Here is a 136,667-nt window from a genome sequence, read left to right on the forward strand (position 1 = left end):
TATCTTCAAATTTTCAAATTTGTTGGACGTTCGTTGGGCATTCGTTGGGCATTCGCTGCAGTGTGACGGGGCCTTTAAATTCCCTCTAGCGGCATCATTTACCATGGAATTCGGTCTGGCAGTATAATTTTATGATATCATATGGATTCAAATTTAAGTGCAGGTGATACAGATCCGCATAGAAATGTACGATGCAGGGTTTTTGAAATAACTGCTAAAACGGTATTCATACAATTGCTATTGCTGCTGCTCTTACCCCACTCAACCCCTAAAACACGTGCACACACGTATACATACATCCATAGGGCTTAGAAAAGATGAATAAAGAATGACATAAAACTGATAAACATAAACCCTAAAGCGCACAAAAACCAACAAGGATTTTCAGTCGCGGGGGGGGGGGGGGGGTGAGGGGGGGGGGGGGGGTGCGGACTCAACGAGGAAATGCACCCCACCCCCACCCCGCGCCGTTCAACTCCCTCCTCCCCGTGCAATATATAGGTGTTCGCGGTCCCAATGTACACGGCAGGAGTTGGATGGGCACCTCTCAACATCAGTCCTATAGGGGAATTTTGCCGCAGAAAGTATATTTTCTTGTTATCACTAATAATTAAATTGGCCTCTATTTCATTGCATATCTTGGAATATCGGAGAGCGCTTGGATGAATCTGGTTCAAAGGATGATAGTTTTGGTTGAGATGGGGCTTCTCGCAGGTTTCCAACTTTTTGTGAGTTAATGAGGAACCTCTAATGAGGAACCTCTAATGAGGAACCTCTAATCTATGAGAGAGCATACAATTCTGAGAGGAATTCAAAGTGTATTTGTTAAAAATTGGTTTTGAAATGGCTGAGATATCCAAAACAAAGCGATCCTATAGTAAAAGGTGGGACCAATGACTATAGAATCACTTTGTTTAGTCAAATTCATGAAATTCATGAATAAAACTTTGTTTTACTTTTGGATATTTGGATATTTCGGTCATTTCAAGACCGATTTTAATCAAATAAACTTTCAACAGCTTCCTCTTAGAATATGTATGCCCTTTCACATTTCACAAGTATTTTCTAATTATCTTACAAAAGTTAAAAGCTGAATCTCCATCTAAACCAAAATTAAACCATCCCTGTATAATGTTCATTAAACATATATAATCGAGAGGACATTTGCTTCCAAAATTGTCTCTTTGAAAGAAAAACAGGAACTTTCATCTTCTACACTGTGATGTCATTTTATACATCCATTGAAAGTTTGAAGACAATCGAGAAGATTTTGAAAATTCTGCAACAAAAACAAGATTGCTAAATTGGAAGATGTTTGTTTCATTTTACCTAATGAAACGATTGCAATGAATTTCAACAGACTCTGAGTAGGGCCCACATTATTTTGTTCTTTTCTTTATTTCTTTTTTCCCTCTTCTTGTATAATTTTCTATCATTGTTATCATCTTCTTGCTGCTGTTATTATTGTTGATGTTATTGCTGACATTATTACTATTGTTATCATAGAGAGAGAGAGAGAAAAAAAAAGGGGGGGGGGGGCTTTGGTTGAACTGATTGTTGGGGGTGCATGCAGTCAACGCTATACGCGACGCGACGCTATCCTGTAGCATACACGCCGTGTAATGGTTATCCGGTCCGTGGTAATATTAACTGCTCGTAATCTTTAGAAAAACTGATAACATTGGAGCCACGGACTGACAAACATGCCGTGTAACGGCGCAATATAAATGAGTTGTATCATAACTATCATAATCTAGTTCAATTATAATTCTTTTTATCTGTGTAGTTAAAGTTGTCGACGGAGTGTATAAGGCCCATTTTCCTATATGAACTCATGAATACACGCCTCTTATAATCTATGCAATAAGATCACTCACACACTGTGTTATTTGTAAATTCCCAACTAGTTGTCAATGACAGTTTCTATCTCATATGCTTTATTGAATTTGCCGATTTTGTTGTTGTTGTTATATATGACCATTTGTGAATATTTCATTATCGATTGAGATGACGAGGAACCAATAACCTGGCAACAAATGTTTCGAATAAGATCATACTGAGTGAGCAAACAATGATAATTACACAAACAGGGATAATTCATAAAGATCAAAATGATGGAAATTTTCAGATTCTATCTGAAAAGAAACTGAGTTTGTAAACTTAACGGCAGTAAATTAATTTATCTTTGCTTAGAGCTTGAAGATGGCTCATAAGCTGTAAATAGTCTTCACTTATAATGCTCATGCATCAAAGGCTATAACAATATTAAAAAACAAAATCTTCTTGGCAGAAGAAACATATTTCCTCAGTTCTTACTTCACTTTGTGTTCCATTTTCCTACCACAAAGCAGTGAGAGTTCATTTAAAGTGTGATGAACGATGAGACAATTATACAGAACTTAAAATTTCACATGATATCGCGTTCATATATAAAGTGGTATATATATATATATATATATATATATATATATATATATATATGATATTATATTACAAATCATGTAAAGCTATATGATGATTTTTGTATGATCCACATAAAGCCATTGTAGGCCTACAAATTGTATTTGTCAACAATTTAGCAACTTAAAAGAAAAAGTTAGCATCCATTGCATGATTTGATAAATTGCATGATTTGATCTTTTCCAGACATGGTTTTATTTAGCAAAGATTTGAGTGAGAGAATAAAGTGCGTCATCTTAGTCCGAATTTTAGTGGAACTTCCACTAAAGATTTAATTGTGAGGTATAACAATCTAATTTGATGTCTTCTAAGGACAAAGTTGAGTCTTTTATATCAACCTAATGCTTATAACGGTGTCAACTGGAAGTGAAGAGTGGGGAAGGACTCAGGTGAAAGAGAGAACCATAATACCATACACACTCACAGACAGACAAACACACAAACACGCTCGTCCTTTCGTGTTAACACTTTCACGTAGAGTTGAGGTTCCTGATTGGCAGAGCCATACAACGCAGTATCATTCAAATGTTTTACAGCGCCATAGATTCATGTCGCCCTTTTCGGTTGATCGCTTACAAAGCGCGTTTCTGCCACAACACTCTCAAGGAAATAGCATCTTCAGAAAATACTGTTGTACACTGTGTGTTTGAAACTTTAAACGGCAGGAAGAACAGACAGAAATCAAATCAACTCGGGCTACGCCGGCTGAACATTTCCGTTAGACAACGGAACTTGATAATATGAAACTATTAGCCCACTATGATACAATCAATGTGTATAATTATTCAATAACTTGGATAACAGAGTTTCATTTTTAATTTGAGTTACTTTCCATTCTTGAAAGGAAAAGGAAGAAATGCAATGATAGGTGTAAATGGGTATGGACATACACATGTTTACATGCCATATAGGCATATGTATTATACACACATGCATATAGACTTACAAACACCATGTATACATTACGTATACCTATGTTGAAAATGATATTCTGCAGAGGTTTTGCTTCAACACAGTTTCCTGATGATAATGCCCCATAGTTATTTCGAGGGAGTATATATTAGGCCTATATTACAATCAGGGGTGTTGAGAAGGGGGCTGAGCACGGGGAGGGGGTGATCGCATCCCTACCCCCAATTGAGGGAGCTTTTGTATTTTCAGAATTGAAGTGAAAATATCACGTATACACATTTTTGATGGAATTTTGGGAAAAGGAAAACTAAATCTTTTAATTGAGTGGAACCGAGCGGAGCAAGGGTTAATTGGAAGGTGATATCCCCTCCCATATGGTGGAACTTCTGCATTTTTGGACCAGATCTGGCGTACACTTTTGTTAATCTCAAAAGTGTACCAGAGATCTCGCATTTTCAGAATTGAAATTCCGTTTAACGATCTGGTGCATTTAATTAGGCAACATATTTGGACAATTTTTCTATCCAAAAGCAAGAAAACCTTCCACAAATCGGGAATTATGGGAGGACAAAATGATATGTTTTCCCAACACTTTTATGGGGGAGGGGGACAACTGCCTCCTGCCACCCCCCCCCCCCCCCATCGACGCCCCTGAGTGCAATATTCTCATCCTCCACGAAAGCAGGAAATAAACATCTTTAGTAATTGTCATGGATATCATTATACGTTATACACACTCGGTGAGCTACATATTATCTAGGAAAAGGCAATTATACACAAAGGCCAATTTCAATTGGAATATTGACGGCGGCGAAAATTACGTAAGGTGATGCAATCTATGGAAATGATGTAACGATGCAAACAAGACCATTGAACAATGTAAATGCACTCTTTTTATAATTATTTATTTGCTACTGCGCCTGTCTGAACAAATGAAAAAAAAATACATGTACCTAGAATGTGTCACGTCCTGCTGATGATAATAACGGCGATAATGATGAGTGCAATTATTCACTGAACATGTATGACTAATGCTATATTGAGTAGTCATTGTGTTGTTGCAATGTGTTTGCGCGTGTGTCGCATCATATACGTGTTTCCTGTGCATATTTGCTCGAGAACGGGGATAGTAGATCTGCACAGTAAAATAGTAGAATTGCTAAGATAATCTCGAAGATATCGACCTCGAAAGACATGAGATCGTTCTCGGAGTCAATTTAAAATCCAATTTGTACATTGTGTCGTGACAAAACTGCTATGGTATGCAGTATATGCACATGTTGTCATAGGCAGTAAAAATCTCACAAGAATTTTGTTAATTTGTTGTGCCTGATTGGATGTGCGTGATTGCGAGGGCGTGTGTGTGTGTGTGTGCGTGCGCGTGTGTGTATATATATATACATTTTTTTTTTCATTCGTAATATTTGACAATGTGGAATTTATGTTGTCATGATGAAATTTGTATTATTTTGCAATTGAATAATTGTATATTAGTGTTCATATGAAAACGAAAGAAAAATAAAAGATTGACAAAAAAGCGTGTGTGTGTGTGTGTGTGTGTATGTGTGTGTGTGCGTGCATGTGCATATTATAAAATACATGCATGTATACATGTACTAGTAATGTGTGCATGTGCGCGCGAGTGCGTGCGTGTGCGTGCGGATGTGTTCACGTGGGATGAGTCCTACGAGCGAAATGTCGCATGGATGTGGCGTCTGATGTGCAGCCGAGTTTGTGTCTGCGGTTATGAACATACATTCCATTGGTGGCATGTTTGTAATTTTTGCATGCATGACTAATATAAAACGCTAGACTCTTCCGTGGTGATGATCTCCCGGTTAAATGCTGGGTCTGGTGACAAATCTTGACTCATTCTCGTCAACGGCCGACGAACACAGCTAAGAGTAAGACACAAGTTGTCGCACAAGGCTGTTACGATATTAATTCAGAATGCTCCATGTTTGCTTTCATCTACATTATTTTTGTACATCGTAGGCCTATCATACTTGTTGAAATGATTTGTTTTACTTAATACATATTCATATCTGATACATAACTTTGGCAACCACACAGCATGCTTAGCTTGCCCATAGCTTACCTGCCAAACTACTAGATAGCATGAAGCGGATTCAAGTATGATTGTAATGTATTATAGTTGAATGAACTTAGTGAACTGGAAAAAAAAAACATCATTGTATTACTTTGAATTACATTAGCCTATTGGAAACAAGAAGTTTCAGAATAGCAGGTTTTTGCAAAGCTATCTCTCCTGCTGTACTTACAGGTTTAGTGTGTGTGTGTGTGTGTGTGGGTGTGCATGTGCGTGTGTGTGCTTGTGTGTATGCTAATGTTTGTATTTGAGTATGTGCATTTTGTCGACTTCGTACGGTTTTGTACGATTAAGCAGGCTTTCATGTCATACCGTCCTTTATTCATTTATCTATTTTGTACGATTAAGCAGAAGTTTTTCAGTCTGATCACGTTGATCAAGGTGAATTTCGTATTCGTTTCATTGTGAAAACGATGGTGTCACTAAATAAAAATATCATTTAAAAAGTGTGTGCATGTGTGTGTGTGTGTGTGTATGTGTGTATGTGTGTGCATGTGTGTGCACGTGTGTACGTGTGCACGTGTTCGTTTCTATGGTTTCACTGATTGCATTTTGTTGTGAACATGCACTCCAGGTCTAAATCTTGTTACACAAAATAAATGTATAGGCTCTACTATTGAAATCTATCATAAAGAGGTAAGAATTTAAAAAAAAGATTGTTACTGAATTCATAAACGGCAGGGAATGGCGAGAGGATACGCATGCGCTTAGGGGTTGGGGTAGATGTCTGGATTTTAATAGAGGAGTAGGCCCTGTGTAAAGATGGTTGGGAGGAATGGCAGGTGCCTGTATTATGAACTGTTATGTGGAGGTATGGGATTTAGAGCTGTGGTATACAGGTGAAAAGGGAGGATCTTTGTCGTTGTGTTTTTACATAATATTCTGCAGTTATGTGTCTACTTTGTGTGATCATATATATACGTCACTTGATCACAATAATTGAATATCAAAATCATGCAAAATGTTATCAGCTATTTTTCTCGTAATAAGCTGACTTTTTATTGCGACTGATTGACAAATTGCCTTCCATAGATGTAAATAAGCACAGACTGTTCAGTAGGCTTCTGGTTTAATTTATAATCATACATGATAGAAAATACTCTAAATAATCGGTGCTTGTTTAAGTTGATAAAGAGCACTTTGTCAATCAGTTGCAATAAAAAAAATTACACAAGTTAATTCATCAATTTGAATGATTTGATTTGTAGTAAAAACGGACAATAAACGCGTTTGATTTTGTTAAGATATTCAAAGCGCCATTTTTATTTGTAAATTTCGTTTGTATTGAATAGAATCAGAACTTTCTGAAAAAAAGTGTATGTATGGGTGTGTGTGTGTGTGTGTGTGTGTGTGTGTGTGTTTGCGTGTGAGGATGTGTCGGATTTTTACCAATGGTGATGGTACATAGTTACGGGGATGTTCTAATGTTTTAATCGGCAATATGGAAGTCATAAACAGTTTCGACTAACATTGGTAGGCCTAACCGTGTTCAAATTGTATTTAAGATGTCTTTGAAGATTATTTGAAAAATAAAAAACTGTGAAATTTAATGCTCATCAGATCAAAGCAAGAAAAATAAAAAGATAAAAAAGCAACTAACAGACACACAACACACACACACACGCACACACTGACACACTCACATACACAAAGAAATCGTGTCCCTTTGTGTAGATCAAAAGCACATAATGTATTTTATGCAATAATTTCATTAAGTAAATGCTATATTCTACCTAAAGGAAACGTATTTGCATTCTCATCTTATACTAGTATTATACAATAGCTTTTCTTGTTTACCATATTACCCGCAGTCGAAACCATATGAAAAAGATATTAGTACGCCCGATATACAATATCTTGGGTTTTTAGCCTGGGACAAAGGCTAGAAAGGGGCACTCGAGGTTCTTTCCCCTCAGATCAAAACGATTGTTGTTGTTGTTGTTTTTCCCCTTGCCTCTTATTAAAAACTTGAGCTATCTCGGTTGCCCTGACTTTGTGTTAGAATTTGTATTGAGCACCTCCTACGTCAGTCGTCGTGACGAGGTAAGGTTCATGACTGGGTTGTCTCACAGAAGGAAACCGAGTTGGTATGCGAGTGTGAGTTCCTATACCAAAGAGGTTCTATGGGATATAGATTCTCTTTGGTTGCTATAACACGTGAAAAAAAAAAAGATTCACGGATGGAAAGCTCGGTGCGCATGAGGAGCGTGCATGAGGAGGGGGCGCTAAAGACTAGGCCGGGGAAGGTTGAGGGTAAGATCCCGTGCGACTCACATCAGGTTAATGTATTGCACAAATGCATCATCCAATCATCTGCATAAGGATAATGAGGACAATTCAATTAAAATTGCGTTCACAAATTTGAAAATACCGCTTTAAAGGGATGGTTTAGTTTTGGTTGAGATGTGGATTCAGGTTTTAACTTTTTGCGAGAAAATTAGAAATCACTTATATGAAACATGCAGAGCGTACAATTCTAAGAGGAATTAAAAGTTTATTTGACAAAAATTGGTTTTGAAATGGCTGAGCTATCCGAAAACAAAGCAAAACAAAGTGATCCTAGTAAGAGTTGGGACACATCTTTCAATAGGACCACTTTTTCTTGGTTTTTTTTTTTTTTGGGTATCTCAGCCATTTCAAAACCGATTTTTATCAAATGAACCTTGATTTCCTTTTAAAATTGTATGCTCTTTCATATTTCATGAAGTAGTTCCTATTATCTCATAAAAAAAAACAATTAAAAATCTGGAGTCCCATCTCAACCAAAACAAAACCATAATATACTTGAGAAAAAATAAAGGCTGGAAAAGACGATTAATCGTCATGGTATAGCTGCACACGCCCTTCCCACGATAAAGGTGCCTATATGCTTTCGGATGCGGGAAAAGGGTGACCTTTTAGCTGCAGCACCCTGGAAATAATCCGCAATATATATATATATATATATATATATATATATATATATATATATTGGTATATTCTGAATAAAAAAAAAGAAAAGATAATCCTCTCATGATTGGTAGAAAGAGCAATTGATGTGCTTTTATGTATTTTCTATGTGTATTGACACTCCATGCCGGACTCCATGGTATAATATTTGGATAAGGAAGTCACTGTCTAGGACAACATTAGCGAGCTATAGATCTGCGACGCGAACGCTATGACGACACAGCCTCCCGGGTTAAACAATGAAAACAGCTGTCTCGCGTATGTGAAGAACACAATTTTTGCTTAATTAGCGTCGTCTTATAGCGTTCGCGTCGCAGATCTAAAGCTCACTACGGAGTACATGTATTTTCCAAAATGCTGCACAATTTGTGAAATGACATCACAAAGTATTCTGACATCACGCGCTGCTTCGTATCTATATCTTACGGCCACCATGTGATATGTAACGAAGCAATTATGACATCACAAAGCAATTCTGACACCGCGCGCTGTTTCGTATGGCCACCATGTGAAATGGAACGAAACAATTATGACATCACAAAGCAATTCTGACATCTTTGGTACATTATGGCATCGCGCGCTGCTTCGTGACGGTCACCGTATGATCCCTCCACAACATTGCATTCAGTACACGACTTAATTCTTGCCTCATATTTTCCCCTTCTTTTGTTTAAGTTTTTGATTCCACACATTTAACAACTACACCCTGCATGTCTAATTCCGAGTTTTTGGTTAAAACTATGGGCCTCGGTGCCTCCATGTAGGCCTACTATTCACTTCGAATTTGCGCGCCCCTTGGTGAATAGTATACTATTTTGGAGACGCCTCATCTGCCCTTAGTTTTAACCAGAAACTATAAGTGCAAATTAGATTTGTTTATTGTTTTGTAATTGCGTTCACAAACTCCAAGTCTGGTCGCGATGCGGATATCAGCGAGCTTCAGACAACCCGACGCTAATGGGTATATGACGCGCCTCCTCCCGAGCTGGACAATGGGAAACGTCTGTCTCGCGCGCATGTGCATCCCGCGCGCATGTGCAGAACAGCAATATTGCCGCGTCGTAAGATAGCGTCGCAGACCTTTCAAGTTTGATAATATACAGATCTATAATAGCAGCGTGGGGATTGTATCAATCTGGGCCCACCCCGATTTTACGATCAAGAACTCAGTAGGCCTATATATGCGCGTATTCATCCGCATGTAAACCGAGTTTTTGAAAGAGGTAGGCATACTTATTAGTCTCACTCAGTTCTTCTTGAACTATATTTCGTGTATGCAATGGTGGATTGATGTTGAAATTTCCTCACTCGATGTTGTAGTGAAATCACACTTCAAAAGGCAACGTAGTTCAACTCACAATGAGCCAATGTGTTGATTTATGTAATTTCACAAGAACAGTAATTCGGAATTTTAGTATATCATGCCCTCATGATAACAGAAAATAAAACAAACAAGAGACAATTAATTGAGGAATGTCATTTTGAAGTTAAATACTTAAAAACTGTTGAAAGGAATGGACACTCATGTCTTGTTAATGAAAGTTGCTTTGGTATACAATAATACACTGCTAAGTAATCTAATTTTATGCATCATACAATATGCATCAAAGCGATTATGTTTTGTCAGTTGCAAAGCATAATTAATCATTAACTCAATTACACTTGCCGACATTTGAGTCATCATGCAAAATCCTCCCTTATCACTACTGTATAGTTGCACCACATTTGCATTCGAATGGTGACGCAATTCCTGATTTTTTAGTAGTCATGTACACCAGTGATAATGATAGCAACACCATGAATAATGATTTTAAGGTTGATATGAATGTTCATATGAATGTTGATATGAACACTGATGTGACTGGAATATTATTTTTTTTTTTTCATTCAACGACGTTGAATTTACATATGATACATTTCTCACGAAGTTTAAGCAATCTTTTGATAACATCTGTAAAGTTGAAGTATATGTTAATAAAAAGAAAAAGAATATTCCCCGGAAACCATGGATCACCAGATCTCTACTTAAAATGCATTAATAGAAAGAACAGACTTTATAAAGTATTTTGCTCCAAAACGCGACATATCGTCCAAATTGAAATTTAAGAAATACCGTATAACAAATTTATTGCAATTTTGCGAGCCACTCGAAAACAATATTTTGGTGATTTACTACAGATGAATAAGAATAATCTAGTTAGAGTCTGGTCAATAATTAATAGTCTTATCGGCAAGAAAAATAAAGATGCTTTCCCTTTCTTTTTTATAAAGAACAATGAAAAAATTAATAATGACCAGCACATAGTAAACGAATTCAATTAATATTTTTCAAACATTGCATCAATTGCTCTTGAAAAATTGAATAAAACTTCCATGACTCACTTTTCTTATCTTAAATATTCTTGTGAAACAACTTTGTACTTTGCTCTAACTAAGGAATCCGAAATTATTAATATTGTAAAAAGTTTCAAAAAACAGTAACAGTACAGGATTCGACGAACTAAGTACTTCCCTTTTAAAAAAGGTAATTTATTCAGTTGTTTCCCCTTTAGTACATATATTTAATTTATCTTTATGTTGTGGAAGGGTTCCAAAGTAATTAAAAATTGCTAAGATAATACCTGTTTTTAAAAGGGGCGACAAACACTTATTTTCTAATTACAGACCTATAGCTTTGTTGCCTTGCATTTCGAAAATTCTAGATTTTTTTTTTTTTTATGATAGATTAATTTCTCATTTGGACAAACACCAATTATTAAATAATTCCCAATATGGATTCAGGGCACGTCATTCATGCGAGCATGCGTTAATAGACCTTCATGATAGACTTCTGAATAATATCAATAACAATAATCAGTCTTTTGGATTTTTTTTGGGGGGATTTAACTAAAGCTCTTGATTTGATTAATCATGATATTCTTTTGTACAAATTATCTTACTTTGGAATTAGGGCACAGTGTGGGACTGGTTCCACAGCTATTTAGATGAAAGATACCAATTTCCTTTCTACAATAACTGTATAGTTCATCATATTCTAGGGTCCAGTGTGGAGTCCCCCAGGGATCCATACTGGGCCCACTCCTGTTTCTTTTATATATCAATGATTTATGTTATGTATCCTCTTTTTTTAAGATTTGTGTTATTTGCCGACGATACCAATATTATTTCCTCTCACAGGGATTTTAATTATCTTGTCTCTAAAACAAATACCGGGCTTGATAAAGTGTCTGATTGGTTTGATGCTAATAAATTAATTAATTATGTAAAGACAAGTGTTATGTATTTTCGTAAACCCACAATATCTTATGTCCTAGATGAAGTCAAAATCAAGATGAATAATGTTCAATTACATATATCAACATCAGTTAAATTTCTAGGTATCATATTTGACAAAAAATCAAAATGTAACGAACACCGTCTTTTGATTTGTAGCAAAGTTTCTAAAAATATTGGTATATTATGTAAATTACGTACTACGCTCCCTGAAAAGCAGTTATTCATGTTGTATAATTCTCTTGTCCTCCCATATTTACTTGCAGTATTGCACCATTACATGGGCAAATGTTGGTGTTACTAAGTTAGATCCCATACACAAATTGCAAAAGAAAGCTTTACGTATATGCTCTAATTCTGCTTATTTTGCCCCTTCTCAGCATCTATTCTTCCGTTTAAAAACCTTAACAATATATGACATTTATAGATTCAAAATTGCTAACTTAATGTTTTATGTTAATAACAATTTGGCACCAGTCAAAATTTCTAATTTATTTCGCCACAATAAAGATGTTCACCAATTATAATACTCGCTCACGTTTCAAATTCAATTATCCTGTAGTCAATAGTCACTCCATACTAAAATCTGTTAAGTATACCGGTCCCCGTATCTGGAACAACCTTTCAAATGACATCGCTTTTTTGTTCAACCATAACTTCTTTTAAATTTAAATTGAAGAATTTTTTGATTAATATTTATAAAGAAAATAACCAAGTTCAATAATTTATTTGATTTGAACGCCAAATGTATTTACAATAGCTATAATATTACCTATGAATTTCATCACCAAGAGGTTAATATATGCATTATGTATGTGACTGTATCTATGGGGGGGGGGGGGGGGGGGGGAGGGGAGGGGAAGAGGCGTCGTATTTCATTGGGATTAGACCTCCTATTTATTTTCTCCATTTCAATGTATAGTATTTTCCTATGTTTTATGTACAATTTCGAGCAGTTCATTATTCTACTTCATTCAAAAATTTTGTTCACTTCGTCATGTACATGCATTCTTACCATTGTAATCTGGGGGCTTTACGCCTTTTCAAGCTATTGCTTTTTGTAGTGCCCGTTCTCCTCATCAATATTTCTTTTTGCAATGTTGATCTCATAATGTATTTGTCTTTATGATGATTGGGATGAATAAACGAATTGAACTGTTATGATAATACCCGATCATATCAACGATAACAATCCTCATTATTATGGTTGAATGACAAAATTGCGACATTCTAATTGTTGCCAACAGTGACTTTAAACTAGAGAAAATTTAATACACGTGTAGAATATTTACTGGGCACTAGTGGGGGTGCACGTCACGAGTCCGACACCCACGAGTCATACAGCCCTCCACGGTACAGCCCACGAGCTACGCGGTCCACCAGCTAGACACTGGGCAAATAAGGCCCATGAGTCCGACACTAAAGGCAAATAAGGCCCATGAGTCCGACACTAAAGGCAAAAAAAGGCCCATGAGATCGACATTATGTGCGTCGGTCTCGTTGGTCTTGTTTGCCTAGTGCCAGACTCATGGGCCTTATTTGCCTAGTTTATGACTCGTGGGCTGTATATGACTCGTGGACCCCTTTCGTGGACCCCCTTCAATGTCAAGCTCGTGGGGCGTATGGCTCGTGGGTATCGGGTTCGTGGGATGACCTCACTACACAGATATTCTGTTTGAAATCCTCCTGCTAGATCTCCTCTCTTCTCACCATCTCTTCCTTTTTTCCCCTCCCATCTCATCTTGTCTCGTCTCGTCCCTTTCTTTCTTACTCTCTCTTAATTCCTTTCTCATAAGCCGGGCTACAGTTTTTAATTTAAATCAGTTTGGCACGTTTTGTCATGCATCGAATTTTCGGAGGCCTAAGTAATTCAAGCTGTGCTGTTTATCCCCACTTCTGTTCCAATTCTTATTCTGTATTACTGTACCATTATTTTATTGCTGAAGTATACGTTTTGACTATCATGAAAAACAAAATGTCATTGTACAGAGTGTCCCAAAAATGATGCACTTTGAAATGGCCCCAAAATAATGATTAAGAAAAAATTGGACTTTGGCTAAAAATAGATATGGATAGCTAAAAGTCTTTTCTATCATATGACACCAAACAGTCAAAAATATTCATGTTTAAATTGCTCACTTTTATAAAGGACGTGAAAATAAGGTTGCGCAGGAATTTGCTATCCACTTTGAGTGTGTGTGTTTGTGTGGGTGTGTGTGTGTGCGTGTGTGTGATGCACCATAATTCATAATGTCATTGTCACAGGTCCATCCTCGGGCATTTTGTTCCACTCCAAACTATTCATTTATTCATTCCACATTTCTTTGCTCAAAACTTTATCATTTTCTTCTGGGGGCACCCGAAGGCACAGGTCTATGCTAGCCCACCGGCCAACTACATGGACAGTGAAGTCCTGTGCAGCCTACTTTTCATGTCCTTTACAAGAAGTGGGCAGTGTTCACCGGACTTTTTGTTGTCATATGTTAGAAGAGACCTTCAGCTACTTATATGTAAGAAACATTTCCCAAGAATCCATTCATATTTTGCTTCTGGGGCCGTTTTAAAAGTGCATTTTTTTTTTTGGGAGGAGGGGGGGGGGGGGGGGTGGAGAACACCTTGTATTGCAACACTTAAATTCAGTTATGTTTGCTTCTTCATTTTTGTGAACACAACATGGAAATGGATTCAAATCAGATCATATCAAATCAAATCACATCAAATCATACCCTCCTGAACTTGCAAAAAAATGTCAAGAAACTAAGCTTGAACAATTAGGTTATGAAAATATGAAAGTTTGCAAATCAACTGTTCCTGATAACTTCAAAACAACTTTATGTCTGGGTAAACAGTGAGTGAAGTGTCAGTACATGTACTACCATCAATGAAATGAAAATTTTGTTTTCATCATATACGGTAAAATAAGTGGAATTTAATGTGTTAAATACAGACCAAGATGCATATATACATACGTAAATGATATGTTTATTGTCTACGCAAAATATATACAACACTAACTTTTGAATATGGATTCAGAATGACCTTGTTACAATGCTTTAACCCTTATTGTCCTTCATTTGCCAATTGGCACGCATTGGAGTGCTTTCTTCACAGTTGGTACAGATGTCTGGCAACTAACTGTTAATGAATAGAGATTACCTAATCCTGCTAATCCCTATATAAATCACTATGACGTTTCTCTTGTCACATTGCTACACCTGAGCAGGCAAGGCTATACAACTAAGTCAAGTTAAGGCGAATTACTGAATGTCGATTAAAAAGCTTGACAAGTTAAGCCGAGTTCCTGGCCACATAAAAGGGTAATATTTACAAATAAATCAAGACAGGAATGAAACTTACGAGATGATAAATTTCCTTACAACGTGTAGTTGGGTATACTCATCATGACTGTCATAGGCTCTATTCAAGGCTTGGTAAGAGTATGACAGTTGTCCTTTGATAAAGGTCTTTGACCGAAACGTCAGTTTGATGAAAACAAAACCTTTATGACCTCATTAACATTCTCTCTGACTGACTGTAATTGAGCAATTCAGAAACTGTCCATTTTGGTTTCTCACGCTGGATTTATACAAGTATTGCAATGCCCCCGGAAGTATGGCTGTAAAGTCTCTCGATTTTCAATTAGTTTTGTTTTGTTTGAGTGTCACTTTACTACTGGTTCTGTCTCTTAAACTGGTCTCATGTATTATGCATTTCTCCCCCGGCCTCATCATTCTTTAAGTTTAAACGATGTCATTCTTAATTTAAGATACTATGTAAGTGTTGTCTCATGCTCATGGATACTACGCCTGAAAGACATAATTTACAGGGACAATGCCACAGTATAGAGAACAACAAATAATCCTCACAGTTCCATGCTATTCACAATTTATTTTCATTCTCTACATATAGTACATGCACAAATAGATTCTATCACATTTCATCAACATGCTAATGACTGACAACAAACTCCGGGAGTCAACATGTAACACACAGCTGTCACACATCTTGACTGCAGTCCAGCTACCAAGTTGAGCGATGTTTCAAAGATCACCTTTGAAATGGACATGGCAAGTTCAATGACTCTGCTGCAATTTTCTCTTTTTGTCCTTTTCCCCCCTCTTCATTGCTATTCTCATTATTCTATTTTGATGTGACAGCATTAGCTCTCACATCAAAACATGTATTGTGGTTTCCATAGAAACAGACTGACTGTTGCTCCAAGCAATGACTATGAGTGGCTAAAGAGCAACCATCAGGTCATGATAATGAATGCAGTGCAAGACACACCTTCTTGTTGTTGGGTTTTTGTTGTTGCTGCTGTTGTTGGAGGTGGATTGGAATACTCTGTCAACGATTGAGGATGGTGACAGGAATTTTTAAAAAAAAATCATTTCTCCCTACCACAAACTGTTGCAAATTAAAAGCCATGATTTCATGTTATACTATTTTTTGATCAAGGGATATACGGTGTATATACATATATTTTTCTTCTTCTTTTTCGGTGGAAAGCATAAGAACAAGGAGCTGTAACTCTTGGTAAAAGAGTCTCTCATTGATGACAAATGAATGGAAATACAACAGGTACCTTGGTACAAATAACAAGGAGGATGGAGAAAAAAAAAATAACACAAAACATCGTCATGACATATGGGTATTCAAGGACAATCAAAAAATCTCCCCCTACTATTCAAGTCATATAAAAATTGTGTGGGAATGGTATGCGTTCGCTGTTTCATATACTCACTCTTCAAGTATCCCTTGCTCTTTTCTATTATCGCATACACAAATAACCAACAGCATTTTTGACCAGTTACTTGGGATAGATTTCTCGCAAGGTTTACGGATAGATTGAAACTTTAGACTAAAATGTACTTTTTTTGTGTACTAAAAAAATGCCCAACTTTTCAGCTGCATATATCTAGAGATAATATTTCTCGAGTGATTTTTATGCTATTTATTTACAACCTACAAATTTTGTGTCGAATTCTGCCATCAAAACAAAAATGTACAATAGTGGTGAAAGTCAAAATCTAAAAATGATAATCCATCCAACACCAGCTGACTCAGTGAACAATAACCACTGGCTACTTTGTGGACAATCTCCAAGACATATCATGACATGAAGATACATTGTAGCACAGAAGTTAATGATTAGCTCGACAGGAAGAAAATATATCTCATATTTTCTATACCCATCACATCTTTGAAATACCTACTAGTGCTTCAGTGCAGGGTCATATCTATGGCACGCCACCCACATCTTAACCCGTCGAGGACGAGTCCCAGGTATACTCAGGCAAGTGTCTATGGGAAATGCGCGTTGTAGCAAAATTAGCCTGTCCTCAATGGGTTAATGAAGCACTAGAGTGTTTCAGTGCAGGGTCATATCTACGGCACTCCACCCTTTACCAGTAATGAGCTGTGAGAATCCAACTTTCTCTCCTTGATGATGGAACAGCACAATCCAGGACTGAGCTTTTAAATCTGCTGATTTTAATCCATTAAGTTCACATAACCACATTTTTGTAGTTGGGTGCAGAGTCTTTTTTATCACTTTTCAAAAAAATATATATTTACTGTTTTCGTGTCTTTAAGAAGAGTAAAAAACCCCCTTGGTGCTTTTGGTGACACAACATTTGCTCCTGCATCAATTGCTCCAGTCTTATTTTCTTCAATGACTTAGGAATAGGGTTGTGATAGGGTTTTAGGTTTAGTTTGATACAAGGATTAGGATTTGGGCTAGGGTTACATTTGTGGGTAGAATTTATATTTGGCTCAGCATTCAGATATTTCATGGGAGCAATTGTCGCAGGAGTAAATGTCATGGAACTGGTGTTTTTATATACAAGTGTTCATTTTGGTTACATAATTTTTAGAAGTCTCTTGATTGAAAAATTAATACTCAATTCTTGAATTGGTAACATATCTAAGAACCTCTTGTCTCACTCTTACAATGACAAATCCTGCAAAATATATTTCTACAAATATAAAAATACGATTAAATACAGAAGTACCAATTTAATGATGATAACGTAATTTCTGCAGTAAACTTTCCCAAAGACTAGCTGGCTTAAACCTCTTATTTCTTGAATTTCTAAAAACCAAACTACAGCGTAGTTGGACGTATGAGAAAAAAAAAAAAAAAAAACACCTCCCACTTTTTTCTTTTTTTTTCCCCCACATAAACTGCTGCAACTTAACCTTTGGATCCAACAAAATGGCTTCTAAACAAGGAAAGAAAACAAAACCAAAACCAGACAGAAACCTCGTTTAGAAATAATGTCTTGGAGCATCAACGGAGGTGGAGCATGTTAACACATTATAATAAACAAAGTTCTGGGATGCACACATCTATGTAATGGATCTGTAGTGTGTGTGTGCGTGTGTGTATGAGTGTACAGACAGCAGACAGACTGGAGTTGGTGTGACATCATAATACCAGGTAATGTCTACAGTCACTATCTTTTACTGAGGACTTGGATAAATAGGAACACTGTCTTGATGAGACATGACCACAGTAACACTTCCACAGAACATCATGTTTACCCCTGAAACAGGACCAGACATTGGTACAATGGGACACAGTTTTCATCTGATATTTGTACATGATAGAAAATACATATAAAAATCTATCTTATAATACTGAAGGAGGACATTTCCACAGATTTACATCAAAATCGTAGCCAGCTGTGGATACTGAATTACCCTTAAGCAGTCACACGAGTATTCCATGGTAGCTTCAGATTGAGCCCAGCCGAGCTCCTCTATGAAATGTGTTTTCACTTGCATTTGTGCATATCAATTCTTGTTAAAAGTTTACCAAGACCAAACTTGACAGCAAACATGTTGTAAACACTTGTCTTTGATGAATGCATACAGGTACTTTAGCAGTGGGCGTTTGCTAATGATATTACTGTGTGTGCAAGTTATGGCATAAAATATATGTATATACATTATACATGTATACATGGACAACTCAATTTCTGACTTCTTTTAATCATGACAGTTGTTTCACTGAGAGCAAGGTCTATATCATGATCAAATTGTGCCAATTAGGTGGCGGTGACATTATTCCACAGAGGTCACCAAAGAGATTTAGCACAGGGCTCAAGCAGTTTTGTGACCTTTCTCTCTGACCATACAAGTAGGGAAGAAATAGGCCTGAATTGACCTATAACAGGACACAGTTTATCATCTGGCATCAAACGTACCAGTACTTCTCTACTCGAATGAACCATTCACAAGAGCAACAAGTAGCAAAACTGTGACTATCATGGATCATCAAGGCTTGTCTAGATATCTTTACGGCTTGAAAGAATTGAAGTAAGTAATGCCATCAATATTTGTATTCAACTTTGCTGGAAATGAGGTTTGAGAGATAAAGTCTTCACTGATTCTGACATCTAATCACATGGAAATCATATCATAACAAGGTGCACGGAACTGCTGATTTTACTCCCATGGAACCAGTAGTACATCATTACATATGCACACATGTAAAGGACTATGGATGAATGAGCACCAGTTTCACATGCTGCTTCTTCAACTTGTTCTGCATCAATATCATGAAAGAAAAACTGACTATTTGTGTTAATGCACTTGTCCAAAGTAATAATGAAAAAAAAAGAAGAAGAGATAAACATAGAACTACCACCACTCACAGCGCGTACTTTGTAGTTCTCCGCATCAGCAGTTAGGATTTTTTTTTATGTGAGATGAGTGGATGTAAGATTCACTGTGGACTGTGCACATAACATGCCTACATGCACAAAGACTTAAGGAGTCTGTGTTATGATCTACATGCACAATTAAGAAAAAAAAAGTTTCTGATCCTTGGACTGTGACTTCACATTGTGCTGGCTGCATTATCTGGCATAGCTGAATAGAAGACTGGTACAATGTATGTCTGGGATATGGAGAATGTTACAATTCAATATGTTATGATACACTCCAATGATTGTGTCTGCACGCATTAAGCACTGTATTGCACTAGATCTTGAGAGCCTGTAAGAAACCTACTTCAAAGCTGTAACTCTAGGTTGCCTTGCAAGATTTGGAATTTTGGTTGGCATACAATGTAACTTCTATTTGTTTGTTACAACAGGGAAATTCTTTACTTTTATCAATGGGATAGGGAAAACACCTTGCTTTAAACTTTCGCAATACTACGTATCACCATAAGATACAGTACTCCTTTCTATTGAACAACACATAAATCAAGACTTGCCTTGTTACAGGCCGTACCCTGAGCATGTCAAATCAGGGCTTCCCTGCACATGTTGCATCATACATGCTGTCTTCTGTTGCTGAGATTACTTTAAAGGGAATGTTTCCTTCAAGCACATGTGAGTTTCAACAAGGCCTTTAAAAAGCAGCTCTCAGAGATAGTGTGATCAAGAATGATAAGAAAATTCACTCTGTGTCATCTGACGTGACCCTCACAATATCGAAGTAGCAATTTATCAAAATAAATTCTGTAAAATTGGTGTTCTCAGTCCATTTGTGTATACAGTCCAACCTATCTTATCCAGACATATCGGGACCGCCGCTCATCCAGATATAAGGGATTTGGCCGGATATGGGAGACTCAATGTTTAATACACGCAGCTGCCTACCCAATGGTAGCTACATGTCACCTATTGCAGGTAGCGTACACTGAAACTCATTCTTTGCTCCAACCAATGCGAGGCTAGTCATATCGTCGACTGCGCAAGTGACCTACACGTGGCAATGAGAATGAGAGAAGCACATATCAATTTTGCGTGAACATGTCACATCCTCGTCAGCCGGTCTGCAGTTAGAATTCTCTGGTAATTTGCTTGATGAACGATCGCCTGTACCTGTGCCCTGATTTAACGAAAAGTTTTCTATGCAACTGATTGACAAATTGCCCTACATGGGCGTAAATAAGCACTGAATCGATCAGTGTTTGAGTAATAGCCCTCACAAAAGAATCATGGGCGTAATTTGAAGAAAAGTTTTCTGTCCATGTTTTTGCAGTTATTTGGGGGAAGTGAATGTCTGAATACACGTTATTTTAGATGAAAACTTGCAGTGAATGTATGTTAATTATGTTGTGAATAATATGTAATTCACGTGAGTTTGTGTTTGAGTTTGAAATTCCCTTTTTCCCATAATTATCGGATTGAACAAAAAAAAAAAAAAAATCACGAAGAGATCGCATCCCGATAATAGAGAGATCCGGATAAAGGTAGGTCGGATAAGAGAAGTTGGACTGTATAGCATACAAAGAGAAGCAATGTTACAGTCACATGAAAGCATTGTCATTTTTTGGTGACACTATGCATCTCTGTTTTGTAATACATAAACATTTGTCAATATCTCCTCTAGCTGTTACCAATTGATGTCTTTCCTATTATATTGTCACTGATTTCTTAAGCTGAGACTCCATAACCTCAGACTCTAAGAGTGCATTTGAGTGCTTAAAAAGCGAACCTAAGCAAACCGTACTGAAGTGTGCCAGATTTAGAGTGTTCTAGCGCTCCGTGGAGAAAGCATACCTCCGTGAGTTATTTTTAGTGGGGTCACAGATTTTGTAGCAACAGGGTCATTCACCTGGTGTGCTTAAAGCTACTGGCAATAGATGTCCCGAACAAAGAGAATGAAGTATTTGCATTATGATGTATGTGTGTGTATGTGCATTCTTCACATGCAAACTTTTGGTATGCTTTTGGAGCACATCAGGAGATGGTCCACTTTTGGCCCTATTCGGCTGGGTACGGCACACGTTAGAAGCGTTCGAGCGTTCCTCTGGCGCAGGAACGGTATGGTTCGAGTCACCTTAGGAGAGCACTCAAACACTAAGACGTTTAAAATGCAGCAAAGTATACATGGGGACTGTCACCGCTTCCTCCCTCTTTTCTTCTTGTTTTTTGATTTCAGCAAACATCTGGGGCAGAACCACTCATCTTCAGTCGGCTCACTCTCCAGTCCAATACATTTCCTGTGTGTAGATATGAAAGATGAATCAGCTTCAAGTGGCTTGATACACTCAAAACATAATTAGAACTACACAAATAAAATTCTCATCTTGAAAAATAAGGTGAAATTGATATCAAAGCCCAGAAAACTAATACTTCATACACCATTTATTTCGCCAGGTTTTTATTTTCACGGTGCCATTCAGGAATTTCTAAACGCACATAAATATCAACTGTGATCCTAACATGAATGTGATGCGCATGCGTACATTTCTCTGTTCATAACTGTACTCCAAGATGGCAAATTTAACCTTTTGCGAAATTGTTGGGAAGTCCTGATTTGCAAAAACATTAGACTTTGCAAAATATGTGGCGTATACAGTAAATAAATTACCCAATGGCTGGGATGCACGACTACTCATCTAAATCTAGACTGAAAGAAAAAAGTATCTAATGATGCATTGTATTTGATGAAGCAAACTATGAGGACTATGTTTGTGACCCGCTACAACAAAATGATCCTAAAGTCGGGCGAGGTCGATTATTTGAAAATTGCATGATATAATCCCCTAATCTTTCTGCTTTAAATTGATACATAACACATTTTATAAAAATAATCGGCTGCGGAGATATCGATGTTTGAAAGAGAGCATGTCGAGACGTCTGGAATATCACTGTTTTGAGAAAAGTGCCCTAAAAGTCTTCCTTTCGACGCAATTGCGATCAAGGGACACGCAAGTCAGTTTTCACCTCTGGACAATAGAAGGTAAGCCCTAGCAACCCCCGTAGAGTTCATTCAAGCACATCAGCGTCGGCGGTCTCCTCACTAACCAATCAGTGACCAGGATGTGAGAAGCGGCTGAGCATAGCGCACCCCGCGAAGTGTGCGAGCTTCACGCTTCGGTTAGCAGCAAGCAGCAAACTGACCAATGAGATCACTCTGGTCGTTGTTAGGGGCGGAACCTATCTGTGGCGCTCTATCCAAATTTTCGAACCAGTTTCTGCTTCGTTGAAATGCCCAAAAACATGGCTCAGAAAAACGCTGTTTTTTATCTTTCCTTTGATCATTTTGCTTCAAAATTTCGACAGATGATAGAAGACATGTTAGACTCCAATAATATATCAAAATCAGAAAATCGTAAGTTTTGACCAATTTTAATGCCTGACCTCAAACTCGATTTTCACGGCTTTGACCATGCGCGACTTTAGGACCTTTTTGTTGTAGCGGGTCACATATTCCCTGAAGTAGATCATGGACACTTTAAATAGCACATAAATGCAAAATGGAAGGAGAAATAAAAAATAACAAGACAAGGAGGAACAAGAAGAACATGTGACATCACAAAGTGTTGTAGTCTTGTCATCCAGCAATGGCTGCACCATAACTTCAAAAAAACAAGAGACCCGCGGGTCTAGCGCTCACCTGAGTATCGCAAGTTCACCTTTCACGCAGTCACTAATCTAAATTATTCACAGCTCTACCAAAATTTGACGAGGCATTCTCAAGTGGAAGATGAAAATGTACAATAAGGGCCCAATTTTTTCAAGATTCCTTAATTTGGGGGAATTGGGGCCCCCTGGGGCCCTCTGGGTGGGGCATGGTGCCCAGTTTGATAAATTGAGATCCTGACCACCTAGGGATGCTACCTGCCAAGTTTGACAAAAATCCATCATGAGGTTTTCAGGAAGAAGATGAAAATGTACAATTCAGGCCCCCATTTGGACCCTTCCAACCACCCCCCTCCCCCTACCCCCAAGAGGGGCACCCCTGGATCTCCTATGAACAAACTTGAAACTACAGTCATTAATGTACTCACTCATAGTATTATCTCAGCTCTATAACTTCTGATTCTAGAGAAGATTTTTAAAGATTCCTTCATTTGGGGGGTTTGGGCCCCCTGGGGGCCCCCTGGGCGGGGCATGGTGCCCATTTTAACAAATTGAGATCCTAACCCCCTAGGAATGCTACCTGCCAAGTTTGGTGAAAATGGGTCATGGGGTTCTCAAGAAGAAGATAAAAATGTACAATTTAGGCCCCATTAGGACCCCTCCTCACCCCCCCCCCCCCCCCCCCCCCCCCCCCCCCCCCCGGGTCCCAAGGGGGGCACCCCTGATTCTGCCATGAACAAACTTGAAACTACAGTCATCAATGTGCTAACTCATAGTATTAACCTAGCTCTATCACTTCTGGTTCTAGAGAAGAAGCTTTTTGCGGATTCCTTAATTTGGGGGGGGGGGGGGGGGGGGGGGTTTGGGCCCCCTGGGGGCCCCCTGGGTGGGTCATGGTGCCCATTTTAATAAATGGAGTTCCTAACCCCCTAGGGATGCTACCTGCCAAGTTTGGTGAAAATGGGTCATGGAGTTCTCAAGAAGAAGATGAAAATGTACAATTTAGGCCCCATTAGAACCCTTCCCCACCCCCCTCCCCTGGGTCCCAAGGGGGGCACCCCTGATTCTGCCATGAACAAACTTGAAACTACAGTCATCAATGTACTAACTCATAGTATTAACTTCGCTCTATCACTTCTGGTTCTAGAGAAGAAGATTTTTACAGATTCCTTAATTTTGGGGGGTTTGGGCCCCCCTGGGGGCCCCCTGGGTGGGGCATGGTGCCCATTTTAACAAATTGAGTTCCTAACCCCCTAGGGATGCTACCTGCCAAGTTTGATGAAAATCGGTCATGGGGTTTTCAAGAAGAAGATGAAAATGTAAAAAGTTTACGCACGACGCACGACGGACGACGCACGACGGACGACGGACGACGGACGACGGACGACGGACGACGGACGACGCGACGCACGACGCACGACGCACGACGGACGCCGGACGAAGGGCGATCGCAATAGCTCACTTGAGCCTTTGGCTCAGGTGAGCTAAAAAATCATCACTTTTCAATGGAAAACAAAAGACCAAAAGAAAATATATAGAGAATTCCACAAAATTTCAATTTCTATGAAAAGTGTATGTTCCCTCAACTTGTTCCTGACATATGTTAAGGGTAATATTCACCTCCCCCCCCATGTCTGAAAGAGGTACGAGTATTGCAAAAGTCAAGCGCTCTTTCATTATGCTTGAAAAGTAACATTTTGAGGAATTCCCTTTGTATTTTCTGTATATTGTTTTCCAAACCTGACATCACAAAAGTGTTGCTGTCTTCTCATCCAGCGATGGCTGCATCAAAACTTTATAATTCATCACTTTTCAACAGATTGTCTGATTTTCCTCAAACTTTGCTTACGTGTTTTTACTGATATTGGTATATTCATTCAATCCAAATGTATATTTGGGTTTCATTCCCCTTGAAGGCAAACGAGCTGCTATGTGGGAGAGATAGTGTTCCCCAGCCCTTCTCAGAGAGGTTACTCACCAGTGATACCAGTCATCACACATATCACAGCCCACCATGGCCAAGATTCCGTCGTCAGGGTTACGGCAGGCCGGACAGTACCAGATCTGCTCACCGTGTTCATTCTAGAACAAAATCAGAGCCAAAGCGAGCATTTTAGAAATGCTATGGCACTTGGCAATAAGAACAAAAAAAAAAACAAACAAAAAAACAAAACAAAACAAAACAAAACTGTCCAGCACCTATTCTGAATACTAAATCATCCAACAAGTATACAAGATGACAACATAAAGTATCATGACACTTTCTGCTAACAACCGGTCTGCTTAAAAACAAAACATGCAGAATCAGGTACAGAGCCAACCTAATGCAAATAATATCTATACATGCCATTAAGTAGGGCTCGACACTAACGGTGGCCTGGTGGCCCGGGGCCACCAAAAATGAAAGTCGGGCCACCAAATTTCAAAAAAGGGCAAATTTGGTGGCCCGCGTCGGGCCACCAAATTTTTTTGAAAAGTATGTCAATAAATTCGTAACTTTTTGCGCCGGAAATTAGCAGTTAAATTTGTTTAAAGGATGGATGAAAAGGACTGAATGAGTGCCCGAGAGTGAGTGTTGCAAGTTTGTTGAAGTTTATTTAGGAGTAGATATGTCCAACTTGTCTAATTCTTACAATCATAAAACTTAAATATTTGACTCATTAAAAAGGACTTTAATTCTTTTATTGTTTCCTTTTTTGGGACACCAAATTTTTCTCTCGGGCCACCAAAAATTTGAAATTTAGGATTTTGGTGGCCCCATCGGGCCACCAAACAAAAAAGTTAGTGTCGAGCCATGCATTAAGTGACACTCATGTCTACCTTTTGACAGGAAAACTCTGAAATTTCAAAGTGCTACCTTCTTTAACATGTTTGGTGATTTTGCAACAATCACAAAAGAGTATTGTATAAGCTGTTATTTTTTTCGCGTACAGATGTTTTTGCGAATGAAGAGGTTATGGACATTTTCACAAGATGTTGTTTTCGCATATTGACACTGCAGCTATTTTTAGTCCACTATACCCTAGTACATGGTGACATTTTCGTGTATAGTGTGTTACATTTGCGGTCCACCAGTGATTTGCAAAATTCGCGAAAATAACAGCATATACAGTAGAAGTAGGCTCTGAAGTGGATTTTGATAAGCAGCACTTCATTACATATGTTTCACTGATACTCACAATCACAGTCCCAGCAGTCTCCATGATAAGTGTACAAGGTCCTTCCGGCTGGGCCTTAGAAGCCTTGGCTGAAAGCGCTGCCTTCTCTTTTTCCTTCTCCTTCTCTCGCTCTTTCTCCTTCTCCCTTTCTCTTTCCCTCTCCCTCTCTCTCTCTCTTTCCTTCTCTCTCTCCTTCTCCTTTTCCTTCTCCTTCTCCTTCTGCTTACTTGCCCTGCTCCCCTTGCTGGCGGAAGGAGGCAGAGCCTTGAGGGCAGCCTTCGTCGGAGGTGGAGTAGGAACACTTGTCTGTATTGACAGAATGCAATGGGGCAAAACTACCGGTTATGATGGACCTCTGCAATATGTGAATATGGTTGTCTGAACACTGCTCCAGAGATAGTGAAGTTCATATGCATCATCTGATACACATAATCTACCACTTGAGTCATTTCTTTGAATCCTGTCTTGTTGCTATCGCAGTTGGCCGCAGCTCTGTTTGCCAATACATGTATACACAAATTGGCAACTTTAACTGATTTGTAAAACCAACTGCCTACCAACTTAGCTTTTGACCTATCATATTTAAGTGAACATTACCAAATTAGTCATTGTGACAATGTAACAATTTATTTTACACTAGCATTTTGTATTAACAGAAAGAGCATATAAATGTTCACGTGAGAAAAGCAGTTTAGTCTTGGGAAAGCCACCACAAGTATCTGCATGGAAAAAAGAAATTAGTACACTCCAGTTGAAAAACGAACTTTGGCCACAAACTGAAAATTTCAACTTCTGTGGCTACAACATTGCATTGATACTGTAAATTCAAACATAGTACCAATAATTGAATAGTTGACATTTCCAAACAAAAATTGGAGACAGCTTCTCAGGCAGGTGACACAACATATTCTTACCTTTTGCTTTGATTTTTGAGGAGCTGGAGAGCTGGTTTTTGGGGTAGCAGCCGACTTGGATGAAGACTTTGATCCAGTGGTGCTGGGTTTGGAGGTAGCAGGCGATGAGGGAGGAGGCTTGGAAGGTGCAAACACTCCGGGCGGCGGCTCCTTCTTGGCGTGCGTTGACTCCTTCTTGCCTTTGGGAGTGGTAGGAGGTGGGGATGGGGCATCAAAGTCATACGGTGATATCTCCACCTTCGACATGGGCTCTTCCTTTGCTTTGCTTGGCTTCTCTTTCTCTCTAGCTTTCTCCTTCCCCTTTTCCTTTGGTTTCTCCTTCTCTTTGTCACTCTCCTTCTCCCGATCTGAATCCTTTTCTTTCTTCTTGGATGCCTTCGGCTTAGCCTCTGCCTTGGGTTTGGGCTCGCTCTTGCGGGAATCGGACTTGGACTTGGGCTCGGCCTTTGCCTTGCCCTCTCCCTTTGCCCCCTTGGCAACAGTCTTTTGAGACGCGGGAGACTTGGATGACTTGGAGGAGTCCTTGCTCTTCTTGGTTGGCACAGCAATGGAGATTTTGGGAACAGTGGGTGGTGGTGGTGAGGCAGGGGGCACCTTTATGACACTATTAGCATAGGAAAAGGGTATATAAACAAAAACAAACTTTGAATATCTCTTTGCAAATGTTGCTCTGGCTAGAGCTCCATTCATAGCGCTATTTGTCAAACTTGGCCAGCATTTACTGTCCTCAAATGCTGTTGTTGGTTTACATTAATAGTTTCATGAGTTCAATAAAGGAGATGATGATAACACACAATTCATGCTAACTCTGATCTTCATATTGTATAGATGATGACTGGCAGGGGAGGGAACATACCGAATGTTCTACCCGAAGGGTTTGAAATGCCATTGAGGGAGGTGAAGTCTCGGGACTTATAGCCTCCCGAAATAGCATTTCAAACCCTGAGGGTGGAACGTTTGGTACATGTTCCTGACAACAAAAGTCATCATCTGTTATATCACATGGGTTAGTCAAATCTGCTTTTTCACATTGTGTGGAATAGGCAAATTCATCCTATCGATTGCGAGAAAAATATGATCGTTCAATCGTTTGTCATTTGTTACGTGAAAATGTTTTCCCATGGGAGAACATAACAAAAATGTTCCGCCCATGGGCAAACATAACCAATGTGCCTCCATCACGTGACTGTGTTCAGCTAATCACTAACCGGTATTTGACTAACCCATTTAATATTATACAATGTACTGTAAAGGAAGATATTTTCGCTGCATGGAATGTCTGTGAATTGTCAATTGCATTCAATGTACATAGTGTAGACAAGAACTTTCATGAACATTTTAATTTTGCGAATCTTGACCCTTGCAAAATTCGCTGAATTAAAATGTATGCAAATATTCCTTGTTTTACAGGATCTGGGAAACTATTATGCTTGCAAGGCATGCAAAGTAGAACCCATCTTTGCTAGACCTTCATCAAACATATGTATGACTCTACGGTTTCTTAACATATGAACCCATAATTGCAACCATAAAAGAAAGAAAAGAAAGCTGCAAATATACACAGTGTCCAGAAACTAAGTGCTGCTATAGACCCTCAGTCTCTTAAAACCATTTTCCTCATTTTTGTAATCTGACACATTTCTTTTCCACTTGTGTTTAGTAGGTTACAATAAAGTTCATCGAATATGTATGATGTGTGGGGCACACTTCATCTATATCATTGTCCATAATTTCCTTTCATTTCTGTAGATATTGGGCTGCGTTTATCAACTCCTTTTCTCGGCAGAAACAGGTTATCCAAACAGCTTTCAAGGAATTTTTACGAGTTGATAAACGCAAAGCTGTTTTGAAAGCCCTTTAGGAAAGCCTTTTACGAAAGGGTGCGTTTATCAACTCTCCTTTCTCGGCAGAAACAGGTTATCCAAACAGCTTTCAAGGAATTTTCACGAGTTGATAAACGCAAAGCTGTTTTGAAAGCCCTTTAGGAGATCCTTTTCGAAAGCCCCGAATTTGTGACGATCCAAACAGGTTTCCTAAACAGGTTATCAGAAACCTGTTTGTAAAAGCCTTTCGAAGTTGATAAACGCAAAGCTGTTTTGAAAGCCCTTTAGGTCGCCCTACTGCGGTTACGCAACCATGCGTTTCCGGTTTCTAAAAAGACGCGCGCCACGTAAAGTGCACACGAGTACGTGGACACAGGTGTATACATACAGCTGTGTGTAATGCACGCATATGCTTGGAACAAGGAGGTGTTTCTCTCACCAACAAGGTTTGAGAAATAGAGTAACAACAGTCTCATTCCCTTTGATCCCATGTCTCATGCCGCCACTCAGAAATATTTGAAATATGTGCTAAACTGGAGCTGCCTCACAGATAGGAAGACAATTGATTCATGTGGCATTGTATCATGACTCGTCACTCTCAAAGGATAATGATGGTAATTGCTTTTCGCCGTCCCTTCTTAGAAAACAAGCGGCACATTAATAGCACAGGCAGTCGGAGCTTTGGAAAGGGCTCTCGAAAGGGCTATGGAAAGGGCTTTCGAAAGGGCTATCGAAAGGGCTATCGAAAGCCGTTTAAACAGGGGAAAGTTGATAAATGCAGCCGACGAAAACAAGCGGCACATTAATAGTACAGGGAGTGGACAGGGCTTTCGAACGGGCTATGGAAAGGGCTTTCGAAAGGGCTATGGAAAGGGCTATCGAAAGGGCTATCGAAAGGGCTATCGAAAGCCGTTTAAACAGGGGAAAGTTGATAAACGCAGCCTTGGTCTGTAAGCTATACTGTCTAAAACTTTCAGCAAACTTCTTTTTTTTTCTCTCTCTATCCAAGTGCCTCTGGACCCAACTGTGTTCAATCATTGTACGACAGAGTGTGACAGCTTGAGCAAAACTAAGCTTTCAACAGATTGCTTCTTCTACTAAAAATTTAAACAAACAAAATAGAACAGTACCATTTCCTCACATAAAATTCAAGAACCACATGAGTTTCCTATTAGCTTGACAGCCATTTGTACTCTTTTTCTCTGAATGTCTGTCCTTCTTGTATGAAGGCAAGTGCCCTGACATTTAACACATCTTGATACTCACATTTGTGGAGAATCTCCCCCTGCCGGTGTAGACCCCAACTTGAATGTGATCTTTGGGACTACCGGTGTTGAAACAGTCTTTTCCACGCTCTGCACATAGATCAAACAAAATGTAGAAGCAGTGCAAAAGAAGCCTGTGTAACAACATGGACTATGCTTTTAAATTTTAATTTTGATGGGAGGGAGAATGTTAACTGTAATGTAAGTAACACAGCATCGCAATCATATTCCAATTGTACCAAGAGTCCCTACAACTTAGAATTGTGACGCAATGCCGACGCGTATTGTGGCATATATGAAATAGAAAGCAATTTCTGCTAACACGTTAACAAACAAAATTATTCCAGTAATCTTTGTATCATAGCATACTCCAATATGTTGGTTCTTACAGGTTAGCATATCAACTGTGGGTACAAATCACAAGAATGTGCAGAGCAAAATACAGAGAAGTTTTGGATTTGACCAATGAATTGTAAACATCACTCAATAAAGATGAGGATGGAATTGATATATGTATATGTCTATTCCATGGCATTTAAATCAATACCTTCTCTGATTTGCAGAGTTTTTATCTGATTTTTTGACTCTTGCTTTCATTTTGTTGCCTCTTCTTGGTACACCAGGGCTTGCAGCCTGCTCAGCCCCCCCCCCCCACCACTCTTGCTGTTGCTATTTCACTCTTTTCCTTTCTTTGTTCTGTGTCCCTAGCCCTCCCCCTGACTGTTCTTGTGTGTAGTCCTTATATGTGATTGCTGTCCCTGCCTGTTTGTCATTTTGCCTCTGACGAAGATTCTGCTGGGATCAAAAGCTCAGGCCCCCTTTCACTCCATTATTTTTTTCAGCATACTAAATTTTCTTTAACTTTATTCAAATCATTACAATTATTTCATTTATCATAATAACTATTGTCTTGGTTACTTTGTAGTGTATATGTTCACAGTTTCACACACTCAAATTACCAAACCAAACGAAAAGTGTTCTCTTCCATAAGCCATGAAATCTTCTTAAATAACACAAGAGTCACACAACAATGAATGAAGATGCTTACTGTAAAACCAGAAAATTTTGCAAGCACGGTACTTTCTTGAATTTCTACACAATGCATCGAATGCCAGCTGTGATTCACAAAAGTTTCATGCCGCAAAAGTTTCTGGTTTTACAGTATCCTGTAAATATCCTGATCAATAATTTGGCTAATTGTCTTTACATTCCACCATGACCACCTGATAATTCAAATTGAAATTCTTACAACATTGGACAAACAATTATCCATTTTGGCCATTGATAATGACAACTGAAATTCAATTGTGGTAACCTAAAGTATCCTGTACACCATAATATACATTGACAGTGGTTACATTTTGCAAATTTGGCATGTTTACTGACAATACCAAAATGAACAATGGGCAGAAATATTGCTTCCCAAAACACAATACAATGTCAATCGTCCCCAGGGATTTGCTTCTCAAGAAGGATACGTATTCATTTTCATTAAACTGCTATGGTTCCTTCTTACATTAACCTTTCATGAATTCATGACACAAGTCCTCATTCATAAAATATTATGCTTGTGAAATACATAGCTCGTGAAGGAATATTTTCACTACTTACCTTTTTCTCTGAGCTTTCGCTCTTCCCCTCCTTTTTCACCGTGCTTTTCTTCTTGTCTTTACCACTGTGTTTTTTCTCCTTGTCAGAAGACTCCACCTCACTCGAGCTGGTCTTGATCTTCTTGATCTTCAGCTTTGCCTTATCCTTGCTCACCACCTTCTTCGGCTTCTCTGGCTTCTTCCCCTTCTCCTTCTCCGGCTTCTTCCCCTCTGGGGCCGGCCTGGCGATCTTGAACTGGAGCTTGGAGCCCGAGCTCTTGATGAGGCTCAGCTTGCCGATGGGTTTCCGCTTCTCCGGACTCGAGTCGTCCTCTGGCTTTGTGGCGCTGGGGCCCACTCCCTGCTTGGTGGCTTTGGACTTGTTCTTGTAGTCAATGCTCTTCTTCTTCAGCTTCTTCACCTTCAGTTGCTTCTGTATGTCCTTCTCGCTAATCTTCTTGTATTTTTTCTTGATCACCTTCAGCTCCCCTTCGCTCGAACCCTTCTGGCTCGTTTTTATGACCAGCTTGGGTGTCTTCCTGACGCCGCTTTCAGAGTCTTTCCTCTTCACAATTTTTGGAGTTGAATGCTTCTTGTCCATGGATCCCACTGTGTCGTAATAGCTTGGGATATCTTCTTTGCTCTTTTTGGTCTTCAATTTTTGCTTTATCTTTGCTTTGTCTTTACTGATTGATTTGCGTTTTTCTTTGTCAGTCTTCTTCACCTTAGCAGGCTTTTCTCTGGATGGTGATGGCTGATTGTGTTCTTCCCGGGACCTTGATAGCACTGCATCGATGGAAGCATTGATGCTCTCAGAAGTGGCGGTTTGCAGCTTGGACGGCTCGTCCTGTATGAGGAATGCAGAGGGTTCCTTGTAGGGTCCTGTCGGTGTGGGCGATGACTGCGGATCCTTGGAGGGCTTGCTGTCAAACTCGTCTTCTTCAAAGTCGTAGATGGACTTCTCCTGTTTGGCAGCTGACTCCTGCTGCTTCTCTGCCTGCTTCTTGCTCAAGGAACTCGACAAAGCCTTGGGGCTCTTTGGAGGCGGAGGGAAGGAGAACTCTCCCGGTTTGTCTCCAGCTGATGGTGTGCCAGCAGATTTGGGCCTGATCACAGGGTACTTTGAAGGTCCTGTTGGAGAAAACATCATGTGTTTGGGGGACTTTGTCTGTGCTTTTTGTTTGGGTGTCACTGGCACTTTGGATTTGGGGGATTTGTTGTCTGGAGCCGGTGTCCGAAGGCCACCCTTGGGGGACTTTGGTTGCAGTCTGTCTACAATAGTCTCTTCAGACTTGATAAGGAGTTTTTCCGTGATGGCCTTTGAGGCCTTGCTGGCTGAAATGTCTGAGCCAGGTAAGGTCAGCTTCTGAAGGCGTTGAGGCGGAGTGGTTGCAATGGGTAGCTTGCCTTCCCTTTTGGGGGTCAGCTCCCCTCTGAAGTTGATGGAGACTGCTGTCAGTTCCTGCGGGGTGCCATCACCATCCAGGCGGAGTCTCTTCATGGCCTGGTCGCTGAACAGTGGGCCGGATGCATCCCTCTTCTCCCCTCTGGGTGAGTTGTGGCTGGCTCCTGTTGAGGAAGAAAGCTTGGACTCGGGGCTGTCTGTGTCCATGGCTGCACCTGAGGTTGACAGAATACTATCTCGGTGGTGACCAATTGGCTCCCCAAAGTCTGTCATAGAAGTGAACACAATGGCTTATTATGAGGGAGATGAACATGAACATTCTTAGTACTTCCCATAATTCCACCAAAACATTACACCTCAAGAGTCCAGATCTGCACAAATCATATATAAGAAATGATGATTCAACAAGCAGCTGACCATCTATTTCAGAAACTTTGTTGGAATACAGTATTTCTGTGAATGTGAGATAGAAAGCCTAAGTATGAAGATGTATGAAGCTGCTAAATGAAGACGAGACTTGGAAAGCAAATTTGCCATCTGAAGAATAAACACATAAATATTTCTCTCCCTTTCAATTCCTTCTAGGATATACATTCAAGATTAACAAGAGAGTACAAAAGATTACTAGTTAAAATGCCCTGCCTAGATATTAAACTGGAGAATAGATTTCAAAGAGGCTAAAAAAAAAAACAAAACAAAACAAAAACAACTATGGTCATGTTGAAGAGCTTGCCCTGACTACTCTATGTTATGAATGGAATTCATTCTGATATCTTACAATATCTTAATGCATTAATGCCTTAAAACATCAATTATTGCCAGAATATGTTCTTTATAGCAAAATCAGTGAGTCCTCAACTGGTCTAGTGAACTGCCAGATTAGAAAGAGGTAGCATTATTTTTCCTCTCGATGATCTGTATTCGGATTCTACAACAAACATCGTGGGAATTCAAGGCCCCAGTGTATTTTGCTATGATGGCTTGTACATATTGAAGGGAAGTAAATGGAATCCAAGTTGGCCTGACTTACCATCGGACCCAATGATTGGTGGCAAGTAGGAAGGTATGTACTGCAACCTCTCCCGGTCATCCCTGCTCCCAGGTTTCGGATGCTGAAGGTCATTGCCCTTAGGAAGAGGGAACTTGGGGACGTCATGCTTGAACGGGATGGGGTCCACATCCCTGACGTAGTTCTCCAGCTCATAGAGGCTGACATTCATCTGTCTGAAGGCCAGACCAAGGTCGTCCATGTTGGGCTCAGTCCTGCCATCTGTGCAAATCAAAATATTTTTAGGAGGAAAGGAATAAGAATGTTTACATGTAACTGGTATGTTACCTACATCCCACTGAATCCCCCTTTTTTTGTTATATGCCTGTACTATTTGCTTGTTTATACTTCTCCATCACTTATTTTTGTCAAGTTCCCCTCAATCTTCTCACACTGCTTGGCCTACTTGCTTGAATAACTTTGATCCAGGCTTTTGGAGGTTCTTGCTTTCTTGTTCAATCATCTTAGTGGTTCTCAAAAGCATGGTCCGAGAATGATAATATGCAACATGTACCTATAGTATTAGAACACAATTGCAAAAGTTTCACGATACATGACCAGTCATAGCTGTTTTTCTATTTATTTGTTGTTGTTTTTTGGCTAGAAAAGAACAATCTGAAGTAGACGTAAAATATGCTAATAGTATGGATCTGAGCACAGATTAACTTGGTTCAAATGTACAATTTACGCGTGTATGATGATTATCATACACGAACTTTTTATTTTTGCAAAATATACAAACAGAATGAAAACACAAATCACATATGGCCAAAATATGTTGAAGCAAACACAAATCATCTCATGATTTGAAAAACAAACAAAGCAAAAAATAACAACAACAGAACAAAAACAAACATCATTCAGTGGAAAGCTTACATTGCTCAGCATACTGGTGAGAGACTGTGGCAAGTTGCTGGATGTAGCGCTGCAGGATGTCAGTCAGGAGCTCACAAGGGGTGGACTGAATGGCGTGCCAGCCGAGCTCCTGGCAAATCTGAGCCATGGAGATACGTAGCAGGCTGCTGCAGAATCCGTCCATGATGAGTGTACTCTTAGTCAACGACTTCTCTCTATGTACATTTTCCTCAGCAAACTTGTAATATTCAGTTAAATTCAAACTCAGCGAGCTTCCACAAATTTACCCGATTTGTGGATCCATACAGCTACATCATGAATGGTCTTAGTGAAAGAGTTCTTGATTGCATAATCTCCATTAGCCCATGTTTTTGTGTGTAACATGACAACACAGGACAAAACGATTCCATGTAATATGCTGAGCAAAGAAAATGACCTATTCTTTATGGCATTCCATCCATTCATGAACTCTTGGCAATAGTCTTGATTCGAGCTCTTCTTTCTTCCTGATTATCATGCAGCAGAATGTCAAGGCATATGATGAAAACGGCAGCAGTGTGCAGAAGTCAAATATGTTATCCTGAAAGAACAAATATACAATATCATTGACTTATCAAATAATATATGCATACAAATGGTGTGAACAATGTACATCTTGACTGGTGGGTATTGATTCTTGTAATTAGTGTTTCTTGCATCATTTTTTTTTTTTTAAATTGCAAGTGATTAACAAAGTGTTTCAGTAGTAGCCATGAAAAAAAAAATCATGGGCATACATACTGAGGTGTGACTCTAATCAACAACCTCCTGATTGCTAGACAGTTATCATATCAACTTGACTACTGGGGTTCCACGCGGCAGGTATTGCATACATTGGTATTTCCATTCAAATTGATCAATATTTCTTGAGCCAAGTTATTGTTTGTTGAAACTGAATGGCAAACTGCACTTCATCAATGGAAGTACACACTTTATTATTCAATGTTTTAGTAGTAACTATCCTGATAAAAATCCAGGGTATGCACTGCTCAGGTTGGATATAAAAATATAAAAATATAAAATATAGTTAGATATGATTATGATGGTAAATATTTGGGGAATATTGTTTCATCGACAATCTAGATCAATATTTGAGTAATTGCAACTGATTTTACTTCAATAATTATGCAAAATACCCATAAACATGGTTCTCCATACACTAAACGAATGCAGGACAAAGTGTCCCATACATTACTGTCCCATACGTAACACATCATGTCTGTCTTTAATCAGAACCTGTGATAAAAGCTTTTTGCATCATGACATGAAACTTACAAGTATGTATTTGTGCCTCTGAATATCTTGAGTTTTGTGACTTTTACCACACTGAGTTACAAAATGTGAAATTATAACATACTTTCAGAGAGTTTTCAGGTTGAAATTTTTTTTTCTCGAAAAAACACATTTTTTCTGGTCCCATACGTAATGGCACATATTTTCTCTTCTAAATATGATTGTCAAAGTAATTTTCTCCATTGTTTACATAATTTTATCTTCTCCTAGAAATCAATCACCATGATGAAGTTCAATATCATAATCAAAGGCCATTCACTGTAAGAGTGGAAATTTTCGCGGTGCTGAAATTTTCACGCATTTTGAGCAACCAGAAACTAGCGTGAATATTATTGCTTGCTATATGTTTCAGTAGTTGGTGTCTTGTTTCTTCTTACCTGGCCGAGCGCAAAAAATTAGTCACGCAAAAAATTAGTCACGCGAAAATATCCACTTTGTACACTATTTTTCAAGCCATAAAAGCCTCTGAAATGTCCAATACGTGACGTGCATGTTATCTTGGAGTTGGTGTTTATTGATAAAAAAACTGGATAGCGCGATCTGACCCTTGTCAGATACTTGTAGATATGCATGCATTTTTTTCTCCTGTATCTGTACTGTAACTTGTCATTTTCAATGCGTTTCCATCTGCTACAGTAGGCTTCCTGTAGAGTCTGTTGCTGCAAGAGATGGAACGAATGGAATGGCTATAGCCTATAATGTACCAACAAATCAAACGTAAACACATATTAAAAAGTGCGATTATCTGATGTTCCATGTACGTCTCATAACATGCGTCACCCATTTGTTCTTTGTGCTTTTTGTCCCTTGTTGGGCATGCGGTTCATTTTGTTCTCATGCATATCGCATTTGTCTTGCTGTTGTTGGACTGCCCCAGCCCAGGTGCAGGTGCTTTTTTCGTTCATTTTGTTCAGCCCCATTGAGTTATTAACATTAATTAACTAGAACAAGTTAGACCTTTCATGTTCCTCTGAAACTTAAACTTTAAATTTACACTTTTTGTCCACTGCTGGAATGACGATTCGAACAACAGATGAGCAAATTATTGTCTGTTTCTGTGTTTTTTTTTCTATGAATATAGAAAACCTATCCAGCAAAGTGTGACAGGGGCATATAGGCATAAGTTGAACACCTTGATCATGATCATGCTGATCATTAATTTTTACACTTTTGAAATGACGGACACTCGTCATAGCCGCTGGCGCTGGCCGCTCACTGATTAGTACAGTAGGCCCTTTAGTACAGTCTGCCTACCCTGCTGAACTGCCTGCCCTGCCTGCTGAACGTGGAGTGGAAGCTGGATGGAGCGAACGCCCAGCGCGCAGGGAGGGAAAGCGAGGAGCACTTCGGCCTCGCATAGTGCTACCATGGATGTAAGCGCCAAACAGAACACAACACTAACAGTTGCACTCCACACCACACAGTCAAATTACTTGATATGGAAAAGGTCATGGGCTACAGCTTGAACAGCTTTCATATTAAGAAAGACACAGTAAACATTTTTCAAATAGGTCGACACTTACATCGTGGCCATCTAGGTCTAGTTTGCGATGTTTTGTTGGCACTTCGGGCCGCCGATCCAAGCTTAAGCAGTTGGCAGAATAGACGTAGACTGCAATCAAGCTTACGTGGCATCGTAGAGGGCAGCAGAGCACAACACGATCAACATGGCTGGTGCCAGTGACAGCATGGACAGTTCTGCTGTTTTTCACAAGAGTATTCAGTCTACTTTTGATGGATGGACAGGACTTCAGGTTTGATATCGTAATTGTTGACGAGTTTGTATTGAAAGAAGAATTTATTCTCATGCTTGATAGGGCGTCAAATATGAGTGTGATGAGAGATGATGTCTCCTCCGTGTCGGCAACTGTTCGTTTAGTCCCACTAATTGCATTTTTAGGTGCCTAATGCCTTAATGACAAGTAGTAAGTGTGGACTGTTACTAGAGTGTAAAAATTACTGTTAGTGTTACTAGACTAGTTAGTGTTATTGTTCTACATCGTCATTGCAGATGTAGTGGCCTAGACTATTTATGAGGCGCAGAGGGACATATTGGATATGTAAAGGGAATAACACACATTATTTTTGTAGTTGTACATATGAAAGTTGATGAAGAACAACAAAGAGAAAGAATGATCAGAAATATAAGAATTCTACTACTACCTAGGCCTAGGGCTAATAGTAAATCCCTAGAGTTAAAGCCCCAATTTTCGGACACTTAAGATTAAGGCAGTGTAATTTATACAACCACACGCATGTGTCTTTACCATCCACCATCCAGCCACACGAGTGTGGTTGTTCGCAAAGGCCAAAGCGATAAAAGTAACCTCATTTTCATACCTTCTATTGTTTTCTTACAAATATTTTTTTTGTTGTTGCTCCGTTCTTATCGTGTTTGCTTGATATGGTGGGTTTAGAATTGATAGCAAAGTTACAACTGCCGCTAAATCAGGGGACTTCGGATTGACATCGTCGCTAGACTGCTGGTGGTAGGCCCTACATCTAACCCCGGGACGCTCCGTATACAGTTACACACTGTGGGAGCGTCCTGAGTCAATAGAGTGCTATATCGGTAAGCTTGAAAAACATACACAGTCTGTCACAGATTTTCGCACCTCCGTAAGTTTCGAATATCACGAGGAAAAAACGTACTTTTATAGTATACATAAGATTCTTATCTAATTAATACCCTTCGTTCACCTTGTTCTTGTTCACACTGGTCCAATGATCTTGAAAAAACGTTTTTTTCACGGCCATATACGGGTCCGTAGTCCTAGCTCCCCATCCCATTCACCATTTTCGAAATCAGTATGCAGTACACTGCGCACGTAAATATTCATGTGCTGGCGGAGTCGCAATGCGTTTAGCCTTCTGACAAGGCCTGCGCGCGCGCACCCACCCAGAAAGCAACGCAATATACAGCGAGAGGGTTTGCCAACAGTATGATAAGGCCTTGCCACAAAGCTACACGACTTGACGGCCAGCGCATGCGCACAAATCTCAAATCCATTGACTGTATAAGATGTTGTTCTCCCGAGTTCCTCTCGACCGAGTCGCATTTAACTCATCAAACCGAGCAGAAAGGGACTATTGCCAGAACCAAAAGTTGAACGCAGTCAGTCTTCAACATTACATCTTCACCTGTAAGTCTTCATATTGCACAATTTTTGCGATTTCATATCGATTTTTAGGCGCTATACTTCGCCTGTCATGATCATGTCTGCTACAATGCGCAGCCCCAACACTGCGTGTTGGGGCTGGTCGCAGTTAGCCCTACATCATGACTTTGGGTGCAAGCGATTGCTCAGCGCAGCGCAGCGCAGCACAGCAGTAGCCTAGCCAGCACAGTTGTGCCGCCGCCAGTGCCAGCAGGGACCCGCGTGCCGGCTGTGCCGGCTGCCTGTGTACGCTAGGTGTGCGATTTGCGACTACGAGTTACTGTACCCGTACGAAAGCGAAGTCTCAATAACGACGCGATGCATGATCAATCGTAAATCAAGGTGCAAAATCAATTGTAACTTTGCTATTGATTTTAAATTCATCTTTAATATCAAATAAAGAAAATGAGAATAAAGTTTAAAATGAAAAAGTAAGTTTGTCTAGATGGTGAAATAATATTAAATGAAATTAATCTAGGAGGTAGGTTCATCGCTTTGCGGTGGTACATCATATCGCGCGTTGATGTGGCCATACACAGCTTGTTCCCCGCTACGCAATATACTGCAGTATAGCTTCTCCGTGTGGATATGTACATTGTACATTACACACGAGTGTGGCTGTATCCAGTGACTCGGGCCATGGCTACAACCACACTCGTGTGGCTGGATGGTAAAGACACACGCGTGTGGTTGTATACACTGCCTAAAATTAAACGTTTAAGCCTTAATTTTGCCATATTTGTTCAACTCAAATAATAATCTACAAAATTAAATCTATATAGTATAATAATGTATGTTAAATATATAAACCTACTTCTTTCAATATTGATTTTGTTAAATAAATCATAAAATTTTACAGAATTTCAAAATATTATCACCTTGTCAATTCCCCAAAATTCGGACAGCCTCTCCAAATTCGTACACGCGCGCAATGTCAATACGCATACAAGGCCGCTGAAAAATCCGCATGTGCCATACCTTGTTGGCGCAAGGATACATCGGGGATGTTGCGGCGCCCGTTCGTGTCCGAATTTTGGGGACTCTGCACTTGCATTCAGCCCCTGTACATCTATTCACCGTATCGGCACCTACAGAGATTTTGTTTTTCTGTGTGTTTTTGAGGATACCATCACACTCTGAGCTTGCGATAAGTGAAAAATCTCGCAACAGAACGGCGTAATTTTTCGATTTTTAGCGCTTTTTCGGTGACCCCGATTCATTACACAGGACCTAATTCGTGTGCGCTTTGGAAAATCTGCGGCGATTCTGCGTTTTTGACGGCAAAATTTGGGATTTTAGATGGATATTTGGAGGTGACTCAGGCACTTTCCTGTATTGAACGAGTGTGCCAGTATATAAAACGATGCGATATGCGTGTGTTGTGACAGTACAATTTGCTGGCTTATGATATGTGGTAAGTGTTCGGATTTGGGGGCTGGCAGAAAATTGGGGTTCTTACTTTAGACGTGGATTTACTCAAGAAAATCTAAGCAATTCAACAAATATTCAACCAGGAGAAGATGTGGACATATTTTACTAAGGTAAAGCAAGTTACCCAATGGTCGACATTCTAAATTGCGGAAGCAAAATAGCGTGCATGATCCGAACGCTTGCACTGCAATCATCGTTTGAACGCTTGTACTATTGTTCGGCACCGGGTGTCCATGGTTCGACATTCACGATGTACCACGCCGTGCGCTCGCCCTGCCTATGTGAATGTATAAGCGTGCGTGCCACGCATGGGCGAAACTGTATATACAGTACATCGCACTATGAGAGCGCGGTACTCAATGTACTCCACGCTGTGCGAGAGATTCAACGCACACAAAACATGTTGCGATCGAACCATGGTGATACCGCAAATTCTGGCACGGATGGCATGCAAAAATATAAATATTGCGTAAACGCTCAAGTTATCTCAGAAACGGCTGCCATCATGGCTGTAGGTGTACACGCTGTACAGATTCAATGCAGATAAACGGACTAGTAACTTCGAAACTTGGAATGAAATGAGTGTATATGTGTTGCTATGCAACTTTACTTGCCCGTTACTTACCCGTTGAACTGCTTATGCGAGTTGACCCGGGAGGGTCGCGACAATGATTTCGGGGGTCCGGCGACGAGGCCCACTGTTGTGCTCTTCGGAACACGTGTGGAGGTAGTTGCATAGTTTGGATTTCGCGCATGATATGTGCCATTAAATTTTATATTCATATATTCATGAATTTCAGTGAATTTTTATTTGTAAGAGTGGTCTATTCATGGAACCCTGTCGAATCAAGGGCAACTTGCTTTGTACAATCTAATGCTTTTTCATAATTTTAAATGTTTCAATGGTTTCTGCTGAGTGGCTCCTCAGTGGAAGACACATAGACACCTCTACTCAGCATACTCATGAAATAGGCCCCACCACTGTGTATCTGTACTAATACCACAGTGACTTTCCTGTTGTGTTTTAAGTTCAAAGTTTACTTGTGAATTCAGCCCACTGCACTGTGCCACAGTGTGGAGCGTTCGACGGTACATATGCACAGCAGTGGGGCTTTCTTCCGCAGAACATTATAATACTCATGAATGGGACCCCACCAAATGGTGTTTATGTGTGATTGACACAGTGGTGGGCCGTGGGGCTAATTTCCACAAAATAGCATCTTCTGGCCTTCCCTCTTTCCCTTTTTTCCTGTGTTCTTCAGCCTTTTATTCTCGGAAGAACTTACTAATGTCCCTTGACTAGTTTAAGGCCAATTTAACCATAAATACAACCCTAACCTAACCTAATCTTGCTTGCTAATGCACGGGTGCACACGCACTGCAGTGCGGTTGATGTCATGATTTTGCTCTCTAGGGCAAGAGTCTTGGTCGATAGTCTAGATCTCCTCCAGGTCTAGTCTAGATTTTTTTTTTTTAAACAGGAAAAACAGTAGAGTGGTGGACAGAATGTCACTTTGTCTTTGTTTGACATTGTACGACTTTATTATATTTGGTCTTGAATTAACAATTATGGCATTGACATAGTTTGTCTGTTGTATCAATCACTGAGGCACCTTATAGACCCTATAGAATAAGAAGAGTCTGTAAAAATTGTCAAATGATATCGACAGTAGACATGGCACATACAGACATGAAATGGTTATTCAAATGCCTATAAATAATGTAGACTGCGTGATGTGTTGTCTGCCTAACTTGTTGAGTGACTTATTGCTTAATGTAGAGTAATTCTTGCTGTTTATGATGGCACCACAATGAGACAAGATGTAATGTCACTGCAAACTATCCCATCAGAAAAACTTGTATGAGAGCTAAAGTAATTTAATTAATTGGGACTACCCATTGCGGTTAGAAAGTAGAAAAATTCTTGGCAATATGATCAGCAATACAAGAATAGAATCTCACTTCTATTTTTATAATGCTCATTTTTGTTCCTTTTTTAGATTGCAGTGCGGCAAGGATTTGGTGGACCACACAGTCAAGAAAAGGCAAGATGGATGGTTGATGCAGTGTACAATTGGTTCCAAGAGAATGGTAAATGGCATATATTACATTTGTAATCATGTGAATGAAAAGTTTGAAATTAGCTCTAAATTGATGAAAGTTATTGCTCATTACTCTTGATTACAATTTTTGGTATAGAGTGGATATACATTCTCAGAGTTTGTAGTACATATGCATTCTAAAATATGACATATTTCATCATGTCATGCAAACATACAATGCCATTTATAGTGAATTACTATCATTACACATTTAATTTTTTTTTTTTTTTTTGTTAGGATAGATTTAGTGGCAGTTCTGTTTGAAAGGAAGGAACACTAAAAAGTGTCTGCCCTTGGAAATTACAAACCAGTATTGATAATGGGCATGCTGGAATTATGAAAGCTGGCTTCATCATGTCTACAAAATAATCAAGTGATCACTCCACAAACGTAGGATCAAACAAAGTCCATTGTCTGCAGTGTGTGGAGAGATGATGTAATTAGCTTCATAGCAGACTTATTGCTTCATAGGCATCATGTGTGAGATTTTGCCAAGTTTGCTTTGTAAATACTGTTTATGTTGCTTTCTCTTTATCAGAGGGAATAGAGCCATTTGAACTGGAGGACTTTTTAGCTGATATCTTGGATCATGAATTTGACACGATAGCAGAAGATGACAGCTTAGCAGCGGTGAGAAATGATATGAAACTATTGCTTTCAGCTTTTTCTTCACATTCAGTTCAGTTCAGTTTTTGAATTTGCTGATTTTTTTTTTAAATCTTTAGTACGAAATGAATCGCATATATTTTCAAATTTCATGTTATCATATCACGAGGCAGAGACTGGTAGAAATGACCTGCAGGTATGATAAAAGTTACAGAATTAAAGAATAGGGCTGGTTTATTTGTACCTGGCAAGGAATCACTTTTCTTTTTTAAGAAGACTCCAGAATGACCTCGTACAAGCGGAATTTTGCTCCTTAATACCTGACATGTAGATTTTACGTAATTTGTGACTTATTTTGTTTTCTTCATTTATATTTCAATATGGTTGTGAAGAGTAACATTGTCATGTCCTTGCTAACGCGGGCTCTCTCCATTTTCAATATGAATTTTTGTTTTCCATTTCTAGGTTTCAGAGAGCATATGCACCAATTTCCAGCTTTGTAAAACTGGCCGCGTCCAGTCTGTACTCGACAGCATTCAGAGCGCCCCCATGGCCAGGATAGGTGACTGTGTCGCAGATGCTGCCGAAAACATGGATGACGTATGTAAAATGAGTACCCGCTGAGAGACACATGCAGATTGAATTGTTGTCGGTCTCTTCCCTAGTAGACGTCTAGTCTGATGTGCAGCCCTGTGTCACATCAGCTAGATGAGCAAATGACTCCAGTTACATAGCTAACATAAGAACCCCCCCTCCCCCCCCCCCCCCCCCCCCCCGAGAAGCAACAGCAGAAAAGACAATCAAAAAGTCACCTGATATTGATATATTACATATGTTCAGTTTTGAAGTTTTGTGAGCGATGCTTTCTTGTAATATGTTTTGTCTGAAGAGGGAACAAGGTCGTACAGTGCACTCCCGTTATGACGAAAACGGTTATAACGAAATTCCGATTGCAACAAAGTAAAAATTCAGACCCTAACTTTATCTGCTCTATGTTTTTTGTTGTTTATCTGTTCGGTTATAACACAGCATCACTGTGTGTCAAAAGAATAACAGAAGGAATAGGGGATATATAAACATTTGGTCTCATTATGGCCCAATTTTTTTTTTTTGGTGCCCTGTAAAGACCACAATAGCATGGGGATGCCATGGAGTGGTATGGCTGGCCTGGGTGGGAAATATTTGAGAATCCCCATAATGAATTGTGTACAGCTTTATCACTGATCTCTATGTAAGTACACACACAGCTGAAGAATCTTGACTGGAATTCACTGTTAGCGATGAGCATACGCTTTGATGCACATATTCACTGATTCGTGCTGTCCATAGTTGTCGAATGTAACTCGATGGGACGCAAATGAAGATGGATTCAATGTGGCCACCTATGTCTTCCCATGCTACTGCATCTTGTACAGATAAAAAGTGTTTTAACCATTTGACCTTATTTGCCACCCCATCCTCGTTTTATGTTCTAGCAGGCGTATTAGTAGTCAGTACTTGGCTACATTGAAACATTAAAAGAAAGTGTTTATTTCATGTAATTGTAAAGCACTAGAACAAAATAACAAAAGCTGAGATTTAAAAAGCATAACAAAAATATTGTTCTAAGAATAGGGTATGACCTACCTGCTTGTCCATCCTGCTCATGGTCTTGTGACAGTAAAAAGAAAGTTTATAGCACTCTGTTCAGCCTTGACTTATGCAGATTTTCTTCATTTTGCTATGCAATTCATCAGATAACAAGAATCAAGTGAGAACTGACAGAGTGTGATGTCAGCAAAGTAGTTAGCTGGTATCAATTCAAAATGCCTCAAACTTGCAAGTCCACGTATGTAGGCCAAACAAAACTCACTGCCAGGCAGGGGAGATGTTATGAACACTACCTATGCGAAGAAGCCTTCGTCATTTTTGTTTTTTTGTGCATTGTATAACATTTAGTGAATGTGAAATTATTGTAATGGCTTCCGGCTGTTTTTCATGGCGAAAGGAGTGAAGGAACATTTAAATCTTGGAAATTATCTTTGTCTACTCAATAACACTCAGTGGTGGGTAGAGGATATTTTTGTACAGTGAACCTTGCTGGAGTCAACCTCGCATAAGTGGATTGATTGCCTAAGTCGAAGGCCTTTTCGAGTCCTCCTCTCTATATATTTATTATTTTTGATACCAATATGTCAAATTTTCTCTAAATCAAAGCCATTTCTTCAGTCCAGATAGATTCGACTTAAGTAAGGTTGACTGTAGCTTATTTCCTGTCGCCAATCTTCATTTGCTTCTCATTGTGAAGGATGATGCTGAGGAAGGCGGGGCAGTGCAGGATGCTAACGTCAGGGCCATGCTTGGCGGCATGGGGCTTGGGCAGTCACATGATAGACAGAATGGAGGGTCAAGTGAGGTCAACCATGATGCACCAGATGCATCATCATCATCTACAGGAGACAGCAGGGCCTCAACGTCAAGTGAGTACCGATGAAGATGCAAGAGTTGAACACACTCAGACGCACTCAAATTCAATTCAAATAAATACAAACAAAATTTCATTTCTTTGTCAATGATAATTTCCAAGTCCTTCATATATAATCAAAAAGGTTTCATTTCTATTTATTTTTCCTGATATGCCAATTCCTTTCTAACTGGAGGTACTAGAATAGAATGTTTATGTTTCAGAATACAGAAACAGTGCATTTTTTTCAGGTGATTCTTTGGTAGTGAAGGATAAGGTCAGAATCTTAGCAGAATATGTTGAAGTGTTACAGTCTTTATGCAGGAGGACATGCAGCCAGTGTCGATGGAAGGGTATTACATTGTGTAGTTAAAAAGTGTGTAAGACTAGGGTGCTTACTTGAATGAAATTCTACAGATATCACAACATTGTTTACCTATTGGACAAAATGGCTGTGATACATCAAACATTTGTGGAACAAACAAGGGTTTTAATCCCAGGAGTGCCTTTTTTCTTTCTTGTTCCATTATAGACTGTTGCACTGTATAGTTCACTGTATCATCAGAATCTTTTTCGTTGGGAACAGATCTTAACTCTGATTTTTCAATTTTCTCTTTACTTTGACAGGTAAGCAAAACCCCGATGAAGACGATGACGGATGGACAGTGGTTCAGAAAAATAAAAGAAAATGACGCTTTGGGACTATGAACAATACATCGCAAAAAAGTGTTAATGTACAGTCATCAAAATTTATGTCAGGTATGCCTCATGAAGAGGCTTTACTCTACCATAAACCTCTCCATATATATACAACTGTATATATATCTTTCCCCCTCACAACTTAAGCTGTGCATGAGTGTGACTAATATGTCTTCTAGTCTCTAGAGGGTTCCATGACATTTGCTCCTGTGACAATTGCTCCCATGAAATATCTATGCGCTAAGCCAAACATAAATTCTACCCACAAGTATGACCCTAACCCTAATCCTCACATCAAACTAAACCTAAAACCCTAGCACAACCCTAACCCTAAGTCCTTGGGGAAGATAAGACCGGAGTAGTTGTCGCAGGAGCAAATGTCATGTCACCCTTCTTGAGAGAGTAGCCCATGTTTTTCAGCCTTCCTCATTTCTTCCAAATTTTGTGTTTGGCATTAGGTATTGAAATCAATTGCATGTGCTTCAAGCAAAGACAAATAAGGGTCAGGGCAAATAGAATATACAACTACCTCTATGACACTATATCCAGTACATTATTGTCATTTGTTTAACCTCTTGTCAAGAATTAGAGCAAGCTTTTAATCCATTTGACTTGATCGAAGGGTAATGGTCATTGCTATGCCACACAGATCCTGTCTGCTGTATTTGCAAAGGTTGATGACATATAGGTACCACATGCACCACAGCCATTGTTGAGGCCTTGAAGGTGTGCAGGTGTTCCAGATCTTGTACTTTCAAGGGGAATAATTTTTTTGCATGTCTGTCATATTTTGAAATTGTAAGATTTTTATGTGAAATGATTACAGTTGACACATTGCATTTTATGTCTTCTTTTTTGTCTTCTTTTATTTTCATTACAGTAATACACCAGGAGGTGTATTAATGCTTGTATAGCAAATATAGATTTTGTGATATATTGTATAATCATTAGAGGGAGAAATGAAATCCAAATCAAATTGTATGTCCTGAGAATATATAAGTTCACTGTAGTACCACTAGAACTCGTGCTTTAGTCAAGCCCAGATCAAGCTGGGCTGCATTTACACCACCACAAATGCTTTCTTGGTGTTAGCCTTTAATCAAGGCTACTTTGGCCTATAATTATTCACTTTTTCTTTAATCATGGGCTGCCTGAGACTCCTTTGAATGTTGTATATGATTTTATAACACCTAGTATTAAAGTATTTTGCATAGCAATTTTAACGCCCTCATTTGGACAGGTGAGCCTGATTCAAACTGTGATGGAGCACCAACCACGACTCTGATTGGTCAGCCCAGAGTGGTGATTTTGTACAATGGGAGTTCCAGTGGAAGTACAATGGTCTGTGATAGTTATATTTATTCAAGACTGGCTTTATCACTCCTTGAAAGATTCCTAAGAAGGGATTGTCCAGGGTGCCTCATGCGACTGACATGATATGACATCATAATTTATGATAGTAACTACCATAGATAATGTTATCTGTGATAGTTACTATCACTAATGATGATGTTACACAATGCACTTGACTGAGAGCAGGCAATGTACCTTTCACTGAACCTTTGGAAAGGCAGAACAGTACTATCATTATCCATACTTCTGAGAAAGTCCACAATGTCAACTGGAGCATAGCAGTGTATGGTATATTTGATTACTGAACCTGGGTGTACATTCTTTAAAAAAGGAAACTATGAATATGATTTTCACAGCCTAGTAAAGGAGTCCTGCCTGTTGTGATATTGCTTGTTGAGTAGATATCTAAGAAACATGGTGGATCATGTATTTGCAGGACTATCTCTGCCACTGTCTAATGGCTACCGGTATTCCTGGTGAAAACACACACAAAAAAAGAATAGATGCATTTCTGCCCCACTGAATTACCACGTTCAGTAATCAGTGTCATAGTTTCTGGGTATATACAGTCAACACTGCTGAATCGAGACAACACATGAGTAAGACCTGTGTCCCAATCAGGCAGCTGTCCATATGAAAGATGTCAGTTTTGCATGCTACAAATGTATGTGCTTGGCTGAAGTTGGGACTAGGCTGGGCTCATGGTGCTGCTAGGCTATGTGATTCATTGTCCAGCCACAAATATATAGGGGATTGTCCAATATGCCATCCAGGACTGGCAAAAGTTGTTGCACATTTACAGAATTTTCTTCCTTCTGTATGATGGATGCATACAAGGTTTCTGTTTTGCACAAATACTGTACTGAAATTGCACAGTATCTTGTATGACTATTACTGTTTTGTCCCATTGGAGCAGTATAAGATATCATGCCTTGGAAATGGTGCCGTGATACAATTTGGTCTCCATTAAAGATGTGTTGCTGTTTATCCAAGATCCAAGTCCCAATGAAAAGGTAGTGGCTGTCATTGGCAGAATGCTGTATTTCTTAGCCAAGATGGCACTATTTATTTCATGATGCATGTAGAGAGGTTGAGGAAGAACCAATACCTAATATGGTTACAGCTCGTTATTCCGAAGGTTCGTTATTCCGAAGGCTCTTCAGTCCAAAGATTCGTTATTCCGAAGGTTCGTTTTTCCGAATTTCATTTCGGATTAACAAATCTTCGGAACAACGAACCTTCGGAATAATGCCACAAATGTTCGGATTAGCGAACCCTTTTTTATTTTCGGATTAACGAACCTCTAGGTATAGGGAATTTGTGTGTTTCGGATTAACGAACCTTCGGAATAACGAACCTTCGGAATATCGAACCTTCGGAATGACGAACAGCACCCACCTAATACTATAGTCTGTGGGTACTCAGTGTGAAAATGGCTGCAGTCTCCCATTTTAAGTACATTTTTAGTCTAAGCCATTTCCTGTGAAAATGAAATATTTTGTTTTCAATTTTCAACAACACTCCTCAAGTTAACAGAATGTCTTGTTTAGGAAGTGCCTCTAGTAAATTTGAAGTAGAAAATGCAGCACAGATGATGTGCAATATATCAGATAAAAGTTTATTTAAAAGTTATTTTAAGACATATCATTGAAGAAAAAAATTGGTAGCATATGACACATGTCTTTTCACTTGAAATTCCTTGATGTGTGGAATGAAAATTTTCTGACAAGGATGATTTTCATTAAAGTGCTGTCTCATGCAAATTTTAATTTGTGTAAAATTCCTTTATGACATTTTGTGCCACGTGAATACAGGGAAAGGGACTAACACAGTGATCATTTGTGACCCTGCACCTCAAAACAAACAAAAAGTCGCCAGACATGAATTTTTAGTTAAGACCATATTCTGAAAGAGCAGACTTTAAGCTTAAGTTATTGGAGTTGAAATTGAAGAGTGTGGACAAGGTTTTTCAGAAATGAAAAAGGATTCTAAAGACACACCTTATCACACTATTCTACCAAAAATGTTCGAGATAAACTGCTAAAAAAACACACTTTCCTGCCCGTTTTATGATACCAAATTTTAGCATAATGTAAAAGAAGACCCGCTCTTTCAGAAAATATGAAAAAGTCAAGTTCGGCTAAGTTGACCCACTTCACTTATTTTCAGTCCTCACGCAAAATCAGTGTGTGCGACTTTATGTTCGTTTTGAGGTGCACGGTCACATTTTATATTTGTATTTTATGAAGGATGCAGACACAGTATTATGTAGAAATGGTACCATCAAAATGATGAAATACAGCATTTATCTTAACTTTGTCCTTGGAGTCACCATGATACATGTACTACCAACTGGCTGTATCAGCAGATCTCCTGTCATCCTATGTAAGAGATCACACTCATACTTTAGGTAGCTAAGTGTATTTGAATGAAGTGTTTGTCTATATCACCAGTGTATTGGATTAAAAGAAATTGATATACCTATACTAGCACATTTCTGGTTTTGAGAGCCTTTTGTCCAAAGCTTATACAACGACAGAACTAATGGTCCATCTGTGGAAACACAAAACAAAAACAAAACTAATGGGAGGTTGTGACATGGTGCATTTATTGTGTATCAGTGATACTATGATACTGTATATTGAAGGGGAATAAATGCTTGACAAATGTTTGGAAGTGCGGATGATTTTAATACAGTGGAGCCATCATAGTTGCATTGCAATGTACCATACCTGGCATGTGCATGATCTATCAGGGTGTATATGTCATTCTCAGCACAAACTCTTTTACATGGCAGTGAGGTGCTGGTCAATAGTGTTTCCAGTATTGAACAAACTTAGCTGCATGCCACCAGAATCTTCTGATATAGTGTTGATATAATGCTGTGTAACAATTGGGGTTGAATATGAATGCTAATTGCTTCGAAAAGAGAAACTCTGTTAATGACAGAATTAAAAATACTCTTTTATTTCCAAGGACAGTAGTGTTGGAAAGAAAAAAAAATGTTCATTAAAGAGATCATTTAATAGATAGTGAATAGCAGTGACATTTGTTCATATATCTCTTACTGGTAACTGCATAATGTTCACAACTTCTGCATGCAGAGTGTGTGTTTGTGTGTGTGTGTGTGTGTGTGTGTGTGTATTTAATGCATTGTATGAACACCATTGTGCTGCTCATCCAGTAAAGTTTAACAAGCTCTGATCTTCAGCCACCACAATATTATACAGTGTCTTTGGGCTTTCCCAGGTTTGGACCTATATTTGGACCTATATATAGAAGACAAGACAGCATATACAGTGTATTGTAGACCTGACAAACAGTTCTTGTGTGAGTCACTGAACCTCACTGTTATCACTGTACAAAGAAATATGATGCATATTGAGTGCTCTCATGGACTGAGGCAAGAAGCTTTTTTTCACAAGTTGAAACCAGAAAGTAGCCATCATGTACTGGAGTGATTAATTTTATACCTGTGTGCAGCTTGATTCATTGGAGATAAATGTGATAATGAACTCTGAGAGGCATATCTGTCATCTACTCTATTTTTGCTCGCAGCCTTTTGAGTTGAATTCGAGTCACCATGAAAAAGGCATAAGTACACTCACTCACAGATACAGACAGACAGACAGACCCAAATACACTCTTGAGGCAGCAATCACCTTTTTGCTAGACAGTGTTAATAATGGATGTCCGACGGGCAAAACTTTGCAAAAGAAAATTATCCGGTGGTGAAAGCCGTCTCCGTTCCTGGTTGATGCTCTCATGAATAAAGTAGGGAGAAGCTGTTCTGTTTATCCGCAGCAAGTCGTGTAGTGCTCTAGCCTCGATTCAAGTCTCAAGGATACAAACCAATGCGAACTGACAAGTACAAGGCAAGGATCACACAAGTTTCGAACAAAATGCACATCCAGCGTACAACAACCCTACCACCAAAGGACACGTTTGTCTGGGACAGGGCTCGCCTAATAAGAAATACATGTGCAGAATGAGAAATGGATAAGATATGTATGTGAACAGAGTCGAACGGATTGAAAACTTTGCTCTCCATTGGACACCCATGAATGCTATCCAGCACGATGTGACTGCTCATTCTGCTCTTTACCTCTTTACCTCAGTTCTTCACATTTCATTGGTGGAAAATATTCGGGGGGGGGGGGGGGGGGGAGGGCAAAATAGCTATATGCTATGTAATGCATTTGCTCACAAGAGACACATACAATCACTTTGTAAGAATTTGAATTAAACAAATACAGTTCAAGAAGAAAACATACTCACTTTCAATCATTTCTGATTTATTGATTATCATGATTAACATCATCACATGACAGTTGTATTTCAAATGGTCTTGTGACCAGCATTGAGACAATATGGCATTTGGCATAATGATCCAATGTGCTTTGCCGAATTCAACACATTATTCTTGTAGGTATTTCCTTTCTCTTTCATGCACATTACCCACTGTAAGTTGCTGCAAGTACATCATTCAAAACTGAATCTACATATATCTAAACGTTTTTGCATAACAAATAACTGAAGGCACCAACAAAAAAAAAGTTAGTCTCTACCACCCCATGCCATTCAAATATTTGTGTGTGGATGGTCCGTCATTCCTAAAGAATTTTTGCACATGGTATATAAGTCATCCTCATACCAAATACAGTGAAAGATATGGTTTGCAGTAAGAGGGCACTTCAGAAATAGAACAAATGTTTGAGATGAAAAGGAGACTACCACAGGTCTTGCAGCGAGGGGTGATGGATAGTGACAGGTATTGAGTGCTTACAAAGTTGATACATAAATTCTGGCTCATTAAGCACTGGTACCTCACATTAGTGAAATACGACAGCATGGCTCAAGAGAAGGAGATGTAGTATACATAGTAGAAAAAAAGAGTAGCTGTCGGCGGACTAATAATGGGTGATACATTTCATATTAATGCTTGTTATGCACTGATGGCCATTGCACTGAATATGTTACACATATCTGAAGTAGTTAGGAATTCAAACCTAACTTGGTCAACTTTAAATGCCTTTTCTTGATGTTTATCAAACTTTTTGGAGTAGACTCGAGTTTTAAATCGTTGCTGAAACCTCAGCATTCTATCTTACCAAGAGCACAAGTTGCTACGCTGGACAGTCTGGCTATATTAAAGGGTGTGTACAGTTCTGGTCGAGGTGAAGATTTAGCTTTTAACGTTTTGTGAGATATTCAGAAACCACTCTATGAGATGTCAAAGAGCATGCAGTTCTAAGGGGTATCAAACGTTTATTCGATGAAAATCGGTTTTGAAATGGCTGAGATATCCAAAAACAAGGTGAAACAAAGAGATACTAATAAAGTTGGGGCATGCCGCCTTTTATTATTCGCATTTTTTTTGATATCTCAGCCATTTGAAAACTAATTTTCATCAAATAGACGGTGAATCCTTCTTAAAATTACATGCTCTTTCATATTTCATAAGAGGTTTTTCATTATCTCACTTAGGAATGTTCAAAACATGAATCCCTACCTCAACCAGTACTGTACAGTCCCTTTAACCTTTCAGTCCTTAAATTACTCAAACTTGCCTCTCAAACTCGTTGAACTGCCCACAGTCACCCTTTCTTGTATGCATGTGTATGGGCATGGGGATGAAGTGCACGCCTATGAAAATATGCGTGGTTCTTTTAATACCTGGTTTATATCCCTGTTCATATTTGTACCACCCAACTGCCGAAGTTAATCTCAATGCAACAAAAGAACAACAACAAAAACAAACTTGTCTAACCCATGCAACAAATTTGAAATCTGTTTCTGTGAGTGACTGGAGAGGTCAATATTGCAAGAAACCTCTGGGCTGCCAATGGGTAAAGAGTAAAGAGACATTACACTACATTCTCTCATTTATTAGATTGTTAATTCAGATTCTCCATAGTCTGCACATTGCCTGTTTCTCAACTTTTCTAAACTGCCAGGAAATTACTGGCACAGACATGTATTCTCTTTCTACGAATGGCACAAAAGCTCATCCCCAACATTTGCTTCCTTGTTCTTTGGTCCACAACCCAATACAATTTATCACACTGTTGTATTAGTGTGTGTCTGCTAGCTATCACAATACCTGGTACAAGTCTCTCCTTTTAGAGGTGACTTTACCATGAAGAGATGGTTACCCTCCACGTAAACACAGATTCATATCCAATGGATCAGTCAAAAATTCTGACAAAAGTGGACAAACATGAAGACCACAACTCTTCTTTACTCAAGCCTTGCAGGCATCTAAAGTAGCTGTTCCAGTCACATGACAGCTGTGGAGTGCCTTGCATAGAATTCCCTTCAGTTTTACATAAAGTTACTTTCACTAAAAATCTTTTGCAAAGCTTATCATTTTTTTGTGACTTCCACAAAATATGCTCACAACAGTAAGTGGCACCCTGTAGCAATGCAGAAATGAATTCCTTCTTCCATATTCAAACAGTCTTTCTGTTGAGAGTGTGTTTTGAGGATAAACATTTTACTCCAACACCAATACCGATGATTTGCTAATATGAACACAGACATTACTTTCACTATAATGTCTCGAGTGATTTTCAGAGCTGTCGCAAAAATAAGAAGCCTCTTGCAAAGTTCATTGACATTTAAAATGAACTTTATACATGTCTACAGTATAATCCGCGGTATGTACGTGTACTGCATAAATGACATGTTATCCAAGTGTGTTGGTTCTAACTTCAGGAGATAGTGTGATGGGGTTACAAGGGTGGGACTAGGATATGCATAAACGGAAGGAGTGGATGAACTGATGGATGGGCAACCCAAATCATTGGGGCAGTGGAACAAAAACCAGTTGGTATGCAGAAAGATATTATATCCTGCCCATGAAAACCAGAAAAAAAAAAGAATGCTTTTATAAGTGTTCAACGAACATTGTATAAACCTACATGATTAATAAATTTGCCCTTCTCGATGGGTTACAGCCTACACGGATGTACCTTATGGAGGATCTTCAAGTCATTCCTGATAAGTTACAGACACATAAATTGATAATGCCATGTATTTTGCAAGTGTCATCCATCACTTTACACTTCCATGCACTCCATGCTTCCATGCTATTTGCAGTCATTTGAAACACACACATATCAAGGTCCGACTTGTAGACTAGAGCCCAGTTTACGGGAAATAAGTCCAAGTCTTGGGATCCAGCAGTACTGCACCATTTTGTGCTTACTCGGGAGTACAACTCGACGCTCCTATTTATATGCGGAAGGGACTCTTCGATGCCTCATTTGGGTACCAGTTTGAGACTGAAGACGAGTGAGTTGGGGGTTGTGGCATCGGCGATGACCAGCTCCTGGCCAGTTGATAACCCTAGATCTGTTGAACAGATAGCAAAAGGTACAGAAGGAAATAGAATGAATGGGCAACATTTCTACATATTGGACAATTCAATCTCTCTACAAATAAATGGTGCTAAGACAAAATGTAATCATTCAAACTGGATAATAGTGTCAAGTACATCAGTGATCACAAATGCTTTGACCCATTTGATAAATTTAATCCACACCTGTGAACTTGTGCAGAATACCCACCATTCCATGTCCATATCTACTGGTGCGTTCTACTTCCTTTGTCATACACATTACTGTTATGGCTTTCGATCTTAGTGCACGAGCCACAATGGAATCAATTTTTTCCATTTAAAAAAAAATGAAGGAGTAATAAAGCCAATTCCATGAATGCGCACATACATTATATGACCTGTGTTACAAGAAGAATGAAAACAGAATCATGGCTGAAGATGATTAAATCAATCAATCATAACAGGCCCATTTTGTGATGCATTCGACCCTGCACTACATACACCAGGTAAAAGATGTACTGTAAAATTTCACAAATTGGAACAGCCGGCCTTTTGTGCAGCATGAAATTTTCGCAAATTTCCACTGGCATTCAATGCACATAGTGTAGACAAGAACTTTTGCATGCATTTTAATTTTGGAAATGTTGGCTGTTGTGAAATTTGCAAAATGTACAATGCACGTGAACATTCCTTATTTTACAGTACTTCTATTCCTATGATTTTCCTAACCAAAACTAACAAAGTATATTCCAGTATGGAAAAACTTTGTAAATACATAGTAAGTGCAATGTGATATATGCAAGGGGTGCATCCTTACATAGTACCGATAGTTCATATACCATAATATCATTACAATTATGGGTACCCTTTCATATACTGTATAAGCTGTTATTTTCGCGTACAGATATTTTCGCGAATCAGGTAACGGACATTTTCTCCAGGTGTTGTTTTCGCGAATTGACACCAAGGCTATTGGAAGTGTTCTATCACACTAGTGCATGGCAACATTTTCATGTGTTGTTAAATTCGCGGTTCAACAGTAATTCGTGAAATTCGTGAAAATTAAACCCTCGCAAAAATAATGGCTTATACAGTAGAATGCATCTTACACACCTTCTGGTGGCTAATGTGCAAGAGCGTTGGCTTCATTAGTATCATACTTCATACAATTACTACCCTCTTATTCCTTGACTTGTAGGTAAAGCTCTTAGTTTTCACTAATTCCACATCAAGCGAAGAAGATTTGCCTTGGTGTTAAAACACTGGCAACCATATGGATTATTTTAGGATTACATACTCTTACATTACCTGTGAGTTTCTTGGGTAAATTCTCCTTGGTTTTCTTCCTGATAGCCTCCACACTCTGCATGTACAAAGTTTTATTCCTGCCATTCATTGTGGTCGTAATACTTGGTGCCTTCATTTGTCTGCGTAAGGGATGAAATAGTATGACAAACATAACATTTACAGCATGAAAAATATCTTCACTGCAAAATCAACTACAAAAACAATGAAAGTATTAATTGATGATGTGCCGAATCAAAACTTCTATGTTGGAAAATAGACTTTGCTAAAACAAAAAATTAGTTGTACTAGTGTTCTTTTTGCTGTATTACAACGTAGCTTTGAAAAACAACTAAAACAAACAAGAATTTTAATTTTGTGCAGAAAAAAATGGCTATGCCGTAACACATGATTGTAATTTCAGTGTTCTTTGGAACAGGCACCAGAGTACACAAGGCACAAAGGCCTTTGAAGTTAACAGAGCTGCTGTTATTCAGATGATGCAAGCAGAGAAGAAAACAGTGGATATCTTGTGTGGATTCTTTTCCTGGCACCATCTGTTGTCGGTCATGTGTATCATAAACTAGTCATCTTGGCAAATGATCTCTCTACCTCATCTGTTATATCAACAGAACAAGAACAAGAATCTACAGTATATATCAAAACCATTATTTGGTAATAACTGCCACATTCAAATACCGTATTCGCCGGCGCAAAGGCCGCAGCGCCATATAAGCCGCATCCCCGATTTGCGCAACGCAAAATAAAAAGAAAAAAAAATCACGGAAAAAAATCACGAAAAAAAAAAAATCACGAAAAAAAAAAATGCACGGAAAAAAAGAAGAAATTACACCTTAATTGGACATTGATTTTACGTATATTGATAACCTTTCTCTCGTTGCTTTTACAGGTTTAAAATCAGTCCATTGAGTTTTGAAGCTCCGAGGTGGGAAATGGAAGGAAGACCAGAAGACAGAATAAAAGCACGCAAATGTGCGTGCGGAAATTCCACATCGTGTGGACGTGTGAATGTACAATGCCGATGTCCGGAGCGTCAGTGAATGTTGTGATTCGAATGTGATTGAATCTGAGAGATGATAAGGATGTTAATGTGACGCATGAACGTTTGAGAATGCCGATGTCACAAGCGTTTGGGGATCCCGGGAATGGAACTGAGAGAAGTGGAAACGAGAAATGAGAAATGAGAGAAATGAAAAAGATAAATTTTACGTTGTGAAACGACCGTGAATGAATTCCAGTGAAATGCGTAATATTCTTAAGCGTCGGGCAGGTGTTTGGATTTAGCACTGTAAGTTAATAAAATCTCAAGCTAAAAACAATACTTTCATTGTTGACCCTGAAATGAAACTGCAAAAATAGACTTGAAGGTGTGAACTGAATTTGAATGAAATTGATGAAGATGCGTCATATTAAATTTTGGCGAGAAAGAGTTGAATATTGAATACCGGTAAGTCTCCAAAACCTGTGAAGGAAAGAAATTAATTTAAAAAAGGATTTATAACAATTTTTTTTAACGATTTTTTTTTTTGTGTGTGTGTGTATTGTTATTGACCGAAAATAAAATGAAATGTGTAGTGTAATGCTTTCTTTGGACTCATAAACTTATTCTTTCTTGAATATGTGTGGCCTTACAAAAGGCCGTTGGGGTGTGACAGGGCTTTTGAAAGCCCTCAAACTCTTCGGCGCTGCTTTCTGTGAAGACACGCCGTAGCTCTTCGTCATCGTGGTAGGCCAAGTCGTCGTCGCTGTCTCCGCTGTCGTCTGACTCCCCCATCTCATCCTCCCAGAGAAGGTCATCCTGAGAGCTGTCGAGGTCGATGCTGATGCTGCATTTCATGAATGCTCGCTGGATGATTGAGGGAGGCAACTCATCCCAAACCTTCTTGATCCAGCCGCAGATTGTGGTGAGATCGGCCTTCTTCATTCTGCCGCCCTTGGTGAAGGACTTCTCCCCTTCGATCATCCAGTCTGACCGGCATTTCCGTAGGCCATCTTTGAAGGACTTGTTCACGCGGACGTCAAGTGGTTGTAGGACGGATGTCATGCCTCCGGGGATCATCACGAGGTCGGTGTTGCTGTCTTTCAGCAGTTCCTTCGTCAGGGCCGTGTGATGACACCGAAAAGCGTCCAAGACCAGCATGCTGCGTTTTCGCCCACTCGCCGATCCCAGATGACCCGCAACCAGTCTTCAACGAGCGCCTGATCCATCCAGCCTTTCTCTTGAGCCCTCACGATGACGCCTGGGGGGAACTGTAGCTTGGGGATGGTCTTGTGCATGAAGATGATGTAGGGCGGCAACTTGCCCCCATCAGCGGTGCAGGAAAGCATCACCGTGAAGCGATCTTTCTCATGCCCTGTGGTTGTCACGCTGACGGACTTCTCTCCCTTCGCCGAGATGGTTGTGTTGCTGGGTACATCAAACGTCAATGGCGTTTGATCGGCATTGCCAATCTGGCTGAGAGGGTAGTTGTGCTGACGGCGCTTCTTAATGACGTACCGCTGGAACTTGGTGGTCTTCTCTTCCAGATCTTCGGGGAGACGTTGGGCGATGTGGGTGCGCCTCCGAAAGGATAGGTCGTGGCGCGTCATGAAGCGGTAGGCCCAGGAGGTACCCGCTTTGAAACCTTTGATGCCGCTCTGATCCCGATTTGCCGGGTTGCAGAGACCAATTTTGGTTTTATCGCCGGAAAGGCCGCACCCCGACTTTTCATTTTTATTTTTCTGAAAAAAACTGCGGCCTATACGCCGGCTAATACGATATTTTGTCTTTAGTATAAGACAGAAAATGAAATAAAAGCTGGAATGAACATATACACAGATATGTACATAGACAGTCCAGGATTTCCCCCTAGACGACTCACAATGTGTTGTTTTCTGTCAGGTGGTCTACCAAAGTTTGTAGTGTGGCATCCTCAGGAAATTCCAGCATCTGTGGGGCTTGGCTACAGGCTAAACAGTCCTCCTGGGGAATAAACAAGTCATGTAATCAACACCGGTACACTACTATTCCTCTCTGTGCATTGATGCCAGAATTGTTTTACAATTAAGTTGGTGGCCTATTCAGTACAAGACTAGACACATTATATGTAATGCCATATTCCATCTACACTGATGCTAGCTGATTTAATGTGCAGTAACAGATTACAGTCCTAGATCTTGTAATAGCCAAGTTCACATTGTAAGAATATTAGTATTGGGGTAAACTCGAAGGTAATATAAACTGCTACAGAATTTCTAATAAAGACTTGGTTATTGCAGTATTTCACAGCTTACTGCCTCACTAGTGTGTATTATAATTTCTCCCCAGATTCTCTCCTTTGTGCTAGATTTTGTATGATTGAATAAATGACTTCTTACTTCTTTATATAAAACAGGGAAAGTGGTTAAGGTTTACTGACTTTAACATGTTCCATTAATGAAATGTAAGAGGATACAGAAAGATTATTTTACTCATTATTTTCTAACTCTTGCATTTATCATACACGTATTTGTTGGTATTATCACATCTTTATCAACGCAACTAAAGAACACATGAATATCAAACTAGTTTCCTTGCTCTTTCCTGGCAGGTATAATGACCATGGTACAATCAATAGGTACAAGATCATCTGATGAGAAGGTAGAATGCATGACCAGAAGCACTCTACTGGTGGTCAGTTGGTACAGACTGTCAGTGAATGTATCTACCTTCACTTTGGGCAGAGTAGAGAGCCAGAGGCATTTTAAACGCTGGTGGCCTGACACGATTACAGAACGGTTCAGCATATTTTCTAATACACAAGCCCTAACCTAAATCCTGTTCAGTGACTGCATCCCAGCCACAATATTGCCATGGCAACAGATATCCTTTCATGGATGTAGATGCTGAATTATCCCTTTCATTACATATACATGTATATATCTTTTTCTGCATCTGTTGTGTCTTACCTTCCTCTCAGCCTCATATGTGTAAGTGTATAAGCCATCTGTGTCATTGAATACCATGTAGTTTTTCAAAGGAAAACAGCAGCTGAAATAAAAACAAACATAAAAATATTTCAAACCCTACTGAACAACATATGGGTACATAATTATATTAGTGTGCTAAAAGTTATCACTAACACACTCATGTTTCATAAATTTAAATCATGTAAGTATTTCATCATTAGACAATGTTAATACATAATTGACTCTCACAACCAATAACATGCTCCAGAAGAACTTAGCCTGAATAGAATTCTTTAGTCTACTTTAGTACTTTCATCATTTATCACCAAAAACTGTATGGCTGAACGTGCCTGTCACCTTGTATATGACAAAACATTATCATCAGTTCAATGTTAGTCCCTCTAAACTTTTCCCGTCTTGTCTCTGTTGAACAGATATCAATCATTTCATAATGTGTCACATCATCTAACTCCATAATTGTAAAAACGTTACTTGTTAAAAAGAATATGGCAGAAATGGCACATTTTTAGCTAAATTTAATGGGCATTACAAATTACCTAAAGGTCACTTTAAGTTATTTTAAGGTCTTGGAAGATCAACCGTGACATTTAGTTATCATAAATGTTGACAACATCTATTACTTTAAAAAAAAAGAATGGCTGCTTTATGGAGATTCCATAGTAACCACAGTAACTGCATACCTTGTGGCAATCTTGAAGGCCTCTGTGACACATTGGGCTGCGATGACTGCATTGGTAGAGGCTACAGCTGGGATTATTCTCTTCACAACTCCTGAAAATATATCGATAAATGAAATGAGAATAGATGAAAATAAGCCTCTCACTCCTATTCCTTTGAATAATGCTAATGTCACTTTGGACAGATTCTTTCTCTTTTATACCCACGTAACTTTGTGAGTGAAGAAAAGGTCTCAAATTTGCATTCTGCTGTGTTATTTGTGCCCAACTTTCCCGTCCTATATCACCACATTTTACTCCTAAAGTGCACTGCACTCCATTTTTTAAAATAGTTTACTTTATAATTATGTAAGATTTTTTTTTTTTTATTGATAATGAATGGTAGAAGAATATCTTTTATGCATGCATGCATACACGTATGTACTGAATGTATGAATGTACATGTATGTACGTATGCTTGTAAGCATGTGTGTGTATGTGTGTACATACGTCTTTGTATGCATGTACCAGTATGTATGAATGTACACACTATACGGATGTACATGTAGGTAGGTACATGTACATGTAGGTACGCGTAGGTAGGTTTGTAAATATTATTTTTTCAATATACACATATGCATAAACATAATATGCATAAAAAGACAGTATATAAATACATACATTTACGGATTAAAAATAAACTCTCAAGCATTCATATACAATACTTCAGTATTTTCCTTCATTCAGTTTGCATGAGTGCATAATACAATAATTGAGTTTAAACACTTCCAGCTTTCCATTCACTGCAGAAGCGAGCGGGAGGGAGAGGAAAAAGGAGTTATTGGTGGATTGATGGCAATTTAGTGGATAAATGGCCACTTGTTGCACAAAAGGCACAAAGCAAACATCACACCACCTGCCAATGACGACTTTGCTGCCTCGCATGCATGAATACAGCTATTATTCCTGCTGCCCCACAGTGAGAAGTGCTCAATTCAGTTATTCTCTCATTGATGGCAGGAACGGTACAGTAATGGTTCCAATTCTCTCCCCCTGCCTAATCCTTTTTCAGCGAGATGAAAGAAAATGTGTGATTGTTCCCCACTTTTCTCTCTTTCTGTGTCTCTGTCTCTCTCTCACACACACACAAACACACACACACATATATTTATCCTTAGGTTTCTGTCTGTCTGTCTGTCTGTGTGTCCATTGATCTCTCTCTTTCTTTCTATGTTTATCTCTCACTGTCGTGCGTACACTCACACACACACAAACACCTATCTATCTTTAGGTCTCTGTCTGTCTGTCTGTCTGTGTGTCCATCTATCCCTCCCTCTCTCCCTCTCTCTGACACACACACACACACACATCTATCGTTACATCTGTCTGTCTCTGTTTGTCTCTTGATATCTCGCTCTTCCCTTTCTGTCTGTGTCTGTCTCTCACACACACAATTCTCTGTTTCTGTCTGTCTGTCTATCTGTCTACCCATCTGTTACTTACCCCCCTTGCCCTTTCTGTTAGTCTGTCTGGCTGTCTGTCTGTCTGTCTCTCACTTCATTATTTCTGTTCATGTTTGTTCATTTATATATTCATTTCCATTATTTTCACATATACAGACACACAGAAATAGACACACACACATACACACACACACACACACACACACTGTAACTAGACACTCGTACAATAGTAGTCTTAAATCAACTTCTGCTGCCTTATGATTTCACTACTCTCAAACGACAATGGCATGAACGGTGATGTGTGGGCGAAATGTCATTGTCGTTGAAGAGGCTATTTTCATGCAGTTTGCCAGTGTGTTGCTGCCTTTTACATCACAAAATGCTATGGTTCCTAAGAAGTAATTGGCAGAGGAAACAACAAGGAAACAATAAAAACACAATGTGAGTTTGCCATATGAAAAAAAGCTATAGTTCCTACTACCATAAATATACATTTTATTGAACCTTAAATCAATAAGTTATTGCTCTCTGTCAGTTTTCATTGGTGTAATCATCAGAAAATAAATCTGATGGCACCAAAATATATATTTTCCTTTTTATATTTTCTTTTTCTTCTATTATATACTTGGGTAATTGCCTGGAAGTTTTTGCTTGATTGGAAAAACAAAATTGGTACATGCTTTAAAAAATTTGTGTGGACAGTACATAAGAGATCTGTCTCCATAACACACAATGTGGTTGCTATGGAAACATCATCTGTGGACAAAGATTGTGACTGACCTTGTGTTAACCTGTAGGTTACCCCTGCAATGTTGAATTGATCCGCCCTCTCCTGGGCCTTTTCAAAGATCCACTGAATGTGGGAGGGGTCGTCACCATCGATACCAACGCCAGCTAGATGGAGCAAGAAAGAGAGAAAAGAAAAGATAACGTCAACTCATCAACGGAATAGCAAACTACAGATAAAGTCTACAAACATCAAATAAAAGTCAGATGTAAGGTAAGTCAAGGGTCCTGTTAACCTTTGGGAGCAGTGATTCAATAATGTTTTCAAGATATCACATTTGATGCATACGTGTAGGTCTGTTGTATCACAAAGCATCCTACATATAAAATTTTCGCAATAAAGCCTAAAATATAAGGAGATATCAGTATTTTTCTCAATAAACCGTAACTGTAGACGGTTTAGTCTGGAAACATTTTTATTATAATTATTGTTCACATTTAGTGCATCTAACAATACTTAACATCGATTATACGGATTCAAATTCTTGCAGTGATTGTTTCTATCCCTAACTCACATTAATAATAGAACTATTTTAAAGCACTAATGCTGGGTTTCTTTTTCATCTGCAAATGGTAAATCATGCCTTTAACTGACAAAAGAAGCATTTCTGAGAAATTAAAAAATAAATTTCCATTGACACTTCACAGCTGATGGACATTTGAAACATTGGGAGTTGTTGTCAACTGTTTCCAGATATGTTTGTTTCATCTTATACACAAAGAAATAAACTTTAATGTAGAAAAGGATAAATGTTGACATTATTCTGGATTACTCAATATGCAATACTGATGCAGTTGTTGCATAGTTTTGCAAACTATAACCAAACAGCTTCCAGTCACCCCATGAGAATTGACCTGGGAGTCTGGGGATATGATCTGTGTCTCTCTCACCTCCAAAAGGCTCCTCCTGGGGCCATAGCAGTACCTTGGCGTACTCGATGCAGTGCTCTGGGAGACGGGGTGTGTGGGCGATGGTGCACATGGGAAAATTGACCTGACGATGAATGGAAAGAGTTATCACTGGAAACTTTTCCTCTGGTATAATACCACAATTAGGATTTGCATGATTACGATGCATCATCATCATCGTGGTAAATAGTTTATCATCGTTTCTGCATTTGTCAGATAAATTAAACTCCGGCATCTTGATGAAAAACACAGTGTAATTTATACTATGTCTTGTGTACTGAATAATGAAAACTTACAACTTATTATAAGGAAGGGGAAAAAAATGATGAAATACAAAGTATTATCTCCACTGTTACAGTTTCATTAAAGAAGGAATCACATGAAACCTTGTTTTAGTTTGATAAGAAATCACTGGAATAGCATAGAGATGCAATGACATTTAAGATAAGTATTTCAAATCAGTTTCATCTTTCATTTATTGATTTCAGAGAAATAATCAATTTTTGTTTGTAAGCAAACATTTACACTGCTCTACAAAACCATTCGAATCAACCCGAGGCTTATATCAATGGAAGCCAATATGATGCATGTCAACAGCCATACCGTATATAGGTTGCAAAATGACACATATACACTGTATCTCCCTTTTGCCAATGAGTGTTTCACTACACGATGTACCCATGCGCACGCATCAATTCATATCTTGCGTTTGGCACAATATGCGAAGTTCATACTATGTTTTTGTTCATTACTGCTACTTTCCTGGAATGAACTGCAAAGGAGTCATCATCATTCACTCATTTTCTGGTGTGTATGGATGTACCATGCTGCCTGGTTTGCTGCTCATCAAGGTCCCCTTCTATTTGGCTACTACTACTACTACTACCAATTCACAGACTCATCGGAGACCCAGTAAACTACTGTAAAACAAGGAATGTTCGCGTGCATTTAAATTTCGCGAATTTCGTGAGCTACGATTCGCGAAATTAAAATGCATACGAAAGTTCTTGTCTACATTATATGCATTGAATGTCAGCGGCAATTTGCAAAAATTTCATGCTGCGAAGAAGGCCATCGGCTCCGATTCGCGAAAATTTCATGCCACAAATATATCATGTTTTACAATATGCCAGGCTAAGTATCTCTGTCTATCATGCAGTGTTTGCATGTCGGCTAATTCATGCCCAACATCTCGTACAGTGCAATTAATATAGTCCAGAGGTCTTCTTTCTCTGTACGGTCAGCGTAGGCTCAAGGAAATGAAATCAGATATGATATACTCCCTGGCACAAAAATGGTGACCAGCAAATTGTGTTTTGTGACTAGCTACAATATAAGAAATGGGTGGAATATGCTATGTTTTTGTTGACAAATTAAAATAAATTTGAATTGAATTGAATTGAAATGAACTGAATTGAACTGAATTAAATTGATTTGAATATCTCCATAGATCTCCTCTTTCATTTTGTATTCTCTCCAACTGATATTCTGCACTCTCACTAGAAGTGGGGTTGGATGTGCCATCCAGTAAGTCCAGCAGGATCTTTTTTTATGGTCCATGTCTCGGATTCACATGAGAGTACGCTTTCAACACGAGCTCTGAAAAAGGCAAGTTTGTAGTATTTGAAATGTTTAACTGCCAGATGGGATGCAGTCTGCTACATGCATTCCAAGCTTGTGCTTTGCAAGTCGTGAAGTCCTTTCATTCATTCATTCATTCATTTATTTCCATATCAAAACATAACATTTACAAAACTCAAAACACAATTGCCTTGGTACAAGTCCTTCATGGAGTCAGCCACATAAAGCCTAGATATTAAAAATCATTGATCTCATAATAGCTGGGAACCATCGTTGGAGAGGATTGGTAGATTTGGCTGCAGTGACCCATGAACCTACCTGTGGAGGGTAGAGGTCAAGCGTGCACTCGATGCAAGGTGTGGTCCCTGGTATAATGACTCTGGCATTTCCCTTGAACCCCTCCGTGCCCCCGTCAATCATCGGCTTCACGGTGTTGGGATCCATGTTCCCGTCTTCGTCATAACTTATCATGCTTAGCTGGGAAAAACAGACCGCAATGATCAGATAAAGTTAATTATATATATTTAGGGCCCTAGGTGTGCACAGGTGAAGAAACTGGAGACTATGAAACATGAAATCAGATCGGGGAAAAAGAACGAAAATTGATTTAATGGCAGGTATAATGATATACAAGATGACAGTCTGCAACATAATTTACAATTCTACAATTAGTCATGCTTCATCAATCTCACATCTATCTAACAGGAATGCCATGTTCCAAGCTGGCATAAATATTTGTAATGTGACACAAACTGATAACTCCTTGGTTATCTCATATGAAACTGAATTACAGTAAAATGTCATCTTAAATTCACTTTTTTTTTTTGACGACTGAAATTCATTGGCGCCAGAGAGAAATGGAAAGACAAAGAATGCTTAAGATTCAAATTCATGAAATTCTTTCATCGAGATGTTTGTCAATCAGTTGCAAAGAATGCTTGAGTTGAGTATTTTAAATCAACAGCCAAGGGTGAGGTTTTTTAATGACATGTATGGGCTATTGCTGAATGGGAAGGGTATTTAAAGAGGAAATAATTGATTAAAAAAAAAAGAAGTAAAAAGCATGTGGTCCTAAAAGAACCCCCAAAATGAACAATGGATCTGACTTAATGCCTTCATTCCATAGAAACTTCTACATTTGTATGTGGAGCATTTTTCCACCATAGAGAAGCAATTTTATGATGGTTTAATCATAAAAGAAATCACAAAAGGCAGACTTTTTTTTCAGGCATAATCAAACTTACCAGCATGCCATTCATCCAGCGCCTTGCTACAATAGAATCCAAACCACAAATGATGAGATGAAATTCTGCAATGAGAGAAAAAAAAAAGCATTTGTGAGTTTGTTTGAATGATGAGAGAGAGATGAAAAATAGATAGATTGCTCAAGCACAGTAACAGATACTAGTAAGCTCTTGTTAAATGTCTACTTGTTATTAATAACTCTCAGCACTCTAGCATTCTTTTAAAGATTATCCTTTTTTGTGACGAAAATTCAGCAAAGAAAATGGGGTTCCATCAGGATTGGAACCCGATACCTCAAGAATGCGAGACCAGTGCTCTACCTACTGAGCTATGGAAGGCCTCAGTTTGGTGTTTGTCCCCCAAACCCCTTAATTCTCAATGCTTGTAGAGTCAGAATCTTTAGTAAACATGACATAAACCCAAAGGATATAAATCAACGTGGGGATATGGGAATGAATGCTAGGGATCACAGAAGTTTCCATTTAATAACTGCTAACTCTCAATTTCACCTTATTTGGCTTTTTGCGTTGTTCTTATTCAGCCTTTTGAAACAAAGCATCACATGAAGAAGGTAGAGGAGTTTCAAACCCCAACTCCATGTTGAAGTGGACTTAACTTACAGCACACAGGGCTGTAGCACTTTCATTCAAAGCAGACAAAGAAAATAAAAAGAAACAGTGATATTGGTCATGATCACATATGCAAATAAGATGCACTGGTGCACTACCTCACTGATGTCTCTTTCATACAGTTGTAGGCCAAAAAAAAAAAAAAAAAGTGCACCACTACTGTATATATATTTTTTTTTTTGAGGGGGGGTGGGAATAAAATCAGATCCTGTGTACAGCAGTGTACAGCAGTAGTAGCTTAGCAAATGGTGACCTGTATGGGGGAGGAGGCATAGATGCTAAATCAATGTGTGAGCACAAAACAATTTTTATAATAATTTTTCTTTAAAAAAAAGATTAACAAAGGAAACAGTGAGGAGGCTGCAAAATGATGATACTAACACCAAATCTGATTTGCATGGTGTCACCTGATATTACTGTTTCCTGGGAACTTGACAAACTTGAAATATTCTCTAAACCTCTAATTCTATGTCTGATCTTATTTAAAGTACACTGATTCCTTTTGTTTGATTTGACTTTGCATTTATCACAGTCAATGTGAGTATGGGGTGCCAGTCTATTTTCTGAATCAAGGATTCTGGTTTATTTTGATTTGATCAAGTATACTTACGGCTATAAAATGTTTCATCAAAGTCCTCTATCCTTTTGAAATGACTGATGACAAGATGAGTTAAGGGTGTGTCAGATTTTCAACAAAAATGATGAGTGTATTGATGAATGCTATCAGCATTTCTTTTAAATTACATTGTAATTTCTATGTCATAGGAGGCAATAAGGTGGGAAAGTTCTGCATGGCCAATAAAAATGCCCCACTAACATCTACCGACAAGTGTATGTTACGGTGGCCATGCCTTCCCTGTCCATGACGAAGACCCAAATTTGTCCTTGATTTTTGCTCTCTACAAACACTCTGACAATAGCACACTCTGCACATCTACATTGCCTTTTCTCAGCCAATCCCATATGTCTCCCTGTTCTCTCTCCTTATATGAACTTGTAAGTATCAGTGAAACATACAGAACATGCTCTTAGGAGCACTCTAAATCAATGACGAACATCCTTTACTTCATAAACACCAAGGACAGTAATACCAAGTGGCTACTAATTTTGCTCAGACCTAATAGCACATTGTTTCTACATGGAAAGCTTTTGGCACAATACACTCTGCTTCTCTACACCAAGGGTATAAAAGGATACGGAGTAACATTGCATCCGGCGACTCTGTTGTTGATGAAGTCTGCTGCACAGGTGGCCTTAGCTTTCCCCACATCTTTGGTCCTGGTGGCAAGTGGAAAGTCAAATGAGAATGAAGAGATAATTCCGTATATTTGATGGGCATACAAATATGCAAATCTCCCTGTAAGCCTATGTTTGTTTACTTATCTTACTGTTAAAATGTTAGCTGAATTCTTGTCATTCACATATGTGCATTGAGCAACCTACATTTTATTTGATACGAAGAAGTGAAAATCACTTGGTGTGAACAGCAATAATGAATTTCAATTGGAAGATGTAGTTATAAGAAACTACCTCTGGCTAACTAAATCGTGCTTACAGGATGCTTAGTGCCTCACCACAATTTATGAATTACAGTTGAACCTCTCTTATCCGGCCTCCCTTTATCCGGATCTCTCTATTATACGGACGCAATCTCGCCGTGATTTTTTTTTTTTTTTTATAATTACGGGAGGAAAGGGGGATTCCCAACTCCTTGAGAACTCCTACACAAACACACATGAATTACATATTACTTCCAACATGATTAACATACATTACATCAAGTTTCCTTCCAAATTGCTTACCTTCAGACATTTTAACATCCCCAAACATCCCCAAATCATCGCATTTTGAAGCGTAATTTCGTCGACTCGTACTGTTTATTTTCAAGATCTACTTGATACATTTCTTAATAATTATTTAGGTAAATCATCCCAAGAATTTATAAAAGAAAATGATTTCATTCTTGCAAACACGAACCTCTATTTTGGGGTCTGTTACTGAGTGTAACAATGAAAAGGTTGCAGTATACACATTACTACATGTGGTACTACAATGGGCTACATCAGTACATGTGTATGTATATGTACATGTATAAAGCATTGAGTCTCCCGTATCCGGCCAAATCCCTTATCCGGATGAGCCCCGGTCCCGACTTGTCCGGATACGAGAGGTTCAACTGTACCATTCATTATGTATTACGACAGCATCAGTCTTACATACTTTATGCAAGTCTCTCTTAACTGCTGCCAAAATGTGAATGCAAACGATATTTCCTGTATCATCACATGTCCCTTTTTCAACATCCAAGCTATATCAAGCACTCTATTTCAAGAAATAGAATAGCTGAAATAACCATTGATCTAATCAAGCTCACCTTCTTTGTCTATTTTGCCCTGCCTAATTAGTAGTTTCATCAGTAAAAGGACAGTCACTAAAATGAATTAAAAAAAAAAAAATCTGGATTTAAAAAAGGTCAAGGACAACAAAAAATCTTTCTAATTCACTTTTGATGGGTCAATCCATGTCTGCTAGACAGTGGTTAAAGTTGCATAAGAAAAGTTCAGCGGTAAGAAGTAAGCTCAGGTAGCTGTTCAGTCTTGGTGTGCATTAATCTATACCTTGGTATATGTTTACATCTGTATCAGAGGTAACCAAAAGAAAGTGACTCGACAGTGATTGAAATCATTCCAAGCACCAAGACATCAAACTATATACCTGATAGTTTTTGTCTCCTACCTTCACACTATTTTCACAATGACAAAATAAAGAAAACAAAACAACTCAAGCCTTAGATAAACATACGTATCAACAGATGCATTTTAACTGTTCCAAAGAAGATTCAGCAACTCACCTGAAGAGAAACTGTCGATTAAGATTTGACAAATCTATTGTGTCCATATCAATGACATCAATTTGGCGGAATCCACTGAGGGCCTGCAAAGCATGAGAAAAGTAAAGATCTATGAATTTGATTGGTCCTTTGTGTTTTCCTAGATGAAAAAATACATTATAGTCAAGCCTTATGCTTGACGTGTCTCAAACAGTAGAATTCATTTTCAAAACATTCCCCTGCGTTGAATTGGGATCTACTCATTCGTTCATTCTATTGGTTAGCTAGTCTAACACTACTTTGAGAGTGAGAAAAAAAATATACATTTGGAGTAAGTGTGTGTATGTGTGTGTGTGTATTTGTGTGTATGTATCACTAATATTGAAAGATTATCGAAAAAAAAAAAATTATACATTGGCAAATTAAATATGATACTGCTATCGTGCAGTGGTTGTGTAAGATATTGCCATTTAGTCTCCATTTATTTATATTATCAATGAGGTATTAATTTTTGGCAACTATCTCAAGGATGAAATACATGAAATAAACAGAGAATCTTTCTGGATGAGAGTGCACCTACTTGTGATTGTACTTTTAAACTCATTCACTCACCAGATCTTTGAGGATTTCACATCCAAGTCCTCCAGCTCCTATTACCAGTACTCTCAGATGTTCCAGCATGATGCCAAGAAGCTGTAAAGAGTATGGAGGAAAGATGATCAATGGTACTGTACTATTTATTTCTTCTCTGCAGATCTATGCACTGTAGCTGCCATCATTTTTATGAAAATAAAAGTAATAAGATAATATCATTCACAGACCATGCTCAGCATTCAGGCAGATAGTCTTGTCTGCCTACTTCCATACCCTTGCGACACTGTAGTCCTTTTTTTTTTGTTGAGATTATAAATTGTTTTGATGAAAACTAGAACAGTGATATACTTTGCATCCTATGAATATGGCACAGAAAACTGGATAATCTATATGAAGTGCAGAAATTCCAACAATATTTTCTGTAAAGACTAACAGACTCTACTCTTCTTGATTTGAAAAAGGTGCGATATACGACCTAAGCTAATTATTGTCTGATGATGCAGTGATGTTTCATTTCAAGGTAAGGGACATAGATCTCTAGCATTTTAAACCTGTAAAAACTGTATAGTGCTTAAACAAGAGACCCGGGGGTCTCGTGCTCACCTGAGTATCGCAAGTTCACCTTTCACGCAATCACTAATCTAAATCACACACAGCTCTACTAAAATTTGACCAGGCATTTGAAAGTAGAAGATGAAAATGTAAAATTAGGGACCAAATTTGGACCCCCTCCCCATTAGTATCAATTTTAGCTCTTATCATTTCTGGTTCTAGAGAAAAAGATTTTTAAAGATTCCTTAATTTTGGGAGGTTTGGGCCGCCTGGGGCCCCCTGGGTGGGGCAAGGTGCCCATTTTAACAAATTGAGGTCCTAGGGATGCTGCCAAGTTTGGTGAAAATCCATGATTACATTTTCAAAAATAAGATGAAAATGTACATTTTAGCCTCAATTTGCACCTCCCCATTCCCCCCGGGGGGGGGGGGGGCACTCCTGGATCTGCCATGAACAAACTTGAAATTGCAACCATTAATGTACTAACTCATAATATTAGCTTAGCTCTACCACTTCTGGTTCCAGAGAAGGAGACTTTTAAAGATTCCTTAACCCTAACTAGGCCGGGCTATTTAGGTAGTTGATAGAGCCAGGGGGGGGGGGGCCTCCCTGGCCCCCCCTCCAGATCTCAGCCGTCGACTGCGCGATCGCGACGAAAATTTGCACACACATTGCCTATGATGTAATCTAAAATACCATGAAGTTAATTTTTCAAAAAATTATCATTTATGCTACATTATGCTAATTTATGCATAATGATGCATGAAAACAGACTATTTGGTATAAATCACAAAATAAAGCTCAAAACAAGCACATTTTTTGTGTAAATATTCTTTTTAGTGTCCTTAGCAAATGTTGTAAAAAAAATTGTGATATCAGAAAAAATTATTTAGTATTTTATTGTTTTTTGAATTTCTTATGTATTTCTGTTTTTTCGACTTTATGTTTTTCATTGTTTTTTCGATGAAATTTGTCCATGACATCGCTCCGAACAAGAAAATATGTTATTCATTGATTTTAATCAATAAAACACCAAAATAATCATGCTTTTATGAAATTTGCCTGTAAGCACAGTTTGCATTGAAATTGTACACGAATTCACGTTTTTGAGCAATTTTTGGTCTGACATGCATGTACATATTTATGCATAACTTCGGAACCACGCGCCCGGGCATCGCAAATTTAGTGTCAAAAGATGCGGGAGACTCGAAAGAAAAAAATCATGAAACGTCGCGGCGATAGCTTTTTGCGATTGCGATACATCGCGCGGAATGTCGGGGGGGGGGCCTCGGAGGCTCCCCCCCCCCAGCCTAGTTAGGGTTAATTTGGGGGGCTTTGGGCCCCCCTGGGGGCCCCCTGGGCGGGGCATGGTGCCCATTTTAACAAATTGAGATCCTAACCCCCTAGGGATGCCACCTGCCAAGTTTGGTGGAAATTGGTTTTGGGGTTTTCAAGAAGAAGATGAAAATGTAAAAAGTTTACGTATGGCGCATGCCACCACGATGCACGACGGATGCCGGACGAAGAACGATCGCAATAGCTCACTTGAGCCTTCAGCTCAGGTGAGCTAAAAAGGAAGGGATTTCTTGTTTGAAATAAGCAAAATTTTACATACTGGTGTACATGTATTTAATGCATCTCATCTTTAATCAGCTGGTCAAAGGACAGATAACAATGGCTTTCTGTTGGATATATTAGTTGCCAGAAATCATCCCTGTATTCCACTGCTGATTCCCTTTCAGATCAATTGCCTGCAAGGAGTATCTACCAGCTCACTGACATTTGATAAGCGCCTGAAGGTGGCCCATCTCACCTCTGGGCTAGGTTCAAACTCTGGAGTAGCAAATGGACCAGATCGCTCAAGAAGTTTCTTGATGTGGTCCCAACGTCCTGGCCACTCTGCTGCATCGTTATCATCTACTGTCATTCTGTAAAAACAAGCAAACATAATATATTAGCCAATATAATTACTGGGGCCCATTTGTTACCTGTACTGTTATATTTTGGCCAATTTCTTCATAAAAATAAAGGAAGAAAACAGAAATATGTTGCTCCCTGTGACATATATGATGACATTCAGAGTTTCACAGTTTGACAGTGTATGTTGAACATTAGATATTACAGCTGTGAGAGTGTGCAATATAATGCTCAGGAGGTTGATGTGTACTTGGGAGTGACTTGCTATTGTAAGCTGCTAAAACTTCCTAGATATTCAATATACCACCTAACATACTCTAGAATATCTGCTCTGGCTGATGTATGTGTGCATTCACATTCATTCAGAATCAGAATCAGAATCAGATCCAGAATCTACGCCTTTCTATGGTAAAGTCTCTTCTTCTTCTGTTTATTCTGGATCTGGATCTGGATTTGTTACTCTGAAAAGCTCAGGTTCTGCTTCCTGAAGATTCTTGCAGACCTTGTAAATTGATTGATTAGATGGTTGATTAATGAAAGTTGAAACATGGCAACATTACAGTAACATTCAAAATAAGATTTAGATTTTGATTCGGTTATCTGAATATCTAGAGTAGATGCGACTGGTTTTAACACTAACACTAACACTATGACTCAGGCGCCTAACGTTATACAGTTTAAAGAGACGTTTCACGTATTTGGGGTAGGCCTAGGCTACCGTAAAATGCAATAATCAAACATATTCAATTGGTCGAAAAGACAAGTTTTAATGTGAGCTCTCAATCGGTGGGGTGTGGACTGTGACACTCATAATCAATCTGTAGAGCAGCCAAACACTAAATTTCCCTACTCACCTCACTCAGCTGAGCTCAGCTCTTGAGAGAAGCCCATTTGCATTATAATGTCGGTGCACTCACACACCAACATACATGACAACAGATGGGACTGTTCAATAATGGCTAGATCTAGATGCTACTTCACATCAATGCAATGCAGGGATAATATAAGTTATATCATCAACTCACGGTTCTTCTGCCATATTTCTTTAACTTCCTTCTAAAGGTCTCCAGCTAGCTTAGCTTTTTCTGTCGCTTAAAGTTGTTTCTAAGGAACTATTCGCTATCTGCAACCTCATCGACTGAGTGCCAGTGGGTCAGAAGGAAAATAGGAAACAAAACTGTATGGTATCAAACACAGATGGCGCTTTTCGTAATTCGCTGAGCTAGCTAACAAAACATAACAACAACAAAAGGGAAGCACAGCCAAGTCGTCAATGTCGACGTCAACGTCTTCGTGAAAATGGATGACCTGGAAATTCCCCCTCTGCGATCTATGAACGATTTCGTTCTGGAATCAGCTCGCTTCTCAGCTCCAGCAGTAGGAAATCCTACAAGATGGGCTAATAGAGTCATTGATAACCTTCTGTACTATCAAACAAATTATTTCCTGGCTCTCGTAATCCTATTTCTTATCGTTGGGTGAGTAAAAAAAAAAATGGTTTACAACAGTCCCACTCGTAGTTTGTGATGTTTGTGCAGTATAGACTCTCTGTAGATGTGCACGACCCATCATGACGATGTCGATGGATGGGCGTGACTGTAACGCTAGAGTGAATGTTGCTGTTCTGACTTATGGTTCTGTAAGCATGGGCTCTTGCAGTTCAGAAATTACAGTTTGCCAGTCTATAAATGCATCTACACTCAATGAAATTTAATGTCTAACTGTTAGAAGAATAACGTACTATTACAGTCCGGGAAACCCGCTCATGAGGACCGCCCCCGCGTACGAGGATGGTCCCTCCTCATGAGGACCTCCCCCCGCCTCATGAGGCCCCCCGGGGAACGCCTCATGAGGCCCCCCCTTCACTTCTTATTCATCTCACATATGACGTATAAATTGTCGCAACTTTGCACGGTGATTTTTTGTTACACACACATGTCCACTATCCATGATGAAAAGAAGAAAAAATCCTGTCTGTTTTTTTTTTTTAAAAATCGAGTTTTAATCACCCGATGCAGAGCGCCCATCAAAACACGGGCGCCAGCGCGTTCGCACAATGCAAGACTGCCGCACCTAGCGGCCTGATCCGACTAAATATTTTCGATGCTTTTTTTCTGCGGCTCTCACCTCTCCGCGCACGAATTAGCCTCGTGAAGCTGAAGTCTGACATCTTTTTACACAAATTCGTAACGAGAAAAATTAAATCAGTACTAACCTGATCTTGTCCATATATTCCAAATTACTATTCCACACTGATAGAGTAGGTGGGTAGATGACATACTCCAGTTTGTTAGCAAAATAATCACCTTGTAGGTATGACGAGTTCACTTTCTTCGTCAATTCCGCCCACGATTCCGCCGCCCGCTTACCGTTTGGGCGCTTTCTCTGGAATCATCCCGCGACGCGACGTACGTCGCATCACATCACGCATCCAGCACATACCAGTCTGGTACTTAGTATGTGCTGGATGCGTGATGTGATGCGACGTACGTCGCGTCGCGGGATGATTCCAGAAAAAGCGCCCAAACGGCGGCATCGTGGAATAGTAATTTGGAATATATGGACAAGATCAGGTTAGTACTAATTTAATTTTTCTCGTTACGAATTTGTGTAAAAAGATGTCAGACTTCAGCTTCACGAGGCTGATTCGTGCGCGGAGAGGTGAGAGCCGCAGAAAAAAGCATCGAAAATATTTAGTCGGATCAGGCCGCTAGGTGCGGCAGTCTTGCATTGTGCGAACGCGCTGGCGCCCGTGTTTTGATGGGCGCTCTGCATCGGGTGATTAAAACTCGATTAAAAAAAAAAAAAACAGACAGGATTTTTTCTTCTTTTCATCATGGATAGTGGACATGTGTGTGTAACAAAAAATCACCGTGCAAAGTTGCGACAATTTATACGTCAGATGTGAGATGAATAAGAAGTGAATGGGGGGCCTCATGAGGCGGGGGGAGGTCCTCATGAGGAGGGACCATCCTCGTACGCGGGGGCGGTCCTCATGAGCGGGTTTCCCGGACTGATTATGCTAGAGTAAAATATCCCGTTTGCGGCAGCTTAAGCATTGTTAAGGGTTTTTCCAACTTGTAAACAAATCAGGCAAATTATTTTCAACCATTTCATTTATCATAGACAAGATTATTCATTAATGCAATTGTTTTCATAAAAGAAATTTACCATTGACCAACGCAGTTTTCATGATTTACCAGGGCAAAACCCGGCACAATTTTCGCCGATAAGGGCGATATGCGACGTAGTATTTCTGCTTGCGGCACGATGTACAATCCCTATGCAATACGCGCGTGCTCCGCGATCTTTAGCTGAACGCCTTCACATGTCTCGCGAACATTGCGTAAGCGCCAATTCCCATTGCGAAAGCACGTGAAAATAGCGGGCGCACATGCATTGGCCGCAAACAAGATCGCAATTCTGGCGGTGTTGTTGATGTCTTTCTCGTGTTTTTCTGAATTTTTTCGATGGTAACATCCACTTTCCGAACAAAAATGGCGGCCCACATCGGCTCGCGAAAGTTCTTTTTTATGTGAGGATATGTTTTCAAAATCCATGAGCATCGGGAAAACGACAAAAAATCAAGTTTCTTGGACCATTATTTCTTAATTGTTATGTTAAGAAGTACCGAAAATTTTATTTTGGATGCGATATGTTGTCATTTAGGTGAGAAAATTTCACTTTCGTCAGAGATCGTGCCCATTTTATCACTTGGTTTTTGTTGATTGCTAGTGTGTTAGTATATGTGTAGTGTGCATGTAACAGTGCAATGCTGTGTTTAGCGGTATATTACCGTATATGTTGTACCTGCCACGAACGGCTGCACGGCCGCTTACTGACGCAGTTACTCTAGATCTACTACGTGTTTGACACTTCATGACACATTTTTTTTTTTCAATCTGTAGACAGAACACTACTGTAATTTAGTGGATATTTTCGCGTGACTAATTTTACGCGCTTTGCCGGGTAAGAAGAGTTTCGCATGTTATTAATTCCGCGGAATCAAGACATCATGTACAGGAACATATGGCAAGCAAATATATTCGTGTGCTTTTAATTTCGCGCTAGTTTCTGGTTGCGCGAAGTGCGCGAAAATTTCAACACCGCGAAAATTTCCACTTTTACAGTATAGTATTATAGGCTAATCAGATTGCTATAAAATGTCAATGGATGTTCAAATTTATGCTATTTTACTTGTTGTAGGCCCTAGTGTTGTGAACCGTTACTCTCATAGCAAGTGGTGCTGAGTAGTACATGTAATAGTAATTAGTCTGTTGGCTCCTGCCATAAAAGAAAGTAGTTTTTCCTTCGGATTTTCAGAGGGAAGTGATAGTTGGAGGTCCATAGACCCTATTTGATATCTTTCTGAACCTTATTTTTCTGGTTTAAAGTGGCTACATACAATGTACATGCAATACATGATCAATATACAATGGTCATTATCTAGATGATAGTTATCATTTATTCACCGAAAATGGATTTATCATGGATTATGGATATAAACTAAGTTATTGTTCAATAATGGAGGATGTTCCTTTGAATTCTGTAAAATACATCATGTCCTGCCAATTATCAAGCACATGCAAATTGTAGACATAGACATAAGCAAGATTTTCACACATTTGTGCTTAACGTTAAAATTTGATTATTTTATCAAATGAAACATTTGTAGCACAATTGCTACAGTGACTAGTGCTCTGCAATATGTGTTTGTATTACATGAGTACTGATGCTACATACATTACATGGTTGTAGTTGAAACTACAACCATGTATTTTAATTTTCTTCTTAGTTTACATTCGAGTTAAGTCATCCAATCACTCACTTCTCCTAGATGTGACACCCACTGCAGTTTTCTACATACTCAACATGTACCAAACAGCAGAATGATGGTGTAGCAAGCATTCCAAACTGAAACCACAGTGTTGTGTGTCCCAGGCCTTATTCCAACTATTTTTCTTTTCTTTTTGTTGATTTGATTTGATTTGATTTATTTATTCTCTGTATGCCATTTTTTTTTCAAGTACATCAACTTTCTGCAATTTCATTAACAAAGTACAAAATACCGGTAGTATACTTTATACAATTGTCATCATTTTCATCAATTATGCAGTACATCTGTAGTATAATTACACGAGTAACATATGTTAATAATTTGCATACAGAACGATTGCCAATAATAAGCACAACGCTTGACTGTTTGGCAACCGATAACAAATAACATTACAATTAGTTGTTCCCAACTCACAAGACATTGTTTAATTGACAGGTATGGTAATTGTAAAATGACAGTAATTACTTAATAACACACTTATCTCCTTGATTTTTTTCCTTGTTTGTGCAGCTACATCAATCCTGTTCAGATGACTTGGGGGATTATCATCGTTGTTGGATCCTTTGTTGGCTTCTGTTATTGGACAAACAACAAGAGAGATGTGAATAACTTCAAAAAGGAACACCCAGTCATTTGTTTCATTGGCCTAGCATCTTTCGTCTGGCTGCTAGTCTACCTCTTTGGCAGCATCTTGGTATTCATCTGGGGCATAGCTGTACCAATGACTCGTAAGTCTGAAGGAATTTGTGTTTGTGTGTTTTGATAGCTGTAATAATAATGATATTGATAATGATAATGGCAATGATAATAATGATGATAATAATAATGATTAAAGTGGATGGCTAGTAACTGATCAGTTGGAATGGATTGGAATGCTGGGGATGATTGTTCCAATCCTTGTGGGATTCCATTTAAGAGTTCATTATATATCTATTGTTGTGTGAAAATTATTTGCTTCAGAATGGTCTCCTATTCAAGTAATGTGCTGTTTAATGTTTCCAGGTTAGCATGCCTGTACAGTGACGGGGCGATTGTTAATGACCCGTTAATGATCGCCCCGTCACTGTACAGGCATGCTAACCTGGAAACATTGAACTGCACATTACTTGAATATGAGACCATTCTGAAGCAAATGATTTTCACACAACAATAGATATATAATGTACTCTTGAAATGAATCCCACAAGGATTGGAACAATCATCCCCCAGCATTCCCACTGATTCCCACTGATCAGATACTAGCCATCCCCTTTAATGATAATAATGCTGGCTACTTGTATAGTGCACAGTTCCTCCTATCGACACACATTAGTGCTTTGATACAAACAGTCAACTACGCATGATGATATGATACACAGGGACAGCTTTAGGAGCAATTTGAGCAACAATTAGAGATTCAATTAAGACATGGATACTTAAAACAAATTTGTTTGAAATATTGATTTTAAATTTGTAGCAGAAATTATGAGATAATTTTACAAATATGTGTGAATTACAAATGTACATTAATCTATATTGGTAAAATGTCAGCGTATATCAGTAGTAATGTACATGTATATAATGTACAAATGTAGTGTCTCCTATTTACTGGGGGGGGGGGGGGGGGGGGAGGGGGACACTGCATTCTGCTCCTGCATAGTTAACAATTGAACATTCCATCCAGTGGTCTGATTTTCCCACCTGCTTACTTTGGTTTGAAGTACATGTATATACATTAAGGTCAAGTGTAATGTTTTCCTTGATGGAATTGTCAATATACTGATGATATGTACACGAGCAGCACTGGTTGAAGTGCACTGTTATAGATATGGTGGCTTGGGGGGGGGGGGGTGGGGAAAGAACTGTAGGTCGAATGTTCTCTATGGGCAGTTTTCACTTGCCACGTGATGGTTGACTGCAGAGTACTGTGGTGAATATCTGCGGAAATTCTTGGGTACGGTAGAATGATTGTAGCCCGACTGTTATTAATGCAAGACCAGGGCCCCATTTCATAAAAGATGTTAGGATAGCAACTCTTGCTGGAATGGCAACCTCCGATAGCAACAGCCAATCAGGAAGCTTGATTCTTGTCGTTACCATGACAATTGCCATTCCAGCAGGAGTTGCTATCATATCAACTTTTTATGAAACGGGGCCCAGGTGTACACATCACATCTGTTACAGTCCAGTTTCTGCACCATTTCCTCTTGATATACAAGAAAAGTCCCATTTCCTATATGTAGCTTCTCTAGATATTTTTGTTCTGTCTCCTCTCCCAGGGTCAAAATTGGAGACCTCAACAACACTATCTAGAACACTTACATTTAGTCATGTTTCTGTAAAAGGGTCTCAAGTTCATCTCGTTAAAGGCAATGTACCTATATTGCCAAGTATGACTGTAGGAAAGGTTGGCTTTGTTCCCGTATTTCTTGGCACCATAGAAAATCTTCATTCCTGGCACTGGCAGGAAACATTCCCCCTCCCCCCCCCCCCCCCCCCCCCCAAAAAAAAAAAAAAAAAAAAAAAAAGAAAAGAAAAAGAAAAAAGAAAAGATCAATTTCAAAGACTCAAATATGCAGTAGTGGTTGCCACTGTAGGGCATACTCCGAAAAAAAGAAATTCATTCTACTTTTTTTTTTCAAAAAAAAAAAGAAGGAAAGAAAAAATACTCCAGACACATTATGGCATACATTTACACCCACATTCATGAAAATATTGCATGTATCTGACACAAACATACACCCACACACATTCCTAGCAAATATGATATGGGTTACTGCTTGTCAAAACCTCAAGTCAACTATGTGAATAATACACGGGAAGTTTTCTTTTGTGAATTGCAGATAGTGTGTGATATCTATCACTTGTGTCATATGTTGTGTAACTCCTGTGAATGAGGCTTAAGTACAAATTCTTGAACCCTGTACAGTGTTTGACTGGTCCTCCAGTTTGGGGGTTGTGCACACGGCTAACAACACTGTCCTGTAAAAAAAAACCCCAACTTGTTATGGAAACAGCAACAAACAAAATAGCAAAGCAGTGTTTTACTGTTTTCCCCCTTTGTCTATCCAGTGATCGTAATCCACGCCTCACTGCGGATGCGGAACATGAAGAACAAGATGAGCAAGAAGCTGGAGTCGCTTGGCCTGAAGCGCACACCGATGGGCATCATCCTCTTCAACATTGGACTGGAGGAGCAGGCGAGGTCGTGACTAGCTGGGCTCTTGGTCAGACTGTCTGGTTGCCAGGGCAACAAGGAGGGGGCTGCAGGACGCAGCGTGGGCCCTGGGTTCGATGGGGCAGATGGCATCCCAGGCCAGGTGAAGAGGGAAGGGCACAGTCTGACAACCTCTGTTGGACTGAATCCAAGTGTTTGCAACCAGGCCCACACTTGGCCGGGTAGGTGTTATTCAAGATTCGTTTCTTCCGATAGGCGACTTGTTAATTCAAGGAATTCTGAAGATGTCATTGAGCTTGCCAATGAAGCCACAGAAGATGATGATGTCATAACTTCTCAACCCAAAAGTGTCCATATTAAACAGAAGAAAGACTAAGACCCAGCTTAAGTTAGAAATATTTGCTTTCATTATATAAGTTGTCATGTAAACGTAGGAATTAATTTATGCTTTCAACACATCACATGTTTAGGACTGAACCCATCTTTGGACTTTCTGATTTTTTTATCTTGCAAAACTTATCAAAAGCTAATACAATATTACAGTTCACTGTGAATGAGTTTGATTACATAGAACTGCCATTTTGAGATGAATATTTATGTCATTATACAAATGGTCGTAAAATCATGATATGCTTAGAAAAAAAAAGCAAAAACATTGTGAAATGTCTTGGTATTTATGGTAAATCGTTTAGACGTATGTTTATAAGCATGTTTGTAGTTGCACGTTTATCAGTTAAATTAATATGTTTTAGTGATCTTAGAAATATAATCACTTAGCCAGCATCCTGATGGTATGTGTGGTGTCATCTTCGTATCATCAAGTACTATCTTACCTATTTTGATTCCATGCTTAATATATATTAATGTATATTGCCAACATTTGTCCTTGAAGGTGAATACATCACAATTTGTGCAATTTTATATTGTGTTTACCATTATATGTAAACTGAATATCCTCCAGTTTCCATGGGAATATCTCCTGATACATGCAAATTTGAACTCTTTAGACCAACCCTACCTGTGAGACAAATTGTAATATCTGTGAAATTTCTGAATCAGCTATCGGTGTAAGATTATTTTTTAATATATTTTTTAGATATCATGTAAAAATGATAAACTAAATCAGATTTCAGATGGCTTAGTAAGTGAGCATTCATAATAAAATGTTAATGATGATAGATGAAGAAATGCTAGTTGATTTTGCTTTAGAGTACATACGTGTAGAAATTTTTATCAGGTAAACATATATAGGTACTAGGAAATAGATAAATCTTCCGAGCACTTGCCAGGTCAAATAAATGTGACGTGAAACATGACTTGCTTCATTTCTTTCCTCTGATAAAAGATCAGCTGTATATAAAAGTGTAATGCATGTGTAGCATAGCGTGGGTCTTTAGACCTTTCTGTTGTTAGATGTGTTTGACATGGTGATATGGATTTTACACTGACTGAAATATTGTTACATAAAAGTAGTGGAGGATCCTTTTCTGACAAAAATAGTTCTGTGATTCTTTTGATCAAATTCCCTAAAGTTTGCATTCTTGAACTTGACATCTAAGAATTTCAAAAAAACCCAAAGAATTAGCTGATCACATGCAAATTACAATCAGAAGATTTTACTATGCCATATTTTGATACATCATGCTGCACTCAAAATAAATTAATTTATCCAATGTTTATTTTAACATGTCATTTTCACCTGTGCACATTTCTACCAATTCGATGTGGAATGGAGACACTTGTAGATCCTTGCGTATTGGAGAGCAGTATAGAGTGACTGTGTGTGCACAGCTTTGTTTTACTGAAGTTACAGAATTGTTTATCTCCCCATGGGAAACCACATAATTGTGCATTGTACCATGTATTCAACATTCTAGTGGACAAACAACAGTGAGAGAACAGTACGCCAGTCTAAAAATTAAGAATTCTACTTCTTCTCTTTTTTTTAAAACCACACAACTCTTCTTGTTTATCTGTTTAAGACAACATTTAGTGCATTTGATTACAAACATACTTTCCATGATTTTACCGTTTTCTTATACAGCTACATTAGCTCACTGAAAGTACATGTACAGTGTGCTTGTTTTCAGTATGTGAAATATTGGTCTTTATACATAAGCAATACATGTGTCAATTTGTTCTACTATGTATGATTTAAAAAAAACAAACAACAAACAAATAAACAAAGAAGAGAAAAAAAAATGGCCAAGATATAATCATCAGTTTTGACTGGGTTGTATATACCTGTATGTATTTGTAGAAAGGCTGTAAGATGTTGATCGTCAAAATTTTGATATATGAGTTTCATTTCATGTCTGCAATGAGCAACCCGTGATACATATTCATTGTTTATGGCTCTTGTTGTAAAAGGTAAACACTATATGCCATGTTGATCACAATTATTTTGTTTTCCATTTCTTTCTTGCAATATATTTCTAATTCCCAGAGCAGCAGTACAATTGATGATTGGTAGGAATGATCTATCTTTGCTTGAAATTTTGCATATGAAGTGTATGCACAAAAAGGGGATGATAGCAGCATATTTTATGAATTATGATAAAAAAATTGCAAATTGCAAAAAATATTGGATTACAGTGTTACCTATCAAAATGAATCACTCTCACATGATTCCATTTTGCATTTTCTGCAAATACAGTGTAGTAGCTTCCAGCTATTTCACCAGTTCTCTTGTCAGTTAAAAAAAAAAAGAATTAAAAAAGAAAATTAAAATGAAAGTGTATTATGTCTTCTGCTTTCCCATGTATTATTATTTCACCCAAAATGCAATCACTCTATTATGTCCCTTTAATCTGCTGACTCATGCAAGAACGGCTGTCTGAACACCTGTTTATAGCTATCATGTTACCGGTACAAGCTCAAGCCAGGATTTTCTGAAAAAAAAAAAGTTTTAGGGAATGGAATACTTGTACAGTACAATCATGCATTTCAATTTTGTATTGGTGTTTTAGCTAACAGCTCTTTCATATACTCTTTTCATAGTGCACTTCTGTATGATGTCAAACAGTTAATTGTTTTTTATGTATACTGTACGAGCTGAAATTTTCACGGTGGTTTTATTTTCGCGAATTTCGCGAATCGCCTATCGCCTTTGAACCGTGAAAATAACAACATGCGAAAATAACAACGCGCGAATAACTAAGTTCAGTTAGACCCTCGCAACCGCGAAATTAACAACACGCGAAAATGTCCTCCAAGTAGCAATTCGCAAAAATATCTGTACGCGAAAATTTCAGCTCATACAGTACACTGTAGTTTGCAATATATAGTATAACATCAAGTTTGAATAGCATTGGGTGTGACTGTCTATACTATAAGTGATTATGCATTTTAAGGAACAGTTTCAAGTAAACTCTACATCTTATTGTGTCACGTAAACCAGATTAATAGTGTCACTTTTATGATCATTGCTATTTTATTGACTTATTTTTTTATTCATTTTTATTTTTTAGGAGTGAGCCAAAAGTATTTACTAATCCAGATATCAGTATGGTGAATTTTTGTATGGGGTGCATTTACATAATCTTGTACACAAATAAAAAGTGGAGTATAGTGGATATTGTTACATTTAATTGGAATTTGTATGTGTAATAACAATTAAATGCTCTATAGAACTTACATTACATGCCCTTGTATTTTTGAGGTGTGGTTCTTTGTAGTCTATCGTTTACTCTTTGATTGTCCAATTTACAGATTTTTTTTGTGTGTGTTATTGTTTTTTGTGTGGAAATATTTTATTATCGTGATCATATGATGGATATGATTAAAACTATTCATGTATATTCTTCAATACGTGGTGTATATGGAAGATCTGGGCATACACACATGCACATTCATAATGTACATATCGTTGTACTGCTACTCTATATGCACCCAGAGAAGCAAAACTACGCAGTCAAACATGCAGGTATAATATGCATGCACAAAATTATACAGACATGTACACGTACATGCAAGAAATCCATGGCAAAGAAACATGTTTATGAACTGGTGGAAGTGCCCTGGCTGAATCATTCTGTCGTAAAGTTATATGGGTCATAGCATAAGCCGCCTTCGTGTCAGCCCGCTGTCCCAACCAGATACTATCCAGAGAGTGGAATGTCGCCCTCTTGTGTTCACCCATCTCGCCTCAAGCTGAACTTCACAAATGAGAATGGATTGTAGAGATACAGAGTATGCTGGATAATCTCTACGGAATGGACACATCTTGTTCAGAACGCGTGACCATGTTGGTTTGTGCCTGAACGGATGTGGTTCGAGAGACTGAGCCTATGTTGAAATATCTTAACGGTTTTTGTTTGCCTACTTTTCGCTCGAAACTCTTCAGTAGTGCGCCCACTATGTCTTGCAAGATGCTAGTGTATTCTTTATACAGAGTGGTTACCTAACTACCAAGATGAAAATAACATTGTAGGCCCTATGCTCTGAGACGGCATTTTAGTAAAGAGTTTAATTGCAAAACGAGTTAACTCCATTCTTGTTTAGTTGACACATTATCTGCTTAAACAAAGAAAATGATTTTTTGAAAATGGGATTTTTGAAATCTTAACTTCAAGAATATTTCTATTCATGTTACACAAGAGTTCTTACTGGAAAGGTCTTATTTTGCTGTATCTGATAGTAGATTTACTGTAAAATGTTTAAAAATGGCGCTCAGCCCGTTTGTGATGAAACTCTTCATGTTGTGCATGTTTTATGAAATAATTAGGTCTAACCGCATCCATATCAACAGTAAGTCTCAGAAAGGAAACATTTTGGCGTTCTTTTGCAAGGAAATACGCCCAAATTAATCCAGCTGTCAACGAAGCTCGTGCGTTTGTAAGTCAGTGAGAATGCGTGTGTGTAATGTGAACAGGAATTGTATCAGGATCGACCGGAAACTCCCTCCGTGAAGTCATAATTATGTACTAGTATGCCAATCTCTGGCAGTGTTTTTGTACATCTATCCGACCTTTGTGTGTTTTGTGCCGTTTCTCAACGACCTTATTCCCTATTATAATATAGGTAATTCCATTCTTGGCGAAGAACTCTAATTCATCACAACGGTTGTCATAGATGTATTAAAAAAACTCAACTTGATAGTAATGTAGTGGTTTGAAATGCGCTTTTTAAGACTATCAAGAGGGCGAAACTACGTTGGTAGAGATAATTTTGACACCTGTTGCCAAGGAATCCTGCCAAATACCGATATAAACATGAATCTCATCATGATTATCACAGTCAAGTGTCTGCTTGTGCCGTAATTACAAACCGTCAATCCCTGAATGACATTGTTTTTTGTTGTGTGGATAGGGCGTAAACATTATGATAACGTAAAGCAATTTCACTATAGCTACCAGTGATAGAAAATATCTGTTTTTAGACTTTAAAGTGGGAGGATTAGGGTGTAAAGAAGATCAAGATATTGTAAAATTGTACGAAAACATTACTTTTCTGACCATTATAAGTGACTCCGGACGAAAATAGAAAACTTACATACGGTATCTATAGTATCAATTTCATATCTCTATTGATATAATAATTTCCGCTCTTGCCAACCCCTTTTTTGTTCACCTTACTTGTTTGAGGTTTTTATATTCATATATATATATTTTTTTCTTTTTTTCTCGAGAGGGGAGGTGGGGGGGGGGGGGGGGGGCGGCATGTAGGATAGTTCTACCGCTAGAACTACTGTATCACCAACGCCACTCAAACATGAATTTCAATTTTCATCCGCATCACAATATACAACGTCCCCTCATTTCATTTCTGTGTATTGTTTCAAAGTGGACACGCGAAGGATGGACAGAAAGAACGAAAATGGTGCTCTTATAGATCCATGTGGAAAATCTTATTTCTCTCTCGTTCTCCTTCAATAATTTAAGTGCACTGCTGAACAAAATACAGGTTTTCCCGGTCAATGTCATACTTTTGTCATTCAAATTCCTATTCCGAGCGTTCGATTTCACGCATTCTACGCTCGCAGCACTGAATCGGCAATCAAATTAAAAATCCGGTCATTCGAATTCACTATCGGAGCATTCAAATTCGCTATCGGAGCATTCAAATTCACTGCCGGAGCATTCAGATTCACAATCGGAGCATTCAAATTTACGAGAGGAGCACGCATTTCAGCAATGAGCATTCAAATTCATGTCAAGCTGGCGACGGAATCTCGTCGGTCATTCAAATTCGTGGATAGGCAACTGTGTTCCAAATAACTGCATTCAATTTAAAAGAAGTTCTGAATTTAGTTAGTTTGGGGTCGTATATGTGTGTCTTTTTCACATAGCTTTGAATACATTGGTATTTATGATGATTATCGATTGTTTTGCAGTAGAGGTCCACTTGTTCATTGGAAAATTTGAACTCTGGCTCCACGAAAAGGAATTTACAGTCACAATGTCCCTCGGATAGGACGAAATGGAAGTGACATTGTGTGAGAGAGTCACATGCAACTCAAGCACGTAAAAGATCCCACTTCATTTATTTTATTCATTGCAAAAAGCAGGGTGTTTAACCTGGTGAAGTGGTCCCACCTTACTGTACATGTACATCCAACTGGACCCCGTGGAAGACCAGCTATAGTATTGCAGCTGAATATGGGCTATCCACCCATCTTCTTAGATGGAAAATGAAACAAACAAACAAATATAAGTTTTCCCGGTCAATTTCATACTCTTGTCATTCAAGTTCCTATTCCGAGCATTCGATTTCACGCATTCCACGCTCGCAGCACTGAATCAGCAATCAAATTCAAAATCCGGTCTTTCGAATTCACTATCCGAGCATTCAAATTCACTCTCGGAGCATTCAAATTCACTATCGGAGCATTCAAATTCACTATCGGAACATTCAAATTCACTATCGGAGCATTCAAATTTAAAGGAGCACGCATTTCATCAATGAGCATTCAAATTCATGTCAAGCTGGCGACGGAATCTCGTTGGTCATTCAAATTCGTGAATAGGCAACCATGTTCCAAATAACTGCGTTCAATTTAAAAGAAGTCCTGAATTTAGTTAGTTTGGGGCCGTGTATGCATGCGTTTCTCACTTGGCTTTGAATATATTGGGATTTATGATGATTATTTATTTTGCAGTAGAGGTCCACCTGTTCATTGACAATTTTGAACTCGCGCTTAGCAAATAGGAATATACAGGCACATGTCCCTGGGATTGGGCATAAAGGCCCGAATTCACGAAGGTGGTACAAATGAAACAATGGTTTAAACCATGGACAAAAACCATTGGTCATTTCGTTGACAAAATGACCGTTTCGTTAACGAATGTATCATTAATACTATATGGACGAAATGTTCATTTAGATACAAAATGTCATTTCGTTACAAAATAATCATTTCATCGACGAAAAGACTGATTCACGTAACGAAATATTCCGTGCGACACTTGGCGCTCCATGGTTTTTGTCCATGGTTTAAACCATGGTTTCATTTGTACCACCTTCGTGAATTCGGGCCTAAATGGAGGTCCCATAATTATGTAAAAGAGTCACAACTCATGCACGTAAAAGATCCCACTTCATTTATTCATCGCAAAGAGCAAAACATCTAACTGGACCCCATATATGGAAGACCAGCTTTTGCAGCTGAATATGGGTTATCCAGCCATCTTCTTTGATAGAAAATGAAACAAACAACTACAGACGAGCATAATACGGAGGGTTGGTTGACACTTTCGAGGAAAAAAAAAATCACAATTTCGACTATATTGAAACTGATACATGAGCATTTTATACGTGTTGTTTGTTGTGTATTGCTGTCTTATTGATTTAATTTTGCGGGACTATGTGAGATCATTGTGTGTCAGTTTGTCTTAAATTGATGAATTGTCATTATGCGGTTGGTGTTGAGGCGTTGTCAGCATGCAGTATCATCAAGAAATATGATTACTAGTTGTTGTGTTGTTTGGATGCACTGCTGACTGGACATTGCAATTTGAAATTTATTGAGATGAAAATAAAGAATACATGAACAGAGAACAATGTAGAACATGTAAGCAATCCTAATTAGACTATATGCAAGCATTCATTGGTTGTGTTGGCCCTTGTTCCTTTCTTAAAAGTCTCCTCCATTTTCCTCGTTAAATTGATTGCACGAAGTAGGAACTTGATCGCCTAAAAATGAATTGGAACGCTCCAAACAAGCTCATTGGGACTATCACGTGACTGTCGCATGAATTTGAATGCACGAGTAGGAAAGTCGGTGCTCGCATTTTGAAATTGAATGCCCAATCGTGAATTTGATTTCACGAAAACGAAATAGAACGCTCATAAATGAAATTGATCGCTCGGATTCTGAATTTGAATGCCCCAATATTTTCGCGTGCGTGCGCTGCGTGAATTTGAATGCACATTAATGAATTTGAGTGACAAAAAAATGAAATTGACCGGGAAAACCTAGGCCTATATTACGCACTGTGGTACAGAAGGTTGGTTGACGCCTTCGGGGAAAAAAATAACAATTTCGACTACTAGTACATTGAAACTGATAACATGAACATTGTATACGTCTTGTTTGTTGTTTATTGCTATCTTATTGGTTCACTTTTGCGGGACTCTGTGAGATCATTGTGTGTCAGTTTGTCTTTAAATTGATGCGTTTTCATTGTGTGGTAAGTGTCGGGGAGTTGTCTGCATGCAGTATCATCAAGAGAGATGGTTAGATTGTCGCTGTGTTGTTTGGATCCACTGCTGATTGGACCTTACAATTTAAAATTTATTGAGATGAAAAACAAAGAATACATGAACAGAGAACAATGTAGAACATTTAAACAATCATTATTACACTATATGCAGGCCTTCATGGGTTGTCTATGCCCTTTCTCCTTTTTTAAAAAAAAGTCTACTCCATTTTCTTCGTTAAATTGATTGCACGAAGTAGGAACTTGATCGCCTGAAAATGAAATTGAACGCTCCAAACAAGCTCATCGGGACTATCACATGACTATCGCGTGAATTTGAATGCTCGAGTAGGAAATGCAATGCTTACATTTGGAAATTGAACGCCCAAGCGTGAATTTGATTTGACGAAAACGAAATAGAGCACCCATAAATGAAATTGATCGCTCGGATTCTGAATTTGAATGCCCGAATATTTTCGCGTGCGTGCGCTGTGTGAATTTGAATGCTCATTAATGAATTTGATTGACAAAAGTATGAAATTGACCGGGTATTAATTTGAGGTTCATCTAAGCCCACTGATGTTGTGCAAGTGCATGAATAAGCGTCCAGCACACAAAAGTTTTGAGAGATATGCTGCTCTCATCTAGAGATCTATGATGAACAAAATTAATAACACCACGCAGACAATCCGTTCACTAAATGATTTATTCTGAGATGACTGTTTTCGGGAATTCTGTGTTTATTTTCAACCCTACAACTGTTTTCATTGGTTAATAATTACACAATATCAGGTATTCCGATATAGATGCATAGGTTTATGCAGCACATCTTTTCAAAGAGATGGTATAGTTTTTTATTGAGATGGGGATTCAGGTTTTAACCTTTTGCGAGATAATTAGAAACCACTTACATGAAATATAGGTTTTCCCGGTCAATTTCATACTTTTGTCACTCAAATTCATTGATGTGCATTCAAATTTACACAGCGCACGCACGCGAAAATATTCGGGCATTCAAATTCAGAATCCGAGCGATCAATTTCATTTATGGGCGTTATATTTCGTTTTCGTGAAATCAAATTCACGATTGGGCTTTCAATTTCAAAATGCCAGCACCGACTTTCCTACTCGTGCATTCAAATGCATGCGATAGTCATATGATAGTCCCAATGAGCTTGTTTGGAGCGTTCAAATTCATTTTTAGGCGATCAAGTTCCTACTTCGTGCAATCAATTTAACGAGGAAAATGGAGTAGACTTTTAAGAAAGGAAAAAGGGCCAACACTACCAATAAAGGCCTGCATATAGTGTAATTATGATTGTTTACAGGTTCTACATTGTTCTCTGTTCATATATTCTTTGTTTTTCATCTCAATAAATTTCAAATTGTAATGTCCAATCAGCAGTGCATCCAAACAACACAACGACAATCTAATCATATTTCTTGATGATACTGCATGCAGACGACGCCCCAGCACCAACCACATAATGACAATTTATCAATTTAAAGACAAACTGACACACAATGATCTCACATAGTCCCGCAAAAGTAAATCAATAAGACAGCAATACCCAACAAACAAGACGTATAAAATGTTCATTTATCAGTTTCATAGTCGAAATTGTTTTTTTTTTCCTCGAAAGTGTCAACCAACCCTCCGTATTATGCTCGTCTGTAGGCCTATACAGTGTCTAATGTTTGTTTGTTTGTTTCATTTTCCATCAAAGAAGATGGCTGGATAACCCATATTCAGCTGCAATAGCTAGTCTTCCATATGGGGTCCAGTTGGATGTTCTGCTCTTTGCGATGAATAAATGAAGTGGGATCTTTTACGTGCATGAGTTGTCACTCTCTCACACATGGGACCTCCATTTTATGTCCAATCCGAGGGACATGTGCCTGTATATTCCTTTTTGCTAAGCGCGAGTTCAAAATTGTCAATGAACAGGTGGACCTCTACTGCAAAATAGGTAATCATCATAAATCCCAATATATTCAAAGCCAAATGAGAAACACATGCATACACGGCCCCAAACTAACTAAATTCAGGACTTCTTTTAAACTGAACGCAGTTATTTGGAACATGGTTGCCTATTCACGAATTTGAATGACCGACGAGATTCCGTCGCCAGCTTGACATGAATTTGAATGCTCGTTGATGAAATGCGTGCTCCTCTCTTAAAGTTGAAAGCTCCGATAGTGAATTTGAATGTTCCGATAGTGAATTTGAATGTTCCGATAGTGACTTTGAATGCTCCGACAGTGAATTTGAATGCTCGGATAGTGAATTCGAATGACCCGATTTTGAATTTGATTGCTGATTCAGTGCTGCGAGCGTAGAATGCGTGAAATCGAATGCTCGGAATAGGAACTTGAATGACAAAAGTATGAAATTGACCGGGAAAACCTATATTAAAGAGCATCCATTTCCAGAGGAATTAAAAGTTCATTTCTTGAGAATGGGTTTTGAAATGGCTGAGATATCCCCCCCCCCCAAAAAAAAAAAAACACAAACAAACAAACAAACAAAACAGCAAAAACGGTCATAATAAAGACGGGTCCCATTTTTTTTTAGAGGTTTGGACCTCTTTGTTTTTGAATAAGTTTAATATTTCAAAACCAAATTCCATCAAATTAACTTTTAATACCTCTTAGAATTGGATGTTCATTTATATTGCATATGAGAGGTTTCTAATTATCTCGCAAAAGCTTAAAACATGAATGTTCGTCTCAAACAAAACTCAGCCATCCCTTTAAACAGTGCCGTTAAGTCGACTGCCGCCTTTGAAAAAATAGAAGCGGTGCTTGATCTGGCCACTACGGGCCATCTGCACGACTAAGAATCATACGATCTTGTACTGGACGACCCGTCGTGCCAGTTTTACCTGGATTATGTGACTGCGATTAATAACATGCACAAGAATTCCTCGTGGTGTTGTGTATTGAAGTATACAGTGAGCTATATAAGATACAGAATAAGAGAGAAAGACAGGGTAAAGCGAAATGCTTCTTGTTGACACTAAGCCAATGAAAAAGCAATGCCTGGCAAATATGAACTACGGGAATTATAGTCAATTTGGAAGGTCTTTTAGTACATTGTAATGCACTCAGCCTTTCATCTACATTTACTTACTTATTCAATGCGCGCGGGCGTGTGAGTGTGTGTGTGTGTGTGTGTGAATGGGTGGCTACTGAATTCTGAGATATCTCACAAAAATTGACTTTTCAGTCGAAGATGAAATTTATTTTACAGAAAAGGCTATTTAAAAGAAATCAAACACTCTTGGTCCTTACAAGTGTTTATTATCAGCTGATTGACAGCATGTGTTTTTGACTCTATGTCAAGTACCATTCAGTGACAGGGTTAAAAAATAGTCCCCATGACATCTGCATTGTGATTTTCGATACTGGCCAATGACTACATTATTATCAATGTGTGTGCGCAGCTCGGTAAAAAGTGTGTGGCTGATGATTTTCCTATTTCGATGCGATAATCTACGTCAAAGGTACATCACACACACACACACACACACAAACATACCACACTGTCGAGATGGTGAAATAAATAAATGAATATATATATATATATATATATATATATATATATATATATATATATATATAAATATCACATGTCTTTTACTCGGAGCTTTTCTATATTATGTATATATATATATATATATATATATATATATATATATATTGCGAGGAATATCAAAATATTGTCTCAGCTTTATGTCCGTTGAATCGAACTTTATTAGGGCTGTACTCACGAAGAGAAAATGATTCCTTACAGTAACTCTCCGCTCACGACAATTACTACGGAAAGGTGGATTACAATTATCATTATTATGCATGGTACACTAAAATTTTGTGCTTGGGTTAATTTTACAGGGGAGGGTGTGGGAGATGGCAACCCCCCCCCCCCCCCCCCCCCCCCCCGCAGACGAGGGAACTCTTGGTTGTTGTTTTTTTTTTTAATCTATATATGAATCTTTTAAAGAATTCAAATTCAAGGATCTGGATGTTGTGCACACTAAGGCCCGAATTCACGAACGTGGTACAATGAAACCATGGTTTAAACCATGGACAAAAACCATGGAGCGCCAAGTGTCACATGGAATTTTTCGTTACGAAATCAGTAATTTCGTCGATGAAATAATTATTTTGTAACGAAATGACAACATTTTGTAACTAAATGAACATTTCGTCCACGAAATGATAATTTCGTTAACGAAACTGTCATTTTGTCGACGAAATGACCAATTTCGTAACGAAATATTCCATGCGACACTTGGCGCTCCATGGTTTTTGTCCATGGTTTAAACCATGGTTTCATTTGTACCACCTTCGTGAATTCGGGCCTTTGGGTGGAATATTTGGAAAATTTTAAATCGAAAAGTGTAGTGATACGTTGGTTATTCATTAGTATTGCAAGAAAATAAAACACCGAAAGACAAACTTAATTCATTAATTGTTACGTGAATTTCTCATTTATTGATCAAATTATGTGACAATCTCATATAGGGGAGAGTGTGGGAGGTGGATATCCCCCTCCAACGAAAGGGAGCTTTTGTATTTTTTAATTTTTTGCGTTGAAAGTCAATGTTCTGGCGCCCAGTTCGGATGGAATTTTTGGAAAATTTTAATTACAAGAAAGTTATTCATTTATGGTTATTTATTTACGTTGCGAAAAAATAAAAACAAACTTAATTCCTCGATTGTTGGGTGATTTTTTCATTTACTGATGAAGTTATTCGAAACTTTCATACTCTGGGTTCAAGTGTAAAGGACAGGGGAGGCAAACTGCCCCCCCCCCCCCCCTGCTTATAAGGTATCGGGGGTGGGTTTATTTCTTTAAAGATGAACATGATATATATATATATATATATATATATATATATATATATATATATATATATATATATATATATATATATATTTATTTATCTATTTATTTAAAGCGATCCCCGTTACCCTGCTCACCAGCGGAGGGGGTTCGTTCGAACTCCCTATAGGCACAGGCCTGATATGTATCTTATACATGTTATATGTGTATATCATATATTCATATAAACTTCGCATCAAATCAAATTCGAAAAATTTTCATGGATACAAATAAGTGAAATGATAGCACTTAAGTCTAACAAATCAAACTAGATCAATACAGCAATGACGCAGCAATAGCTCAACTCAAGTAACCGTATATCTGTATATCGCCTTGTGGTGAGAAGAGATAGCCATAAGCTCCGTTTCTGTACGACTTCCCGACTATTAAACCGACAAACTGACTTACTCGACACCTGCGTCCGCGTGGAAGTCGCGAAGAGTAGTAAGGATTGACGAGTGTTATCACGTGGTGCAAATGAACGGAATAAAAATGCAACAAGATATTGAAACATCTAAATTCCATCAAAAGAAAAATTTGAAATTCAAATTGGATCCACTTTCAGAAAGTAGTTACAGTAACATCAGATACCTTGAGGATTTACTCATGGGAGAACGTCACTGATAATTACATCAATGATATCATAATGACCGGGGCCCCTTTCTGTAAAGGGATTTACAATAACTAAAATAAATTTGCCTACTGCAGTAACTATGGTAACAGCGATATGTTTTCAAGTGTTGTCAGTTGTCCCTATGTACTATCTTATAATCATTGTAACTTACACCACTTATTATAAACCTGAATTGTATGGAAAAAAACACTTGTAATCAGCGCCACATGATAATGATTATTGAGATCATACACAGTCACTATTGAGGAGTTACTATTTTACAAAACAGTCAATTAATAATTGTGTGTCATAACGTGGCATGGGCTCAACTAAACGATTAAGAGCCTTGCAACGGTGTCAACATACGAATAGTATAGGCAAAATTGCTCTGTCCAGTTCAGGGAATTAAGTACTGACTTGAATTTTATAGGAAGGAATCGCGTCCTTCACGACTCTGCTCCCAGGCAATTTCGTCTCACTAATTTATTTTCTCCAACAACAAAGAGTCTTCCCTCCGCTCGAGAAGGAGAAAGTGGCATTTCGGGCCTTTGTACACAAAGTTGCAAAGATTTATGCAAGTGATATAACAGTCATTTGACGAAGACAATAACGTTAATGAACGCATGTGACGCCGTGTTAAAGTCTGAAAATATCATAAGTATCAGAACCCCGCATTTTGCTTGTCCTATGTTTTCACAATACTTTCAATCTTCTTGTTTCACTAGTTACGGTTCCTTTTGAATATAGAATTTTTTTTTCATGTATCAGGAAAATCAAATAAAGATATTCAAGTCACGGTCCTTATCATCCTGTCGAATTTGCATATATCGTCTGCAAAGTATCTTGAAGCTATGCAAATTGGTCGGCTCGCTGCGGGGTGGCTTGATTTTGTCGGTAGATTTCGGGCACAGCACGCGCGCGCCTTGAACTGATCGCCTAAGAAACAATTACGATACAATTTGTACCCATGGCGTCGGCCTCTTTTGAGTATTTTCTCAGATATCAGTGTAGGGCTAATTACACAGCCTTTATTTTGCGATTACAGCAGATCCTTACAACTGAAATCGCTTTCTACATCTTTTTCTTTTCAGCATCTCAAGTTCCCCCTTCATTAAAAAAAAATACTAGATGGTATACACTATCAATATTAGTCATGCCCTCGCATTTGGTTCTTCATTAGTTTTTTCCCCAAATTCTATTGGCTTCATACTGGTGTGAATCGAAAACTGATCGTTAAACATACAATTGATTTATTTGTTATAACATGTACAGCAGATGACAATCAATAACGATTGATAAATGGTCAATTTTTGAAGGGACATAGTGTATGTTCTATTCTGAGTTCATAATCAATAAACATACGTTATGATTATCCATCGGGATAAAGTTCTCCATCCTACTTACATCACCCAAGGCATACTGGCTACAGTCACCGATTTAAGTGGTCTTGAATTTGCGGTTAATGGCATTTCATTGTCTCACGAGAGACTATTATGAGGGCATCCCAGTTACTAATACAGATAACATCAGAAGAGTGTGCAAATCTGTTGATAGTGTTATTAAACATCATATTTCAAATGCATGCTTGCAGCTGAGATCACGAATGATTGCTTTTGAAAAAACTCTATATGTAACAAAGCTTTTATTGTCTAAATAATTCCCTAGATAAATGCTAATCATCAGGCATTATTGAATTCAATAACGCCATTTCTGGCGAGAATATTGGGTTATTGAAGCATAATTTGATGGAAATGTCATGTCACAGCGTCGAAGAGACACACTCACATGCGTCCGAGTGTCTTGTGGATCTCATGTGGAGTCTTTTTAAGTTCTAACGCGGCGAACCTAGCCGACGCTCCGGCTAGCTCCCCGGTAAGCTAAGCCGCTTCGCGACAAGCTAATTTGCTCTTATCTGACGGTATATCAAATGCAGCGCGAAGATGTGGTCTCACATGTATCGGGGAAAGTGTTGATGAAAACGGAGATAGCAGCTAGTGTCCGCTCTTATGACTCTATTTTCTCCCCGTTTCTGCCTTCTCATCCTCTCTCCCCCTCCCTCTCCAGTCTCTCTACCCTCCCTACTTTTCTCATCTCCCCCCTCATCTTTATGATTCATGTCTCATATCTTTTTGACAAGTGCGCAAGGACTCATCACAAAATATGCGCTTTATGCACACAAGCATACACACAGACACAGACACAGGCATGCACACACACACAGACACACACACATCTATATTACATATTATAAACATATATTTATACAACCAGATTTTTCCTACATAGATCATTGATAATACATGTATATAAAAGGTTGTCTCTTCTCACTAGGCCCAAAAAAAAAATGATGTCTTTAATTTTTTGCGAGATGATTAAAAACTACTTATATAAGATATTAAAAAATTTACAATTCTAAGAGGAATTTAAAGTTTATTTGATGAAAATCGGTTTTGAAATGGCTGAGATATCCAAAAACAAAGAGGTCCAAATAAAAGATTACTTATATAGATTGCTTAAAGGAATGGTACAGTATTGGTGGAGATGAGAATTGGGCTTTTAACTTTTTGCGAGGTACTAAGAAAACACTTGTGAAATAGTACAGAGCATACCATTTTAAGAGGAATTCAAAGTTTATTTGATGAAAATCAGGTTAGGAATGACTGAAACATCCCAAAACAAAGTACAACAAAGCGATCGCAATAAAAGGTGGGGTCCACACTTTACTAGAATCGCTCTGTCTTGGATATCTCAGCCATTTCAAAACCAATTTTCATCAAATAAACGTTGAATTCCTCATGGAATTACATGCTCTTTCATATTTCATAAGAGGTTTCTCATTATCTCACCAAAAAATGTTAGAAACCTGAAATTAGGTATTAACCACAACCATACGATCCCTTTAAGATTGCTTTGTTTTACTTTGATAATATAAACTTTTAATTCCTCGTAGAATATTGTATGCTGTTTAATATTTCATATAGTCGTGATAGTGGTTTATAATTATCCGGCAAAAAGTTAAACCTGAATTCCCATCTCAACCAAAACTATACTATCCCTTTAATGTCCAAGGCCAGCGCAGCCGTGGGGGCCGTGGGGACTCGGGCCCCCACACTTTTTGTGCACCATACAAAGGAATACATAAGGTGTCATCACTTTGGGCCCCCCCCCCACTTTTTTCAACCCGGAAGTACGTAAGTGGCACTAAAATAGAAATAGATAGAGATCTTGAAGTATGGCGACGGTAAGGTTATGTGTTTTCTCTGAAGACCTTTTTTATAACAACGGAAATATGGGAGGGGAGAGAATGAGCTGAGGACCTTTTTTTTTTTTTTTTTTTTTTGCTTGTCAGCTGAAGAAACCCGGAAGTGGACGGGGAGAGATGAGCTGAGGACCTTTTTGCTGAGGGCCGACGTTTTTTTTTTTTTTTTTTTGCTTGTTTGTTCATGAAACCCGGAAGTGGGCCCCAACACGTTTGAAAACACTGCGCCGGCCCTGATGTCTACTAGAATCATATACAATATTACAGAAATATATATATATATATATATATATATATATATATGTTGATAAGGTAGTCCACGTGTTGGCAAGATAAAAAGATAAGTAACAAAGCTGCAACAAAGTTCATGCTGTATTCACCAACGGTTTATTTCTTCACACAAATTTTCGGGCGTCTCGCCGCCCTTTCTCAAGTGTTGAGTATCAACACTTGAGAAAGGGCGGCGAGACGCCCGAAAATTTGTGTGAAGAAATAAACCGTTGGTGAATACAGCATGAACTTTGTTGCAGCTTTGTTACTTATATATATATATATACATATATATATATATACATATATATATATATACATATATATATATATATATATATATATATATATATATATATATGTGTGTGTGTGAGTGTGTGTGTCGTAAATCTGACAGACATTCGTGTATATGTACATTATTTTGTATATCTGTATATATAGTTTACATATTCATGCGCAAATTTCATTCATGCACACATTTATACAGGTTTGTCATGAATTCATTCTCTTTTGTGTGTTCATAATTATGTTTTCCCTTGATGAAAACTAGTATGGGAACACTGTGACCTTAAATTAACAGCAATTCCTTAAAATGATCTTTGGAATGACGTGTGACTCTTCCCTGAGGTATAATGACATAGTTAACACATCACGAAAAACAGCTACTTGCTATTTAAGGAGATAACGAAAATAACAAGTAGAGGAAATTTAAAGTTACAATAACCTGAGGCACAGTAATTTCTTGTAAATTATTTCCTTTAAATTGTGAAGCTCAAATGCACTTTGCCGTTACTAATAGATGTCTCTTTGAAAATGAATTACTACTCTCTGCGTAGATTATAATACCTTTTTGTAACCAGCAATGTCTTTTTTTTTTGGGGGGGGGGGCATGTCTACCATTGTCTATAGAAATTAGAAATGCCAGGGATAATTAGGGACAATGCATATCTCTTCTAAATACGAGCTTTCGCTCACTTTGGTCTTTGTTAGAATTTTGTATTTTTCAAGACAATTTATTCTATGAAAATAATATAAATTTGTTGTTGTTTTAAAGAACGAAAGAAGAGAGAGAGAGAGAAATGGGACCCTATACAAATAATTTGCCCCAGACAGCACTTATAACATAAAACAAACATTATAGATCTTAAAGAGATATAAACAAGAATATTAAATGCATACCAAGTCTCCTCCAGGGAGCTCATATCGTCTCCACGAGGGAGCTCATATTGTCTCCACAAAGGAGCTCATAAAGTCTCCACGAGGGAGCTCATATTGTCTCCATAAAGGAGCTCATTACGTCTCCACGAGGGAGCTCATATGATATTGGTGAATACCTTGTTTACTTCCGTCTTGAGACAGTGCTGATGTAAGTGTAGTTTCGAGAGACTTTTCAAAACTAAACACTTTGGCACCGGAAAAATACACATTGCATAAAATAATATAAAGATATTTGCGTATAGTTTGTTCGGACTGGCATGCATCCACGTCACGGTCTTGTCTATGGTAACGGTGTCCTGTATTGCTGTCTCGGGTTTTTTTTTCCTCTCATTTACATGTAATCAAACTGCGACCTCCTTCTATATCTTATGTTAGAAATAATAATATTACTACTGTAATGTGAAATTTACCGTTCCCACTCTATTTTTTTAAAAATCTCTTCGTATAGCTGCATTCATATGTCACTGTATAACACTTAGGAAAAGAATACAGAAATAAACCAAACCAAGATTTATATGGGTTTCTTTTTTATTCAATATCCCGTTCCCAAATTTATAGCCAAGGTAGGTACCATGATATGGTACTATGGTAAAATAGATCTTGCTTATGCCTGCAATAGGTTAGGCATGGTGGAGAGTGAATGTGTGTGTTTGCCTTTGTGTAAGCTTGTGCGCGTTTTTGCACACCACCATGACTATTTACTCACATGAACTGTCCAAAGCAAACGTGATGATTATCACAGTTATGTGAAAATTTGAAACGACAAAAACATGAACTCTTGTTTTTCCTATTATAAAAGAATAATATATTGAATCAGTCTTGGACGAGAGAGTTTTGAGCTAGGTGTGAAAGGACTATAGGCCTACCCCTAGAAAATAAGTGCTTGAAATACAAAAATGTTTTCTTTTCATTCATCCGATGAATATCATTGCGCTGATAGCAACGTGGATTATTACAAGTTGTTTCAAAACATCTTTCGTATTCAGCCTTTATCAGAATATATCTTCAAGTTTAATGTATGTGGCACGAAAGCCTCGGCTTTTTCCTAAATACTAGGCCTATACAGTTATCAAGTTCTCATGTGGAGTCTCAACAATCAGATAAAGAACAAGGTATATTCAATGTAATATAGAGTATTCCTCCCCCCTTAATCCGGTGGGGGGGGGGGGGGGGGGGGCAAGCAGCCTTATTATTCAACTACTGCGGATCACGACTCTTTGTATACTGCGATGAAGAGATATATATTAGGGTGCAAAATACCAATAGAATACCGGCTCTAAATAGCGTCGTGCAATTATAAAACGATAAGAAATGGAAAGAATTGATAAGCCCCGGAAAGTGTGTACACGTTTGGGGAAATTGTGAGTATTGGCTGGTAATGGGACAACAATTTTAACCAGACACAGTGGGCAGCATTGAAAACGAAAGGCCGGCGGGTAGTTGGTGGCGGGCGCGTTATTGAATCCTCGCTGGCTGAGCCATCTGATGGATGAGCGGGAACATCGCTGTTGACGCGGCAAAAAAACTGTGTATTATTCCTATAATGGATGGGTATGTGCTCGTCGTCTGCTCGAACCAATCTCCACCGACACCCAGCGGACTCTGTTAGCACAACACGCGTGCTCCCAACACCCCGACGCCACGAACCAACGGGCAGGTACTATGCTTACTCCTAAATATACACTCCGGCGCCTGAAAGGATGGTGGCTAGAACCATCAAGTTCAAATCACCCGCGCGCGGCAAAGCACTGAGAAAAAGGGGGCTTTTTTTTCTGCAGGGTAACCACATTCTTTGTCACCAGAATTTGTCTAGACAAGGGTGTTGACTGAAAGCAAAACCACCATCAGTCGATATTTGCAGATAAAAGAAAGATCCCGCTTATGACATGATTGATTCTAGTGCTCTCTGAAGTCGGTGGATGTGTCGAGGAGGCGTCTGGCTATTGGACAGAAGTTGCAATTATTTCTCCTCCTTTATTTGGCCGTTCATAAAATATAATGACAATATCTGTCTAATGAGTGAAAAAAGGGTTCACGCCATCCCCTTGACATCCATGTACAGATAAACAGTTGCGATTCAGGTTGTAAAATAACTCAAAATCATTATAACAGTGACTTTGAAATATAAGACATGAAAGTTCGACCTCAGCACGAGCACAGATTTCTTTTTTCAATAATCTTTTTCCAGGCCCTATCAGTTAAAGACTACCCTTAAAATCAAAGACTGATTTTCAATGGACTGATGTATCAAATACAATGTTGTGGAATGTACGTGAAATAACAAAATACAAATTACGTAGATAAATATAAACAAAACAAAACAAAATACAAATCACATTATCATGTACGGATTGAGTGAATGTCTTGACGTTATATAATAAACCAGTGTATACAGTTATCGATTATAATGGTTGAATTGATAATAACAATGGGAAGTTACACGTTTCAGAGCACCACAGCACAAAATTTATCTACTAATGCTTGTGGTTTTGGCAAAATATTTTACAAAGAATATTCCAAAGAAAATATTTTTTTTTTGTAGGCATATTTGAGTTTAAAAGTATTTTGGTGCGATGTGATTAATACGTTGGAACATAACAATAAGATTCATTTTCTCCCATCTGATTAAAGGTCCAGTTTACCTTTTGGAGTAGTGATTTCAAAAAATTTCAAGATATCACATTTGATGCTTATGTGTAGGTCTGTTGTATCACAAAACATCCTACCATATAAAATTTTTGCAATGAAGCCTAAAATATGAGGAGATATCAATGTTTTTCTCAATAAACCGTAACTGTAGACGGTTTAATCCGGAATTTTTTTTTATTATAACTATTGTTCTCATTTTGTGTATTTAACAACACTTAACATCGATTATATGGATTCAAATTTTTACAGTGCTTGTTTCTAGCCCTAACTCACATTTTAGGACTATTTTGAAGCCCTTATACTGGGTTTTTGTTTCATCGGCAAATGGTAAATTATGCCTTTAAGATTCAGTCGTGATTGGTTGTATTCATCGCTACGAGTAAACATATCAGTATTTAAGAAAATTCTCAAAGTTCTTTTCTATAAATTAAAAATCACATTTAGATGGGACTTCCTAGTGCTGCTTCATACAGAACAACAATAGCAAAAAAATGAGATTGAATGATTATGTGATTTGACATTTTTGCATCTTTTAAAATTTAGAACTGATTTGAATTCAGAAGTGAATTTAGATATGTATTTTGTCCAGTGTATCAGTATTTCTGAAAAAAACAACTTGTCATATTCAGTTTGTGAAAATGCAGAAATAGAATGAAATGAAATGAAATGAAATCAAATCAAATCAAATTTTATTCATCGAATGAGAGCTACCTTGACACGAATGTGATTGATATGTTTCCAATGTAGATCAGAATCAAGAATTAATTCAGATATGTACGTTTTGACAAATTCACGGTGCAAATTTTCCCCGCCTAACTGCCAGTGATCCATAATTGAGTTTATCTGCTTTTGGAACCAATAAGCTCATAATCGAACTTTGTCACATTCAGAATTGATTCATCCATGAGCTGATAATTAGGAGATATAATGTTAATCTTCATTGACAGAGACGATCATAGTGTTAAGATCACGAGGTGAAAAGTAAAGGCAAGTGTCATCAGAGAACAGCGATAGATGACTGTGTTGTACTGCATTATAGGATATCAGTGATAAACTATAGGAAAAATATGCAGCCGATGAAGCAATGACCCCTCTGTGATAATGGCACGTCTAACTCAATTTTTCTGTTGGGTGAAATAAATCAATTCACCATAGTAACCTGGGGGTGTTTCACGAAGAATTTAAGTCGATCTTAATTTTTTTGATCAACTAAACTAAATCAACTAAATCAACTCTGTGTGACTTCAACAATATTCTAACATTCATATAAGAATAAAAATTTTGAAGATTTTTTTCATACAGGTACAAATCAACAAATAAAAAGTGAGGGACGATGGATTTTTTTCTGTAAATTTTGATTGCAATTTTAAGTGGATTCTGAAAACATTAGATAAAACTGGAAAGAGAAACCAAAGGCATTATAAGTTCGGCTTCAATTCTTCGTGAAACACCCCCAGACGTCTATCATTTAAATTGCTTTAGAACCATAAGACACTTCCCTCATCAGATCCATAATCAGGGGCGGATTCAGGAATTCCGTATGAGGGGGGCGGGGGTGTGCCTTTACTAAACCTAAGGGGGTTGGCGCACGCGCCCCATGTATTTCTATAAAGACTGTAACACTTTATAGTTATAGGTATGACGTAGAAATTTCTATTCTATCGGAACAATATTGTGTTTTATAAGTTGATGACATAAGTTAAGGGTGACACAACACCTTTGCAGATATATCATCCAAACTGGTATAAATTTGCTTATATAGAGAGACACCATATGAATATCATTGTCTTCGAGCTCTGAGCTATAACCCGATTAAATTTGAATATCGATTTTACAGGTTTGCACATAGAGATATCTTAGAAATTTGTTCTCAAGTTTTCATTGACTCTCAAGGGTCCCAAAATTTTGAGTAAAATATTCTTTGCATAAATCAGCAAATCTAGTTTGTTTGTATTCCGTGAAATTTGTGTGTATATATATATTCTCTTTTTGTGGCTGTTGTATTACATTATCACGAAGAAATGGCAATAGTATTTTGAATACTTAGACCGAGCTTTGTTACATTAACGTAGGTGATCCTTTCGGTATTTGAAGTGAATATTAAATCGGCGAGAATAAACGTAGAGCAATTGTTACTCTTTAGTTGATTTGTTAATAGTTTGAGTTAGATGAAAATCCCTTGTCAAACATAAAAAATGCGCAGTAGTGAATTGGTGTTTGATATGAGTAAATCGCAGTTGAAATCACCCATGATAAGTGGATGTTTTAAAGGTATTGCTTACCATTGCGAGAAGTGATTCTAAAAGTGTTCGAGTTATCACATTTTGATGAATATGTGTAGGTCAGTTGTATCACAATACATCCTGCCATATAAAATTTCGCAATAAAGCCTAAACTACGAGTAGATGTCACTATTTGTCTGAATAAACCATAACTCTAGACGGTTTATTCTAGAAACAATTTTATTACAATTCAACTATTGTTCACATTTTGTACAGTTAATCATACTTAACATTGATTATACTGAATATCATTTTACATTGGTTGTTTCTATCCCTTACTCACATTTTATAACTATTTTGAAGCACTAAAGCTGTTTTTTGTTTCATCTGCAAATGGTAAATAATGCCTTTAAAGGCCAAGACCTTTCATCTTTTCAGCCAATGAGTGCATGAATTAAGGTGACCAAAAAGCAATTTGAAAAAGTGATTATAGACTTATGTTATCAATATTATTACTTTTTTTACCGAACTTCAGCAGAGCATGAAGCACACAATGCAGATACTAGCAATTCATGAGTGATGTTAGTGATTAGTGATTATTCAATATTAATTACGAGTTATGTGTGCGTATGATATACATACATAATATATTCATGATATACATACACATATAATATATATATATATATATATATATATGCTAGTCATATAATATATGATAAATCTATACGTATATGCATAACTTGTGGTGTGTGTTTGTGTGTATGTGTGTATTTGTGTTTGTGTATCAATGACAGACACTTTTCTATGGACTGAAAAATGTGAGACTCCACCCTATCTTGCGAAACAACTTGATTTTGCCCCTTTTTTTAAAGTACTCTAGCGGAATGAGTTTAATCTCTTATCAAACGTGTCATTTACAATGTAAAGCTAGCAGCGACGACAGTGCTATAATTCTTATTGGACCATATGTCTGCTGTACATTACCCTGCTGAATTTTATCAAATTCAGCACATCATCCATGCCCTTTTAAAATCTTTTTTTTTTTTACTGATAAGTGCATATAGAGACACGCTTATAATATCATGCAACTTCAAAAAGCAGCAAGAAAAAAAAACCATTAAAGTATACAAATAATGTTATAACATTCAGAAAAATCAATGATCCTCAATATTGTTGGCGAAACACTTTTTGAAAGATTTATTAAACACCTTTAAATACTTAAAGGGCTGTATATCATTTGGTATGGGATTTCAATCAACAGGAAGGTTGAAATCGACAGATTATTATTTTTTTTTTGAGCAAAGGTTGTATCAACTTCAAACATATGAATTATATTATATGCTATTATGCCTATTATAATGATGGATGCTGGAATTCATGTCACACATTATTCTTTTTGGAGAGATATCTTGAGGTAACAACCCATTTGATAATAAAAAATACAGAATATTCAACTTGTTAAATAAAAAGGTCGAATGAGTATGATGATCACTATACCAGCGCAATTACGTAATGTTTTTTTTCTGCAATTTCACTATATATCTATCAACCTTAGACTGACTGCAATATCCCAGAACAGTTACATGTTATGTTATTTGTACAAAATGATAACTGCACGTAAAGGTAGATAGTACTGAACTTTGTGAGATATATTGACACACCCGGAGATTTCACTATGATAATGACATGGTCCATAACGTGTGTTCCGTTGTTTGTTAATATGAACACCAAGAAAAATCGACACTGTCTTATTATTTCCAAACGGTATGGATCGTTTGAAATTTTCATATCTTCTAATGAATCAATAACCTTATTAGGTTTATTGTGAAACGTTACAAAGTTGGTTTGTATCAAAATTAACAGTTAACTTAGTACTTTTGAACCATACATGTACTGACTTTATCTAATTAAAACCCAATGAATATATTTCTTTAAACCTACAGTTCTGGGGTGGGTGTAAATTGGTGGTATCATCAGCATGTGATATAAATTCAACATTTCTAGAAGAAGTAGTTATATCATTAATATGTATCACAAAATGATAGAGAACCTAATATAGAATCTTAAGAGACACCATGACTGGAGTTAGAAATGAAGAATAATTTCTCAAACTAAACTTGTGTATCGAGGATGGTTAGTTAAATGATTGGAAAGCTATTTTGTAGGGGTCCCAGGAAAACCATGATAATGTGATTTTACAATAATGCACGTTTTTCATATTCACAATAGCATAGGCCTTTGAAGATCCAGATACGTCAGTATGTATACATCTCATTCCTTCGCGAAGTCAGAATCGTGCACTGTTATCTGTAATGGCATTTGCTACATTATTGTTGGAACATTCTGTACCTTCACTGCTAGTGCAAATGATGGAAAATTGCTCACTCTTCTGGTACGGCAGAGTGATAATGGTTAGGAACGTTATCGTAGGGCGGGTTACCTTCTCTTGTTGTTATTGTTGTTGCGTTTTTTCTCTTTCCATTACCTCAATCGGAAAGGAGAGTCAACGATGCGAGACTGTGATAAGAAGCCCCATGCAAACCGAGGTGCATTAACGTAGCCGCACCACTATCACCGTCCGTCGTTGAGAATCGCCCCGGAGCGTGCGGGGTGCGCTTCGCTTGTAAGTACATAGCCTCCAGCACGCTCGAGCAGCGCTGCGAACCCCGGGGAGTCGAATCGCCCAAGATGGACAGTTATTTGCTGTAAATGAAGCTCTTCCTTGTCACAAACTGTCAAAATTGAATTCCCTTTTAGCTATGAATAGTTTTGGATTGCAGACCCTGTGAAAATTACTTGTGAAAGGCAGGACTGATTTACGAGTTCCTTGGAGCACAATTGTAATGTAACTTTTATTCTCGTCAGTTGTTATTGCCACATACAGACATAGGAGAAAATAATGCAAGCTAAAGAGATGATAAACAAAGTGATATAATATCTGGAATTCAGTAAGACTGTCGTTCTTCAATACTTCAGTACATAGAATACATAGAAGCCGTAATGCATTCTCAAATAAATATTAAGGAGGTTATGCCAAATTCCGCTAAAAACGTAGGCTTATGTATGCTTTAGAGAAGAGTTAACCAAAAGCGCCACGACTGAATTCTTAGAAAAGTCATACTGTACCACTGTATCTTGTAATACATACACAACTTGTTTTATTATTCGTTCTGGGTGCAGATGTTAAACACATGTACTAGATAGCAAACAGACAGACAGATAAACAGAGAGAGAGAGAGAGGTAGAGCGAGAGAGAGATAGAGAGAGAGGGGAGGAGGTATCATAAATGATGGGATACCAAACGTGCGACTCGGAAGTTTACATTGATATATGGTTCTCAAAACAGATTGAGTTAAATCGGATGATTTATAAGATAAGACAGTGATAACTAGAAAAGTAACCAATTGTTTCGATCTGCGCAAAATTTCTGCTCCATAGAGTTCAACGGCTTGTTGTTATCATACTTTGTATCTGTCTGTCATCGATCATTAAATCATCATAACTTTTCATACGTTTTTTATCTCTTTTAGATAGGCATTACGAAGATCTCCCCACTCGCTTTCTCGCTGGTTTCAGTATCATTTTGCTTGTTCTCAGATAAAAATCACAGTGGTTGTGACGGCAAACATACACGAGATTTAGCACAAATTCACAATTATGTACATATTGCTGTTTCTCATCTTACACATAAACATGATATAAGGACTCATTCTGACAAGCAACAGACTAAACATATATGTCGTCAAGACATCCTTGTTATTTCTCTTAATCCGCTTATTCTCTGGGCGTTTTACATATTCGTTTTATTTTAAATGCCTGTCTGATATTTATCTTCAGAAGACATCCGACAATCTAGCTTTGAGGCGATATCTTCAACAGTATTTGCATCAAAACCATTTTATGAAACCATGCGCATGATATGCCTAATATCGTGTTATCAAATTCAGTCTTTATTTGTATTTTAAGAGTCAAACTTAATCACAATACGTCCGAAATACTTTTGTCCTGTTTGTGTTTACACCATTCTGCATATTTGAGTATTTTAATTTTATTTAACCACTGTATCAAAGTATGCAAAAGTCTCAATCTTTGAAGGTGTTGAAATCAAATAACTCAGTTCAATTCAAACTAAAGCAAAGGCATAGGGAAGCCACTGATTGCCAACTTCTGTGAAACATGCTATTATTGATGAACCGACAGTCATTTGCTACTTAAGCAATCCAAAAATGTATTTCTAGCTTTTCACTTGACAAGGTTACTCAAGATTCATTATTCTAGAATGGATATGAGCAGCATACTGTGCATTTACGGACGCTATATATGAAATGAACAAGAAATTGTGAGAGCATGACATCGTCAACTTGCTCATTTCAACATTCATAAGGACTGGTCAAGAAATGCTTTCCGAAAAACGAGAAATTTCAAAAGTGTCATATCTTTTTTATTTCTTATCCGATTTTTGTTATTTTTGTATAGTTCTGTAGGGAATATTTTTTCTCTTTCTTTTGAAGTTTATCTATTTTGGGTGTAGATTTCCTTTTCAACATAGGGAATGCATTGATGAGATCGATGTTGTAGGTCGATATGATACAATCCGTCTGGAATTGTGTAGTAGATTATAAAACTTTGCATAACATATATGTCACGTTGAAATTATTGAACAAAGATCACGTGACAAACAAAAGTGATGAAACTAAACCGGCGGTGGAGTGGAAATGAAGACAGAGACCTGATACCTGGCGGTATTGTGTTAATAACTTTTCTCGCGTCATATCCCCAAGGCACAACAACAATCTGATGGGGCTGATAAAACACATATTGCATCTCATAAATGACACTGTCATTGTACGAGTACACGAATTCACATCATCTCAAATCTATTTGATCTGCAATTTTAGGGCTGAAAATTCACTAGAAACTTTCTCAGGATCAGAAAGCATTATGATGATCTATGAGAACAGAATTTCAACAACCCATATCATTTGTAAAGTCAAATAATAAATTGGAAAGGGTGTGGCTGTAAACATCAAGGCACTGCTGGTGAATAAGTTTGAGTACCGGGGTTCAACACGAGGCGAGGTTTTATCCTAACCGACGTGAAAAGCAATGTACAAATCGGGAACAGAAGGTAAAATCAGAACATTTTGTTCCTCAATATGCCTCTGTCATGTCTGTGTACCTACTCTGCTTTTTATTGGTCTCATTTTCTTCCCCTCTGTTATTTTCAGTTCTGTGGGTGGGAAAAAACAAGGCATATGAATAGAAGGTTGGCAGGGCACATGTCCATTCAGTTTTCAAGCACATGCATGTTAAGGGTAAGATCACAAAATGTTGATATGATGACAGTTGCTTTTACTTTTTTTCGCATATCTTTTGCGTGGTAGGTGTACTTGCTTTTTATTACAATTTGCCGAATGGACGAGTAAATGAATGAATGAATAATGATGATACTGAAGAAACAGAAGGTAATGGTCACAATGATATGTTTACTAGTATGTTTATCATGATAACAATAAAAATACTGATAATCCATCTGAATAAGAAAAACTCATCATTTTCTAAATTCTATTGAAGAAATAAATAGAAAGCAATGATTCAAATGACTTCCCCCAAAGGAACAATGATTCTCAAACTATGATTTAGAATGTAGCGATATGGATAACACCATACGGAAACAATCCTAGAACTATTTACAATAATTGATGTTGATAACAGATCGAAAAAGTAAGATGAAATTTGATGCATTAGATATGATAGAGACAGAGAGGGAGGGATTAGATAGAAAGAGAGAGAGGGAGAGAGAGAAGGATAAACTGTCGTAAAACGAGAGAGAAAATAAAGCAAGAAATGGAGGTCAGGAATTAAAAAGAGAGAAGAGAAGACAGATGTGAAAACAAAGGAAGACAAAGAGAGGGGGAGGAGAGAGAGAGGGAGAGAGAGAGGTGGGGGAGGGGCGGGATGAAGAGTAGGACTCTTTGTACCTATTAATATGCCATTACAGCCGTAATCTTAGCGGTGACACCTCAAAACTATCAGGGGGCACTGGAACGAGAAATATTCAGCTCAGCACCTCAGGTTGTAGAACAACGGAGCGCACTGCCATACAGCGAACATCAGCTGAAGATGTTAAACTATTCTCCCGAATCTTATCTTATGTGAACCCCCAACGAAATAAAAGCTTCTGCCCCAAACCTTTCTGCGCATGACTCTGCCTTGACTATTGTCTTATCTTCTCGGTGAAACATATTATTTTGTATCGGGCGAAGTTGATAGGAGTTTGGTGATCAATCTTCCTCCCCAAAGTTCGGTGACGAGCAAAGCTATGTTTGGCCTCGTTTGAATGATAGCCCGCGGGCAGCCGCGACCACTCCGGGCCCACTATATTATTAATATTCAGTTATTGAGAACCCACCGGTCGCAATTGAGTTCTGATGCTATCTCCCAGCCACGGGTCCTTAATGATTTCAAGGACAATATTTACACAAATCGCCTCGACATCTCACAGGTCCCAAACGCTTACGAAAACGCTAATTTACCAATATAATAATGTACCCGAATCGGACAAAATTTTTGACAAACTTGTCATAGTCGCACTTAGGCATTTGATAACGAAAGGGGGCGTTGTGTTGACTCTGAAATCATAAATCATGACTTTCCGTCTTCACTTGTATCTGGCAGCTAATTTGAAAGAGACATTCTTTGCGCTGTTGCTTTCCTTAATTGAAGACGTTTTCAAACGCTTATCTCTAAGTATGGCAAGCTGCCTGCACATAGAGTAAACACTGTCCTTGACTTAGGCACGCAACTCTCTATTAATATTCTTGTCACTCTCGTTTGCGCTTCATACCATGATGGTCTTCACTTCGTCTTTCTTCCCTCTCGCCCTCGCCCTCCCCACCCCCTTCTCTCTTTTCTCTTTATTTTTGTCCTTCTATCTCCCTCACGGTTTGACACGAATACCAATAAGTTGTCATATCTGCTATTTCTTTCATTAGTCCCACTACACCGAATCATGATTGTTCCCATCAATCTATGGGTGAAGCTGTTTTTGCTGGTTTCGGTTTGTTTCATTCAAGCTCCTGCAGTATAAGAAACATGAGACGCTGGAGTTCTTCTATGTTTGTCTTTTAATGACTTCCAACTCAAGTGTTTTGAAAACGAAGACGTCAAACGTTTAGCTGCTTGGGCGTTGGTTTTGGTTCACAACTCAAAAGCAATATTTCACTCGAAGGATTTCGATGATCGACTTTGGTACCTAATATATCAATATGTTTCGATTTGACTTTAAACAAATTGAGATACTGATAACCCCATGTCTAAAATTACAGGTTCATGTCCGTATTTAAGGCATTTATAAATCATTAAACACACATATACACAGACACACGCACAAACACATACACACATAAAAACACTATTGTTTGTGTAATGTAAGTAAGCAGCTTTCATGTTTTCATTCAATTCGTATCAGTCACGTGATGCACGTAACTATAAATGGTCTTCATAAACCAAACACTGTCATCTTAAAGTCCGATCGCAATTATCGACTATTAAAACTGTCTAAAAACACAGTCCAGTTATCACTGACGAGAGCCAGCGACGAAGGACACATTTTTTGAATTGGGACGCATTTCTCCGCAGCACCGTCAAGACGCCACGGTTAGAGTGCAGTAAGTGGTTGAGGCGTTTTGGCGTGCGTGGGACTCGTGTGTGAGTCTCTCTCTCACTCACTCCAACCTAGCCCTTTATCTTATCTCATCGCAGCATCAGCATGATGAGGTTTCTCCCGGCTTCCTACCACGATAGAAGCCCGCAGAGTCGGTGGCAAGGAGGAAATAAGACCAGTGGAAGAAAATAAACTCCGCATCACGAGAGGATTCTGACTTTCGAGTAAATGGAAACGTTGTTATTTTTTTTTCTCCTCCTCCTCTCCTGTCTTTGACTTCTTCTTTCGTTCGCGATTGACTGTCCGGGCATTAGTGGTGGCGATATAAGGGGAAAAAATAAAATGGGGCATCGAAAACAACGTGACGAGTGCTGGAGACGTTTGAGATGATGATGGAGAGCTATGATGGAGCGAAAGAGAGATTCTGGACTCAGGTGATGGTGATTAATACGGGGGACATTGCAGATAGAGAGATCTAGATCACATCCACAAGAGGACGGTTTTGGCTTTCGTTTTACGGGCGCCCAATGGCTAGAAATCTTGATTTGCAATTAACGATTTTCGATGTCAATTCTGTTGTCTTTAAGTGGGAATTATGATGGTGTGCTGATGGATGCTGGCTGAAATGATGGCAATTCGGATAAGACTCAATGCCAATAAAAGTCCACTCTGTAGAAAACAAAGAGGAAAGGGCAAAGAGAGAGACAGAGAATAAATTTGTGAGAGATGTATAGAGGGGAATAGAGAAATAGGGAGAGAAAAATAGAGAATGAGAAAAATAGAAAAAAAAAGAAAGTTAAAAAGAGAATGGAGGACATGAAAGAAAAGTCTTGCTTTGAGCCTAAAGGGTCTTTATCCCATAGTCGTTTTGATTATATGCTAACTTGAAGGTGTTGTTATTCTCAAGTTACAAGACTCTCGGGCGATGAACACTGAAAGTTTGCTTCGTGAAACAATTTTGGAGATTTCCTTCACACTTAACAACTCTGCAATGCCGATCGTCGATGACCGTATATGTTTATCTGACAAAATTAGAGTTATGTGACTACCAACAACACAAAGTGAAATATTGCTGTTGTCCCTGAAATACCTACATTTAGTAGTAACTGGTGGCAATACAAAGATATCAGTAGGGACTACAGCCTATATTGACGTTGTTTTATTTTTTAGATATGTTCGTTTTTAGGCACCTGTCTGAAACATTAAATATCTGACAAACCATAATTCTATTTTGAAGCGTCCCCTTGTCCATGAACAGGACATCTTTTTCCCCCTGGCAGCTTTATTCGTTTCATTTCGTTTCGTTTTGTTTCTTTTCATATATTTATGTCGTAAGAGGCGTCACTCATTTATATCGTGAGAGGTGTCACTACAAAATAGCTCTGTGTAATTTTTGATCTTTTGTGACTTTTCGATCCTCAAGTCTTGTTTCACATCTCAAATTGCTCGATATCTTTCACTGGATGACGGTGATGGGTGACGATATGTCGTACATATTTCTGATGCAACTTATTTCTTTGGACTAGATTCATTTCTACTGCAAATTTTGAATTATTACTATTATTCTTTGTCCTATTCGCAGCTTGCATTAATTACACCAGAATTAGATTAGATGTTCAATGTGTAGTCTACTATTATTAACGTGTTTCAATCAATTTCTTGATAATGTTTCCCTCTCTTGTTTGCCAAATGCTCAAAAAGCATCGACTTGTATGAAGAGCAGAGGGGCCCACACTCTACAAGCTCCGTCTTTTCAGTGGGTCCCTCCGTTTTTCGCCTTGTGTACGTTGATATTCCACTTTATTTCAATTTACTTCAGGCATTGCAATGTATCTTTACTGTAAGTATAATAAGGACTGCTTTACTTTGTTAAACTCACTTTGTTTGTTCTTTTATATGATTCCTATCACTGGAGAAAGAGTGATGTATGTCATGTTATTTTTTTATTGTCGAAAAACGGAATAAATTTGAATTGAATTGAATTGAACATCAATTCTCCTCGCAATGTAGCACATCTTTTGTCCAAAAGGAATTTATTTTTCTCTTCCCACAAGCTGACCAAAGGGCTTCCTCAACATAATAGTTCCTTACACAAACACACAAACAAGGAATAATAAATAGTCTTCAATTGTGTGGCGTTATCATAGCAACATCTGGTATTGAAGAATGGAAGGATATATGAGAGCTAGTATGTTTTGGAGCCATCAAGTACATTATATTTAAAGAAATATTTTGCACAAATTTTGCATGTCTCAAGGCAAAAAGCTTAGTTACTTTTGAGAATAATTGCTCCTTCTTCCATAGTAAAAACTGTCTTTCATAATTTAAGAGATAAGCTCAATTTTGGTCATTTGAAGAGAAATAATCACATTTTGTGCCGTCAACGTCAGCGGACTGCAGAGACTTAACCCTTTGTGTAAGTCTGCTGCAAAATTTAAAGCACGATGTTGGAGTAGAACATGAGCGTTGAGTTACATACTGTATACAGAATGAATTTGGCACTTCACGGTCTACCTGTAACTTATACGTCTTTGTGATAGCTTTCCATATGGCCGGAGCACGGAATATGCCGGCACCGCCGATTGAATGATTGTGTGGATTGTTTCGAAGGAATTTTTCCTTATGTGGTATGAGAAAATTATAAGTGATATCTTAATATGTCACCTTTAAGGGGCTACTTTTTGCATTTCTTTCTAAGCGTGTCTTCATTCTTGAACAGTACAGTTGGCATACGAGAAGAAATCCCGTATGCTCTTCACATTTTTTTTTTTTTGTTGTTTTTTTTTTTTGAGGAGCGATGATGCAATTGTTACAAAGGCGCTACCACATGACATCGCGAATTCGGAAACAAGTCCCTTATAAAAAAAAATCATATGTGATGGAGGCTTATGGTTTCCTAAGTGGAACGATTCACCGATCTGAGGATAACTGCATGATAAAGGCACAGCGGCGGGTCCAATACCCCCCTCATCATTGCAATCCTCGTCGCTTAGGCAGTCGCCCGTCCACTCCCCTTATCACGTCAAACCGGAGAGCAGACGTCCGCGTGCGGACGATGCAAAAGCCCGCGTAGCTGAAGCGACACAAATTTCACACACGCTGCGTGAGGACGTCAATCCCTCTTTGCTGTCTAGGCAATGCTATTGTAGCCATTAAAATCGTATCCAAACATCGTTAGAATCGCATCGAGCCCGGTGATTTACAAGATTTTAAGATCATCTAAATAAACGCAGCAGGTAATTTGTCGAGGCTGTTTTATTCAGGCAGATGACAATCGTCTACAGTCGAACATGGTTTTCACGAAAGAAGATTAGCCAACTCCCCCACCCCCTCTTTATTTTTCCTCTTGGTTAACAGCGTCCGCATCAATTGAGGAGCCCCTCCCCCAACTTTGCTTACCCCAAGCCCAGACTCAGCACACTCCGTAAGCAGCGTGGGGAAATCTGTACGGCACTTAGTTTACGGTAACCATCGCTACAGCTTCATTCCAGGCGGTCAGTCTTTCTTATCAGTTTGGCACAATCGGCACACTTCATCTGAGATTCGTTACAGTTTCATTCGACAGATATCAAATATTTTTTTTTATCACAGTTGTCTTGTAGCGACTTGAATCCTTTGAAATCACAATAATTCACCAACGTTTGCTGAATTATCATATGCTGATTTTTCTTTCCAAAAAACAAGCAAACAAACAAACTTAAATTGTGATTGACGTGAATTGAACGAGACGGACAAGTAATTAATTACCTGTCGGGAAAAGTTACATCAGACATCTTAACCTGGGAACACTGTTTGAAGGTAAGTCAGTATTTCAAAATTTCACAAAAAAATTGTGTCGTTTCAAATTTTAATTGACTTCTAATTGAATCGTTTCCATATTGCAAGTCTACGTTGTAAGCCTATGTGCTCTAGAGTTCCTTATTTCACAGTAAGAATTTGTTGTTGCCCAAACCTTTGCAAAAAAAAAGAAGAAGAATTAATTACTTCATGACGTTTATTTGTACTTTCAATTAGAAATTATCATTTTATGACGTCACTGTATTCTTTTTTATTTTAGTGTTGATTTCACTTATTGGGTAAAACACACTGTAACCTTGATAAGAAGAAACAAACTGCAAACCATAAAAGTGGGCATTATACTGCTTTAAAAAAAAAAAAAAAAAACCTAGATGGGGAAAAACCCATATTCATCGTGACATCGGAATAGTAATTCTATTACGCGCAGTGAATTTTACAGGGATTCGCTTTTAGTGTGTCCAAACACGATTTATGTGCATGGGTAGGAACGTGTTGATTTCGAAAACTGTTTCTGTACTTTTGTTTCCCTAAAACACTGCCTGCAGGAACTTGGTCGTTGTTGGTTGGAATGTGTGTGTGTTTGTGTACTTTACACCATGCCGACCTTTGTCGTAAAAAAAGTTAGCTATCATAAAAATCATATATCATTTCTACTTTCAAATCTCCTCTTTGTATATTAGCGATATTAAATTGATCCATGGCGCTCATTCTTTATGCTGCCTAACACGGGAAATATGACAAGAATGAAACGTCATGGGTTTTAACCTCCATTTTCGTGTGTTTGCTGTTCTCACTGGAAATGTTTGATGTACCGCAGAAAACAATCAATAGTACGTAACAACTATTTTTGTCAAACACCATGACTGTATAACGGCTCGACCGCCCATTACCCATCTTCTTATTGCCTTGAGCGGAGGAATAATCTTATCTCCGACTAATCGGCCCTTCTGTAGCCAACATTGATTTTTCCTTTCATAGGGTTGAGAAACCTTCAATAGTCGAATCATGGCAACGTTGCACCGCTTTCTTTTTCCTATAGTGGGAACAAGACGTTACTCACCGTGGATGTAAACGAGTGAAGATAAACCGTCTATTTAAAATCACACGCTGATTAATTTCTGTCCGCGAGAACATGACTGAAGCTCTTTTTAGAAATCAATTTCAGATTTAACCTCGGTGATCGTGAGTAAACAATCGTATCTGGAAATATATCTCAAGGTCTGTCATGACGAAAAAAATTTGCCCTGTATCGTGAGAAACAATGTTTTCATTGGAGTGAATATCATTTAAAACAATGTATCGATCTAAAACATGTCTATTACAAATGTGAAATGTGACGAATCCATGATTTCTCATAATTCGTGAGAAACAATGTTTTCACTGGAGTGAAAACCATTCAAAGCATATATCAATGTAAACCATTTCTACTATGAATGTGAAAAGTGACGAATCCATGATTAGGCTTTTGCACATAAAACCCCAACAAAACAAACAAAACGAAACGAAACGAAACAAAGCTCAAACATGCGTGCAAGAACATCAGACTTGGCATTACAAAAAACTGAGACAACGTGTAAATGGCAAATGCATGTTATAACAGATGCCATTATGATTATGACACATGTAAGTTGTATAAGGGAAGAACACAAATAACTGGCATGACTGGATTAAATTTGAATGTAGACTCAGATTTTTTTTATCTATTCACAAAGCGAACAAAAGAAGTTAGCTTGATATTATATTTTATTCTATTTAACTTAAACGATATGAACTGGCCACTTTTGGTCTCACAGAAAAAGGAAAGTTTTAGGAGTCATGGTACGTGTTACTGATAGAAATGAAACTTCAAAAACCCAAGCATTCTACCTGTTTTGCTAACGGAGATTACTCTATCAAAGACCAATGAATTTGACAAATTTGTAAACAATTTATTTGATTGATACGATCAGATTTTGAATTGATTTGAGTTGATTTGAGCTGATATGAAATATACAATACGTTGAATTGTTGTTGTTTTTTTAATTTACACTTACAATGCAATGTTATCTACAATTTCAATTTATTTTCATATTTCTTAATGAAAAAAAAATGATATGACAATTTAAATTTTAACTTTAATTTTGAATTTGAATTTGAAAGTAAAGTGACACACAATATCCGGCTAAGATGATAGATTCGTTAGATAGGAGACAGAATCACTGTTTTTTTTGTAGAAATGCATAACACCAAGGCATGTGTCTCCAGGTATGTGTGATGTCATAGACTCGACACAGAATAAAACAAATGAGATGATACTTGGGTATGGTAGACTAAAGTCTGCAATACTTACATCGCAGGAAGAACTTTTGGTTAAGGAAGAGCTTTTGGTGTATCATCAATCAATCCAGTTTTTTGTTCCCTATTACCAGGTAATTCAACCGTTGTCATTGCTTGCTATTATAGCAGTACATCGAAATTGCTCCCAATATTATAGGACCCTTGAGGAAGACACAGAATTTGACGCAGGAAAATGAATATCGGTAAACGTTCGCTTTGATGTATTAAATTTAGCACGTATGTAGTATACACGATTTCCTTTTTTGATGTACAAACATTTGGTTTCCTGGAACACCTGTTATACTATGCAGATCATTGTTGGAAATATATACCGAACCCCCTTTTTGTTTTCATGCCCAAAAAGTTCACAATACAATAACGTGTCTGAGTTTCTTATTTCCAGGTGACGGCCTCCACATATCTGCGGTTAAGTTGTTTGTTTATTTGTTTGTTTGTATTTTTGGTTCACACACATTTCAGACCTAACTCTTTTCTTAGCATATCATAAAACACTGAAAGTTCCATTTTAGTGAATATTCGGAAACTATGAATTCTAGAATCGCGAATTGATTTTTAAATCAATTTTTAGCACATACTATATGAAATCATAGTATTATATAGACCGAATTTTGTGAACAAACAAGGGAAAACAGAGAGAAATAAAGTAAGCTGCTATACGTGCAATGTATATCATTTAATCAGAACAAATGTTTTTGCGTTTACATAACTAAATACACGCGTTATGAAACTTGTTACAAAATCATTCAATGGATATATTATAGAGATATGTATGTGAGTATGTGTATGTGTGTATGCATTAGTGTATTTTGAGTATTATTCATTGATGCGTGTGTTTTGAATGTGCTGGTAATCAACTGTGATGGTACTTCAGCCATAGTAGCCGGATATCACAATACATCAGTAAGAATGTCCATCTTTAGGAAGAAGTCACGGCTTGTCTTGATTTCTTCGACATGCAGGGAATGCAGAAATTCCACATGTGTAGTACATTCTTACGGATAGATGGCGATAAAAAAGAGAAGGGTGTATATATATATATGCTTCACTGAGTTTGCTAAAAGATCGAGGGGTACTTTCCCCAAAAGATGGAGTGAAAATATTTATTCTGTGCTAAGCATGCATATCGAACGTCTGTCAGACATTTCTTGATTCAATTACTGCGCTATGTCATTTTTGAAGACCCTCTCTCCGTATTTCTCTTCGCCTGAAGTGAGTGTGTGTACAAGCATGGTGAGTGGAGGCTTTATTGCCTTGATCACTTTTTCTCCTCCCTCTCCTCCTCCTTCGCCCTGCTTCGCCCTTTACACGTTGTCATTAGCAGTAGATGAGAAGTTCATCACAAAAGTGATGGCTTTCTTGCCGCGTATCATAACATCTGCAGGGCTGCCGCGCTGTTGCCAAAAAATTTCGCCCCTCTCACTAGCGGGGGCTAGGCAGGCCGCCTGCCGTGCCGATACCACCACGTTCCCTGCCAAGGTAACAATCCGCCGCGGCTGCCTACACTACGCTTGGCGATACACCGCCTCTTGCTCGCTTCTCGCCTCTCGCTCCTGTGGGAGTCAGCGGAGTGTATCACCTCGTCGCAAATGAGCCGAGTCGCCCCCGGAAAGATTCTTACTCCGTCTCATTTCTCTGTCCGTCTCCCCCTCCCTCTCCCCATCTCCCAGTTCCTCCTCTTTCTTCCTCTCGGTTCCTCGGTCTCACGCGCCTGAATGACATTTGCGTCGAACTTGATTCTTTAGGATCAACAGGAGGGGTCGCTGATGCATTCCAAAGAACATCCATCAAGAACTGTTGGAGGAAAGGAAATTCTCCAAGTTTCTTGTATAAGACTTGGTGTGATTTGATTGTACAGCAGGTGGTGCTAAAGTGTATTGACACTTCTTGGCTACTAACAGCTGACTAGCAGCTAACACCAAACATTACATAAAAAAAACTGTCAAGAAACTAATCTCAACTTATAAATCCGAGTTGTGTGTGCGTGTGTGTGTGTGTGTGTTTTATATCATCATTTATCTTCATTAATAAGTTGTCGTGTTAGCGCATATCCATGATGCGTAAATGCGTAAATACATACACACACCAACCCCTTTAAGCAGACATCGGCAGTTTGAAATTGATATTGTCACAATGTGGACAACTCACTTTCATGCTTATGTTTGTAATATAAACGCAGTGTTTAGGCACGTTCGTTTTCCCTGCGGATGTAATTTGTACCATTAACAAAGCCTTGCCTCTGAAAAATGACATCAAGAAAAGACCAAACTCTCGTATGCCAGTCCAAAACCCTTGGATTATTTCCCTCGGGCTGTGTTGAGAGCATACATTTCAATTTCTCGAATTCGGAGTTAACGTGCTTCGGGACAGCACCGTCCGTGTATACTAAGGGGAACGAGCGGCCTCAATCACTGTCGAGATGGATGTTGGCAAGACATAGGAGGCAACCCCTTGAGGTCGAAGGTCAAGTATGTGTCACTCAGAGGTCATGATCACCGGCTGGTACTGCTCTACGCGTCCAAGGACAAGACTTAAAGCAGCGCTGTGACAAAACGAATAACAAGTATATTCTTTAAAAATTATGAAATCATCTTCAAGACACACTTTCCTCAATTACTAGTTGGAGAACTTCGAGTGTAAAAGAACATAATAGATGGCTTGGGACTGATGGGAAAAAAATCAGTGTTATCAAAGGAAGATGAAGAAGTATTGCTTGGTTGATAGACAGGTATTCTGATAGAAAGAACAAAAGCTCAAAGAATGTGAAAAAATCGGTAATAGCTTCTAAACTTGATTATTGTCAATGACCAAGCAAAGATCTGCTTTTTGACCGCATCCGTGTTTGTCTGTATATTTCTTTCAAAATATAGTGATTATCAATCATTTCCTACCATTTATCTGCCTTTCAGGAACGTCTAGCTGTCTATTGTTATATGTTATGAAGAATCTTGCAGATTTATTGTAAGTGGACGAACGCGGGGGAAAATAATTCATTCTGTTCGAAAGGTGGGTGGATATTTTGTCCACTTGCATGAGAGTTTCTCCGATTGGCCAGTTATCTCTCTGCCCTCACAGACTTGTCACTTTGATTGGAATTGTTAGAAATCTTTTAACCGACAAGACCTGGTCTGTTTCCTCCGTGTGAGCGGTGTTGAAAAGACGCAAAATTAAAGGGAAAGTGCGTTAATATCACTGACAATCATTCTTCATACTGTGATAATATATTCAATCATAGTATTGAGATTTAAGGGTTTCTGGGACGAACACTGGACTAAGGGTTTCTGGGACGAACACTGGACTAAGGCTTTCTGGGACGAACACTGGACTAAGGCTTTCTATAGCTCAGTCGGTAGAGCACCGGGCTGGCAATGCGAAGGTCCCGAGTTCGAATCCCGATGGAATCCCATTTTCTTTGCTCATTTTTCCACTGATAAATATATTTGATTGTCACATACTTCTCATAAGTCGTAATGATGTTATATAATCTTATATAAATCAACTCTCCACAAACCATGTACAAAGACAACACAAGATTCATGTTTTTGTTGTTGCTGTTGTTGTTTTTTGTTTTTTTTGAGGGGGGGGGGGGTAATGCGGGAAACACAACCCAATTCATGAAAGGCAACATCATACATGGGGTGTTATCATAACACACCAATTAAAAGAAAACAAAAGATAATTTGAGGGGATTATGCTTTCCTTTTGAAGTGAATACATTGTATAGTGAATTTTGTTTGTGGCTAAATGGGAGCCATGTGACGCCATGACGTCATTATATAGTTTGATTTGAATGTGTAGTTGCTCCTATATCACCGAACACATGTAAAAGTTTAACATTCTTTAACTCTTAGACCCGGTTAGACCCTTAGACTCCACTGCCATTCTGCTTGATTTAACTCTACTCTGGGGCACTATGGCATAGTGAATAAGACTCTAGACCTTTAATCACAGAGTCCTAACTTCAAATCCCGCCAAGTGCCTACTTCTTTGACAGGATTTTTGTTTTACCTACCTTGTCTCTCCCGACCCAGGTGCTTCAATGGGCGAATGTCACGTGTTCGACAACACGAATCATACAGCTCACGAGTCATACGGCCCAAGGGTTTTACAGCTCACAAGTCATACAGCCCATGAGTTCGACACTTCGCAAACAGGTCCACCAGACCGACACATTAAGTCTCGTGTTGTAATGTCGAACTCATAGGCTCTTTTTACCTATAGTGTCGAACTCATGGGCCTCATTTGCCTAGTGTTGAACTCATGTGCTGTTTGACTCGTGGGCTGTATGACTCATGGACCGATTTTCAATATCGAACTCATGGGCTGTATGACTCGTGGGTATCGGTCTCGTGGGATACCCTCGACTCGTTTCAATTGGTACCTGGCAAACTAGACTTCTTAGGATAATAACAATGGTAGGACCCTCTGGTAGAGCAGTGGCAACACTAAAGAGGCTATACCCTAGATAAAGCAGACCATGGTGCTATTTTTATCAATATCATTATCGTCACTGTTATTTTTTTCAGTATCATTATCATGAGCACAAAACAATAACCGTCAAAATGATCATTGATGCTTATGACTGCTTGTCTAACGATATCATGATACACAGACCAATTGAAAGGTGAATAAGTTTGACATAACACTAACACACACAGGAATACTGAACCCTCGCCCCCCCCCCCCCCCCAAAAAAAAAAAAAAGAGAGAGAAAAAAAAAAAAAAAAAGAAAAATGAGAAAATATCTAAATCACAAGCTGAGCGTTTGTAAGAGAAATTCATTTTCTGTCCAAATAGACACATTGATGATCACAGCAACAGGTCATACTACTATCATATAGTGATGGTGACACTGCTACAACTACTACTACTGATATTGCAATGATAATTATGATAAAGGTAATGATAATAATATGCCCTTATATACCCGGGACATTGTCATCCCACAAAGACCGACACCCAAGAGTCATACAGCCCACGAGTTCGACATTGAAAAAAAAAAGGTCCACGAGTTATACAGCCCATGAGTTCGACGCTAGGCAAATAAGGACCATGAGTTCGACAATATAGGTTAAAAACAGCCCACGAGTTCTACATTACAACAAGGGGCTTAATGTGTCGTCTCGTGGGCCTTATTTTCTTAGTGTCGAATTCATGGACTGCATGACTCGTGGGCTGTATGACTCGTGAGCTGTATGATTCGTGAGTGTCGAACTCGTGACGTGCACGAGAGTCTAGAGCCTTAGCCACTATTCCACAGTGTTGCTATCATGTTTAGGTGCCGTGGTTTGACGCGGTATTATACTATCATGTTGCCCACAACAGCGTTTGTGAAAAGAATGAAGAGAAAACTATTTGTTCAACCCCTAAAAGGATGAAATGTCCAGCAATTAACGATCCCTAAACATTCCAGCATGGTATTAGAAACACGTGCACATTGATTAATGTGAAAAACTTGAATATACGTCGACTTTTGCGTTGAATTTTACGACATGTGGAGAATTGCACGATTAAAGAAACCGTGTTACAGTTTCCGGGTGTTTTCTTTTTTGAGCTCTTTTTCACTCGTCCCTCGCCGGTTTGTCGAGCTCTCAGACACAACAAAGAAGAACACCTGGATTCGGCTGTCATTAGACAGATTCATCAGATGCGCCGGACACTTTTGCAATTACCCCGATAAAGACCAGGTAACTGATGATAACAAATTTATTATCTCTTTGCGCCGAAGCAAACGGGGCGATTTCCCATTTGGCTTACGAGTTCCTTTCAGTCTCGACTCTTCGATTCACTTACCGTCGATTCATGCCGACACGTTTTGTATCTGGGCAATTTTATTTCTGCATTTGTACAATTTTCACATTTCGATACCTCTTATATGATGGCATGAGAATGTGCCATTGAATGGCTTGTATATCGGGGCGGCTGGGATAAGCTTTGACAATGCATTGGTGGTACGCACTGCCTTGGGCCTTCATTTTATACTTCTGTGATCACCTTGGCAGCCTTTTGAGTCCTCACAGCTCGCCTTTTTGAAAACGTAATTGGCGGTTTCAACTGATCTGCGGGGCCCCCATAAACAAACTCCATTCATTTAACCTTTCCATCAGGACATATTAAAACGGTTATAAAGCGACACTGATGAAATCCATACAAAGCGGTGTCTTTGCTTGACGAAGCAGGCAGAACCTACCGACCCGACCCAAGCCGAGGGAGGGAGAAGTGTTGCCTGTAACAGGGTGCAGTTTCGTGCGGAACAACAAAATCAGGCCGCGAGAACACTTGCTAACAGCTATCATCTTTATGGTGTGCGCGGCGTGCGCGTTCGGGTATACTGACCTCCAATGAAAAGGCATTGTCGTTGATCCTAGACTTAGTCACGAAGTCAACGTCCACAGACAAAAAGACAACCCCTATTGATGCTGCGGACATGTTAAGGACAAGAAAGGATGAGGAGTATTGACTTTCCGTTTCCTGGGTCAGCATCTGGACTGCAATACGAAAAAAAGGAAAGAAAAAGGAGGAACAATGAAATAATAGAAATTTACATTTGTTGTGCTTGCGACAGATGCAGATGAGGACTGACGTAAAACTACTCAAAAATAGGTTATTCGTTCTTTATGCGACGTTGTACACGAATGGAACGAATACTGACTTCAAGTTGAAAAAAAAAGAATTCCTCAAAGAAGTACATACGTGTGAATATAAAAATCCATCTAGACGGTCATACCAGTTTTAGACGGTTTGGAACTTTGTCCACGGACATGGGGATATTCCTCACCCCTATCGGAATATAATATTAGTTGAATAAGAGCTTATAAGAATATTCACAATGTTTTTAACACCCGTAATGATAATAATACCCAGGGAGGATGCCACTAAGATTTATTCACAGCTGAAGGAACATATAAAATAAAACGGAAAAGAGAAAAAAACCTTTCAACTTCAGGTATCACTTAAAAAGAAATGATTTTGTTTACAGTCCGGGGGAAGGGCGTGGTCTAGGAGAGGAAGGGGATTTTGTCGAGGACGCCTTTGAACTTTTAAGACAGTATTTATAAACAAACAAGCAAACAAATCCCTAATTACTGAAACATGAAAATACGTCATTTTTGCAGTAAAGAAATATAATACCGTGACTGTAATATTTCGATTTTCTGGTTTTATTGAACAGCGAAATGTCAACTGTATACTGCAGGAGATCTTTTGGTCGTGTTCCATTTCGAGTGCAATTGGTATTAATAACTTATTTCGTTGTATCATTTATTGAAGCTTGGGCTATTTCCAACAATCACTGACTGGATATTTTTTTCCAATTGGCGGTTTACCGTTTTCTCTTCTATTTGGTCTCATGCATCCCCCCCCCCCCCGATCAATTCAGAATAGAAATTCCCTGTTATCATAACATCTTTCTCGCTTACAACTGGAAAGTAACACTCTAAAGCCAATAGCCTCTTTCTGAGAGCATCACCCGTTTTCAGTAAAGCAACTACTGAGTGTGCGAAACCAACCGAAGCGTGGAAACCATAAAAATAATGTTTTTGTCCTACACACATTCACACCATTTCAGTCCTTACAAATCAAATTATCCTTCATTTATGGCGTTTCCACCGGTAACAGTCAATCGTTTTGACACCATAGCCTAGTTTCTCGTCCAGCTCGGTCTTCCTGTATTGTATTCTGAGGACTTTGCTCCAATGGCAACAATTGGAAACTAAGGAGATTCACACACACAAAAAGGAAAAGCTTCAGTCGGACCCACCAAGCGTCTGGATTAGGAACAAAAAACGGAACATAGAAAAAAAAAATTATGAAATTGGAAAGGGTCATTGTCAGGAAATATGATTGACCCGTAGGGTGTTGTGAGCTTACTTCATTGAAATCGAGTGCAATACCGTCATGAGAATAAAAAAAAGCATATCTACTGTTTACGGATGATGCTGACACCATATAACGATTCGGCCGATGCCGCGCTCTTGGGCTGATGTCTTTGCTCTGGTCTGAACTCGCTCCAGAGTGGTGGTGTATAGTAGTTAGCTTGAGGGTATTGATCGAAATAGAGAAATGACCACTTATTCATACACCTATATAGGATCAACTCCTGCGCGTTCAATTGCCGAATCTGCATAGATACTTGTATTATTTGAGTTGGAGGTGCCCAATCACCGCACTGCTTCATTGTTGTGGGGTAAAAGATGTTTTGTGCGTAGCGCAAAAGTCAATTTTCTAGCTGCATCTGACTAGCTATTGTCTGCCTGCGACGAACGCCTCCCCGGCCGCAGGAACTCTTCACAAAGAACCCGTTCGTAAATAGAATGAGCTGCTTCTATGAGCAACACACTTAATCCTAAACATGAGAGATTTCAATAAATTCCTTTTGACTTTGCGACGGCAGAGGAAAACACTTTTTTCTTTTTCTTTCTTTCTTTCTTTCTTTCTCTCTCTCTCTCTCTCTTTGTGAATCGCGGTGTATGATTTTTTCCTCATAAAGAATGGTTGAATATGCTGAAGATGCAAGTGGGAAAAAACTTAGGTCAAATACGATAATAAATGACCACCATACAAATCTAGTGTTATGAAGAATGAGAGGTGCCTTAGGGAAATTCATGGTGGGAACTTCCAAAGTCACCAACCGCCTTCTCTCGTGTCTTTGCCAGAACCAGCTGAAGAGCAATTAAGAATTTGTCATATAGGAATTCACTCCCACAATGAGAAAAGAAACCGAAGTTGGATTTGATCGTCAGGATTTTGTTTGTCGCTTCATTCCATCAGATTGATACTACGTGAACCGTCCGTGATACTTTTAATATAAACAAACGCATCAAAATATGAATAGGAATGCTAGATGCTTTAACAAAAAAAAAAATCGATGGAATAAAGTGTCATGAAGCAGGGCAAGGAATACGATGGCACGGTGCTGAACAAACGTGGCACAAAAGTGTAGGCTAATTACAAGACAAGGGTGACTGAACATAACGCCAAAGTTGCCATTTACATTTTACACTCTTCATGTGAGCTCGTTATGCACATCACGCAAGCAAACCTGTCGTCTTAGCAATCAAGACTGGAGGGAGTATAACTGGAGGAAGTCTTCGCTTCCTTTGCCCTAGCGGATTTCGCGTCCATGTTTGATTAATTCATCGACACATTTTGGGTCGTGCGTCTCGATCTGTGCGCCGAGCGCCACAGTTGTGGCCGTTCAGCCAGCAGACAGCCACCACTAGAGGACATCATACCAACCAAACCTGGGCTGATTGAGCCGGCTAAGCAATTTTTCTCTGACACTTCTTCCACAGTTGCGCCACCCAGAGCCCGTCGATCACAGTGGTGGAGCTAGTCCAATAGCGATCCCTCATTCTGTGGCTCTTTGCAGTCTGCAACTGTAGTCCCATTCGAAGGAAAAGCGGTGTGTTTCGGGACCTCTGAGCCAAAATCATATGAGCCTGATGGTTGAATAACATCGTACACTTCACACTTGAAATCTGTCAAATGGATTTGTTTATGATTGTCTTTGCCCTATCTGGAGTCTGCTACTGAGATTGTCTGGACTTTCACTTATCGTGGTAAGATATGAAACTTTGCATTCATAAACACTTGATGCAGTTTCCCCTTCTTGTAAATTTTCGTTAATACGGTCCAGATTGATACTTTCTGGTATGAAAATGTTTGTAAAGCATATGTAGACAAAATGATTCGTCATACACAGTACGTGAGCATCAGAGTATTAATTCTAGCCAGAGGTTATCTCAGTTTTACCCAATTTTCTTCGTGATTTTACCAAGAGATTACGGAAAACTGCCGATGGAAATGACAAGAATATTCTCTTACGTTACGAAGATCGTTGGACACACTGCTTGAACTTTGTGATATTTGTAAAATAGCAGAGATTTTGTCTGCTAAAATCTCATTTCTATGATCTTTCAAAAATAGATTTAATTTCTACATATTATCGGGACATGCATCGTTTGTCTCATTTTGCTGCTAAAACACACACACACACACAAACCCACAAAAACTTATGGATTGTCAAAGACTGTACCAACACACTTAGAATATGCGGAATTCTCCAGGAAGTAGTTTTACATTTTGACAAGGATTTCACATTTGAAACACACGAAAATAGCTTTTGGTTTAGGCAGTATCGCTGATTTTAGCTTCTCGGAATTTCCTTCTCATTCAAACTGTAGTTTTATCATTCATTCCTTCATCATCATTATCACAAAACAGCCATTCCTTTGGTTTAGTTCACTTTAGATGCAATCAAATTGACCTTTAAAAAGCATCCAGAGTGAACAAATTAAATAATCCACGAATAATTTGTTGGGAAAGTCAATTGACATTGATTTTGGTTATTTTTGTCTGTGCCCCTTACAGTTTGACAATATTTTCGTTAATTATTATATATACAACGATGGTAAATATCGCATGGTGGACTCAACGTACGTCTGTCATTGTGACATGCAAAGAAATATTTTCGTTTAGAACTTATAAACAAAACGACATGATTCCTGTGTATCCAGCATTTCAATGCTTAATGTCCGTTAGTTATTTCAAATATTCACACTAAGAGACAGATACATCAAACATTCAATATTGGCTTATAAAAAAAGAACAAGAATTAAGTGAAATATCTGCACGTTGGAAATGAAGGAAACATCTTTCAAATTTGAATGAAGAAGCGACAATAATTATGGCCACAAATTGAATCCTTAACTCTTTGCGCCACTCTGTACAACATAGGAATAGGACAAAAATATAGTCATTAGTGGAAAGACACATAGAAAACGTTTTTGACAACAGGAAAGATCGCAATAAAAGAATGTTGTCTTTTCCTATCATTCCACTAATTTGCATTTTAAACACACACATAATTGTAACAATTTTAGCTGGTTGGATTTCATGTTCCACTTTATTTTACACGTTCATTGATTGTGGCCTTGTTGATAGTGCAGTGTGTATTCATATACCTTGTATGTGGAACAAATCTGGGCAATTGTTTATCAAAATATACATTAAGTTAAAAGATTATATTGGTAGCACTGTGACTCAAACACAATGACTGATCACAATCCTGAAATAGCAGATGGGTGGCAATGCAGTGGGCCATCGTAAGATAATGATCTATATTAATTCTATACCTCAAGTAACTCTTTGTTCAGTACGGCAATTTCCCTCTGGTGAAATCAAACCTAATCGGTCGTGGAAAGGCGATGTTATTAATTGATTTCATAGCATAGTATCTAAACGTATCTTCACCTCTATTTAGAGAGTAAAACATGTCGTGAAATCTTTAGGCCTTAGTTAACTAAACACCCGTCATGCTATCGTATGACATCAGCGAATTAGTTTCACCATGTAAGCGTCACGATTGTACACTAATCTAGAAGCTGATGCGCATGATTTACAGTTCAAACCTAATTGAAATGCAAAATGTCAAGGTCATTCTTTTTTCATCGTAAGTACTACAAACGGGGGGGGGGGGGGACAGGTGACCAGCTATTTCATTTAACATTTCGCGCATGTCGTAGCAATGAATATCGGACATTAATTACAAGAAACAGTTGCTTGCAACATTCGATTGATTATACATGATCAAAAGTTTATTTATTCGGCGGTTACGCACTGTAAACATGTTTTACAAGAAGTAAAGAAATTAGTCTTGAACATTTGAGTTTGACATTTTGAAACTTTCTCCACATACAGAGTTAACATAGTGTTAGCATTTTTGTGTGTGTGAGAAAGGACAGATACAGATAACAAGCTTGACTCAATAAATAAAATGTAACCATTTAAGAGTACTAATCTGACGTGGAGCAAGGTAGCCTTATTAAAAGCATGGTAGATAAATATGTACATAAACCTTCCTGAGTACAAATTATGGAGTCATAACATGTTCAGAGGAATATACAAAATATAAGAATTACATCAGCAAAGAAGATGAAATAGAAACAGGAATATCCCTTGTTTTATTTTAGTGAGGTAAATGAAGTGAAAGAATTCGTGTTTACATCTATTTCTTGTCCAATACATCATCAAGGTGTTATACATGTGCATGTATGTATGGATGTATGTGTGTATGTGTGTGTACGTGTGTATGTGTTTTGAAGGTTTTGACAATCGAGGCATATTACAAACACAATTGAATCCCCATTAAAGTCTTTGGCGCCAAACCAGCATCTGTACAAGGTGATACTTGTTTATCGATAATAGTATATTGCATATTATTCATTCGTATAGAATTCAGTAGACTCATGATGGCAAAACACACTTTCCCATTACACGTGGCAAAATTAATTTCATTTACAGCGTTTATGCCCCGACACGAATGTGTTATTGTATAGCTTGCAAATAGGTGGCTTCATATTAATTTCATGACCCCCTCCCTCCCCCCCCCCCCAAAAAAAAGAACGCAACCACTTGCTGCTTGCACGATCAAATCTTGCGATTGTCTCCTTGAGCCATCTGTCGAGATCGTCTCTGAAAGCGGCAGTCTTGGAAGCATATGGACGATTCGTTTTTGACTAATGGCCGAATAAAATGTAGACACTTTGTCCATTGTTGGTCAGGATTGCTCGTGACAAGGTTTTCATTCGACCTGTCTCATCCCAGAATATGGCGGCACTACAAAGTGTTGACAACGTCGACAGGAGACACCAAACGTTCCCGGCAGGCCACACAATCTGGAAGACAAATTATCAGTTCAGTCAAATTTGTCAACCGTGTTGTATCCACAACTATATCTGAGCAGAAGATCGTAGACATAATGATCCTAAAGTTCAGTTCATTCCGTCGATGGAAAAAAATACAGATTTGTGATATCTATTGCAGTTGTTCTTTTTTTCTGGAGTAAAATGAAAACGTTAGTCATTCTGTGAGAATTGCTATTCGAATGGAATGAGATTGTTTGATCTTATTGATTTTGATCTCATTATACATGTTGTGTTGAGGTTTGATAATCTATCGATCCAGCGGACAGTTTTGAAATCTGTTCTCACGCCTGTTTGTGTCAATTTGGAATTTGTCAAATTTTGTTTTTTATGCATAGCTATTTGATTGATCCATTTTTGCAGCAACGCCATGTTTCTGTTTGATCTCACTTAGCAAGAGGCCATCATCTTGTAGCCATTACTATCTAAGTATTCAAATTGAAAAGAGCAAACATATATAATAATATACTTTAAAAGTCGTATACGTTTTGCATCATTTAAACCAATGATAACGAGGAATTCAAACCTGTTACTCTCGTTGTGGTCCTCCCTCTGTGAGAGCGAAATTGTCTGTCAAATCAGAAAATTGAGGCAAAAAAAGAAAAGAAGAGAAGAAGAAGACGAAGAAATCAACAGATGTGGACAAGATTCGATACAAATAGAATAAAGACTTACAGGTAATCACACAACAGTTACTAGTATTCGGTATGTGTCTTTTATGATTTGAAACGTCTAGGTTGAAAGTTCAGAATCATTTTCCGGCAGGGGCTACGGTGTCTTGTTTACATTTGCCATCATTAGCCAGATTAAGATGACAACGGGACAATCCTTGAAGGGGGATGGTTCATCAAAGACACGTGATCAATGTTTATTTTACATTTGTTCAACCGCTTATGAAGAAGGCAGTGCCTAACTATTCACTTCAATTGATTGTATTCACACTGTCACAATGTTGTCTCTGACCTTTAGCAAACTGAACGATGAATATCTACTTAAATTTGACACATTTTGGTTGCGGTTAAACCCAGCGAGAGATGGCTATCTATGCGCAAAGTGTCTCTACTTTGTTTGATTATTTACGACGTGTTGCAATACTCTGTTTGTCTTCGAATATTGCTTGGATTGTTATATGGGGCAATGATCACAGGCGATGTGTTTCAAAATATTATCAAAGAGTTGATCACTTTTTTTGTAAGGAGACTACGCACAAAAAAAAGGGTGAACGTCTGAATGGTCGAACTATTAATTTGAGATGGTATCGTCACATCGCGTCTTTATCTGGTTCTTATCAAACTGCCCACATATGGGGCGATTAGGAAATGCTCGCATTAACGTTATTTTATTGCAAGGTGCAGGTACAAAACTGTTGTTTAGTTTGAATCATTACAGTCATTATGATCTTTATTGATAGGACCATAATTAACATCGTTAATAACATTAGTATACTATTCTCGCAAATTTATCTTCATTATCATCCGTACATCATAATTCATTCTAATAACCACATTCAAAATCCTTGCCAAGGAGAAGATTTTGAATATAATTTCATAAACTTAGTACTAGAAAAATATGTTCTGTCTACAATGCAACCCTGGAATATAGTCCTATGATAAGAGTATGCGTATTGTTCGGTTAAGAACACTTTTATTATTTTGAAGCGAAAATACGTGTAATCATAATTACCGATATAGCTATGACGTTCTAACATCTTTATTCATTAAGTCATCTATTTTGCCTTGACGATTTTCAACGTTTTATTCCATCTGGTATCGTCTAGGAAATGGTAATTAGAGAGCAAATTCTGAAGTTGATAGAAGACTTAACATGGTAATGAAAAAGATTTTTATTCATATTATATATTATATTACATTATTCATATTCATATTATATAATACTTGTATTTAGACGTCTGAATCGTGTGGTTATCATTGAGGAGTTGGTTGATAGTTATAATAGTTGTAAAAATTGTTTAATTCACCAAGACATGTGTGGTCTTAAAACAATTCATTTTTTCTACTTTCATAACCTGTTTTTTATCAATCTTTGAAAATATATAACCAACAAATCCTAGCACAGACAAAAGTCGAACCATTTCATCAGAATCATTTCTACTGTCGTATATGTTAGCAATTACATTTTTACCATCCATTTCGCTGTTATGTTACAAAATGTGTCAACGCTTTTATTTGCACGAAAGGTCATCAGATACAGGTCTGTCAAATTTACAGACAGCGTCTGTCCAAATCATGCGTACATTTTTTGTCATATTTGTGTTTAGTGCCAGGGTTCCGTGTGGTTTAGATGATATATTTAGATACTTTTATAGAATTGTCACACTATTTTGTTTTGATATAATAATTGTAATTATGATTAACAGGGATTTAAAACAGTAATAAACAAAGGGCTATGGAGGTAATGTTCCCTTTGGTTTATTTTTTTTTCGGGGGGGGGGGGGGTCTAGTCTATTCAGGTTAGCTTGACGTCATTATCCTCAGTAGGTGAACACTGCAAAATCGACACAACCGCAACCATCAATTGAGTCTATATTTCTGTTCAGCTTTAAAATTCGTTATACTTATTTTATTACTAAATGCATTATTCTTCTGTCAATTATAAGGGTTTATTTTCTACTTTTTCTCTACAATTCTACTCCCATTGCTGTAACATCCTCTGACACTTGCTGCCACTGTTACCTCAAAAAGTCTCTCTCCGTCATTTACACATTGTTAGATTTGTTATTGTTTCTTAAAGTAATCGTTTTCTGTGATACTTGTAAATGATATGTGGTTGTTTTTCACATTGAATATAAACACATCCGTCATGGAATATTCTTGTGGTATTTAGAAATTGAAGCCGTCATACATACATACCTGTCTGGGACATTTTACAGTGAATTGAACATTTGAGTACTTAAAGATGTTCATTTACGCATTGTTACACTTATTGTTTCTTAGCATATAATATATATGTTTATTTTTCTAACATACCATGCCTGTCATCGAATATTTTTGTGGTATTTTGAAACTGTGAAGCCTTCTATACAATACCTGTCTGGAGCATTTTCCAATGTAATGAACCTTTCCGTGCTTACATATTATGTTCCGGTTAGAATAACCCCCTATTTTCTGTAAACATCTTAGCCAAGCCTTAAAAAGGGAATACGTGTCAGCGTGAAATAATCCCAGAGATTTGCAATTGCCGCCCGTGAAAATTACCATTGCTACAGAATCTTTAAGCGAACATTGAAATCGCTAAAGTGGTGACACTGCTGGTGAAAAGCTCGAAGATGAGGCTTTTCTTGTCATTCACCGTGGTCATAGTTCATCACCACTCTTGGGCTCTCCTAACGAAGCCATTGCCGACATACCCAACCGAGTCGCAGCGTTGCCAAAGGGGGTATTAGCGGCTGCACTGTGTGGGTAATAGACTATTATGCATTCATCAACCCCTATCATTATGAGCGTATATAACCAGGTGTTGGGAGGTGCCATTATCAATCGTACCCGGCCCCATTCCTCACAAAACGTCGACAAAACCCGTCAATCGAGATTAAATTCACCACAGCTAGGTCTCTTTTGAAACCCTGGTCGCTCACCTTACTCCGTTTCCCATTTTAACTGCAAAACCTCCCTAGACAATCTGCTTAGCAATTTTGAATGTGAGATAAATTTTTCTTTCCATATCATCTGGGACCAGTTTTGTGGTTCTATTGTGCAATGGTAGTGCACCATTTGACGTATCCATGGTGTACTTGTATTTGCCAAGAATGAAAAACATATATATATATATATATATATATATATATATATATGTATATATATATGTATATTAATGTTAACTTCGAGAACTCTTTGATGTGATGCAGGATGCAACCGCGAAAAGGGATGAAATAGCATTGGCTAAAACCCGGGCAAACAAAAATGAAAGCGATTACATTCATTGCGCATGGGAAGGCTTTGTGACGTGCCCACCGCGCGCTCCGCTACGGAGACGCCATAAATTTCGGGCGTTCCGGGCGGGCTTTCATTGATAGCCCGAGCAGCCCGCCCAAGTGTGTGTACGAGACTGGGCCTGGCGGGTGCACCGAGAAGTGATCTGTTAAGTGAAGTTAAATTGATTTTGATATCACTTGCGATTGTCGGATGGTGGTTTGCGAAGTGAATGGGAGATAATTTGGGGAGATAACTTCTTCGATGTGAGAGGTCGTAGGGCAGGAAAATGACATTCATCACCTCGCGAACATAAATGATGCGTGATTTCTTTTTTTTTTGCGATTTTAATTCCACAAATTAATGTTGATCTGGCACTTAAGATCGGATTAACTATCGACAGTGATATCGTACAAAGAGATGAAAACAGTGTAGATAAAATTAAGAAGTAATGAAAAATCTATCAACAATGACAGTTTGGGATGAAAAATAGAAGAGAGATTAATCAA

The 136,667-nt window shown here is 38.3% G+C and overlaps 4 protein-coding genes across 4 annotated transcripts; 2 read left to right on the forward strand and 2 right to left on the reverse strand.

The window, feature by feature from the left end:
- Positions 1–21,022: 21,022 nt before the first annotated feature.
- LOC139737962 (uncharacterized) lies at positions 21,023–38,008 on the reverse strand. The gene is made up of 9 exons (XM_071648631.1): positions 37,947–38,008; positions 35,113–35,671; positions 34,219–34,458; positions 31,806–33,454; positions 30,196–30,284; positions 27,107–27,710; positions 26,214–26,498; positions 25,013–25,116; positions 21,023–21,668 (listed from the first exon to the last, which is right to left on the reverse strand). Exons 2-9 carry the CDS (start codon positions 35,273–35,275, stop codon positions 21,566–21,568), a joined length of 3,237 nt encoding a protein of 1,078 aa, XP_071504732.1. The 5' UTR covers positions 35,276–35,671; positions 37,947–38,008; the 3' UTR covers positions 21,023–21,565.
- An 82-nt stretch (positions 38,009–38,090) lies between these two features.
- LOC139737970 (uncharacterized) lies at positions 38,091–46,855 on the forward strand. Its single transcript, XM_071648637.1, has 7 exons — positions 38,091–38,177; positions 43,013–43,103; positions 43,653–43,744; positions 44,186–44,320; positions 46,008–46,183; positions 46,395–46,399; positions 46,791–46,855. Exons 1-7 carry the CDS (start codon positions 38,091–38,093, stop codon positions 46,853–46,855), a joined length of 651 nt encoding a protein of 216 aa, XP_071504738.1.
- An 8,307-nt stretch (positions 46,856–55,162) lies between these two features.
- Positions 55,163–75,112, reverse strand: LOC139737964 (NEDD8-activating enzyme E1 catalytic subunit-like). The gene is made up of 15 exons (XM_071648632.1): positions 74,998–75,112; positions 73,869–73,983; positions 71,522–71,602; positions 70,931–71,013; positions 69,277–69,357; positions 68,690–68,733; positions 67,450–67,514; positions 66,524–66,682; positions 64,607–64,709; positions 63,710–63,823; positions 61,491–61,581; positions 60,790–60,871; positions 59,724–59,824; positions 56,866–56,984; positions 55,163–55,571 (listed from the first exon to the last, which is right to left on the reverse strand). Exons 1-15 carry the CDS (start codon positions 75,009–75,011, stop codon positions 55,480–55,482), a joined length of 1,344 nt encoding a protein of 447 aa, XP_071504733.1. The 5' UTR covers positions 75,012–75,112; the 3' UTR covers positions 55,163–55,479.
- Positions 75,113–75,256: 144 nt separating this feature from the next.
- Positions 75,257–83,872, forward strand: LOC139737971 (PRA1 family protein 2-like). The gene is made up of 3 exons (XM_071648638.1): positions 75,257–75,450; positions 79,320–79,537; positions 81,861–83,872. The coding sequence occupies exons 1-3, from the start codon at positions 75,272–75,274 to the stop codon at positions 81,998–82,000; spliced, it is 537 nt and encodes a 178-aa protein (XP_071504739.1). The 5' UTR covers positions 75,257–75,271; the 3' UTR covers positions 82,001–83,872.
- Positions 83,873–136,667: the final 52,795 nt, after the last annotated feature.

This window comes from Diadema antillarum, unplaced genomic scaffold (assembly GCF_040938485.1).
Source record: "Diadema antillarum isolate AM-2024a unplaced genomic scaffold, OU_Dant_1.0 seq00000717_RagTag, whole genome shotgun sequence".
Lineage (NCBI taxonomy): Eukaryota > Metazoa > Echinodermata > Echinoidea > Diadematoida > Diadematidae > Diadema > Diadema antillarum.

What these genes read in the sequence shown, in the direction of transcription:
- LOC139737962 (XM_071648631.1), bottom strand. Translation starts at nt 35,275, where the DNA reads ATGGACGGATTCTGCAGCAGCCTGCTACGTATCTCCATGGCTCAGATT. An exon ending in TCACCAGTATGCTGAGCAAT is followed by an intron (nt 34,459 to 35,112) that starts GTAAGCTTTCCA and finishes TGATTTGCACAG; the next exon opens with ATGGCAGGACTGAGCCCAAC. An exon ending in CTCAAAAATCAAAGCAAAAG is followed by an intron (nt 26,499 to 27,106) that starts GTAAGAATATGT and finishes CTGTCAATACAG; the next exon opens with ACAAGTGTTCCTACTCCACC.
- LOC139737970 (XM_071648637.1), top strand. Translation starts at nt 38,091, where the DNA reads ATGGCTGGTGCCAGTGACAGCATGGACAGTTCTGCTGTTTTTCACAAG. An exon ending in CAATTGGTTCCAAGAGAATG is followed by an intron (nt 43,104 to 43,652) that starts GTAAATGGCATA and finishes TCTCTTTATCAG; the next exon opens with AGGGAATAGAGCCATTTGAA. An exon ending in CTGCCGAAAACATGGATGAC is followed by an intron (nt 44,321 to 46,007) that starts GTATGTAAAATG and finishes CTCATTGTGAAG; the next exon opens with GATGATGCTGAGGAAGGCGG.
- LOC139737964 (XM_071648632.1), bottom strand. An exon ending in AGTTTGAACCTAGCCCAGAG is followed by an intron (nt 71,603 to 73,868) that starts GTGAGATGGGCC and finishes TACTCTTTACAG; the next exon opens with CTTCTTGGCATCATGCTGGA. An exon ending in GTGAAATCCTCAAAGATCTG is followed by an intron (nt 71,014 to 71,521) that starts GTGAGTGAATGA and finishes CATGCTTTGCAG; the next exon opens with GCCCTCAGTGGATTCCGCCA.
- LOC139737971 (XM_071648638.1), top strand. Translation starts at nt 75,272, where the DNA reads ATGGATGACCTGGAAATTCCCCCTCTGCGATCTATGAACGATTTCGTT. An exon ending in ATCCTATTTCTTATCGTTGG is followed by an intron (nt 75,451 to 79,319) that starts GTGAGTAAAAAA and finishes TTGTTTGTGCAG; the next exon opens with CTACATCAATCCTGTTCAGA. An exon ending in CATAGCTGTACCAATGACTC is followed by an intron (nt 79,538 to 81,860) that starts GTAAGTCTGAAG and finishes TTGTCTATCCAG; the next exon opens with TGATCGTAATCCACGCCTCA.